This window comes from Mobula birostris, chromosome 2 (genome assembly GCF_030028105.1).
Source record: "Mobula birostris isolate sMobBir1 chromosome 2, sMobBir1.hap1, whole genome shotgun sequence".
NCBI lineage: Eukaryota > Metazoa > Chordata > Chondrichthyes > Myliobatiformes > Myliobatidae > Mobula > Mobula birostris.
In genome coordinates this window covers 67,647,253-67,791,431 of record NC_092371.1, presented here as the reverse complement: position 1 = coordinate 67,791,431, position 144,179 = coordinate 67,647,253, and positions in this window count along the sequence as shown.

The window sequence follows — 144,179 nt, the reverse complement described above, 5'->3', positions numbered from 1 at the left end:
ATTGTCACAGTACAGTACACACCCTTTGGCCCAGAATGTTGTCCTAACCTTTCAACCTACTCACAGATCAATCTAGCCCTTCCCTCATAAATAGTCTTTCATTTTTCAATCATCCATGTGCTTATCTAAGGTTTGTTTAAATGCCTCTAATGTATCTGCCTCTACCACCAGCCTAGAGGCTCATCCCACCCACCCATCACTCTCTATGTAGGAAACTTAACTCTGACAACACCTCCCCCCAATAATTTCCTCCAGTCATCTTAAAATTATGACCCTTTGTATTCGCCATTTCCGCCCTGCGAAAAGTCTCTGGTTATTTCACTCAATGTATGCTTCTTATCATTTTGTACATCTCTATCAAGTCTCTTCTAAATCTCCTTCACTCGAGAGAGAAAAACTCCAGCAATGTAGCAGACTTGTTGAATGAGACTGGCTCAAGTATGGACCCATTGGTGTGAATTATGGCGTTTATGCCATTGTGTAGTAGAGGTAGAAGGGAGCTTAATTTTTGAGGGTGTTCACATTTGAGAAGGCCAACTGTAGCTATTACAAACAAGTTTCTTGCCTCTTAAGACTGTCATTCCCCTCTTCTAACATGTGGAAGATGTGAAATTGTGACTGATATTTCTCTCTTCTAACTTTTGCAGGCATCCATCTACTCCCAGGGCCTTGTTTCTTTGTTGATACATTACTTTTAAAGAGAAAAAGATTAGCTTTATTTGTACATGAACACCAATGCATTAAAACATACAATTAAATGTATTGTTAGCACCAACGTGGGCATGTGGCCAAGTGGTTAAGGCATTCGACTAGCAATCTGAAGGTCGTGAGTTCGAGCCCCAGCCGAGGCAATGCGTTGTGTCCTTGAGCAAGGCACTTAATCACACAGTGCTTTGCGACGACACTGGTGCCAAGCTGTATGGGTCCTAATACCCTTCCCTTGGACAACATCAGTATCGTGGAGAGGAGAGACTTGCAGCATGGGCAACTACTGGTCTTCCATACAACCTTGCCCAGGCCTGCGCCCTGGAGAGTGAAGACTTTCCAGGTGCAGATCCATGGTCTCCCAAGACTAACGGATGCCTTTAGCACCAATGACCAACACAGTCCAAGGATGTGCTGAGGGCAACCTGCAAGTGTCGCCATGCTTCTGTCATTAACATAGCATGCCCACAACTCACTAGCCCTAAATATCTATACATCTCTGGATTGTGTAGGAATACTGGAGCACCTGTGTCAGGCCTGCTCCCACTAACACCTCCCAGCCTGCACATGCAGGCACCTCCCTGTCTCCACCAGGTAATAAGATTCACGCAGTTCCCATCCACAGTCATTGTCCACTTATTGAACCAGCCAGCCTCTACCAGTTGCTCCTAGCTTTCACTTTACTTTCCCTGCCTAAAGTTTACCTGGTTGTCTGTTGTGTTTACTTTCTGCTCTCTCTTGTTTTGTGGTCCCTCATGACTTATTATTTTGCTGTCTAGTTTTAAAGTTATTGCTCACCAATGAATTGTTTCTGCTTTTGGGTCAAGCCTCCTCTACCTTTCCTGACAACCCTGAGGAAACTCATATAGTTACAAGGAGAACTTATAAACTCCTTATGGACAGTAGCAGGAATTGAACCTGGGTCACTGGCACCATGAAGCGTTATGCTAACCACCAACCTATCATGCCACAAATTGAATAATTTGATTATTACTTATCCAATTTTTGCTAATTTTGTGTCATGGTGAAGTTGGACCCGAACGTGTGCTATGGGATGGCCTCACAATTAATCACATCAAGGAAAGAGCATCAATTGAGTTAATTGAAGTGCATTTTTCAGTGGGCACTAACTGCTTCTCTCTAGCTGGTAAATTAATCTCTGTTCTCTTCATTTAGTTGTGATAATCCCTGGCTCTAGATGCTATTTATATCCACCCATATATGTTGAATCTCCTGTCAGAAGACAACTGTGCATTTTCATACATGGAACAATGGATAACATTTCACCCTTTGTCCATGTGGGTGGGAGCGAGTGAGGAAAGATGACTTAATGATTGACTCTTTTGACATCTTTGACCAACTGTCAAAGAAACAGAGAATTTGAAAACTCATTTGAGACCCTTTTAATTATGTTTACTGTGTAGGTGGCTTGGTAGCAGAGTGGTTAGCACAATGCTTTCCAGTACGGCTGAACCGGGTTCAATTCCCAACACTGTCCGTAAGAAGTTTGTACATTCTCCCACTGACCGCCTGGGTTTCCTCTGGGTGATCTGGTTTCCTCCCACAGTCCAAAGACTTACTGGCTGGTAGGTTAATTAGTCATTGTAAATTGTCCTGTGGTTAGGCTTGGATTAAATTGGGGCATTGCTGGGTGGTGTAGCTTGAAGGGCCGGAAAAGGTCTAATCTGCACTGTACCTCAATCAATTAATTAATTAATAGTTAAATATGGTTAATTTAATTTTTCTATATAAATAATCTTGAAATAGGCATAAACAGGCAGTTGCCATGGCAAGTGAGAGAACAGAACATAGCTCGTGAGTCATTTAACGTGTGAAAGGGACAAAGAACGTTTGCTAATATCTCCCTCTGACTGAAGCCTTCAACCTGACAAGCTGAGGTTTTAAGTTCATATCACAGTAGGGGCTTGAATAGTCTGGTCCTACTGACACCATAAGGGTCACATTAGCATTAACTATTAAAACATCCTGAAGATAAAGCTTCAAAGTTCATTCACACCTTTTATGGATGCTGACAGATTAAATACTTATTATAGCTGACTTGCTAAAAGGTTGCAGTATCTGCAGTTTGCCCTGTTCAAGAAAAGGCATATGTGAGCTTGATCTCAACTGGATGTAAATTTTAAGTGTAGAACACAGACTGATCCACTCAATGTTGATTTAAACTAACTGATGTGAAATGTTTTATGTCTGTAAGAGCTGAAGCTGGCTCTATGTTTACAGCAACAGCTGCCGAGAGATTGCCCACTGTCGGGATCAGAACTCTACTCCAGAGTTGAAACAGAGTCAGACTAACTGGTCGAGTACAAAAGGCATTGTGGGGGGGAGGTGGTTTTGGACCAAATGTTCTTGGGCCATAGCTGCAGAGTTCTTCAAGGTTATGAGGCAGGAACGAGGTGTCAAGCTGTTTGAAGACCTTCCCGTGATTCCTCGCTATTGAGTACAGTCTATGTTAAGATTCCAAAACTGAGACTTTGGATGATGTAGTGTCCAGATTTATAGGTGTGGCCATGGATATTGCACCCTCTTTGTCTAAGTGATACGCAAGCCAGGGCAGCACAATATGGAGAGCAATCTGTTGTCCATGTGGCAGGCTTCCCCTCTCCACGCAGCTGATGAACGCAAAGAAACGGCAGAGACTGCTCCAATTTGGCATCAGTGACGTCACAGGAGTTTCCAGTCAGTGTTGAACTCAATGTAGGTCTGCCTTAGGGACTTCAGCTCTGGATTTTTCCTTAGGATTTAATCCCGAAGTCTTCCCTATGAGTGGGTGTAGCTGCAAAGCAGCAGAGGTTTGAGATCAGAGTTTTTCTTCTCCTGGATGAGCTGCCAACCACAGCCGATGAGTCCCATCTGCCCAAAGCGACTGGTTTCAAGGCAAAAGCAGCCTGCCTTTGCCCCTTCTCCTGTCAGTAGAAATAGTTCTACTGGTCTTAGTCATACATGAAGGCCAGGAGCTGGACTTAGTTATCAGAGGCTATTCGAGTCATATGCCATTTAATAAGTAGTGGGAGCTTATTCCCACTGATCACCCCTGCCACTGACTGGCTATGACAACCTTAAGGGACCAGTTTTGTAGCTACTGACTATGTAAACTTCAGTTTTATGCGGAATAGACAGTGACCACAGACATAAGTTCTGCAGATTATGGAAGTCTTGAATAACACACACAAAAAGTGCTGGAAGAACTCAGCAAACACGAGGAAATCTGCAGATGCTGGAATTTCAAGCAACACACTGTCCTGACGAAGGGTCTCGGCCTGAAATGTCAACGGTACCTCTTCCTAGAGATGCTGCCTGGCCTGCTGCATTCACCAGCAACTTTGATGTGTGTTGGAAGAACTCAGCAAATCAGTTAGTATTAATGGAGAGGTATGAACGGTCAACTTTTCAGGTCGAGACCCTTCATCGGGACCCAGTGAATGTTTAAATCAATATTGAGTGATTTATTTCCCTCTGTAGATGCTGTCTGACAAGATAGTGATCACTTCTGACTGAAACTGTGACAATTGCAGATTGGACCGGACACTTCAGTGAACTACCAAACTTGCAGCAGTGTAACTGACCCTCTGCTGAGCAACAGACTTGATAGCTGGAGTTCTCCTGTGTTGTGGCATTCTATCAGAAGCCCTTACCTACGTATGACCATCTCCCCTGCTGGGGCATTAGCTGCTGGCAGCTTCTCTCCAGAATTCTCTTTTCTGGGCCAGGCTTTCAAGTTGTCCCCAAGTGTAGTCCATCTTCTTGTTGTATCCTTCCTTCCCCAGTTGTGAGGTCTTTGGATCTCCCACTGGCATTTCTGTAACACTAGGGTTTTAGGGGATGGGGTTGCTAGACCCATGCCCAGCTGAACTTGGGACCATTCACGGTGGAGTTCAGAAGCCCTTAGCCTACATTATCATTAAATTGACTTTATTACTTACATTCTTCATATACATGAGGAGTAAAAATCTTTACGTTACATCTCCATCTAAATGTGCAATATGCAATTTATAGTAATTTATAATAAATAGTATGTACAACAGGATAGTCAATACAACGTAGAAATACAGTTGTGTCAGCATGAATTAAGCAGTCTGATGGCCTGGTGGAAGAAACTGTCCCAGGGCCTGCTGGTCCTGGCTTTTATGCTGTGGTACTGTTTACCAGATCGCAGCCAGAAAGGTCTACACAGCAGCGCCAAGTATTCCAGATGAGTGGAACAAAAGGGTTTGAGGGCATGCACTTTCTGGGGGTTGCACCAGGCATTATTGACCATGAAGCATACCCCACCTCCTTTACTCTTCCCAGAGAGGCTTTTTGTCCTGTCCGCCTGGACCAGGGAGAACCGAGAGGCATGATCTGGTATCTCATCCATCAGCCAGGTCTCCACGAAGCACAACACGTCACATTCCTTTATTTCCTGCTGGTAAGAAAGTCTGGCTCTCAGTTCGCACAACTTATTGTCCAGGGACTGAACGTTAGCCAGGAGTATGCTAGGGAGCAGTGGCTGGTTAGCACGCCGTCTCAACCTCACCCTTCTCCCACACCTCTGGCGCTGCGTCCAAAGTGGCGGCGGTGTAGTAGGTGAGCCTGTCATTGACCGCGAAAGCAGGGGTTGCCAATGTAGAAAAGGCAGCGCGTAGTGGGTAAATGCTGACTTCCTGATGTTCAGAAGAGTCAGTCTATTGTATCTGATGTGACCTAAACAAGAAATGTGAGAGAAATTGCAGAGATTAACAGTATACTGTACTGTTGGAACAGAGCTCGCAACATGGCTGCCATACGCTGAGCCATCTTATGCTGTTTCTGTGAAGGTCAAGGTTCATTACATTCCCAGCTTCCTCTTTAATGCCTGTTTCCAGTCAACCAGCTGGGACTGGGATTTGTCAGCACTGCTAGCTTCCGGGAAGTCCAGAGCGTGACTATCTATAGACATTTACTTATGTGCTCCCATGTCTAGGACCAGAGGACATGGCCTCAGAATACAAGGACATTCCTTTAGAACAGAAATGAGGAGAAGTTTCTGTAGCCAGAGGGTGGTGAATCGGTGGAATTCATTGCCACAGGCAGCTGCAGAGGCCAAGTCATTGGATATACTTAAAGCAGAGGTTGATCGGTTCTTGATTAATAAGGGTGTCAAAGGTTATGGGGGAGAAGTGAGGAGAATGGGGTTGAGAGGGATAATAAATCAGCCTTAATGGAATGGCAGAGCAGACTCGATGGACCGAATGGCCTAATTCTGCTCCTGTGTGCTCTGGTTTTATGGTCTTATGAAGTGTCTCACTCGGCCTTTACATCAAAAGGAAGGTGTTCTGTTCCTTTAACGTACAAGGTGTCAGTCACAAGGAGAACTTCTGCATGGTGACTGCCTTGTTTCCAGGAAGCACAAATTAATTCTTCATCCTGAGACGATTGCCTCGTGAGGAACATACTGCACCTGGACCATGTTCCTAATCCTGTGGATGCGATAAATGTGAACCATGGCTCAGTATTCAGAGTAACACGCACAAAACACTGGAAGAACTCAGCAGGTTAGGCAGCATCTATGGAGAGGAATAAACAGTCAGCGTTTTGGGCTGAGACCCTTTTTCAGGACTGAGAAAGAAGGGGGAAGATGTCAGAATAAAAAGATGGGAGGAGGAGAAAGAGGCTAGCTGGAAGGTGAGAGGTGAAGCCAGATGGGTGGGAAAGTTCAAGGGCCAGAGAAGAGAGAATCTGATAGGAGAGGAGAGTGGACCAGAGGAGAAGGGGAATGAGAAGGGGATAGGGGGAAGTAATAGACAGTTGAGAAGAAGTGAAAGGTCAGAGTGGAGAAGAGGAAGGAGAGAGGGGAATTTGTTTACCGGAAGGAGAAATCAGTATTCATCCCATCAGATTAGAGGGTACCCGGACAGAGTATTAGGTGTTGCCTCTCCACCCTGAGGATGGCCTCATCTTGGCACAAGAGGAGGCCATAGCCCAGCACGTCGGAATGGGAGTGGGAAACGTTTGGCCACCGGGAAGTCCTGCTTGTGGTGGGTGGTGCGGAAGTGCTGGATGAAGCCGTGCCTTAATTTAAACCGGGTTTCACCAATGTAGAGGACACTGCAATCGGGAGCACTGGACGCAATGGATGATCCCAGCAGATTCCAGGTGAAGTGTTGCCTCACTTGGAAAGACTGTTTGGTGCCCTGAGTCAATATTCATTGTGCCTCAGCTCTTTCCTTGCTGCTTTCCAGTTAAGAAGAGCAGTAAGGTTGTTTTCGGCCAACAGTTCGTCGTTCCACTCTAAGCATGTTGTGGCCTAATTCCTCCATGGTTGCCAGGCTATTATCTTCCCTTTCTCATATCATCAATATAAAGACCGAGCTAGTTAGAAATAAAGCCATAAGTATTAACTGGGATTGACATTATCCCAAAGTATCAACCATATTATGGAACAGAAGAGGATGGAAGTACTTGTCCTGGGATCATTGCACACATCCTAAACAAACACTTAAAACAAAACTCTGGGATCTTGTCCAGGATTCCTTCTTCTGGAAGAGCCAAATCCTTCCCACCTCAAAATCACCTTCACTGGTGCACCGTTCAAGTATATTGCTCTTGACGACTGTTTGCTCAGTTTCAATACTTTGACTAAAATGACATTGCCTTTTCAGTTTGATTTCAATTGCGCGCACCAAGGGTATAATTACAGAGTCATGCCATTGATTTAAAAGTTTACACAGCACGTTACACTAGATAAGTCACACTATGTTATTTAATGAACACACAACTAAACATTACCAGTAAGTGGGTTGACCTGACCTGTCCTATTTGATTGCACCTCACTCCTTACAGGCTTTGGCTCCCAGAGACTTAATGATTAAGTTCGGAAACTGAGGCAGACACTGTTGCGCAGTGTCAATAGAAAATGGCAAGGTGGAGTTTCTGTGAAATCCACTGTTATCACTAGGTCATGTGGTGCATTTATTACCTGTGCAGAAAAACCTGTTATTAAACTCAGCAAATGGAGGAAGTTCAGGCCAGGGAAATCGCTCTGTGCCTAAAAGGTGCGTTAAACCAGTGAGGCAAGGTGGCCAAAGCATGGGTTACATGTGGGCTCCCACAGTGATATAAACAGCCACATAATTCTGTGCACACAAAGGGTTCCTGTGTTAGCTCTGCTGTTGCTAGAGGAGGTTGGGCCTGGGGACACACAAGGTGTGCCAATTTGCCATCTGGATAGGGAGGATGGAGACTGTGCTCCCTGGGATTGTAGGTGGCCAGGCCATAGGGATGTGTGTACCTGTTCTCTGTATGTTGTCTGTGAGAGAGTGTGTGTGTGTATACACTTCAAATGATTGTCTTCTATGCACGTTGCCCTCTAAATGTGGGGAAGGGGCTAATTACTCAGAAACAGAATCAGGTTTAATATCACTGACATTGCCTGAGAAATTTGTTGTTTTGCGGCAGCAGTACAATGCCATACATAATAATAAAAATACTATAAATTACAAAATATATACAGTATATAAAATTAAATCAGTAGTGAATTATGATTTTTGCACTACTTATTTTAACCTAACTCTTTATTAGACATATAATATATATACTTACTGTTATTTTTTTCTATATTTATTTATCATGTACTGCTGCCATCAAGTGAACAAATTCCACGGCATATTGAACCTGTGTCTTCATGCTCCTATACTTGATGGCAGGATTGAGAAGAGGCTGGCCTGGGCGACAGAGGTACTTAATGATGGATGCCACCTTTTTGAGGCTTTGCCTTTTGAAGGGTATTCAGTGCTGGGGAAGCTAATGTCCATGATGGAGCTGGCTGAGTTTACAACTTTCTGAAGCTTTTTTTGATCCTGTGCAGTGGCCCTTCCATACCACCCAGTACAATGCTCTCCATGGTACAGTACACCTGTAGAAATTTGCATGAGTCTTTGGACACATACCAAATGTCCTCAAACTCCTAATGAAATGTAGCCACTGTTATGCCTTCTTGTAATTGCACCAATACGTTGGACCTAGGATAGATCTTCAGAGATGATGACATGCAGAACTTGAAACTGCTCACCCTATCCACTGCTGATTTCTCGCTGAGTACTGGTGTGTGTTCCCTCGACTTCCCCTTCCTGAAGTCCACAATTAATTCCTCGGTCTCACTGACATTGAGTGTAGAGTTGTTGCTGTGACACCACTTAACCAGCTGATCTATCTCGCTCCTGTACACCTCTTCCTCATCAGAAATTCTGCCAACAATAGTAATGTTGTCAGCAAGTTTATAGATGGCAACTGAGCTGTGCCTAGCCACACAGGCATGGGTACAGAGAGAGTAGAGCAGTGGGCTATGCACACGTCCTTGAGGTGCATCAGGCTGATTGTCAGCAAAAAGGAGACTGTGGTCTCCTGGTGAGGAAGTCAAAGATCCATTTGCAGAGAGAGGTACAGAGGTCCACGTTTTGGAGCTTGTTGATTAGAGCTGAGGGCATGATTGTGTTGAACACTGAGGTGTATCGATAAACAAAAGCCTGAAGTAGATATTACATTTGTCCTGATGATCCATGGCCATGGTGAGCCAATGAGATCGAATCTGCTGTAGACCTCTGTTCTTCTTGGGCACTGGTATGATTGTTGTCCTTTGGAAGCAGGTGGGAACCACCGACTGTAGCAGTGAGAGATTAAAGATGTTCTTGAACACTCCCAGTAGCTGGTTGGCACAGGTTTTCAGTGCCCTACCAGGGACACCATCAGTGCTTGACACCTTGTGAAGATTCAGCCTCCTGAAGGATGTTCTGATGTCTGCCTCTGAGACAGAAATCACAGGGTCACCAGATGCCGCAGGGATTTGTGCAGGTGGGGTTTTTATTCTCCCTTTCAAAGTATGCATAAAAGGCATTGAGCTCACCTGGGAGTGAAGCATCACAACTATTCATGATGTTAGGTCTTGCTTTGTAGGAAATAATGTCCTGAAAACCCTGACAGAGCTGACATGCACCCGATTTTGTCTCTAACGTCAATCGGAATTGTTTTTCTCAATCTTAAAATAGCCTTCCATAGATTGCACCCAGACCTCTTGTGTAGTTCTGGATCACCGGTGAATGCCACAGATCTAACGCCGAGCAGACTACAAATCTCCTGGCTCATCCATGGCTTGGCCTTCACCACTGGCACTGCAGTCTTTAGTCTCTGCCTATATGCTGTGAGTAAAAGTACAGCAAGGTGAATGGACTTTCCAAAGTGTGGGCGTGCGACGGCAAGGCAAGTGTTCTTCATGCTGGTTTAACAGTGGTCAAGTGTGTTGGCTCCTCAGCTGATATTTTGGTAGTTGTTCAGAGATTTCTTCAAGCTGGTCTGGTTGAAATCTCCTGCAATGATAAGGAAGCATCAGGGAGTATAGTTTTGTGCCTGCTGATATGCATAGCTCCTCCAGTACCTGCCTGATAGTGGCCTGAGGTGGAATGTACACTGTTACCATGATGATGGTGGAAAAGTCCCTTGGCCGATAAAAAGAGCGACATTTGATCGCTGGATGTTCCAGGTCAGGTGAGCATGATTGAGACAGAACTGCCATGTCTGTGCACAATGATGAGGAGCTCATGAGGTTGACCATGGATGTTATGTCCTAGCTGTCCACATTTTGATATGCAAGCCAGGGAAGTATGATACGGAGAACAAGCTGTTGCCCGTGCAGCAGGCTCCCCCGCTTCAAGTAGCTGATGAATTGAAAGGTAATGAGAGACTGATACAGTTTGGCACAGATGTGTCGCAGGAGTTGCCAGTCTGTGTTGAACTCTATGTAAGACTACCTTAGGGACTCCAGCTCCAGATCTTTTGTGTGGTTGATTCCCAAGGGCTTTCCCATGAGTGAGTACAGCCGCAACGGAGCAGGAGTTTGAGATCAGAGTAATCCTTCGCTTCAATGAGCTGCCAGCCATGGCTGATGAGCCACATGTGCCTGAAGCGAAGGGTTTTCAGGTGCTTGTAACCCATCTTTGTCAGTAAAAATAGTTCCACTGGCCTTGGTACCTAAGCCACATGTGAAGGCCAGGATCTGGTTGTCAGAGGATATCTGAGAAGCACGCCATTGGGACCATTTAAAAGGTACTGGAGCTTATACCCACAATCAACCCCCCCCCCCCACCTAAGGAGCAACCTTAAGGAGTCACAACATACTCCACCTCCTGTACCTTCAACAGACTGAGCTGACTTGTCCTTGCGGAGTACGGCGATGCCATTGAGCTGCAGCACTGCATCCAAAATGACAGGTGATAGCCATGTTTCCATGAAGTGAGGTACACAACAGTCCCTGATATCCCTCTGATACAGCAATTTTTTTTTAGATTATGAGGACACGCAGTCCTCTTTTATTGTCATTTAGTAATGCATGCATTAAGAAATGATACAATATTTCCTCCGGTGTGATATCACAAAACACAGGACAGACCAAGACTGAAAAAACTGAGAAAACCACATAATTATAACATACAGTTACAACAGTGCAACAATACCATAACTTGATGAAGAAGTCCATGAGCACAGTAAAAGTTCAAAATCTCTCAAATGTCCCACATCTCACACAGACGGGAGAAGGAAGAACTCTCCCTGCCATTCTGACCACAGTCCGACTCTGAGTCATCCGAAAACTTCGAGCTCTGATCAGCTCTCCGACACCGAGTACTGAGCGCCATCTCTGTCCCAACGATTCGACCTCAATCTTTGTCGCCAACAGCAGGCAAAGCCGGGGGATTTTGAGGCCTACCCTCCGAAAGATTCCCGACCATGCAGTAACGACAGCAGTGAATGAGCGTTTCAGAAATTTCTCCAGATGTTCCTCTGTACTTTCACGTCCCTCTCCATCAAATCAGAATTGTCCACATCCCCTATTTAACGGATACAATATCATTTTTCACTGGAGGGCTGCGCACGTGCGGTGCGCTGCTCTCTCTCCTCCCACCGATCTTGCTGAGGTCTTCAATTTTATTTTCCAGAGACTGTACATTCGCTAGCAGGATAGTCGTAGGTGGAAGTCTAAGGCCTCGGAGTTTCATTCATACTTGTAGACAGGTGTGCTGTCCCCACTTCCATTTCCTTAAAGGGCATCTGTACTCATAACCTGTTGCCCATCAATTTTGAGTATTGATAGATTTTTTTTAATGACTTAAAACAAATGCTGCTTATTGAAGTACCCATTGCCGTGACTGTGGATTTCAGCTGTCATAGTCCTTAATGGGAATATTTGATGATTCCCATCCGATATGCACGCCATGAGTCATCTCTTATCGGCACCGTTTTACCCAATACAGACCCCTTTGCAGACTGGGGATTTGCTAAGAGGGTGTAGAGGAGGATGCAAGGTCCTTATCTTGTTTCATCCCAAGCAGCTGTATAACAGAAAAGTGTCTGATCTATGGGCTTTTCCCAGGAGCACACACCGAGACAGATATGAAGTTTCACTGGAAGGAGTTGAAAAAAATATCAGAGGCGATCAAATGGTGGAGCAGGGTTGACGGGCCATATGGCCTAGTTCAAGTTCTTATGGAGTTCTGCATAATGGCCAAAATTGGAAGAAATTCCTGAAGCAGATCACAATCAGGAACAATCTGGCAGTTTTGACACTGGAAGTTTTAAACACAGTGCTCACGACATACTGCCAATTCATTTTAATGGCTGGAAATTTGTGGCCTGTGTGTGCTCATGTTCCCAAATCGCTGCGTGGAGGGCTTCCAGCTGTCAGCGTTAACTTGTAAAATTAACCCCAATAAAATAACCGATGTCTATTAAAAGGCTGGTCTCGGAGGCAAACCACTCTGATTACTGCACAAAAGTGGGCCGCTCAAAGAAAGGAAACCCAAACAACATGTTGGAAACAGACACCTTTTAGTGTAGCTTTGAGAATTCAGTTTATGGTATTGGATTCCAAGTTCAGCGTGAACATTTCCAAAACTAGACCACAGTCCAATAAAAAGTTCTGTGGTAGGAGGTATGGATGGTTGCCCCAAATCAGAGACATCCCACCCCATCGGACTATTTGCTGATCGGTGGGTATTTGTGTGAGGGAATACCTCCTTCCCGCCAGCAAATTAAAGAGTACATAGGACTGCGGAGTGGCTTTTTTTTCTTTCTTTCTCTCTCTCTCTCTCTCTCCCCCCCCCCCATTTTTGGCTGTTACAGATAATCTAATGCAGCTCCAAATACTTGTGGTCATGTAACACAAATCTGCCAATGACCCAGTGCAAATTGGCAAATTGGCAGGGAGTTAGCGATATCACACAAACAGTCACAAGAGTGTGGGAGACAGAAACATTCTGTTGTGAAGGAGTATATTTTAAACTGAGTTTACATTTTCATCTTTTTACTCTAAGACCTTCTATAAAGTCGCATCCCACCAACAGTGGAATACAACTCCATCTCTTCAAATAGTTACGACAGTGTTGGTGTTGGTGGTTGTCCATCATGTCCGACGATGACAGGAATCCTGTGCAGGAGAGTTTTTAAAGTGGAAAAGCCATTGCACTGGGACAGTTCCACTCTTCCAACCTCGGAAGTCCATGCCCCTTGGTATGGAAAAGCGTCACAAACCGGGCTCTCCCCTGGATGACTATAATATTTTCCGTGGCTTTTCATGCCCTTTGCTCTCCACAGAGTGTTGCAGTACTGCCTTCCGGGCTGTTGGATCTCACTGTAGATCTCATCCAGCCAGTCGTCCGGAGCTGACTTCTCATGCTAAGACAGGCGTGTCCCTATCTCGCTGGGGTATGAGGCCGCCGGCTTCCCTCACCTGGTTTAGCCCACCTGTCGAGGCAGTGTACACTTATTATTACAGTAAACACATTATATTTGTGTAAATAAGCTATGTTATTTAAAACTGTATATGACGTACAAACATGTGAATAACAAAAACTCTCAAAGCTCTGGAGAGATGGAAACACTTCCCACTACCTCAGGAAGGCAGTCAGCATAATCAAGAACCCCTTCCACCTCGGGCATTCCCTCTTCTCCCTTCTCCTGTCTGGCAGAAGATACAAAGGCCTGAGAGTGTGGCTCACCAGACCCACGGATAGCTTTTATCCCACTGTTTCTGTATCAGACTCCTGAACAGATCTCTCATATGCTGAACGACAAATTTCTCAACTCCTAATCTCCCAATCTACCTCACTGTGACCCCTGTCCTTTATTTGTCTTCTTGAACGGCAATTTCTTTGTAACTGCAACATCATACTCTTGTCAGTCCATGGCCTCCTCTTGTGCCAAGATATGTGGAAGAGCAACACCTTATATTCCACCTGGGTAGCTTCTGGCCTAATGGCATAAAAATCGACTTCCCCTTCTGGTAAGCAAAAATTCCCTCCCCTCCCCTCCCCTCTTCTTTTATTCCCTACTCTGTCCTTTCACCTTTTCTTACCTGCCCATCACTACGCTCTGGGTCCCCTCCTCCTTCCCTTTCTCCATCACATCGCCCTGAATGTCCTCCTCCTTCCCTTTCTCCTATAGTCCACTCTCCTCTCCTATCAGATTCCTTCTTCTCCAGACCTTGACTTCCCCCACCCACCTGGCTTCACCTATCATCTGCTAGCTAGCCTCCTTCTCCTCCCCCCACCTTGTTATTCTGGTGCCTTCCCCTTTCCTGTTCAGTCCTGAGGAAGGGTCTCGGCCTGAAAAGTGGACTGTCTATTCGTTTCCGTGGATGCTACCTGTCCTGCTGAGTTCCTCCAGCATTTTGTGCGTGTTGCTTTATATTCTTCATGCTATTTTGCTTGATGACCCTCATCTGGTCAGGGTAAGTGAGGAGGTGATAGCGAGGAGCTATAGGCAAGTAGTCACACCGGGGCCTTGGGAGACAGATAAGTGGGTAACAGTCAGAAGAAGGAAGGGCAAGAGTCAGATTCTAGAGAGTACCACTGTGGCTGTCCCCCTTAACAATAAATACTCCTGTTTGAGTACTGCTGGGGGGGAATGGCCTACCTAGACCAAGCAACAGTGGCTGCACTTCTGGCAGAGTCTGGCACAGTGGCTCAGAAGGGCAGGGGAAGGAAGAAGGCAGCACTGATAAGGGACTCCACAGTTAGGGGGTCAGACAGGCGATTCTGTGGATGCAGGAAAGAAACACGGATGGTAGTTTGCCTCCCAGGTGCCAGGGTCCGGAATGTTTCTGATCATGTCCATGATATCCTGAAGTGGGAAGGAGAACAACCAGAGGTTGTGGTACATATTGGTACCTATGACATAGGTAGGAAAAGGGAGGAGGTCCTGAAAACAGACTACAGGGAGTTAGGAAGGACATTGAGAAGCAGGACCTCAAAGGTAGTAATCTCAGGATTACTGCCTGTGCCACAGGACAGTGAGTATAGGAATAGAGTGAGGTGGAGGATAAATGCGTGGCTGAGGGACTGGAGCAGGGGGCAGGGATTCAGATTCCTGGATTATTAGATTATGAGAACACACAGTCCTCTTTTATTGTCATTTAGTTATGCATACATTAAGAAATGATACAATGTTCCTCCAGAATGATATCGCAGAAACACAAGACAAACCAAGACTAAAAAAAACTGACAGAAACCACATAATTATAACATATAGTTACAACAGTGCAAAGCAATACCGTAATTTGATAAAGAACAGACCATGGGCAAGGTAAAAAAAAGTCTCAAAGTCTCTCGAAAGTCCCATCATCTCACGCAGACGGTAGAAGGAAGAGAAACTCTTTTCCTGCCATGAACCTCCAGCGCCATAAACTTGCCGATGCAACACCCTGGAAGCACCCGACCACAGCCGACTCTTCAGTCTGTCCGAAAACCTCGAGCCTCCAACCAGCCCTCTGACACCGAGCACCAAACATCTCTGCCGAGCGCTTCGACCCTGGCCCTGGCAACAGGCAGTAGGCAAAGCCGAGGATTTGGGGCCTTCCCCTCCGGAGATTCTCGATCGCACAGTAGCAATGGCAGCGAAGCAGGCATTTCAGAAGTTTCTCCAGATGTTCCTCCATGCTTCTCACGTCTGTCTCCATCAAATCAGGATTGTGCACGAAACCTACTTGACAAATACAATATCATTTTGGAGCGGCCGCGTGTGCTGCGTCGCTCTGCTATCTTCTCCTCCCCTCCTATTGGGACCTCTTTTGGGGCAGGTGTGACTTGTACAAAAAGGACAGGTTGCACTTGAATCCGAGGGGGACCAATATCCTGGCAGTGAGGTTTGCTAAGGCTACTGGGGAGAGTTTAAACTAGAATTGCTGGGGGTTGGGAACTGACCTGAAGAGACGGAGGAAGAGACGGTTGGCTCACAAATAGAGAAAGCTTGGAGACAGTGCAAGAGGGAGGATAGGCAGGTGATAGAGGAGGGATGCACTGAGACCGATGGTTTGAGATGTGTCTATTTTAATACAAGAAGCATCATGAACAAAATGGATGAGCTTAGAGCATGAATCAGTACTTGGAGCTATGATGTTGTGGCCATTACAGAGACTTGGATGGCTCAGGGAAGGAATGGTTACTGAGAGTGCCAGGTTTTAGACGTTTCAGAAAGGACAGGGAGGGAGGCAAAAGAGGTGGGGGTGTGGCACTGCTGATCAGAGATTGTGTCACAGCTGTAGAAAAGGAGGAAGTCATTTGAGTAATTGTCTACCGAGTCTCTGTGGGTGGAAGTTAGGAACAGGAAGGGGGTCAATAACTGTACTGGGTGTTTTTTCTCGACCGCCCAATAGTAACAGGGACATTGAGGAGCAGATAGGGGACAGATTCTGGAAAGGAGTAATAATAACAGGGTAACACACATAAAAGTTGCTGGTGAACGCAACAGGCCAGGCAGCATCTCTAGGAAGAGGTGCAGTCGACGTTTCAGGCCGAGACCCTTCGTCAGGACTTGAATTTCCAGCATCTGCAGAATTCCTGTTGTTTGCAATAATAACAGGGTTGTTGTGGTGGGAGATTTTAATTTCCCAAATATTGATTGACATCTCCCTAGATCAAGGGGTTTAGTTGGGGCGGAGTTTGTTAGGTGTGTTCAGGAAGGTTTCCTGACACAATATGTAGATAAGCCTTATAGAGGAGAGGCTGTCAAGAAGAAAAGAAGAGCTTACGAAAGGTTCAAAAAACTAGGTAATGATAGAGATCTTATGATTATAAGGCTAGCAGGAAGGAGCTTAAGAATGAAACTGGGAGAGTCAGAAGGGGCCATGAGAAGGCCTTGGTGAGCAGGATTAAGGAAAATCCCAAGGCATTCTACAGATATGTGAAGAGCAGGAGGATAAGACATGAGCGAATAGGACCAATCAAGTGTGTCAGTGGAAACGTGTGTATGGAACTGGAGGAGATAGCGGAGGTACTTAATGAATACTTTGCTTCAGCATTCACTACAGGAAAGAATATTGGCGATTGTAGGGATGACTTACAGCGGATTGAAAAGATTGAGCATATAGACATTAAGAAAGAGGATGTGCTGAACTTTTGAAAAGCATCGAGTTGGATAAGTCACCAAGACCGGAGGAGATGTACCCCAGGCTACTGTGGGAGGTGAGGGAGGAGATTGCTGAGCCTCTGGCAATGATCTTTGCATCATCAATGAGGACGGGAGAGGTTCCGGAGGATTGGAGGGTTGCAGATGTTGTTCCCTTATTCAAGAAAGGGAGTAGAGATAGCCCAGGAAATTATAGACCAGTGAGTCTTACTTCAGTGGCAGGTAAGTTGATGGAAAAGATCCTGAATGGCAAAATTTATGAAAATTTGGAGAGGCATACTATGATTAGGAATAGTCAGCAATGCTTTGTCAAAGTCAGGTCATGCCTTACAAGCCTGATTGAATTTTTTGTGGATGTGACTAAACATATTGATGAAGGTAGAGCAGTAGATATAGTTAATATAGATTTCAGCAAGGCATTTGATAAGGTACCCCATGTAAGGCTTATTGAGAAAGTAAGGAGGCATGGGATCCAAGTGGACCTTGCTTTGTGGATCCAGAATTGGCTTGCTCACAGAAGTCAAAGAATAGTTGTAGACAGATCATATTCTGCATGGAGATCGGTGACCAGTGGTGGACCTCAGGGATCTGTTCTGGGACCCGTACTCTTTGTGATTTTTATAAATAAGCTGGAAGAGGAAGTGGAGGGTTGGGTTAGTAAATTTGCTGATGACACAAAGGTTCGGTGTGTTGTGGATAGAGTGGAGGGCTGTCAGAGTTTAAAGCAGGAAATTGATAGGATGTAAAAGTGGGCTGAGAAGTGGCAGATGGAGTTTAACCCAGATAAATGTGAGGTGGTTCATTTTGGTAGGTCAAATATGATGACAGAATATAGTATTAATGGTAAGACCTTGGCAGTGTGGAGGATCAGAGGAATCTTGGGGTCTGAGTCCATAGGACACTCAATACTGCTGCGCAGGTTGACTCTGTGGTTAAGAAGGCATACGGTGCACTGGCCTTCATCAACTGTGGGATTGAGTTTAAGAGCTGAGAGGTAATGTTACATCTATATAGGACCCTCATCAGACCCCACTTGGAGTACTGTGCTCAGTTCTGGTCGCCTCACTACAGGAAGGATGTGGAAGCTTTAGAAAGGGTGCAGAGGAGATTTACAAGGATGTTGCCCAGATTGGGGAGCATGTCTTTTGAGAATATGCTGAGTGATCTTGGCCTTTTCTCCTTGGAGCAACGGAGGATGAGATGTGACCTGATAGTGGTTTATAAGATGATGAGAGGTGTTGATCGTGTGGATAGTCAGAGGCTTTTTCCCAGGGGTGAAATGGCTAACACGAGAGGGCAAAGGTTTAAGGTGCTTGGAAGCAGGTACAGAGGAGATGTCAGGGGTAAATTTTTTTATGCAGAGAGTGGTGAGTGCATGGAATGGGCTGCTGGCAGTGGAGGTGAAGGCAGATACGATCGGGTCCTTTAAGAGACTCCTGAATCGGTACATGGAGCTTGGGAAAATAGAGGGTTATGGGTAACCTTAGGTAATTTCTAAGTAATTACATGTTCGGCACAGCTTTGTGGGCTGAAGGGCCTGTATTGTGCTGTAGGTTTCTGTGTTTCTATTTTCTTATTATGACCTCAATGTAATTACGCTGGGCCTGATCTGGGGAGAACACAAAACAATGCGATGAATGCGATTACAGAGTCAGCAGTTTGGGTTCCATTCCCTCTGCTGTCTGTAAGGAATTTGTAGCCTTTCCCCATGACCATGTGGATTTCCTACCACATTCCCAGGACATGCGATCAGCAGGCTAAATGGTCAGATGGGTGTAATGGAGGTGTGCAGGCCTGATGGGTGGGAAAGGCCATTGCTGTGCCATATCTCTCAATATCCGACAACAATAAACCGTTATCAATACCAAATAATTTTGTATATCTTCTGAAAGAATTGCCAGGAGAGGTGAACTATTGTTGATGTCCTCTGCTGTGTCAGTGTCCCCTGTAAATGGGCTCTGACCACACTCTGGTCAGCTGCTCAGAGTGCCCAACACCAAACTCCTGACTTCATCACAAAAAATAGATTTCCAGAAGGACAGAGAAAATACTTCAAGGTGACCCTCAATATCTCCTTGAAAAGTTACCTCAGTTTCCTTAAGCAGTCTGCTGGCTTGTTATGGCTCAAAATGGGACCGGGCTGATGTGGGAAGGCTCTGAACACTTAAATATTTTGGTGAAAGGAGAGCAGACCTTCGAGGAGAGTCAGTGAACTGGCCTGCCCACCGGACACAGCTGAGGGTAGTTCAGGCCTCAGTACTGGGGGTGCTGGTCCAGAAGCAGACATTGGATTGTTTATCCAGTCAGAGCGACTTTAGGATGTTGTTGGCCCATTTGGCGATTTTTGTCTAGTGGTTCAAGATGGCTGCTGTTGATAGTTAACGTCTCAAAGGGTAACTGAACATCAGGAATCCCAGTTGCCTTGTAGACCATAGGCTTTGTAATACGTTTGGCATCTTGATTTTCAAAACAGTTTTTTTCCAGATAATGGCATTTATCTGGCATTGAAGGTAACTGTGACTTTTATATAGGAGGCACAGTAGTGTAGTGGTAAATGTAACGCTCTATTACAGTAACAGTGACCCGGGTTCATTTCCGCTGCTGTTTATAAGGAGTTTGTACGTTCTCCCCGTTCCCACGTGGCCTTCCTTAGGCTCCTCTCGTTTCCTCCCTCATTTAAAAGACACATGGATTAGTATGTTAATTAGTCACACGTGTGTAATTGGGAGGTGAATGCTGACTGGGCCAAAAGGGTCTGTTATTGTGCTGCATCTCAAAATAAAATTAAATATTTTCATTGAGGGCACAAGTAGAAATTCTTTTCAGCTACATCTACAGCTCCAAGGCTTGAGGCATATCTCCGGATACTGATGACAACAGAATGCAGAATCCATATTGGAGAGAGGCTGTGTTAATGAGACATTCACATATCCCACAGGGGGAAATGCAAGATGTCAGATAAGTTCATTTGATTTGAGGAGTAAAGCAAAGGGATCTTTAATCTTTATTCGGCCCACACTACGTGTGGGACTTTTTGCATTGATACTAATATTATTCAGTACTGACATATCTCTCTCTGGTTAGTAGCAAAAAAAATTAAAGTTATTAATAATTCTTTATTCGTAAAACAAACCTCATTGCTGTAGATTCAATATCATACTGGTAGAGTACCGCATCTGGAATGCATACTGCACAATAGACAACGTAATGAACTACATTTCAGCCTTTATCAATATAATTCTCTCTTTAGCAGTTAAAGCTGTATATCCCTACTCCACCTCGACCAATAGATCAGCTTTGTTATTGATCCACGGCGTTGTCAATCTAGGAATGGCTTCTCCTCTCTACAATCCTATTGGGCTTTTGGAGAACGCTGATTGTATCTGGCAGCCTGTTAAAACATGATGTACACTTACAGTATATAAAATATATCAAAGTAATCTTCATTCATAACAAAAATTATTTACAAGAATAAACTGAGAAATGCCTGGCCGTTGGATCTCTCTGTAGGCCTCATCTGCCCAGACTGCCAAAGCTGACTTTGCACGTCTCTATCTCATTGGGGTACGAGGCCGCCGGCAACCCTCACGTGGTTTAGCCCGCCTGTTGAAGTGGTGTACTGGGGTGAGGCTGCTGTCGCATACACACAGCTACTTGGAACCACAGGGAGAGCTGAGTGCCTGGCGGGGACCAAAGGCGAGTGCACTGTCCTGGAATGGACACAACAGGCCCCTTCACCTGAGGTGCTGCCCTCCCTGGGCTTCCTATGAGGGGCATTAAGTAGTCTTTTATAACATTCCTTAGGACCAATAGAACCGTTGACACTCATTACAATAACTGAAGGGCTTCATCACCCAGCTGGGCCCCACCCTGTCATCAGAAATGGGGCAGAGGGAAAAATCAGACAATTCTAAGATGGGGTATTTCATTCAAAGAGTCCAAACTAAAACTAACAACAACCCACCTCCCAGCATACCCCACCAACACACCCACCCGCTCACCTTTTACCCCCCCCACATGCCCCACCCACCCACCTTCCCCCTCAACTGGTCTCACCCAAAACCTGTCAGTTTGTGTCCCCTCTCACCAACTTCTCATTCTGCCCTCTGCCTCCTCCCTTTATAGGCCTGATGAAGGGTCTCAGCCTGAAACATTGATCATTTATCCCTCTCCATAGATGCTGCCTGACCTGCTGTGTTCCTCCAGCAGTTTGTGTGTTTCTCTTAAAACTAACATCTTCTCCAGTAACATGGTGGTGCGTATACACATAGCGGCCTCTCGGGGGGCCATCGGATGTGCTTTTTCCCTTGTTAGGTGTATTTTTATACATAGTAAGACTAATCCTTACTCCAATAGCTATCTGTAAGCAGGTCGATCGCATCAGTGAGCTGCTCATTGTTTGGAGTAGCCGACTGGGGTGTTGGAAGAGCTGGCCAGCAGTTTGGAGGAGGTAAGTCGGCCTGTTAGGCCGGGAATGTCAAATCAGCCTATTGGACTGCGGGATTCTAGCCGGGCCATCAGGCTGGGGGATTTGAGTGGGGCTGGGGATGTCGAGGCGGGCCACTGGGCCAGGGGATTCGAGCCAGGCCATCGGGCCACAGCAGAAGCCGGATTGGGTTCGGAAGAGCTGACCTGGGTGGAGACCGTGCTGCTGCCTGCTACTCGGAGGCACCGGAGTCGGTGCCTTTGAGTTGGTGCAAAGGTGGCACACAGTGAAACCATGATTGATTGTCTTGGACGTTTCTTTTGCTATCATAAGACCCTTTTGGACATTGATTGCCACAGGCCTGCTTCCCTTGTTTGGCGGGGAGACAGGCAGTGAGGCAGCAGTGTCACCTTGGTAGTAGCGAGGACCAGACAGCGTGGCGTCTGTAGTGGCCTCTCCTATTGGTGCTGCCCTCCAGTGGAGGATTGGTGGAATTACAGGCTGGTTTGCCAGGAACCATCAATATGTGGAGCTTGTCACTCAGGAACTTGGTCCAAAAATTTGTTTTCTGAAGTGAATATGTTCTCTTTTCCCTTTCTCGTTATTTGGAAAGAAGATGTATATTTTTGCACCTTGGCCTCAGAAGAATGTTCTCACAGCTTTGTGGGCCGAAGGGCCTGTATTGTGCATTAGGTTTTCTATGTTTCTATGAACGTTGTCTCATTCGGTTGTATCCATGTATGGCTTGAATGACAATCAAAAAAATGATTTGAAACAAGAGAAAATCTGCAGATGCTGGAAATTCAAACAACACACACAAAATGCTGGAGGAACTCAGCAGGCCAGGCAGCATCTATGGAAAAGAATATTGTCAATGTTTTGGGCCGAAACCCTTTGGCAGGACTGGAGAAAAAAGGCTGAGGAGGAGATTTAAATGGTGGGGGGAGGGGAGAGAGAAACACAGAGTGATAGGTGAAACCTGAAGGGGGAGGGATGAAGTAAGGAGCTGGGAAGTTGATTGGTGAAAGAGACAGAAGGCCATGGAAGAAAGGAAAGTGGGAAGGAGCATAATAGGGAGTCGATGGGCAGACAAGGAGATAAGGTGAGAGAGGGAAAAGGGGATGGGAAATGGTGAAAGGGGGTGGGGTGGGCTGGGGGGGCATTACCGGAAGTTCGAGAAATCCATGATCATGCCATTATGTTGGAGGTGTTGCTCCCCCAACCTAAGTGTGGTCTCAACATGACAGTGGAGGAGGCCATGGATGGACATATCAGAATGGGAATGGGAAATGGAATTAAAATGTGCAGTCACCTGGAGATCCTGCTTTTTCTGGCAGACAGAGTGTAGGTGCTTAACGAAGTGGTCTCCCAATCTACGTTGGGTCTCACCAATATACAGGAGGCCAGATTGAGAGCACCGGACAATGTATATGACCCCAACAGACTCACAGGTGAAGTGTGGCCTCACCTGGAAGGACTGTTTAGGTCCCTGAATCGTAGTGAGAGAGGAGGTGTAGGGGCAGGTGTAGCTCTTGTTCTGCTTGTAAGAATAAGTGCCAGGAGGGAGATCAGTGGGGAGGGACGTATGGACGACGGAGTTGTGTAGGGAGTGAACCCTGTAGAAAGCAGAAAGTGGTGGTGGGGGGGTGGAGGTAAAGCTGTGTTTGGTGGTGGGATCCTGTTGGAGATGGCAGAAGTTTCAGAGAATTATGTGCTGGACGCGGAGGTTGGTGGGGTGGTGGGTAAGGACAAAAGGAACTCTATCCCTGGTAGTGTGGCAGGAGGATGGGTTAAGAGCAGATGTGTGTGAAATGGAAGAGACGTGGTTCAGGACAATGTTGAGCGTGGAGGAAGGGAAGCCCTGTTATTTGAAAAAGGAGGACATCTCCTTCATTCTAGAATGAAAACTTGAGTTGATTTGATTTTTCCCTCCTTGTCCCACTTCTGATGAAGAATATTTGATCTGAAACCTTAACTTCTTTTCTTTTTTCACAGATGATGTCTGATCTAATGAGTGTTTCCAGCATTTTTTTTTGCTTCAGAGTTCCAGCAATTGTAGTTTTATTGATTCCATTCAGGATTTCATGTAATACATGACTTTTTTTTCTCTCTCCTTGAGTTTAGATCCCTCTATGCCCAGCCCCTCCCTACCTCCTCAGTCCCACAACTCTTTGAGTTTCCCTTCATTTCTGGACGGCATCTCCCCAGTCTTCAACAGCTTCTGCTGTTGACCCTTCCTTCTGTTGCCTTTACTAAAACATCTAATTTTCTTTCCAAATATTGTTTGAAATCAACTTTTAGTCAATTATTCCCTGCCCATTTGACACCTTTAAGAAGCGATGCCTTAAAAAGGCAGCCTCTATCATTAAGGGCGCCCATCACCCAGGTCATGCCCTCTTCACATTGCTACCATCAGGGAGGAAGTACAAGAGTCGGAAGGCACACACTCAATGGGTCAGGAATAGCTTCTTCTCTGCCATCCGATTCCAGAATGGACATTGAACTCATGAACAGTACCTCACTACTTGTTGTTTCTCCTTTTATATTATTTATTTAACTGAGCTTTTTTAGTATACTGTATATATACTTACAGAAATGTATTATTATGTATTTCACTGTACTGCAGCCACATAACAACAAATTACACAATGTATGCCGACGATATTGAACCTGATTCTGATGCTGATTCTTTTACCCAGTGCCATCTTCTTGCACCCAGACCGTATTGCTCCCATCCTCTCCTATTCATATACATCTACTATATCCACAGTCAGCTCATTCCACAGTTGCATCACCCCCTGAGTGAAGCAGTTTCCATTTATATTTTTGATGCTCCATTTAAGGCTGATAATTGGCTATGTTGGACTAATGCTCTTTTCACCCCCCCCCAAAAAAATTGAAGTAAATGAAACTTGCACCATTTTAAGAAAATGCAGAATAGTCATAGTCATACTTTATTGATCATTGGGGAAATTGGTTTTCGTTACAGTTGCACCATAATAATAAATAGCAATAGAGCCATAAATAGTTAAATAGTAGTATGTAATTTATGCCAGTAAATTATGAGATAAGACCAGGACCAGCCTATTGGCTCAGGGAGTCTGACCCCACAAGGGAGGAGTTGTAAAGTTTGATGGCCACAGGCAGGAATGACTTCCTATGACGCTCTGTGCTGCATCTCGGTGGAATGAGTCTCTGGCTGAATGTACTCCCGTGCCCACCCAGTACATTATGTAGAGGATGGGAAACATTGACCAAGATGGCATGCAACTTAGGCAACATCTTCTTTTCAGAATGTTTTCTAAGCAGAGAGACAGCCCTCACTTTAGTGTTATGGAGTGTACTGCACAGACTGAGGCCTCTGATCCTACCATATCCATGCTGAATCAACACTAATTCCATCTATCTAAGTTAGGACTAAGTCCTTCTATGCCTTGCCTATTTAAGTGTCTACTTTAATTTCAAATTTAGCACATAAATCTAGACTGACAGTCCACTATAGAATTGAGGGAATGCTGTATATTCAGTAGATGGCTTTGATTTTCACACGCAAGACTTCATGCACTGTGGGCAAATTAATATTTGTCTTTGGACCCAGTACTAAGAAAATCATGAGGGACATGACTATTGACACCACTGACTTCTGACAAAAGGCTGCCTCTTTTCCTGAAGGAGATCAGGGAGGTTTGGACCTCTGTTAATTTTCGAGGGTGTTGGGTGGAAAGAGATTTAAAAGTGGGAACTTGAGTCAAGCATCCAGATGATAGCTGGTGTTGGAGTGGCAGCTGAGGCTGGGGAGAAGTCACCTGTCACGGGTTGAAGGAAGACGGAGAGGCTACAATGGTTGGTTGGGAGAACAAGGGTTTACAGTATATGTGGTGGCCTGGTTGTTTGGTTGGGTAAGGGCAGTTATTGGTGCTGTAGTGTTTCAGAGGACTTTTGTGTATTGGGTTAACCCTCTGAGCTGTAGGGATGGATACGGGACAAAATGATAACCTGAGGCACTATCGACTTCTACAGCTTCCATAATAACCTTCTTCTTGTGTCCTAGTCAGTACATTTTCTTAAATCTTAATCTTATTCTTCATTCACTGAGTCAGATAATTTACTCATTATCTCAGTGGCAGTGGGATTTTGTCAGATTTCCTCCTCTGTAGAAGTTTTCGAGTGTTTTAGGTCACAACTCAAATCTCCTCAAACTGAAATATATAGTACAAAAAGAGAGGAAAAAGTAGTAAGGTAGTGCTAATGGGTTCAGTGAACATTCAGAAATCTGATGGCAGAGGGGAAGACACTTTTCCTGAATCATTGATTTTATTCTGTTCGGCTCCTGCACCTCCTACCTGATGTTGGCAATGAGAAAAGGAGGTGTCCTGGGCGATGGGGGTCCTTAATGATGGAGGCCACCTTTTTGAGGCATTGCCTTTTGAGGATGTCCTGGATTCTGGGGAGGCTAGTGCCCATGATGGAACTGACAGAAGTTCAACACTTACTGCAGTTTATATCGAGCCTGTACAGTGCACCCCCCCCCCCCCATCCCATCCCATACCAGACAGTGATACAGCTAGTTAGAATACTTTCCACAATACATCTGTAGAAAGTTGCGAGACACTTGTGCTATTAGCACATTGTTACGTCAACATAGAATATGCCAAGCATCCAGCAACCACCAGACTGAAATCTGTATGCTGGGTTCCAGAAAAACTGTCTGGCTAATCCTCGCTGCTAATACATGCACTAAACTCCTCTAATCTTATTGAACACACCCATGCAAAAATCTTTCTCAGGCGTTACAGAAGGTGTCAATAGCAGTTGCTCTTCCCCTTAGAAATTCAAATGAATGTATTGATTGAAAACTGTCTAGGAGACCCAAGTGACTTTAAAAAGCTCGGTTGTTATCACATTGAAGCTACATTTTATTAGTGGCAGGTCTGTGGGGTGTGAGACAACCCTCCAGCAATCTCACAGTTTGTCTAAAGAAACAAGTCAGGTCTCAAACTCCAAATTTACACCAAGTAGACTAACACTGGAAAGCAGTGCCTGTTTCAAAACAATGTTGAAAGAGGAATGGAAGCATACCTTTCAAGAAACTGAGGTTGATGTTCAGTATACTTTCCAGACACAATTGTCAGTCTGCTGCTCTGTTGATAGTGAAGATTTTCTTTTTCATCCGACACCAATTTCCCTTATGCCACACAATCATCACCTCATGACAAGTTAGCTTCACAATCGAAACCAGAGTGAGAAGCAGTCTGGGCACTAATACAGGTCATGAAATTCATTGTTTTAGTGGCAGCAGTATAGTGCAAAAGATGAAAATTCACTATAACTTACAATACAAAATAAAAATAAATAAATGATGCATGGAGGAACAGAGAGTAGTATTCACAAGTTCATGTACCATTAGAAGTCTCATGATGGAGGGAAAACAATTGTTTCCAAAATACTGAGCGTAGGTCTTCAGGCTCCTGTTCCTCCTCCCTAATGGTAGTACTGAGAAGAGGGCACGTCCTAGATGGTGAGGGTTCTTATTGATGATGCCACCATCTTGAGGCACCGCCTTTTGAAGATGTCCTCCCTGGTCGGGAGACTTGTGTCCGTGATGGAGCTGGATGAGTCTACAATCATCTGCAGCCTCTTTTGATTCCTGTGCGTTGGCGCCTCCATACCAGGCGGTGATGAAAACAGTTAGAATTCTCCCTACGGTTCATGTGTAGAAATTTGATAGAGACTTCGGTGACATACCAAATCGCCATTATTGATGGCTTTACGATCTTTGAGACTCTTCAAAGAGCAAATTTGCAAATCTCTCCTCACATAGAGATGACTTAGCTGGCTGGGCCATTTGAATGTATTGGAAGATAGCCTTGGTTCCCAAGGACATACAACACAGGGAACTATAAGAGGGGTCAAAGACAAGAACCCACCATAAATTTTGCTAGAATGATTCATGCAAGTGAGATACAAAAACACTTGGAACTGATTATTCTCTATGTCAAACCAATTTTAGACAGGCAGATGAAGATGAAGGAAATGGAGGGATATCGATCATGTGAAGGCAGAAAGGATTTAGTTTAATTTTGTATAACGTTCGGCGCTGACATTGTGGGCTGACGGGCTGATGTACAGTTCTGTGTTCTAAGCTCATAATAAAGGATCAGAGTAAATGTGTCATTTCTCCGAGCAGGCCATCGATGTCCGTGGCAGGGACTGATTCCAATGGCTCTAATGCCTCAAAGAGTTCGCAAAATGCATGTAGCTTCTGAGATCCTCAATAGCATACACTGACAACCACTGTCAAAAAATCATGCAGTTCTCTGCCGGGAGTAGTTACTTACAAATGGAACTGTAAACCCTTTATATAGTTTCTTACAAATGAAACTGTAGACTCTTTACATCTTTAGCCTAGTTTACTTACAAATGAAACTGTAAACCCTTTACATCTTTACCAGAGTAATCACCATTTCTAGATGAAAGAATGGCAGCAAGCCATTTTTAAACATATGTTAAGAAAATGACCGAGAGATGTGCCAGACTAGGTGGCAGGGAGAGGGAAATGGTCGGGATAATCTGAGCAAAATCACTCTTGAGAACCACATGAATCCATGGCTTTCTTTCATGCAAGTATCTTTTTAAACGTATATTTTCTGAATAAATACCTATCATTAAGGCTTTTTTTTGCCCATCCAAAGTTAGTTTGGACTCTGCAGAGAGTATCAGCATGCTTCAGAACAACATCAGGTAACACAAGCTTGTTGAATGACAGCATACACACACATTTTCACTTGAGACCCTGAACAGAAGTCAAAGACGATTAAAATATTCATATTAGAATGCCCTCTTCTCATTATTTCCATCAAGGAGGAATCATAGGAACCAGAAGAGACCCACTCACAATGTTTTAGGAACAGCTTCTTCCCTTCTGCAATTAGGTATCTGAATTGTCCTTGACCCCACGAACACCTTGACTTCCAACTACCTCGCTATTCCACCTTTGTACTATTTATTGATTGTAACTTAAAGTAATTTTTTTTTCTGTCTTGCAACCAAACGACAAATTTCAAGGCATATATCAGCCATAATCATGTTCTGGATATTTATTGTTTATTTTTTATTATAATAATAATAATTATTATAATGGGTGCCATGGTACCGTAGCTGATAGTAGTAGTAGTCATAGTCATACTTTATTGATCCCGGAGGAAATTGGTTTTCGTTACAGTTGCTCCATAAATAATAAATAGTAATAGAACCATAAATAGTTAAATAGCAATATGTAAATTATGCCAGTAAATTATGAAATAAGTCCAGGACCAGTTTATTGACTCAGGGTGTCTGATCCTCCAAGGAAGGAGTTGTAAAGTTTGATGGCCACAGGCAGGAATGGCTTCCTATGACGCTCTGTGCCGCATCTCGGTGGAATGAGTCTCTGGCTGAATGTATTCCTGTGCCCCACCCAGTACATTATGTAGTGGATGGGAGACATTGACCAAGATGGCATGCAACTTAGACAGCATCCTCTTTTCAGACACCACCATGAGAGAGTCCAGTTCCATCCCCACAACATCACTGGCCTTACGAATAAGAGTTGATTCTGTTGGTGTCTGCTACCCTCAGCCTGCTGCCCCAGCACACAACAGCAAAAATGATAGCACTGGCCACCACAGACTCGTAGAACATCCTCAGCATCGTCCGGCAGATGTTAAAGGACCTCAGTCTCCTCAGGAAATAGAGATGGCTCTGACCCTTCTTGTAGACAGCCTCAGTGTTCTTTGACCAGTCGAGTTAATTGTCAATTTGTATCCCCAGGTATTTGTGATCCTCCACCATGTCCACACTGACCCCCTGGATGGAAACAGGGGTCACTGGTACCTTAGCTCTCCTCAGGTCTACCACCAGCTCCTTAGTCTTTTTCACATTAAGCTGCAGATAATTCTGCTCACACCATGTGACAAAGTTTCCTACCGTAGCCCTGTACTCAGCCTCATCTCCCTTGCTGATGCATCCAACTATGGCAGAGTCATCAGAAAACTTCTGAAGATGGCAGGACTCTGTGCAGTAGTTGAAGTCCGAGGTGTAAATGGTGAAGAGAAGGGGAGACAAGACAGTCCCCTGTGGAGCCCCAGTGCTGCTGATCACTCTGTCGGACACACAGTGTTGCAAGCACACGTACTGTGGTCTGCCAGTCAGGTAATCAAGAATCCATGACACCAGGGAAGAATCCACCTGCATCGCTGTCAGCTTCTCCCCCAGCAGACCAGGGCGGATGGTGTTGAACGCACTGGAGAAGTCAAAAAATATGACCCTCACAGTGCTCGCTGGCTTGTCCAGGTGGGCGTAGACACAGTTCAGCAGGTAGACGATGGCATCCTCAACTCCTAGTCAGGGCTGGTAGGCGAACTGGAGGGGATCTAAGTGTGGCCTGACCATAGGCCGGAGCAGCTCCAGAACAAGTCTCTCCAGGGTCTTCATGATGTGGGAGGTCAATGCCACCAGTCTGTAATCACTGAGGCCGCTGGGGCGCGGCGTCTTCGGCACAGGGACGAGGCAGGACATCTTCCACAGTACAGGAACCCTCCGGAGCCTCAGGCTCAGGTTGAAGACATGGCGAAGTGCTCCACATAGCTGAGGGGCACAGGCTTTGAGCACCCTGGTACTGACACCATCCAGTCCTGCAGCCTTGCTTGGGTTTTGATATTTCAGCTGTCTTCTCACCTGTTCAGCTGTGAAGCCCACCGTGGTGGTTTCATATGGGGAAGGGGTATAGTCATGAGAGCAGGGTGGGGGACCGTGAGGAGGGGTAGGAGGGGAGAGTGGAATATGTGTTGGTTGGGGTCTGACAACAGGTGACTCATGTGGGGGATGGGCAGGGGCCACAATGTCAAATCTGTTAAAGAACAGGTTAAGTTTGTTGGCCCTGTCCACACTTCCTTCAGCTCCTTTGTTGCTAGTTTGCTAGTAATAGCACAACGCTATTACGGCTCGGGGCGTCAGAACTTGGAGTTCCATTTCGCCGTCATCTGTAAGGAGTCTGTATGTTGTCCCTGTGGAATGCGTGGGTTTTTTTTGGGTCCTCCGGTTTCCTTCCTCAATCCAGAGACGTACCGGTTGGTCAATTAATTAGTTGTTGTAAATTGTTCCATGATTAGGCTAGGGTGTAAAATCGATGTTTGCTGGGTGACGTGGCTCAAAGGGCCGGGTGGCCTATTCTGCATTTTATCTCAATAAACAAATTCCAAGCAGACAAATAAAGAAATTAATAATTTTTTTCCTCCTCTATTATACTGGCACGGTTTGTTGTCTTTTGCATGTTGGTTGTTTGTCCCGTTGGCGTGCTCTTATGTTGATTCTATTGTGTCTCTTTGATTTAGTGAGCATGGCTGCAAGAAAACTAATCTCAGGGTTGTGTATGGTAACACGTATGCACTTTGATAATAAGTTTACTTTTTACTTTGTACTTTATAATTCTGATTCTTTTGATTCTGATTTTGAAATATCTTTATTTACTACAGCAATGGGGATGGGCTTGGTTGGTATATTATAACCAATGTAAAGCTTTAAAAATGTGGTTTCAATTGTTGCTTGCTTCCGTTTTGTCCCAGATCATAATGGAGTCATTCACTTGTATGACGATACTCCATAACTTACTGTACATCAGAGAAAATACTAAATTTTAACCCCACATGGGTATAAGTAAGTAAAATGCACTTATAATATACACTTACAATTCTCTTCAGGATGTTCCACAGTCCTCTGAAGTAATTTGCAGCATTGTCCACTGATATAATATGGGAAATATGAAAGCTAACTTAAGGAGAGCAATCTCCCCCAAACAGTGGTATGATAATAACAAGTTGACTTGTTTCAATGAAGTTGACAGATAGACCAAAATAGACCAGAACACTGAGAATATCTCCCTGTTATTCTTTGAAATAGTGTCCTGTGAATTTTTACATCCAGCTCTGAGTGGAGGCAGGACTCCAGTTTAAGATCTAATCCAAAAGATAGCACCTATGATAATGTAGTACTCCTTTACTAATGCATTGAAGTATCAGCCTAGATTTCAGCATTCAAATCTTCGGAGTACGGCTTGAATCTACAACATTCTGACTCAGAAGCCGCTGTCTGCCAACTGAACAATATGAACAATCCAAGGATCAAGCTGAGCTTTTAGAATATAACATTGTGTGGAAAATGTGCCTCTGTTGAGCATGAGCCAGGCACAGGATTGCTGCAGGGGGTCCATGGTTTCCTGATTCATCTTCCTGCATCGCTGCAGGGACAAGTTCGTGACTTTGTGATAAAAGTAGTATGAAATGGAATTCTTTGCTTAGAAATCACTGGCCACAAAACACTTTTCACTTTCATTGTTTTAGCAAATTATAAAGTAGCAGCTTGCTAAATCAGACAAATGTGTGGTGATTTGGATTTGTGAGCATGAATTTGGAGAAAAAAATCCTCATAGATTGGAAGTGGAGAGAGTGAGCAGTTTCAAGTTCCTTGGTGTCAAGATCTCTGAGGACCTAACCTGGTCGCAACATATCGATGTATTTATAAAGAAGGCAAGACAGCAACTATACTTCATGCGGAGTTTGAAGAGATTTGGCATGTCAACAAAAACACTCAAAAACTTCTATGGATATATCATGGAGAACATTCTGGCAAGCTGTCTGGTATGGGGGTGGGGGTGGGGGTGTGCTGCTGCACAGGACCGAGAGAAGCTGCAGGGGGTTGTAAATCAGGTCAGCACCATCTTGGGCGCTAGCCTACAAAGTACCCAGGACATCTTCAGGGAGCAATGTTTCAGAAAGGCAGCGTCCATTATTAAGGACCTCCAGCACCCAGGGCATGTCCTTTTCTCACTGTTACCATCAGGTAAGAGGTACAGAAGTTTGAAGGTACAAACTCAGTGATTCAGGAACAGCTTCTTCCCCTCTGCCATCCGATTCCTAAATGGACAATGAACCCTTGGACACTACCTCATTTTTTTTAATATACAGTATTTCTGATTTTGCACGTTTTTAGTCTATTCACTGTACATATACTGTAATTGATTTATTTATTTTTTTTTCTGTCTTCTATATTATGTATTGCATTGAACTGCTGCTGCTAAGTTAACAAATTTTATGCCACATGCTGGTGATAATAGACCTGATTCTGAAAAATTGTATTAATTCCATTAATTGTGCCAGTTCCTCTTAGGCTGCTACCTAGGGGCATAATCGACTTGCATTCACGCTGGGCCCATGGGTCTGATGCAGCCAATCAAAGCACGAGGCCCCAGATTATTCAGGGAGCTGGGGGGTTGATAGATAGTGAGGTAGTTGCACACAAGGTGCAGGACACAGGTAAATGGGTGACTGTCAGGAGTTTGATACAGGTTTGGCAACACTACAGAGTAGCCCTGTGCCCATTCCCCTCAACAATAGGTGTACTGCTTTGCATACTGTTGAGGGGGATGATTTGGCAGAGGAAGCCACAGCAGTCAGATCTCCGGGGCTGGGTCTGGCTCTGTGGCAAAGAAGGGAAGGTGGGGTGGGGTGGGGGGGGAGAAGAGGCGTGCTGTGGTGATAGAGGAACAGAAAGGAGAGAACGCGATTCTCAGATAGTACATTGCTTCTTGGGTGCCAGAGTCAGCTACCTCTCGGATTGAGTCCACAACATTTGTGAGTGAGAGGGTGAGCCAGTGGTCCTAGTCCACATCAGTACCAATGACTGGGTAGGAAGGGTGACGTGGTCCTGCAAAGTGAGTTCAGGGAGTTAGGTGCTAAGGTAAAGGACAGGACATCCAGGGTTGTGACCTCAGGATTGCAAACCATGCCACATTCTAGTGAAACCAGAAATGTTGGAAAATGCATGGTCACGCACTTTGGTAGTAGAAATAAATGTGCAGACTATTTTCTAAACAGAGAGAAAATCCAAAAATCTGAGAGGCAAAGGGGCTTGGAAGTGTAATAAGGGGGCGTCATTGAGAGCGGACCCAAATACTGAAGTACTAGGAACAGGACAGGACTAGAGCTAGGGGCGTAACTGGATGCAGACTAGGAGCTGGGACAAGAACACAGACTGGGGCTAGGACATTGGCTAGGCAAGCAGGACCAGGACTAGGAACTGGGAACTAGGAGCCTGGGCTTGGACTCCGAGCCAGAGACTGGACAAGGACCCAGAACCTGGGTCTTGACTCGGGCTCGGACCCCGGAACTAGGCAAGGACATGACGTGGCTACAGGACTGGACATGAGACTTCTGGACAGGATGAGGGAACTCCATCACAGGACAAGGGAACCCCAGCACCAGGCTGGGCGAGGTACTCCTGGGCTGGGCGAGGCACATGGGCAGGATGAGAACACGAAGTCTTGACTTGGTTGAGGGAGATAGGAACGCAGAGCTTAGGAATGCAGAACGCAGAGCCTTGGTCGTGAGAGAACAGGAATGCAGAGCCTTGGTTGTGAGAGAACAGGAACATGGAACCCCTCCTTGGGAACAGGACTTGGGGCCAGGGCTCTACACAGAGTCAGGACTCCTCCTAGGGAGCAGGACATAGGGCCGGGACTCATACACAGAACACTGAGAGGCAGATCCTCACTCAAGGTAGTGGCAAACGGCCGGACCTACCTAGCTAAGGTAAGGACACAAAGAGTGTTCCAAACAACGAAAGACAGTTCCTTATCTAGACACAGCAAGGCCCCAGTCTTGCCCTGGCAGTTGAACCTGACGACATTACAGGTGAAGACACCGGCAAAGGTAGCAGACGAGGCTTCAGGCAAAGGTAGCAGGCGAGGCTTCAGAAGGAAAGGGAAGGGGAGGGAACAGTCCAGCCTCAGGGTAACGGCAAAGACAGCCTGGCTTACCCAATGGAGGCAAGGACAGGAAGGGACAGATCCAACTGCAATGTATCAGCAAAGTCAGCCTGACTTACCCCACCGAGGCAAGGATGGGATACTGACGAGAGAAATCAGCAACCACACTCGAAACCAGGGCCACTAGTCCCAGTTATTGGGGTTATTCCCAGCCCCAAGACAAGCATCAGGTGCCCATGATTAAGCCCAACTGAAACAAGGGACAACCGGAAGACCCGGAGTCCGGAGTCCACGGACCGGACCGTGAACCGGGACGCGGAGTTCACGGACCGGACCACGACAGGAAGTACTTGTGGAGAACACCTTAAAGGTTAATTTGTGGGTAGAGTCAGTGGTGAGGAAGGCAAATGCAATGTTAGCAGTCATCAAAAGAAGTCTAGAATACAAAAGCAGGAATGTGATGCTGAAGCTTTATGAGGCACCTTGAATATTGTGAACAGTTTTTGGCTCCTCATCTAAGAAAAGATGTGCTGGCATTGGAGAGGGTCCAGAGGAGGTTCACAAGAATAATTCTGGGAATGAAAGGGTTATCATACACAGAATGTTTGATAGCTCTGGACCTGTACTCGCTGGAATTTAGAAGGATGAGGGGGGAATCTCATTGAAACCTTTTGAACGTTGAATGGCCTAGATTGAATAGGTGTGGAATGGTTGTTTCCCATGGTGAGCGTGTCTAGAACAAGAGGGCACAGCCTCAGGATAGAGGGGAGTCCATTTAAAACAGAGATGCAGAGAAATTTCTTTAGACAGAGGGTGATGAATTTGTGGAATTTATTACCACAGGCAGCTGTGAAGGCCAGGTTGTTGGGTATATTTAAGGCGGAGCTTGATAGGCTTTTGATTGGACATGGCATCACAGGGAGAAGGATGGGAGTGGGGCTGAGGAGGGGGAGAAAAGGATCAGTCATGAGTAAGTGGTGCAGCAGACTCAATGGGCCAAATGGCCTAATTCTGCTCCTATGTTTTAGGGTTTTATGTGCAAGAAAGGAGTTGGTGTAGGAGGAAGGGCTTCGGATTTTTGGATCATTGGGCTCTCTTCCAGGGAAGGTGGGACCTGCATAGAAGGAACAGTTTGCACCTGACCTGGAGGGGCACTAATATCCTAGTGGGAAGGTTTCCTAGTGCTGCACATGGCGTAGTGTTTATACTAGATTTTCAGGGGGATGTGAACCAGAACACCAGAACAGATAGTGGAGTGGTTGTGAAGAAAGGTGTTGTTAAGCCTAAGTACATAGTCAGGAATCAAAAGAGTGAGCACGGTGAGACTAATTTTCTGATCTGCGTGTATTTCAACCCAAGGAATATTATTGGAAAGGTGGATGAGCTTAAGGCATGGATCAGTACAATGAATTATGACATTATAACCATTAGTGAGGCTTGCAGGAAGGATGGAACTAGCAGGTCAATGTTCCGGGTTTCTGCTGTTTTAGACATGATAGGGTGGAAGGATTAAAGGGGAAGAGGAGGCATTATTAGTCAGGCAAAATGTCACGCTCTGTCAGGGCAGACTGGAGAGCTCATCTGATGAGGCTTTATGGGTAGAAATGAGGAATAAGAAAGGTATGACCAAGTTAATAGTGTTAAATTATAGACCACCTAACAGTCTGTAGGAATTAGAGGAGCAAATTTAAAAAAAAAATTATTCTCCTTCCCCCGCACCCCCCCCCCCCCCGAGACCCTCACTCAGGAGTAAATTTGTAGAGAGATCGCAGACTGATGCAAGAAACATAAGGTTGTGATAGTGGGTGAAATTAACTTCCCACATATTGATTATAACTCCCATACTGTAAAAGCGCTGCATGGGAAAGCGTTTGTCAAATGTGTACGGAAAAGTTTCTTTAATCAATGCATAGAAGTCCCAACTAGAGAGAGTGTGATACTAGATCTATTAGGGATTGAGACAGGGCAGGTGACAGAAGCTTGTGTAGGGGAACACTTTGCATCAAGTGATCATAATACAATTCCAAGGTAATTATGGAAAAGGATAGGCCTGGTCCTTGGGTTGAGATTCTGAACTGGAGGAGGGCCAACTTTGATGGTATCAGAAAAGATCTAGCAAGTGTGGATTGGGACAGCTTGTTTTCTGGCAAAGGTGTACTTGGTAACTGGGAAGCCTTCAAAAGTGAAATTCTGAGAGAACAAACCTTGTATATGCCTCTCGGATTAAAAGCCAAGCATAATACATTTTGGGAACCTTGGTTATTGAGAGATATTGAGACCCTGGTTAAGAAAAAGAAGGAGGTGCATAGCAGGTATAGCCAGGTAGGAACAAATGAGGTTCTTGAGGAGTATAAGAAATGCAAGAGAATACTTAAGAAGGAATTGGGAGCGCTAAAGAAGGTATGATGTTGCTGTAGCAGACAAGATGAAGGAGGATCCTAAGGGCCTCTACAGATATATTAAGAGCAAAAGGATAGCAAGGGACAAAATTAGTATTCTGAAAGATCAGAGTAGTTACCTATGCATAGATTCGAAAGAGATGGGACAGATCGTCAATGGATTCTTTGCTTGGGAGAAGGAAGCAGAGTCTTTAGACGTGAGGCAAAGCAGCAGCAAGGTCATGGACCCTTTACCGATTACAGAGGAGGTGTTGGCTGTTCTGAGGCAAATTAGGGTGGATAAAACACCAGGGCATTACAAGGTACACACAAAAAATGCTTGTGGAATGCAGCAGGCCTCAGAATCTATAGGAAGAGGTACAGTCGATGCTTTGGGCCGAGACCCTTCGGGGTCCCAGCCTGAAACATCGACTATACCTCTTCCTATAGATGCTGCCTGGCCTGCTGTGTTCCACCAGCATTTTTTGTGTGTGTTGCTTGGATTTCCAGCATCTGCAGATTTCCTCGTGTTTGGGCATTGCAAGGTGTTTCCTTGGACTTTGTTGGTGCCTAGTGCAGAAACTGCAGGAGCCCAGGTAGAGATATTTAAAACATCCTTTGCTGCACATGAGGTGCTAGAGGATTGGAGGATAGCTAATGTTATTTTGTTGTTTAAAAAGACTCTATGAATAAGCCAGGAAATCAGTAAGCCTCTCATCAGCAGTGGGAAAGTTATTGGAAAGTATTCTAAGGGACTGGATATATAAGTGTTTGAATAGATGGGCTGATTAGGGATAGTCTACATGGTATGTCATGTGTAATCAGTCGGAAAGAGTTTTTCGAAGAGGTTACCAGGTAAGTTGATGAAGGCAAGGTAATGGATGTTGTCTACGTGGACTTCAGCAAAGTATTTGACAAGGTCCTACATGGGAGGTTGGTCAAGAAGGTTTAGTTGCTTCAAGATGAGATAGTAAATTGGATTAGACACTGGCTTTGCAGGAGAAGCTAGAGGGATTGGCGCTGGGTCCATTGTTGTTTGTCATATCAATGATCTGGATGATAATGTGGTAAACTTGATCAGCAAATTTGTGAATGACACCAAGATGGGGGGGGGCGCATAGTGGACAGTGAGGATGACCTTTAAAGCTTGTGGTGGGATCTGGACCAGCAGGAAAAATGGGCTGAAAAATACCACATGGAATTTAATGCAGGCAAATATGAGGCATTGCACTTTGGGAGGATCAACCAGGATAGATCCCACATGGTGAGCGGTAGGGCACTGAGGAGTGTGGTAGAACAGAGGGATCTAGAAATACAGGTCTATGATTCCTTGAAAGTGGTGTCACAGGTAGACAGGATTATAACAAAAGCTTTTGGCACATCGGCCTTCATAAATCAATGTATCGAGTACAGGAGTTAAGGAGTTAAGATTAATTAAAAATCACAGGGTGAAGGTATCTTACATTCTGTCAAAATGTTATGTACCAGACAACAGAAACACGAGCAAAATGGATTGGCTTTGACCTGCTGCAAGTCAAAACTTGCAGGAGTTATTAAATATAGCAATTGAGCTTGGTCACGTGTTCAGTGCGTTTCATACTCTGTTTTAAAAAATTGTCACAACAGAGAATAAGGGGGATTGGCTCATTATGTTCATGGAGGTCAAAAGTAGAAGAGGCTGATCCTGGCTCAAAGACAAAGTTGAGTTCATTGTCAGGTGCACAAGTACATGTATACAATAGTTCAATGGAAAATTAATTGCAGCAGCATCAAAAGCACATAGCATCATTTAAACAGTAACTATACTGTATATATAAGCAGAATATATACAGTATGTATTACTGATCTGCACTGACTATGACCTCCTGATATGGAAGTTGAGAATTCAATTGTAGAAAGAGGTTCAGAGGCCCAGGTTTTAAAGCTTCATGCTGTTGTTCATGGCACACAGTTTTGCACTAAATATATCAATGTTTGTTGCAAAATTATGAGCCAATAACAACAACAAACTTCAAACCCTGGGTCTCGGTGTCTCCTTTGAGAGCATATTGAATCATATTGTGGTAGTGAATAGTGAGCTGGAAATGTACTGAGTGCCTGCACCACAATGGCTCACATTTAGCAGATGTGACTGAGGATCAATTTCTACCTTAAAATGTGCTGACGGAGGCAGAAAAGTAAATGAAACCTTAAACCAAATCCACATCTTTCATGAGTAACTACTGAGTTATGACCAATGCGTAACTGCTGGACGGTTCAAATCTATGTCTCTGTCTGAGAACACAATAGAACTTTTCCGTTCTTGTTCTGTATGAGATGCGGAACCCACAGATCCCAGCTCTCACAGAAGAATCTGCCTTGCAAAGGTAATTTTCTGTTTCCAATTCTTTCATGTCTCAAAGGCAGAGAAATTTGTAAATTCATGAGACTTTAGTAAAGGATGAACTCCTTAATGATAATGCTGAGATAAAATTGGGAAAAGGTAAATTGATTCAAATAGACAGGAGGCTCGATGGTTAGGAGAATGGACAGGCGATTCTGTGGCCACCAAAGAGAAACTAGGATGGTGTGTTGCTTCTGAAATAATAGGATCCAGGATGTCTCCGAGCAGCTGCAGAAGATTCTCAAGAGGGAGTGTGAGCAGCTGGAGGTTGTGGTGCACATTGGCACCAATGAAGTAGGTAAAAAGAGGGAGGAAGTCCTGAACTGTGAATGTAGGGAGTTAGGGAACAGGCTGAAGAGTAGGACCTCCAAGGTAGTAATTTTTGGATTACTGTCAGTACCATGTGCTAGTTAGGGCAGATAATCATAGGATGATAGGATATCATAGGATGGTGGTACAGATAAATGAGTGGCTGAGGAAGTGGTGCAGGGGGCAGGATTTCAGATTCCTCGATTATTGGAATCCCTGCTGGGGAAGGTATGACCTGTACAAGAAGGATAGGTTACACCTGAACTCAAGGGAAATCAATATCCTTGTGGGCAGGTTTCATCGAGCTGTTGGGGAGGGTTTAAACTAAGTTGGCAGGGGGATGGGAACTGGAGTGATGAGGTGTGAGGATGGAGCAGATGGAATACAAATCGATGTAGTGTGTAGTGAGACCGTGAGGATGAACAGGCAGATGATGGAGCAAAAATGCAGTCAATAGGATGAATTAAAGTGTAACATGGGGCACAATTGATAAGGATGATTAATACAGGCCTGAACGTGTTCTATCTGAATGTATGTAGTATGCAGAGTAAAGTAGATAATCTTGTAGCACAGTTAGAGATTGGCAGGTGTGATGTTGCGGGTATCATTGAGACATGGCTGAAAGAAGGTCATAGTTGGGAGCATAGCATCCAAGGATACATCTTGTATTGAAAGGACAGGCAGTTAGGCAGAAGGCGTGGGGTGACTCTGTTGGTAAAAAATGAAATCAAATCCTTAGAAAAAGGTGAGATAGTATTGGAAGATGTAGAATCCTTGCAGGTAGAGTTAAGAAATTGCTAGGGTAAGAAGATCTTGATGGGAGTTATGCAGAGGCCCCAAACAGTAGACAGGATGTGGAATATAAATTTCAATGGGAAATAGAAAAAGCATGTTACGCTGTTCATGGGGGATTTCAATATGCAGGTAGATTGGGAAAATTAGGTTGGTGCTGGATCCCAAGAGAAGGAATTTGTAGAATCCCTATGAATTTGCTTTTTAGAGCAGCTTGTGGTTGTACCTACTTGTGCAATTCTGGATTGGTTGTTGTGTGTAATAAACCAGATTTGGTTAGAGAGCTTAAGGTAAAGAAACCCTTTTGAGGCAGTGATCATAATATACAGAAATCACCCTGCAGTTTGAGAGGGAGAAGATAAATTCAGATGTGTCAGTATTACCATGGAGTAAAGGGAAGTAAGGATTCACGAATGAAGAGCTGGCCAAAGTTGATTGGAAGGGGACACTAGCAGGGATGATGGCTGGAGTTTCTGGGGGCAATTCAGAAGGCGGAGCATAGATACATCCCAAAGGGTGGATGAGACAATTGTGGCTAACAAGGGAAGTCAAAAACAGCATAAAAACAAAAGAGAGGACAAGTAATAGGGCAAAAATGAGTGGGAAGTTAGAGGATTGGGAAGCATTTTAAAACCAACAGAAAGCAGCTAAAAAAAACACAAGGAGAGAAAGGATAAAATATGAAGGTAAGCTAGGCAAAATATATCAAAGAGGATACCAAAAGTTTTTTCAGATATATAGCAGAAAGAGTAAAAGTGGGGCGAGAGTGGATATTGAACCAATGGAAAAAGACACTGGAAAGGTAGTAATTGAGGCAAAAAATTTTGCATCAGTCTTCACTGTGGAAGACACTAGCAGTATGTGAGAAATTCAAGTGTCAGGGGCAGAAGTGAATGCAGTTGATACTACTAATGAGAAGGTGCTTGGGAAGCTCAAAGTTCTGAAGGTAGATAAGTCACCCGGACCAGATGGACTACACCCCAGTGTTCTGAAAGGGGTAGCTGAGGAGATTGTGCAGGCATTAATAATGATCTTTCAAGAATCATTAGATTCTGAAATGGTTCCAGAGGACAGAAAAATTACAGTGTCACTCCACTCTTTAAGAATGGAGGGAGGGAAGCAGGAGAAAAGAAATTATAGGCCCGTTCAACTGACTTCAGTGGTTGAGAAGATGTTAGAGTGCATTATTAAGGATGAGGTTTCGCATGATGAAGTAGGCCAAAGTCAGCATAGTTTCCTTAAGGGGAAATCGTGCCTGACACATCTGTTGGAATTATTTGAGGAAATAACAGGCAGGATAGACAAAGGAGAGTTTGTGGATGTTTACTTGGATTTTTGGAGTATATTTAAAGCAAAGGTCGGTAGGTTCTTGGTTAGTCAGGGTGTCAAAGGTTATGGGGAGAAGGCAGGAGAATGGGATTGAGAGAGATAGCAAATCAGCCATGATGGAATAGGGGATAGACTCAATGGGCTGAGTGGCCTAATTCTGTTCCAATGCTTTAGGATTTATACTAAATGATAAGGTAGGCTTGAGGAGTAGAATAGGCTTCTATATTCTTGTCTTTTATAGACACTAGGATACTGTTTATGAAAGACCTTACTCCATGTTGTATAGCAGTGTGGTTTTCAATTTCAACACTGTGCATTCTGTACAATTCAATGTAAGGCAACTGCTCAGAGATATTTTTGAATGCTCATTTTCTTGCCAGTGGTGTTGTTCAGGCAGCAGTGGCCACATAGAGGGTGCCAGCTAGGCAGGTGACTCCAATTTGACTCATCTCAGGTAAATTTTGCCTAAAAATCAGTGTTATGTTAGCTGTGTCATCCATTGCATCTGGCTTTCAAGTATATCTGAAAAATAGTAACATTAAAACAATTCACAGTCTTGTCTGCACCAGCTCTACGTCAAATGCTTTGGAAAAATTTAAGGGAAAGTAAGAAAATAACAGAAATGGAAAGGTTCCACAGATTATGGTTTACAAATAGATGTAGCCAGTTTGGGGGAGCACACTCACTTTTGGTCCTAACTGTTCACCCAGCTCTCACCTGCAGCTTCAAGTAGCTGTTTGCAGGAGACAGCAGCTAAGCTCTGGTGGAGAGGCTTGACAGGAAGGCTAAACCAGGTTAGAGTTGCTGGCGGGCCTGATAACCCAGTGAGATAGGTACATGCATGATCAAGCACGCAAAGTCAGCTCTGACAGACTGGGCAGATGAGATCAACAGTGAGATCCGAGCAACACACGCAAGATGCTGGAGGAACTCAGCAGACCAGGCAGCTTCTATGGAAAAAAGTACAGTCGATATTTCGGGCTGTAATGCCAGCTGTACTCTTTTCCATAGATGCTGCCTGGCCTGCTGAGTCCCCCAGCATTTTGTGTGTGTTGCTCGGATTTCCAGCATCTGAAGATTTTCTCTTGAGTGAGATGCAATGGCCAGTAAGGTGGTTCTGCAATACTTCGTGGAGAGTGAAGGACGCGACAAGGCACAGAAGAAGTCATGGTCTTGTCTGCAATCAAGAAAGGCCCCAGTTGTGACAACTACTTGTTCTCTGAACTCGGGCTTCTGAGGTTGAGAGAGACTGACTACTCAAGTGCAACAGTGTTTTCACTTTGAAAACTTTCCTGCACAGGTTTCCTGTCATCATCAGATATGACGGACAGCTGATCACACATTGCATTTTGAGACAAGCCAGAGGAATTATAAACGCTGTAGGATTTTCATACGTATACCTCTGTGAAAAGGCCTTGGGGTTACTTTTGAGTTTAGTCTGATTAGCTTTTGCCAGAACACCATGTCCAGAGGAGCGTGTTACTTCACTTCTAACATTTATTTATTCTGTGCACTTGCAATGCTATTGTGACACTGTAATTTCCTTTGGGAATAATAATCTATCTATCTATGTTCAATGATGTGCATCCATATCCTCAATCTTTGCTCTTGCATCTCTTTTAGAATGCATAATTTCAATGATTCTTTAATGCCTCTTCTGACAGGCTTAATCAGAAAGCATGTGACACATGACCCAACCAGCTCCAACTGAAAAGGGAAGGAGTGTTTCACTTAGAGGATAGTGGACAACCAGGAGCAGAGAGGTTTTCAAAGTGATGCTGTGCATATTGTTGGGTTAATATACAGAATAGAAATCATCCCCATTTTGTACCATGCAAACTCCAGAAAATTAAGCTCCAGTAGATCTCTTTGAACCTGGGGTGCATTTTGTTGCACATGGGATATTTAATAGTTCCATAGTTCCACTTAATATCAGAGAATGTATACAATATATAACCTGAAATTCTTGTTCTTCACAGACATCCATGAAAACAGAAGAGTCCCCAATGAATGAGTGACAGTAAAAACATTACAACCTCAAACCTTCCCCTACTTCCTGCTCCCACGCACAAACAGCAGAAACTACACCCCCCCCCTCACTTACTTCGGCAAAAAAAAAGCATCAACGCCCTCTACCCACCAAGCAAGCTATTGCAAAGCCCCCAAGAAAGACCATGATCTGCACTACAACAAGAATTAATTGTTCACCCAACAGTTTGACATACCACAGGCTCTCTCTCTCTCCCTAATAAAGGGACAGAGAGGTGTCACCCTTTCACAGTGAGACGGGAGACCAACAAAAAGAAACAAGTTGCTGATTTATGGTGTTAAAGTCTGCAGCATTGCTTTTTTTGCAAGTCCTCCAACTCAAGAATCAGTAAAAAACTCTCCCCCACCAACAAGAAAAAGAGAGAGCTCCATCTAAGTACAGAGCCCCCGACAGCTGATCCGCTGATCCCATTATTCTATGATTATGAAATTACGATGAAAGTACATTAATCAGAACTAAATAATTTAAAATGTAAAAATGTAATTTCATGTCTTCAATCTCTTCTGCTGCATTATTATAGAAACTTCCTCATGCTATCAAGAAATCTTTGAGTGTGGATTCATGTGATATTGGGGGTTAATGCAGTTTCAGTTAACAATATGTGAGGTGTGGTACTATTATAAAGGAATTAAGCCCTCCCGGCCTTTGAGCATATCTACATGAAACACTGTCGCAGGAAACCAGCATCCATCATCAGGGACCCACACAGCCCAGGATATGCTCCCTTCTCGTTGCTGCTATCAGGAAGAAGGTACAGGAGCCTCAGGACTCACACCACCAACTTCAGGAACAGTCACTACCACTCAACCATCAGGTCCTTGAATCAAAGAGGATAACTTTATTCAACTTCACTTCGTCATTGAAATGTTCTACAACCTATGGACTTATTTTCAAGGACTCTTCATCTCATGTTCGCAATGTTTATTGCTTATTTATTTATTTATTCATTTATTATTATTATTATTATTATTATTTTCTCTTTGTATTTGCATGGTTTGTGTCTTTTGCACATTGGTTGAATGCGCAAGTTGGTGCAGTCTTTCATTGATTCTATTATGGTTAATATTCTGTTTTGGATTTATTGAGTATGCACATAAAAAATGAATATCAGGGTTGTACATGCTGACATATATGTACTTCGATAATGAATTTACTTTGAACTTTGAGTGCTCTGCTGTTCATCTTCTTCAGTATCCCAGTTACTGTACCTCTGTCTACAACTGGCTTTTAACCCTCCACCACAAACCATTAGGTTAAAGGATGCATACAGCTTAAAAAAAACATCCCCACTGGCTACCAGCCAATCCCAAGAACTGCTTTTCCAGTCACTTAGCAGATAAGTTTTGAATGGTTGAACTTATTCCATCATCCATGCAGCAGGCCATAGGTTATGTGGATTTTTGGCTGCCTTTTAAAACCAGGAAATACAAAATAATTAAAAAGATAAGTGGTCAATAAACTACACTGACTGTCCTTAAAGAGGTCAAATCCTGTGGATGCCAACTAAAGAATTATTAGATTGCAAATATATAAGCATATAGAATATATGGTTTAGAAATATGCCATGCAAGAGTTTACAATTTGCTATATTGGTGCCATGGTGACACTTGTGGGCTGCCCCCAGCACATATTTAGACTGTGTTGGTTGATGACGCAGATGATGCATTTCACTCTATGTTTTGCTGTTTCAATGTACAGTACTGTGCAAAAGTCTGAGGGTGCCTAAGGATTTTTCACAGTGCTGTAGTAATTTTATGTATTGCACTGTACTGCTGCTACAAAAAAAAAACTCATGACATTTGTAAGTGATGATAAACCTGATTCTGATATGAATCTCTATTGCGGACTGAGAGTGGAAAGGAGGCAGGGAGAGAGGAATCAAGGTTTGGATAAAGGGAATGGAGAGGTAAGGGAGTAGGAAGGACCAGGAAGACATTTTGTAATGATCAATAAACCAATTACTTGGAATCAAATGACCTTGCCTGTTGTCACAGGGCTGGATGTGTCTACATCCGTGCCATTCTCCACCTCTCCGGAATTCTTTCTGTACCACTTACCCCACACTCCTCCTGCACCATTCCCTACATCCCTTGCTCCCACCAGATTTACAAAGTTGCCAACCGCTTCACGTTGACAAATACATGACTGTGCAAAAGCCTTAGGCACCCGAGCTATATATATGTGTGCCTAACACTTTTGCCCAGTATTGTACATTTAACAAATAACGCCATTAATAATCTTATCTTTTTGTCCCCATCTCAGGAGCCCGACATGCCATGAACATTTTCAATAAATCCACTGACTCCTATAGCTACCTCAACTATACCTTCTGCCACTCTGCTGTCTGTACAGATGCCATCCCTTTTTCTCAATTTCTCCTTCTCTGCCATATTCATTTACAAGAAGAGGCCTTCTGTTCACATCTTCTAAAACGTCCTTCTTCTTCTGCAAGCATGGCTTCCCATCAGTTGATAGAGACATCACGCATATTTCTTCCATTCTCCACACGTCTACTTTCACCACCACACCCACCCTCATTGCCCCAGACAGAACATCAATGGAGTTTCCTTCGACCTCCTTACCTTTCACCACACCGTCTGCTTCCACTTCCACCAGATCTAATGTGACCTCACCTTATCTCATCTTCCCCTTTCCTTCCTCCCACCCTTTCTGCTTTCTACAGGGATTGCTCTCTCTGTGACTCCCTGCTCCACTCACCACTCCCCACCACCATGCTTCCAGCCCTTAACCCCTGTAACCAGCAATCAAAATGAATCAAAGTCAAAGGTGAGTTTATTGTCATATGCACAAGTGCATGTGTAGACAGGTGCAATGAAAAACTTATTGCAGCAGCATCACATAAGCACATAGCATCATATAAGCAGTATTGACAAGGAAAATCTAAATTAAATGCAAATTAAGCACATTTTTACATCATTTTTTGTAGCATCAGAATAAGGTAATTAAATTATCAAGCTGACTTCAATTTAGACTGTATTTCTTGCTTGAGATCTTATTAAAGTAGATGTAAATGAGTGATTAGTAGGGTACAACACAATGAAATACTTCATTTGCTACTACAACCAACACAGCCTAAATATGTGTTGGGGACAGCCCACAAATGTTGCCGTGCTTCTGGCACATCCAAAACTTACTACCCGTAAGTTGGAATGTGGGAGGAAAATTGGAGCACCCATAGAAAATCCATATAGTCGTGGAGAGAACGCATGAATCCATACAGACAGTGGTGGGAATTGGTCCTCAATGGCTGGTTGCTGGCACTGTAATGGAGTTACATTAACTGCTGCACAGCATGCCATCAAATCCAGAAAGGGAAGTGTCTGAGATGGTACAAATGACTCAGAGGGAAGAGGGAAGAAGTGATTGTTAGGGAGTATTTTGGAGTTATGTGAATATAGCAGATATTAATTCAAGAAAGAACCAGTCTTCAGTTCTTTCTGTAAATTGCAAGCTGTAAATTGAAGTTAACCTGGCACACAGATCAAGAGATATAGATTGAAAAATAGTGACCATGAGACATTCGCAAATGTGTTAGCCAAACGCTAAGACATTGGGGTTGTGTTAATCGGCCTGCAGTAATCTGGGCAACTACGGACTTAAGTAACTTGCACCATTATCAATAAGTTCTGGAAACTTGCAGTTATTTTGTCCCACCAAAGGTATTTGAACATTCAGAGGAGTCGCCAACTGTGGATATGCAATTCAAAGAAAGCATGGTCAACCCAAAATATTGAAGTAAATGATGTCATTGTAACTATTGAAACTGTATGGAATCATCTTCTGTCACCATTGATCCTGAGGGTATAAAAATGTGATGTAATTTAAGCTTGGGGGACTCTACCATGAGTATCTCCAGAAGAATAGTTGCTTGTTGTGATGGATAAAGACCAGCTTCAGTGACTCCTTGGAGACTTCGAACACAGTCACAACATTGATAACTACTGATGTAGTTATGTAGTTCTCAATGTAGTGGAGGGAGGGAATTCCAGTTTACTTATTGTTTCCAGCTTTTGAGGGAAATAACTGTTCATAACATGGTTTATTTCTTCTTCAAAAAAAATCTGAGGCAGAAACCTCTGGATTCATGTTCCAATCCACTCTTGCCCGTTCAGTGCAGTGCTGAGTGAGGCTGTAGTGTTTAAGGAGTTGTCTTCAGCTGTGACCTTAAAGAGGGAACTTGGACACAACAAGCTATGCCGTGCATTATTTTGAAGAAGAGCAGAGCTTGCCCCGGTGTCCTGGACCAATCCAATCAATATCTGGTCATTATCTCATTACTGTCCATGAGGGCTCGAGTATGTAAATTGGCTGCTACAGTTCTTGCTCTACAACAATGATCACGTATCAAAAGTACCTCACAGTCCATAAACAGTTTGGAAGCTATGGAGTTGCATGATATCAATGAAAGTCATTGCATTTTTCAAATAACAACTGACCACCAAAAGCTTACTTTTTTAAAAATTTAGATATCAGCATGGTAACAGGCCCTTCTGTCCCAATGAGCCCATACCACTCAATTATACCCATGTGATTAATTAACCTACTAACCCATAGATTTTCGGCGCATGTGAGGAAACTGAAGCATGTGGAGAAAACCCACGTGGTCATGAGGAGGAGGCACAAACCCCTTTACAGACAGCGGTGGAAATGAACCCGGCTCGCTAGCACTGTACTCGTGTTCTGCCAATTGCTAAACTACCGTAAATACAATGACATTCTACATTTTGTTTCGAGTAGTGGGGAAAAATGTGATGTGAAATAACTCAGAGAATGTGTCCCTGGTCAAACAATGGTCATCTCAATTTTTGATGATTCCTATAATTCTTAAACAAGTTAACAGCTAGAAAATCTCAATAATTTCATATTTTTAAACAGACTTTATGAACTTATTTATAACAATAAGTAGATTCATGTGTGGTCCTGATATCTGCTGTCGCTGAGAAAGCACGTCCTCTTAAATAAACCTGGATAACATATCACAAACATTTTTAAAGGAAAATTTTCTGAGAAGAAATACAAGTATTCGAAAATTAATAAACATTTGTCAAATTACTTTGGAGATTGAACAGAAGCTGCAAGTTTTGGCAATTTGTAAGTCTTTCTGTTATCATTTCTTGAAACATCTTTTCAGACCATAAGACTATAAGACAATAAGACACAGGAGCAGAATTAGACCATTTGGCCCATCGAGTCTGCTCCACCATTTCATCATGGCTGATCCATTTTTCCTCTTAGCCCCAATCTCCTGCCTTCCCTCTGTATCCCTTAATGCTGTGACCAATCAAGAATATATCAACATCTGCCTTTAATATACATAAACACTTTGCCTCCACAGCTGCTTGTGGCAATACTCTCTGCCTGAAGAAATTCCTCCTCATCTCCATTCTAAAAGGACACCCCTCTATTCTAAGGCTGTGTCCTCTGGACTTAGACTCTTCAGCCATAGAAAACGTCCTCTCCGCATCCACACTATCAAGGCCTTTCACCATTCAATAAGCTTCAATTAGGTCACCCGTCATTCTTCTGAATCCTAGTGAATACAGGCCCAGAGCCATGAAACACTTTTCATATGACAAACCATTCAATCCTGGAATCATTTTCGTGAACATCCTTTGAACCCTCTCTAGATTCTGCACTTTCTTTCTACCTTTGTAAGATATAGGGCCCAAAACTGCTCATACTACTCCAGTGCTCACACCAGTGCTTTATAAAATCTCAATATTATAGTCTCAAACTGTATTCCATCTGCCATTTCTTTGCCCATTCTCCTAATTTGTCTAAGTCCTTCTGTAGCCTCTCTACTTCCTCAAAACTAACTGCTCCTTTACCTATTTTTGTATCTTTTGAGTCCCACTTTATGTGAAACTCCCATACTGTGAAGTGTCTGAAAAAAGGAAAGACCGACATTCTCATATCTCTTTTCAAGAAACCCTTAAGCATTTAATCATCACTGTTGTTAACAAGAAAAGTGAACTCCAAGAAAACAGGAAAAGGAGAACGATCAGATAATCCATGCTGGTAAGTTGATGAAAAGATAAACACTGGCTACAGCTTATTTTTAAATACTGGATACCATTAGGTTTCCTTTGAAATTGCACTTAAAAGTCAAAGCAAGAGTTTATTCTCTCATCCATTAGAAATAGTGCCACTCATTTGGCAATACCAGGTTAGATTTTTACACTCAAATCTCAGAACAGAGGTACAGTACTGTGCAAAAGTCTTAGGTATATATATATATAGCTAGGATCCCTAAGAGTATTGCAAGGTGCTGTGGTAATTTTATGTATTGCACAGTACTGCTGCCATAAAAAAACTTATTTCATGACACATGAATGATGATAAACTTGATTCTGATATGGGTCTCTATTGTGGACTGAGAGTAGGGAGGGGACAGGGAGAGGGGAATCATGGTTGGGAAAAGGGGAAGGGAGAGGGGACGGAGTGGGAAGCACCAGGGAGGCATTCTGTAATGATCAATAAACTAATTCCTTGGAATCAAATGACTTTGATGTATCATTGCTGGGTGTATCTGCACCCGAGTCACCCACTGTCCTTGGCACTCCTTTTCTGCCACCTGTCCCACATCCCTCCTGCTCCACCTTCATCATTCCCAACATCCTTTGCTCCCACCACATTTCCAAACTCGCTCTTTGCCACATTGATAAATACAGTTCTATGCAAAAATATTAGGCACCATAGCTAAATATATATACCTAAGACTTCTGCAGAGAACTGTACTTGAGTTCACAAGCAGGTTGGGGAGTGTGACCATGTGTCTGCCTCACTGATAAATGCTGGGTGGCATCAGCTAGTACTATGGAAATGTTTGGCTTTCTGAGGTCTTACCTTCTGCATCAGATGTCAAGGGAGGGCAAAGACAGAGCCATCAGTAAAAGATCGGAATCTTTGTAAAGATTAACATTTATGATCTTTGGTGCCTGTGTAAAGGAATACATGATCTCTTTTCTATGAACTGTGATAATTCAACTTTTATTTTTGTGCCATCTGAAAGAAAACCCACTTTCTCTTTCCTTTAAAAAGATAAATAGAATTGAGCAGCAACAGCAAGGAGTTATGAATGGGAAATCTACTGATAAATGGGAAACGTTTCATTAATGATGTTACAAATTGGTTCCTTAAGATTCTTATAGCCAGGAGTGGTAATGGGGACAAGCTCCCACTATCTATTAAATACTCTCAAATAGCCTCTGACAATCAAGTTCAGCTCTTGGCCTTTACGTGTGGCTTAGCTACTAAGCCTGGCAGAACCATTTCTATTGACAAGAGAAGGGGCAAAGGTGGGTTACTGGTGCCTTAAAACAAGTCACTTCAGGCAAATGAGGTTTGTCAGCCGTGGTTGGCAGCTCATCTAGGAGAAGGAAAACTCTGACCTCAAACTTCCGCTGCCTTGTGGGCTTTTCCCACTCATGGTGTAGGCTTTGGGAGTAAACCCCTGAGGAAAAATCTAGAGCTGGAGGCCCTAAGGCAGTCCTCTGTGGAGTTAAAAACTGACTGGCAACTCCTGTGATGCCAGTGATAGCAAACTGCTACGGTCTCTGCTATTCCTTTGGATTCATCACCTGCATGGAGAGAGGGAGCCTGCTGTCACTCTGGCTTGCTTATCACGTAGACAGATGGAACCTAACATCCATAGTTGACCCTGACCAACGGAGGGCCTAAAGTGTTACAAAAACTGAACTAATCAAATTGCCTTACCAGCAGTCCATGTGTCCAGTGGAACACTTAGTTCCTATTGCTGCAAATTTTGACCTTTTTGTATAAGTATTGCTCAAACTTGAGTGCAGAATTCATCTTAGATGTGAATACAGACATAGGGACAAAGTCCATAGAATCAGATTTATTCTTTCTTTCTTTATTAATCTTTTTATTGATTTAAAAGAGACATAAATACAAACAAGAGGAGAATTATCTCAAATATATATATCAATAACAATACAAACGGGGATTAAGATAGACATTATCAAAATCATACATATTGTTAAGCTAGTATAAAATATATAATACAAAAAAGAAAACAGTGATTCTCTTCTTATCAGTTCATGAAAAGGAAAGAAAAAAACATTGAATGAAGAAAAAAACCCACTACACTGTATAAAAAAAGAAACAAAAAAAAGAAGGGGGAGAAAAGGGACTGGGCAGTCCATTTGGAGGATACAGCCAAAAAAAAAAGAAAGACTTTCTGATCAAATCTAAAACTTCAAAAAAAAAATTGGAAGCGTAATCAATCAAATTAAATGAAAATAATGGATAAAAGGTCACCAGATTTGCTCAAATTTAAAGGATAGAATCAGGTTTATTATTGCTGACATCTGTCATGAAATTCTGTTGCTTTGTGGCTGCAATAGAGTGCAATACATAAAAATTACTATAAATTACAATAAATAAGTAGTGTAAAAAGAGAGCAAAATAGTAAGGTAGTGTTCATGGGTTCATGGCCATTCATAAATATGAAGGCAGAGGGAAAGCAACTGTTCCTAAACTGTTGAGTGTACATCTTGATGCTCCAGTGCCATCTCATTAATGGTAGTAAGGAGAAGAGGGCATGTCATGGATGGTAGGGTTAGTCATGATGGATGTCGCTCTCTTGAGGCATCGTCTTTTGAAGATGTTCTCATTGGTGGGGAGGTTAGTTAGTAGCCATGATAGAGCTGGCTGGGTTTACAACACTCTGCAGCTTTTCCCGATCCTGTGCATTGGTGCCTCCATACCAGACGGTGATGCAGTCAGTCAGAATGCTCTCCACGATACATCTGTAGAAATTTGCAAGTGTCTTTCTTGACATAGGAAATCTCCTCAAACCCCTAATGAAGTATTGCTGCTGGCATGCTTTCTTTGTAATTGCATCAATATGTTTGGCCCAGATATATCATGCAAGTGCAACTGGCCTTGTAACTTGTTTATAATGTCCTGTGAATCTCTTCAGCAACTAAAAGTACCCTATCAATATTTTGAAGCAGAGATCAAGTTTTGGGACTTTGAGAATAGGGAAGCAAAAATTGATAGTTGAAAGAATCCAAGTTGGAAACCAAAGATAAATGTACTGCAACACACATAAAAGTTGCTGGTGAACGCAGCAGGCCAGGCAGCATATCTAGGAAGAGGTGCAGTCGACGTTTCAGGCCGAGACCCTTCGTCAGGACTAACTGAAGGAAGAGTGAGTAAGGGATTTGAAAGTTGGAGGGGGAGGGGGAGATCCAAAATGATAGGAGAAGACAGGAGGGGGAGGGATGGAGCCAAGAGCTGGACAGGTGATAGGCAAAAGGAGATACGAGAGGATCATGGGACAGGAGGTCCGGGAAGAAAGATAGGGGGGGGACCTAGAGGATGGGCAAGGGGTATATTCAGAGGGACAGAGGGAGAAAAAGGAGAGTGAGAGAAAGAATGTGTGTATAAAAATAAGTAACAGATGGGGTACGAAGGGGAGGTGGGGCATTAGCGGAAGTTAGAGAAGTCGATGTTCATGCCATGAGGTTGGAGGCTACCCAGACGGAATATAAGGTTTTGTTCCTCCAACCTGAGTGCGGCTTCATCTTTACAGTAGAGGAGGCCGTGGGTAGACATGTCAGAATGGGAATGGGATGTGGAATTAAAATGTGTGGCCACTGGGAGATCCTGATTTCTCTGGCGGACAGAGCATAGGTGTTCAGCAAAGCGGTCTCCCAGTCTGCGTCGGGTCTCACCAATATATAAAAGGCCACATCGGGAGCACCGGACGCAGTATATCACCCCAGCCGACTCACAGGTGAAGTGTTGCCTCACCTGGAAGGACTGTTTGGGGCCCTGAATGGTGGTAAGGGAGGAAGTGTAAGGGCATGTGTAGCACTTGTTCCGCTTACATGGCTGAGTGCCAGGAGGGAGATCAGTGGGGAGGGATGGGGGGGATGAATGGACAAGGGAGTCGCGTAGGGAGCGATCCCTGCGGAATGCAGAGAGAGGTGGGGAGGGAAAGATGTGCTTAGTGGTGGGATCCCGTTGGAGGTGGCGGAAGTTACGGAGAATAATATGTTGGACCCGGAGGCTGGTGGGGTGGTAGGTGAGGACCAGGGGAACCCTATTCCTAGTGGGGTGGCGGGAGGATGGAGTGAGAGCAGGTGTGCGTGAAATGGGGGAGATGCGTTTAAGAGCAGAGTTGATAGTGGAGGAAGGGAAGCCCCTTTCTTTAAAAATGGAAGACATCTCCCTCGTCCTAGAATGAAAAGCCTCATCCTGAGAGCAGATGCGGCGGAGACGGAGGAATTGCGAGAAGGGGATGGCGTTTTTGCAAGAGACAGGGTGAGAAGAGGAATAGTCCAGGTAGCTGTGAGAGTCAGTAGGCTAATAGTAGACATCAGTGGATAAGCTGTCTCCAGAGACAGAGACAGAAAGATCTAGAAAGGGGAGGGAGGTGTCGGAAATGGACCAGGTAAACTTGAGGGCAGGGTGAAAGTTGGAGGCAAAGTTAATAAAGTCAACGAGCTCTGCTTGCGTGCAGGAAGCAGCGCCAATGCAGTCGTCGACGTAGCGAAGGAAAAGTGGAGGACAGATACCAGAATAGGCACGGAACATAGATTGTTCCACAAAGCCAACAAAAAGGCAGGCATAGCTAGGACCCATACGGGTGCCCATAGCTACACCTTTAGTTTGGAGGAAGTGGGAGGAGCCAAAGGAGAAATTATTAAGAGTAAGGACTAATTCCGCTAGACGGAGCAGAGTGGTGGTAGAGGGGAACTGATTAGGTCTGGAATCCAAAAAGAAGTGTAGAGCTTTGAGACCTTCCTGATGGGGGATGGAAGTATATAGGGACTGGACATCCATGGTGAAAATAAAGCGGTGGGGGCCAGGGAACTTAAAATCATCGAAAAGTTTAAGAGCATGAGAAGTGTCACGAACATAGGTAGGAAGGGATTGAACAAGGGGGGATAAAACCATGTCAAGGTATGCAGAAACGAGTTCGGTGGGGCAGGAGCAAGCTGAGACAATAGGTCGGCCAGGACAGGCAGGTTTGTGGATCTTGGGTAGGAGGTAGAAACGGGAAGTGCGAGGTGTGGGAACTATAAGGTTGGTAGCAGTGGATGGGAGATCCCCTGAGCGGATAAAGTCGGTGATGGTGTGGGAGACAATGGCCTGGTGCTCCTTAGTGGGGTCACAATTGAGGGGTAAATAAGAGGAGGTATCCGCGAGTTGTCGCTGTGCCTTGGCAAGGTAGAGGTCAGTGCACCAGACTACAACAGCACTCCCCTTATCGGTGGGTTTAATAATAAGGTTAGGATTAGTGCGGAGGGAGTGGAGAACAGAGCGTTCCGAAGGAGTGAGGTTGGAATGGGAACAAGATGCGGTGAAGTCGAGACGATTGATGTCCCGTCGGCAGTTAGCGATAAAGAGATCCAGAGCAGGCAGAAGACCAGAGCAGGGTGTCCATGAAGAAGAGGAGGGTTGAAGACGGGAGAAGGGGTCATCGGTGGGGGTGGAAGAGTCCTTGCCGAAGAAGTAGGCTCGGAGATGGAGACGGCGGAAGAAAAGTTCCGCATCATGGCGAACATGGAACTCGCTGAGGTGTGGGCGAAGGGGGACAAAGGTGAGGCCCTTACTGAGAACAGAGCGCTCTACCTCCGACAGTTGAAGGTCGGAGGGGATGGTGAGGACCCGGCACGGATGAGAGCTGGGATCAGAGGCGGGAGGGGGGAGGCTGGGGGTGTCAATGGAGAGCGGAGGGTCGGGGTGAGAGGAAGATGGAGCCTCTGAGGACCCAGGAGCTGACGATGGAATCTGAAGGAGATGGGATTGCAGAGTATTGGTGGGGGAAGGGGAGACGGGAGTCACAATAACAGCACATAAAGTCCTGGCATGGAGTTCAAGGCTGGAATCTTGAGAGCTCGGATCAGGGGGGGAGGGGGGAGGCTGGGGGTGTCAGTGGAGAGAGGATGGTTGGGGTGAGAGGAAGATGGAGCCTCTGAGGGCCCAGGAACTGATGGTGGGATCTGAGGGCTGCCTGGCCTGCTGCGTTCACCAGCAACTTTTATGTGTGTTGCTTGAATTTCCAGCATCTGCAGAATTCCTGTTGTTTGCGTTTTTAAATTCACTACTGCAAAGCCTCTTCCGGTGATGCCTACACCGAAGAAGTTTAGATCCTCTCTTCGACGGGAGTTCAGTGAAACCATCTCTCACTGCTCCCCATCGATAAATGTACTGAATGGTTCCTTTGGGAAGGTGGATTAATAGAACATGAGAAGCAGGATAAAGAGTGAACCATTTTACCAATCCATTCTGCTCCATCTTCATCATGATTATGGCTGATCTTCCAACCTGACACTATTTTCCTATACTCATATCTCTTGATTCACTTAATTTTGAAATATTTATCAAATTTTGTTTTCACTGAAGACACTGATGGAAGATTTTTAGACCTCTGGGACAGAAATTTGGAAGTTGATCATTTCCTGATCGGTTAGAGCGGAAAAGGATATGGCAAGAAGGCAGGTGTATGGAATTGAGTGGGATCCGGAATCAGCCTTGATGGAATGGTGAGCAGACTCGATGGGCTGAATGGCCTAATTCTGCTCCTATGTCTTGTGGTCTTATGGTTTTATTTCCAAAGATTCACCATTCTCCATATGTTGAAACTTCTCCTCATCTAAGTCCTAAATGGTCCATCATTGTTTTGAGACTGTGATACCTAATGCAAGATTGTTTAGACAGGGGTAACATCTCTTTGTCTACAGCCTGTTGAAGTTTGTAAGATTTTTTCATATTTTATTGATTTTTTTTTCTTTCATTCTGTTCTATTCATAATCTTCATACTTTAGCTTTCACTAAAGTGGACTGATTTTGTTCTAATTATACACTTTCTTGTAAAAATTGTTTAATTTATTTTTAATGTGTGTTTTTTAATGGTGAATGCAGTTTATATGCTGGTGTGTAGCTGTAATTCAAAACTCAAGATTGTTTCATGTCCTGTAATCTTTTCTATTCTGTAATTCTGTTCCTGATTCTATTATGGTTATTATTCTATTATGGATTTATTGAGTATGCCTGCAAGAAAATTAATCTCAGGGCCATATATGGTGATATATATGCACTTTGATAATAAATTTACTTTGAGCTTTGAACTTCAAAGGATAATGAAATAATTGTTACTCGGGGTTCAATGCAGCACAAAAAAAGCACAGTAAGATAAAGCGCACAAAAATTTAAAAAAAACATTAAATGCACCGTACGCACATAAGATAGCTTATATACATAGATTGATTTCTGTCCCTTGGCTGTATATAAGGTGGATGACAGGAGATAATAAGGTTGTGGTGGATTAAGTGGTTGGAGGTGTTGATCCACTTTACTACTTGGGGAAAGTACTGTTTTGGTGTCTGGTGGTCCAGGCATGGATGTTCCATAGCCTCCCCTCTGACAGGAGTGGGCAAACAGTTCAGGAGCAGGATGGGTGGGATCCTTCATGATGCTACTGGCTCAGCTCTGGCACCTTTTTGTGCATATGACCTTGATGGCGGGTAGGCTGGTGCTGGTGGTGCATTGGGCAGTTTTGGCTACCTGTTGTAGAATTTTGGCTACCTGTTATAGTAAGTGCACTATCGCCAAAAGGCTGTAAAGTCATCACTGGAAAGGATGAGAAGCCACAAGTTCCTGAGTGTCAACATCTCTGAAGATCTATCCTAGGCCCAACATATTGATGCAATTTTGAAGAAGGCAGGCCAGGGGCTATATTTCACTAGGAGGAGATTTGGTATGTCACCAAAGACCCCAGCAAATCTTCTAGAGATGTACTGTGGAGAGCACTCTAACTGATTGCATCACCATCTAGTATGGAGACTTCATTGCACAGGATTGGAAAAAAGCTAGTACATCATGGACACCAGCTTCCCTACCATTCAGAAGACCTTCAAAAGGTGATGCCTGGAGAAGGTGGCATCCATCGTAAAGAACCCTTAATACGTGTGGCAGACCACAGTACGTGTGCTTACAACACTGTGTGTCCGACAGAGTGATCAGCAGCACTGGGGCTCCACAGTGGACTGTCTTGTCTCCCTTTCTTTTCACCATTTACACCTCGGACTTCAACTACTGCACAGAGTCTTGTCATCTTCAGAAGTTTTTGGATGACTCTGCCATAGTTGGATGCATCAACAAGGGAGATGAGGTTGAGTACAGGGCTACGGTAGGAAACTTTGTCACATGGTGTGAGCAGAATTATCTGCAGCTTAATGTGAAAAAGACTAAGGAGCTGGTGGTAGACCTGAGGAGAGCTAAGGTACCGGTGACCCCTGTTTCCTTCCAAGGGGTCAGTGTGGACATGGTGGAGGATTACAAATACCTGGCGTTACAAGTTGACAATAAACTGGACTGGTCTAAGAACACTGAGGCTGTCTACAAGAAGGGTCAGAGCCATCTCTATTTCCTGAGGAGACTGACGTCCTTTAGCATCTGCCGGATGATGCTGAGGATGTTCTATGAGTCTGTGGTGGACAGTGCTATCATGTTTGCTGTTGTGTGCTGGGGCAGCAGGCTGAGGGTGGCAGACACCAACAGAATCAACAAACTCATTCGTAAGGCCAGTGATGTTGTGGGGATGGAACAGGATTCTCTGACAGTGGTGTCTGAAAAGAGGGTGCTGTCCAAGTTGCATGCCATCTTGGACAATGTCTCCTATCCACTATATAATGGACTGGTTGGACACAGGAACACATTCAGCCAGAGACTCATTCCACCGAGATGCAACACTGAGCGTCATAGGAAGTCATTCCTGCCTGTGGCCATCAAACTTTACAACTCCTCCCTTGGAGGATCAGACACCCTGAGCCAATAGGCTGGTCCTGGACTTATTTCATAATTTACAGGTGTAATTTACATATTACTATTTAACTATTTATGGTTCTATTACTACTTATTATTTATGGTGCAACTGTAACGAAAACCAATTTCCCCCGGGATCAATAAAGTATGACTATGACTATGACTAATATCCAGAACCATGCCCTCTTCTCATTACTACCAACAGAGAGGAGGTAGACGAGCCTGAATACCCACACTCAATGTTATAGGAACAGCTTTTCTCCCTTCACTATCAGATGTGTGAATGGACTATGAACAATACCTCACTTTTTGCACTAGTTATTTTTTTTACATTTACTCTTGGAAATTAGCTGTTTTCACACATTGCAATATACTGCTACCACAAAGCAACAAACTTCACAACATATGTCAGTGATACTAAGCCTTCAAAATTGTTTAATGTCATTTTCCATACACAAGTGTAAAGGAGAATAAAGTTATTGCTAATCCAGATCCAATACAGTGCAAAAATGCACAATAAGATAAAGAACACGATAATAAAAACTCAATAAATATAGAAACATAAGACAACTTAAATCATAGATATTTGTATGTCCATAAAGTGATACTAGGTACTAGAGTGTCTATACGTAAGGTGGTGGACACAAAATGATAAAGTAGTGGTGTAGTTTGTGAAGGGGTAAGCAGTGGGTGGAGGTGTTGATCAGACTTACTGCTTGGAGAAAGTAACTGTTTTTGAGTCTGGCAGTCCTGGCATGGTTACTTGGCAGCTTTCTCCCTGATGGGAGTGGGACAAACTGTCAATGAGAAGAGTGGATAGGATCCTTCATGATGTCACTGGCCCTTTTTGACACCTTTCTTAGAAAAATAGAGGGCCATGTTGTAGGGTAATTCTAGGCAGCTTCTAGAGTAGGTTACATGATCAGCACAACATTGTGGGACGAAGGGTGTGTGTTGTGCTGTAGATTTCTATATATGTCTTTGATGGTGGTTAGGCTGGTGCCAGTGATGTGGGCTGTTTTCACTAACTATTGCAATGTCTTCCTGTCTGCTGCAGTGCAGTTTCTGTATTGAGCAGTGATGCAGCTTGTTAAGATGCTCCCCACTGTGTATCTGTAGAATGACTTGAGTACGGATGTGCAAAGTCCAGCTCTCTTCAGCCTCCTCAGAAAGTAGAGGCATTGTTGAGTTTTCTTGACTTGTCGGATGTGCTCAGGGACCATGAGAGGTTGTGTGTGAAGTGCACCTGCAGGTCTTAGAAACTAATTGCAGTTTCCACTGCTATGCTGCTGATATAAAGGGGGGTGTGAGTGGTGCTTGTTCTCCTGAAGCAATAACTATACAGGTAGGCTGGATCAGGCTCTCTCAAGCCAAAAAGGGAGAAAAAGGAAGAGGGGATGCGGCATTTACTGTGGAGGGTCTGGATGTTATTGAACCTCTTATCTCAAACTGCTGGGAAACTCGCGGGACTGTCCAGTGTAGGGAGGAGGAGGGATATGACAGTGGTTAGTCTCACTTCACTCCTGGTTCAAATTCCTCCAGAGTGGTGGTATCTCTGTCGCTTTCTTGGGAGATCAAAAACATTCCCTGGATGCTTTTATTGATTCTGGTGCAGGGGGAATTCTTTGGGCCTCGGAATATCCAGAAGACTGAAAGTCCCCTTTTTGCATCTCAACCAGCCCTGGATGGGAGACCTTTGGTGTTGGGGTAGATCAACCACCAGAAATCCCTGCTCAGGATCTAGATTGGCTAATATGTGGAATCAATCTCAGCTCCATCTCATTCGCTCCCCAGAAATACCATTCATTTTGGGTCATCCCTGGCTGTTATTCCACAAAGCAAATGTCAATTGCACTACAGGTGTCATTTTGGGCCGGATAAACCAGTGCAAAAGAAAATGCTTCCAAAGTGAACCTCAGACACGTCCCGAAGTACTGCTCAAGTTAACTTCTGAAAGTACTTCCGACATGCCTCACAGATTTCCTGTTGAATCTTCCACCTCTAACTCCAGTGCATCTGATTTGTCTGGAGTACCTCCAGAATATTCAGACCTGCTGGAGCTCCTCAGCAAAAAAAGACCAACTCTCTACCATCTCACTGGGACTACGACAGTGCCATTGATCTGCTACCATGTATTTGCCCTCCTTGGGGATGGCTCTACGCTTTGTGGGCCCCAGAGAAAAAGACCATGGAGGACTGCATACAAGAAGCTCTGGAATCTGGGTTTATTCAGCTATCCACATCTTCTGCTGGGGCCGGGTTTTTCTTCATCAGCAAGAAGGATGGTGGACTAAGACCCTGCATAGACTATCTATATACTACTGAAACTCTCATGCTCTGTCTGTCTGTCGGTTTGTGACCTCCAATTAGCGCAAACGGTGCATTACAGCAGCACTTATTTCGGTTAAATCTAATTAAGATGCGCTAACTTACCGAATGCAGGCAAAGTTCAGGGTTATATATTCCTATAAAATTGCTCATTCACCAAAAATCAACAGGGTGGCTTTCACCTGACACCCTATCCGCCATAATGGAAATCAGGATGCGACAGCCTGACGCATGCACATGGCCAGCCTCAGTAGCGACACCTACCGGAGCAAAAGGGCAGGGCAGTTCTATTTCGCAGGGTCACATTCTGTTAATCACCGTCAGCATGTGCAGGATTGGGACAGCTCTAACTGCTACCCATCAATAAGAGATAATTAAATCTTATTGTGATGACATACTTCGAGACACCCATAAAACCCTTTGCTGCAGTCAAAGGACAGCAGTGACTATATCACGTCCATTTAGGAGAGCACCAACCACATCACCAAGAATAATCAGCATCCTTTGGTGTTACTGCTTCGTATCTTCTATCCAGCATTAGGGTAAAAAAAAATGGTCAGCCTAATTATGCCGCGTGGAAAGGGAAGGGGGATATTATGGTCAAGGGATGACGCCAAACGTCGTTGGGAAGCAGCAGGGAGAGGGAGAGGACAAGAATCAGATGAGGCCAGGGCCGCACAACTCCAAGATCAAAGAGTCAGGACAAAAAAAAGGATGAGAGAAACGAGACAGAGGAGGAGAGGCATGCACGTCTCCAGGGTCAGAGACAAACAACAAACAGCAGAAGAGGTGAAGAGAAGGGAGATGAAAAGGCTGCACGCCTCCAGAATGACAACGAGAGCCACAAGAGGGGCAGATAAACCAGAAATGATGCCATCAAAAGTGTCCTACATTAAATGAGGAACAGCTATATTTGCTTTGCTGTGCGTCGTTCTTCTTTAATAAACTGAGGTTTTCAACTTCAGTTTCCAAAGCAAAGTGGTACCAATAGCATTCAGGAAAATTTACTGTTCATTTTGGTCACATCAGACTGCACTACCCTTGTCTCAAAGGGTGCCCTAACGGGTCACCCCATTGCCTAGTAGGGGGTTAAATAGATTACTGTTAGAAACTGGTACCCTCTCCCTCTTATGAACACGACCTATGAGATTCTCCAAGGCCTGCCACTTCACACTCCTTCCCAAACTACCATTGGCTTCAGAGACCACCAAGCACATGTTACAGCACGTCTTCAGGGTTCATGGTTTCTCCCAGGACATTGTCTCTGATCGTGGCCCCTGGTTTGACTCCAGGTTTCGGAAGCCCTTTTGTGAGCTCACTGGGGCCTCTGTCAGTCTGTCATCCGGGTTCCATTCACAGACCAATGGGCAAATGGAAAGGGTCAACTAGGACCTAGAGAGAACACTAGCCTCGGGGAACCCTACTACCTGGAGTGACAACCTGAACTGGGTGGAACTTGTGCACAACACACCTCGACATTCATCTATCGGGATGTCCCCTTTCGAATGCCAATTTGGGTATCTTCCTCCACTGTTCCCAGAACAAGAGGTGGAGGTGCGTGGGTGGGGGTTCCACTAGTGGACCAACTGGTCCAGAGTTGTCACTAGAAATATGTTAAGGCAAGGGAGATGTTGTTGGCCAATTCACGGCAACAACAAGAACAGGCCAACCACCAGAGAAGACAGGGGCCAGTACTTCTTTCTGTTTAGCGGGTCTGGCTCTCAACTGGAGATATACCCATGCAGGTTGAATACAGAAAATTGACCCCTTGTTACATTGGCCTGTTCAAAATCCTGCGAAGTGTAAACCCAGTTACCTATCATCCTCAATTCCTGAGCACCATGTGGGTTTGCCTCACATTCCACATATCCAGCCTCAAGCACTTGAGTGCCAGCCCCTTGGCTCTGGTTCCCAGACCTCCTCTGCCTCCCAGAGTTGTTGAGGGACAAACCGCCTGCACGGACCAGCAACTTTTGAACACCCGCATTGTTCAAGATAAAAGGCATGAATTGGGAAGGATGTGGCCCTGAAGAAAGAAGCTATATTCCTTCACGGGACATCTTGCACCCTACTTTGATAAAAGACTTTCACCAGCACTATCCTGATCACACTGGGCCATCAGGAGCTGGCGTGGAGGGGATGGGGTTCTGTCATGGTCCTGAATGAACAGTGGCAGGCATTCAGGTTTTATCACTCCAATTCCTGGGGTCTGGTTAGCTGCCGCTGTTCCTTTAAGACTCAGACCGCCAATTATTGCCTGCCACATTCCTTCATGGAAAGCCTGTACTTAAAGGCCTCATGCTGAGCACTCAGTGCTCAATCATAGGAGTTTAACTTTGCCTTTGGATTTCATTCGTTGAGTCCGAGTCCGCCATCCATCACTCTCTTGTTACAATTTGCTTTCCTGATTGCTTGTTGTACTTGTATCTTGGTTGTCAGTGACTTGATAACAAAAGTATCTTTGAACACCGGCATTAAATTTCTATGCGTTTCTGTTTTTGTGTACATTTTTCTACATTACATTGCTGCTGTGATGTTCTTGCCCATTTACTTTGCTGCTCTGTATCCTTTTAAGCATTTTTTATATCCTTCTCTGTACTGAAATTCTTACCTGGTCCCATTACCTACAAATACCAATTCCTGTATCATCCTGGACATTAACCAATCTGAGAAAGATCTGAGTATTCTCACTCTTCTGTCAGATAATCAGTTCCATCTAAGAATATTACCCACAGCCCCATGAGCTCAAACCTGGTAGATCAATCTTCTGAGTGGGTACTGATTAAAACCTTCTGAAAATCCAACTCCATCACAGCCGCTAGCTTCCCCCTTTCCTAGTCTACCAGTCACATCCCAAATGAGATCTAGTAGATTAGTCAAACACGATTTTCCTTTTATAACTCTGTGCTTACTCTGCTCAAATCTATTTTTCTTTTCAAAGGACAAAGAAAAAGTGTTTTATTTTAAAGCAGGGATTCCCAACCTGGGGTCCGTGGACCCCTTGTTTAATGATACTGGTCCTTGGCTTAAAAACCATGTTATAGAGAATAGTGAAATATTTAAAGAGAACCACTAGAGATCCCCACCACCCAAGCCATGCTCTTTTCTCGCTGCTGCCATCAGGTAGAAGGTTCTCATATCAACAGGTTGAAGAACAATTACTGCCCCACAACCATCAGGCTCTTGAACAAAAGGGAGTAGCTACACTCAGTTGTCCATCCATTGAGATGTTCCACAACCAATGATCCCACTTTAAGGATTCTTTACCTTGTTATTTCATGTTATTGCTATTTATTTGTATTTGCATTTGTTGTCTTCTGCGCTCTAGTTGATCTTTCATTGATCCAGTTGTAATTACTAGATTTGCTGAATATGCCCACAGGAAAATGAACCTCAAGGTTGGATATGGTGACATATGTTCCTTGGTAATAAAACTTACCTTGAAACTTTGAAACCTGAGGGAGAACTTCTTCACTCCGAAGGTGGTGAAAGTGCGGAATGAGCTGCCAGTGGAACTGATGGAAATGGGTTCAGTTATATCATTTTAGAGAAATTTGGAGAAGGGCATGATCAGAGGAATATGGAAAGCTATTTTCCTTGTGCAGGTCAATGGAACTAGGAATGGACTGGGTGGGCCAAAGGCCTCATTTGGTGGTGTAGTGCGCTATGACACCATGAGAGTTGAAATAACAAAGAGTTTCACCCCCACGGCTTTTTGAAGAGAGGAAATAAATTCCTTTATCAGTGAATGTTTTACATTCTACACATAACAAACTTGGATTCATGGACTTCAAGGTCTGGAAAACTTAGTGTACTGAGGCTATTGATCCAGCTCTGAGTTACAGACTCTAAATGTGTGATCAACGGAACATAACATAGTAAACATATTGGTTAAAGAGCCAGGTTCTGGGTGAGGTTTTGAAGGAAATGTTCTCAACACGTTCCTTCAGTAAACTGTTCCGATAGGTCAAAACATGTTGAATTGAAACTGTGTTATTGCTGAAGAGAGCTTTGGTGAGGCAGTTCTCCTGGCATGGAGCCACATCAAATGAAATCAAAGCTCCAGAATATGGCATTATCAGTACGGGAAGCTCAAAGCCCTTTGGGTGCATTACGTGAACAAGTTGCTAAACATTTACTCATTGGATCTGCAAAGTATTTATAGTAATTAATTTTACAGACAAATTTTCAGTCTGTATCTTGGATATTCATCAGTGAAATGAGAGAGAAGTGACAAAGTTACAGGTCTAGCAACCTGGAGGCACAGACTGATTATCCAAAGATATCAGTCATGATCACCATGAAATTGGTAGATCATTGTTTAAATAAATCCCTGCTGGTTTACTTCTAGTTAAAGATATCTGCTGTCCTTACCCAATTTGTCCTCAATGTTACTCCAGCCACATGGTGACATGGTGAAATAGACTTGTGTGCTATTCTATTGAGGGATAAAAAAAAATGGTTTATTACCATTGCACTTCCCAGAGATTTTCTACATTCCATTAATGAGTTAAAAAGATCCTCAGTCTCCATTTTTATTTATTCTCCATTTCTTTTTTATCCTTTGTTCATTCAAGGTCACAACTCATTTACAAGATTCTTAACATGACCTGTCTCGAGAGACAATTTATGTCTTGTAAGGATTCCACTGATCTCTCGTACTCTTCCTAACTTTGTCAGTTAATTGAATTTATTTACAAGTTCATCCAAGGCCACATACTTCGGTCTGTCATTTCACTTACTTATTCAAAAAATTAAGACCACAGTTGCCGGGTCTTTTAGCAGACTGAGTAACTTCAGTAAAACAAAGTCTAGTTAAAAAATACTTTTTTTTTAAAGAAAGTTCCAATGAATGCAAATTCTGTGCACTTTCATTAAAAGAACATGAATATTGATTTTGCAAAGTATGTTTGATATCTATGCCCTTGTCTGTTGGTCCTGGAGAGGGAGCATGCCATATATTTCAGTGAAGAAACTCTGCCAACCTTGCTCATGTACCTTCCAGGGCACAGAGTAACTTAAGTCAGATTTTTGTATACCCTTAATTTTATTGAAGTAAATTTAATGGGGTTAATGTTTTTTTTAGTTTATTTGATTAGGAGATGTTGAAGTTACATGCATAGTGTCTATTTATTTTTCTTGACATTACCATTGAACTGAGGTTTCAAACTTTGATAGGCCCGTTTTCATGGACAGGCCAGACTGGGTAATGGCACCCTTCTACATCCTGAACAGTGCAATGTGGTATCTCTCCTCCAAAGGAGGCAGTCTTGTATTGCTTGTGGTTGATAATCAGCAGAGTGTATCTCTAGATTGGGTGAAGGAGTGTCTGTCTGGAACCAACTTAAATTTTCGGAGAGTGCTGATAACTTGTCTCGTGCTTGCATTTTAATGATTTACAGAGAAATTCTTTCTGCCCATACTTTGAAGCTGAGAGGTCCTTCACAACAGGAGAATTTGTAGTTAGAGGTGGAGTCTACAAACCAAGTAACACATGTCTACACTGAAATTGTGGCTCCAAGATTCAGGAAGTAAATGCATCACCATGATTTTTAAATTAAAGCAGATACTTCAAGATCCAAGATTCAAGATTGTTTATTGTCATTCTTTAGTACACAAATGTAAAGGAGAATAAAATAATTGTTACTCCAGATACGATGCAGAATCAAAAAACACGATAAACGTAAAGAACACAATAAAAACACAATAAATATAAATACATAAGATTAGCTTATATACAGAGACTGAATGTATGTACATAAACTGATATTAAGTACAGGAGTATATGTACATCAGGTAACTTTGCAGGAAGTGATAAAATAGTGGTGGTGAGGGTTGTTTATTGACAAACAACGAGTTTTGGTGTTAGCGATTTAAAATAATTATGGTTTTCAGCAATGATGAAAAAAATGGAATTTTCTGTAGCAAGAAATAGGCATAGATTTTCCTCTATCTGGTGCTGGAGTGTTAAACACCAGGAATGCTTCTATTGAAATTAAATTCGACTTTAATTATGAACAATGATTCATTAATAAAACATACAAGGTCTGGTCACAGTTACTGCTTAACACTTTCAGTCTTTTCACACTTTGATATTAATTGGGACAGTTTCAGTTCATCTCAAGGAATAGTGCAGAATAATTTCTACAAGACATATTTTCTATAAATACAAATTGCCACACTTAGTTATTACTCACTTATAAGTTGGTTTTCATCCAATCTGCAGGTAATTACTTGTTTGTGTTGCTGGGTATCAATAACATTTAAAGCTGAAAGGTGTTCCTTTCAAACAAGTAAATGTGTTGCCTACTTGTTCAAAGTTCAAAGTAAATTTGTTATCAAAGTACATATATGTCACTGTATACTATCCTGAAATTAATTTTCTTGTGGGCATTCACAATAAATACAAAGAAACACAATAAAAAACAATGAACAACTGCAAACATCAGAGACAGACAAACAATCCATGTGCAAAAGATAAATTGTGCAAAGCAAATAAAGAGAATATAAACAATAATAATACATAGGTAATAAATATTGAAAATGTGGGTTGTATAGTCCTTAAAAGTGAGTCAGTTCAGTGTTGGGGAGAGTGAAGTTATCCACTCTGTTTCAAAAGCCACATTTTCAAGCAACATATCAGTCACATATTGAATGTTTATTTAACATCAGGGCTAGGCTTCACATGATATAATTTCCTACATCAAACCTGCAATTGTATTATTATAGTTCAGCCACAGTTTTACACTACTGTCTTTTTGGATTTATTGGCATGCCCTTATAAAACTCAGTAAGTGTTTAAAGCTTAGCAAAGGTTATTTTGTGCAGACCACTTGTCAGTTATCCTGACAGCCTACTGACTGTTAATTGCCCTAACTAAAATAGTTGATTAATTCCATAATAATACAACTTGCTTTTATCATACTTGATCACAGGCATAGTTCATTTGGTTAGTACTCTGTGAGTGAATCAAAATTTTCAGTGCCTTTCAAAATGAATGAAATTTCTCGAGTATAATATATCAGCAAATCACTAGCAGTGCTAAGTACTGCCGAGGTCAACCCTTTATAGTGGAACTAATGCTGGGGTAGCCATTTAAAAACATTAGAAACACTGTCAACTCAACGGGTATTAAAGGGCCAGTGGGAAAAAAAAACAGGGAGTTGAAAAGTGACACACTTATTTTTCCACAAATAAATTCCAATCCTCTCCTATCTAAATGGAGGGTTGAAGGTCAATTCTTACTTACATTGTAAAACAATGGAAGCTTTAAGTTACTGGTGCTCTTTCATACATCTGCTAACTCCATGTTTTCTTTGTATGGATACACTGAAGACATACTATAGATTAGGGAAATTTTAGTGCTGCCTTTCACCTTTGATTCCTCTTGCGATATCTAGCATGACAAGTTAGCTACCCCCTCCCTCCCCCATACGTTACCATAAAGGTTAGACCTCAAGCAGAACTAGAGAGATGCACAACATCATGGGCCATTGTCATCTCAGGATTACACTACCTGTTTTTAATGAAAGTTTGCAGGCCACCCAATCTCTGATTCCAGATTTGATCTTTGAATCAACAACAGAGAAAACCCATTGTTCCGTTTCTCGTTGTTTTTATGGAATAATTCAAAATCAGAGTTACAGTAGATGATTTGAACATTTAATCCATTTTTTATATTGCTCTTGATATCTGAGACCCTTGGGAACAAACTTTATGTACTGTATGCATTGCTCTTTGTTTGGGATCCAACATCTGTAATAAAACAAATCATTAGGAAGTACCCAGCAGGTCATTAACTCGCTTCCTCTCTCCACAGAAACTGTCTGATCTGCTAAGAGTTTCTGAAGCAGTTTTTGGCCCTGTTTGTTCACTTTCACAGATGCTGCCTGACCTGCTGGGCTCCTCCAGCATTTTGTGCGTGATGCTTTGGATTTCCAGTACCTGCAGCCTTTCTTGTGTTTATGCTAAGAGTTTCCAGCAGTCCTAGTTCATCCTTTGCTGCTACAGTATTTTGCTTTCTTCTACATTCTGGGCAGCAGGAAATTTTCACCCAGATTATGCGAATTGCAAATGGTAGGAGTACCTCCCTCACGGTTCCGCCTCCTTCTACTACCCATTGTGTTTTCCCTTATTCCTTCTTCACCTTTCCTGCCTATCACCTCCCTGCTTCCTCTCCCCCACCCCTTTATCTTTCCCCTTACTGATTTTTCACCAGGAACCTACCAGCCTTCTCCTTCCCACCCTCCCCCCACCTTCTTTATAGGGCCTCTGCCCCTTCCCTCTTCGGTCCTGACGAAGGGTTCCGGCCCGAAACGTTGACTGATCATTTCCACGGTTGCTGCCTGACCTGCTGAGTTCCTCCAGCGTGTTGTGAGTGTACTTTGTTTTAACTGGTTAACAGGATTTAAAGATGATTAGGTGGCATTTTAATTGATAAGAAGTAAGAGATTGAGAGGTATTTCAGCACAATACTTTTCTTCTTAAATTTCAACAAATTAAAGGAGGTTAATTTCTGGGTCTGGTAAATAATTGATTTAAAATTATGAAAACAAATTCTCAAAGCATTCGGTGAATGAATAATTATACAATCTTCCCTGATTTTCCCTGAATTATAAATAAGTGCATTTACTGTACAGACAGGTTATTAGAGTCATAAAATCATTCAGCACAGAAATAGGCCCTTTGCTGACGCCATTTAAATTGCCTACTCTCTTCGACCTGTACTGGAACCATAGTTGTCCATACCCCTACTATTCACATACCTATCCAAACTTCTCTTAAATGTTGAAATCGAGCTCGCATGCACCATTTGTGCTGGCAGTTCATTTCCACACTCTCTTGACCTTCTGAGTGAAGAAGTTTCCTCTCATGTTCCCCTTAAACTTTTCACCTTTCATCTTAATGCATGGCCTCTGGTTGTAGAACCTCCCAACCTCCGTGGAAAAAGCCTGCTTGTGCTTACCCTGTCTATACTCTTCGCAATTTTGTATACTTCTATCAAATTTCAACCTTCTATGTTCTAAGGAATAAAGTTCTAACCTATTCAGTCTTTCCTTATAACTTGGGCCTTCCATACTCAACAACATTCTTGTAAATTTTCTCTGTACTCTTTCAACCTTATTAACATCTTTCTAGTAGTGCACACAGTGAACGCAATACTCCAAATTAGGCCTCAGCAATGTCTTATAAAACAAGATAACATCCCATCTCCTGTACTCAATATATTGAATTATGAAGGCCAATGTGCCAAAAGCTTTCTTTTCAGCCCTACTATAGGGCACATTCACTAAATCTATTATCTACAATTAACATCAGTATTGTAGCTGTCTTTGATCTCTCTGAACTTGGTACTCATGTGGAGTGTGGAAGCAGTGGGTTTACCCTATAATCTTCATATGGAGCAATACTATGTGAGATTAACCTTCACTTGTGGGAAACTTTCACTATTTGTGGTGGACTTTCACCTGTGAAACAATGCTTACAATAGTGTATTACAGTCTTGAAATGGGAACAGGTAGTTTTTTTTTGTTCATGTGATTTTGTTGATGCTTGTATGGCTATTTTCATTATCTATCATGATGTTCCTGAAAGGTGATAGATATTGAACTGCATCTTTTAAATATTAAATTTGAGTCATTTTCAGATGTGGGAATTGTGCTATATTCCCATGATTCTGATTCTCAAGGTTGTGGAACACTTTCACCAATTATCTTCTTTCTTTCTTTGATGTGAAATTGATCTAAACCAAGCTTAGGTGCAGTGTTCTCCAAACTTCTATAGATGTGTAGTGGAAAGAGTATTGATTCCTGCATTATAGCCTGATATGGGAACACCAATGGCTTTGAGAAGAAAATCTTACGAAAGGCCATGGATTCAGCCCAGTACATCACCGGTAAAGCCCTCCCAACCATTGAGCACATCTAGATGAAATGCTGTCGTAGGAAAGCAGCATCCATCATCAAAGATCCTCACCACCCAGGCCATGCTCCTTTGTCACTGCTGCCATCAGGAAGAAGGTACAAGAGCCTCAGGACCCACACCATCAGTTACTACTCCTCAACTATCAGACTCTTGAACAAAAGGGAATAACTACACTCATCTATTGAGATGTTCCCACAACCAGTGACTTCACTTCAATGATTCTTTATCTTGTTATTTCATGCTGTTGTTATTTATTGCTATTTATTTATATCTGAATTTGCATAGTTTGTTATCTTTTATGCTCTACTCTTTCACTAATCCTGTTTACAGATACTGTTGTTGTCATGGTCCGGATCGGGGTCCCTTTAAATTTAGCTTGTTTATGTTATGATCCGGACCGTTGATTCCCTGTTTTCCCCTGTCTCTCGACTTTGGTGATTAGAGGCGACTAACGCTTGGCTGAACCGGTAGTTTATAGTCTCCGTCTGCAAAGTCATCAAAGTCATGGCGTGCCAATGTCATCTGGCCGGAGCAAGCCTAGTCTCTGCCGAAGAGAATGCCGGTATTTCGCCCTTCCTCACCGGAGCAACCCAGTCCAGTTACCCTGCCGAAGCAAGCCTGCAAAGTTTCCTCATCAAGGTGGGTCCGTCAGTTAACCCGCCGGAGAGAATCAAGAACTACTGTCTACTGTTTCCGGGCCGAATTGAGAGCTCGCCACTGCCTGGAGGCTCCAAGTCAAGTCCTGTCCCTGGCGGCCTCCCAGTTCTGAGTCAAGTCCTGGCCCTGGTGGTCTGTGATTCCTGTCCTACCCCCTTGTCTGAATCTCTTCTCTGCCCCTCTCGCCTCTAGCCCTCGTCTGCAGCCCCCACCTGCACTTCGGTCTAGTTCCATCGCCGGAGCTAGATAGGTGCTGTCTGGTGTTCATTCGTGTTGGTCTTGTCTTGTCTTGTCCTCGCCTCCGTGGGGTAAGTCAGGCCGTCTTGCCGTTGCCCCATGAGGGGCTATGTCTTGTTGTGTCTTGTCCTCGCCTCCGTGGGGTAGGTCAGGCCGTCTTGCTGTTGCCCCACGGAGGGTCATGAGTGTTGGCCCTATGTCCTGTACCCAAGGAGGGGTCCTGGCTCTCTGTTCTGTGTGCGAGTCCTGGCCCTATGTCCTGTACCCAAGGAGGGGTCCCGGCTCTGTGTTCTGTGTATGTGTCCATGTCCATGTACCCGCTCTCCCAAGACCAAGGCTCTGTGTTCCCATGTTCCTCCTCTCCCTAGCCCACGTCATGTCCATGCCTGGTTCTGGGGTCCGAGCCCGAGGCAAGACCCAGGTACTGGGTCCTTGCCCAGTCTCTGGCTCGGAGTCCATACCCTAGCCTCTTCATGTCTCCTCTAGTTCTGGGAGCCGATTCCGAGTCCTAGCCCAGACCCTTGGTTCCAGCCTAGTCGTAGTCCTCCGTCCTTGTCCAGTTCACTACTCCTGCTCCTGCCTCTCTCTCCTGATATCGAACAATAAACTAAATTTAATTAACCACACAAGATGTGTCTTGTATTTGGGTCCACCCTTGCTCCCAATGCCGCCCCCATGGTGACAGTTCTATAGATTTGCTGAGTACGCCCGCAGGAGAAGAAAGATTCTCAGGGTTGTGTGTGGTAACATGTATGTATTCTGATATTAAATTTTACTTTGAAACTTCGGAATAGTTTTTTTTCTCAGATCCCGCATGGGAGGTTAGTTAGGAAAATTCAGTCGCTAGGTATACATGGAGAGGTGGTATATTGGATTAGACATTGGCTCAATGGAAGAAGCCAAAGAGTGGTAGTAGAGGATTGCTTCTCAGAGTGGAGGCCTGTGACTACTGGTGTGCCACAGGGATCAGTGCTGGGTCCATTGTTATTTGTCATCTATATCAATGATCTGGATGATAATGTGGTAAATTGGATCAGCAAGTTTGCTGATGATACAAAGATTGGAAGTGTAGTAGACAGTGAGGAAGGTTTTCAGAGCCTGCAGAGGGACTTGGACCAGCTGGAAAAATGGGCTAAAAAATGGCAGATGGAGTTTAATACTGACAAGTGTGAGGTACTGCATGTTGGAAGGACAAACCAACGTAGAACATACAGGGTTAATGGTAAGGCACTGAGGAGTGCAGTGGAACAGATGGATCTGAGAATACAGATACAAAATTCCCTAAAAGTGGCGTCATAAAGAGAGCTTTTGGTACATTGGCCTTTATTAATCAAAGTATTGAGTATAAGAGCTGGAATTTTATGATGATGTTGTATAAGGCATTGGTGAGGCTGAATCTGGAGTATTGTGTTCAGTTTTGGTCACCAAATTACAGGAAGGATATAAATAAGGTTGAAAGAGTGCAGAGAAGGTTTACAAGGATGTTGCCGGGACTTGAGAAACTCAGTTACAGAGAAAGGTTGAATAGGTTGGGACTTTATTCCCTGGAGCGTAGAAGAATGAGGGGAGATTTGATAGAGGTATATAAAATTATGATGGGTATAGATAGAGTGAATGCAAGCAGGCTTTTTCCACTGAGGCAAGGGGAGAAAAAAACCAGAGGACATGGGTTTAGGGTGAGGGGGGAAAAGTTTAAAGGGAACATTAGCGGGGGCTTCTTCACACAGAGAGAGGTGGGAGTATGGAATGAGCTGCCAGACGAGGTGGTAAATGCGGATTCTTTTTTAACATTTAAGAATAAATTGGACAGATACATGGATGGTAGGTGTATGGAGGGATATGGTCCGTGTGCAGGTCAGTGGGACTAGGCAGAAAATGGTTCGGCACAGCCAAGAAGGGCCAAAAGGCCTGCTTCTGTGCTGTAGTTTCTATGGTTTCTATCTGATATTGAACTGCTAGCTATAGGTCATCCACTGTCCCATCGGTTCCAGACATCTATGTGAACACATTGAAACAAGGAAATGTGAAGTGAGCCAGTACAATTGAACTCCAGGTTATCTGTTGGATTCACTGCCACTGATTCAACCCATGATGCTGCCTGATAGTTTTTCCCATATAATCTGCCTCAACCAGATATGATGTTCTAACCACTCAGTGGAGAAGAAGCTTCTCCTGAATATCTTACAGGACTTAATAGTAAACATTCAACCTGTATTTCCAGAAGGAAAATCCTGGATATGCAGAAGTGAGAACAGCTCTGTAAGGGCCCTATCAAACTCCTTCATAAATTTAAATATTCATGTAAGATCAGCCCAGAACCATCTCAGCCCCAGTCCTACTCACTATTTCTTCATGGTCCTAATTCTTGGCCACAGTTGCATTCTTTTCATTTTTGCACTTTTTCTAGTGCCTTATCTTTTTCGTAAGTGAAAAACATAAGTGCACACAATATTCAATGTGTATACGTAGAGTGGGATAACTTTTGTATACTGAGATCTGAAGAGTTTTGGCAGAAAATGGTAGTGGGTGGATTCCTCATGTGATGTGGCAATTTTGAATTTCAGTGCATTGATTCAACATGATAGGAGAAAGGTGGCTTTTGGTACTTTTTTCCCACAACTTTGGTTGTGGGAAGGGGGGACACAGTCAGAATTCAAAGCCTACATTAAATTGGGCTGAAAGCAGATTGGGGGGTATGGAACATTATATGTAGGACAGGTTAGTCAATAGTTATGAGTATTGTGAAGGTATGCACTTAGTCAATAGTTCTGAGTATTGTGAAGATGCGCACTTGTCAAGGGCACTGACTAAACAGTTTTTGATGTTTATGAAGGGGATTAGGCTATTAGCAAATTTTATTGTGAAAATTATAACCTTTTCACTCATATTTTTCATATAAACTTACAAATGAGTTTCCAGTCAGGGCCAGTCTATGGACCCTACTCTACTCCCTATGGCTAGTTTCAGCTCTAACTCTACCTATAAGTTTGCAGAGATGACATCACTGGTGGCTGCATCTCAAATAACGATGAGCTGAAGTTCAGGAAGGGGATAGGGAAGTTACTGGCATGGAGTCATGGCAACCTTTCCCTCAATGTCAACAAAAGAAAAGAGCTGGCCATTGACAGCTGTACACATGCTCCTGTCTACATCAATGGTATTGAGTTCAAGAGGGTTGAGAGCTTTAAGTTCCAATTGTGAAAATCACCCATAATCTATCCTAGTCCAAACACATTGATATCAAGGTCAAGAAAACTTAGGAGGCTAAATAAATTTGCCAAGTCCCTGTTGACTCTTACCAACTTCTATTGATGTGCCACAGAAAGCATTCTGCCTGGATGCATAATGGCTTGGTACGGCAACTGCTCTGCAGATGACCACAAGACACTGTAGAGAGTTGTGGACACAGCTCAGCATATCATGGAAACCAGACACCCTTCTATGGTCTATTCTTCCTGCTGCTTCATAAAGCAGCCAGCATAATTAAAGAACCCTTTCACCCTGTCCATTCTCTCTTCTCCTCTCTCCCATTGGGCAGAAGATACAAATGTCCGAAAGTATGTACCAACAGCAGGCTCAAGGATGGCTTCTATTCCACTATTATCAGACTCTTGAGCAGATCTCTTGTATAATAAGATGGACCACACTGCACTTTCTTGGTAGCTTTTACACTTTATTCTGCATTGTTACTGTTTTACCTTATTCTAGCTCAATCTACTGGGTACTGATTTGATCTGTATGCAAGCCAAGCTTTTTTCTCTATCTTTATACATGTGAGAATAATAAACCAATACTATCGTCGATAGTTTCTCAGCGCCAAAGTTCAAAAGTTACATAAGCAGAAAAGCTGTTGCTCTCAGGTGATTCATGACCTGTTTATGGAAAATATGCACAACCTGAGGTTTGGTATTGATTATAAATTTTATTATTTTATGAATACCATAAAATGAGGACTTGTAACTACCTTGACTTCCCTCTTCTTAAACAGCTCAGTTGCTGGTTGAAGTCTTCCAGTGCACCTGTCCTTGGAGGTGTCATCACTGCTGATGACAGAGATGGAGCTCGGCATAACAATGGAAACATTTATGAATTTGCATTGTTGTTCAATGCCTCCACGGAAGGCAGTCACTGAATTAATTATTGGGCCTCACTGAAACTAGTTTCTTTACTTTTGATTGTGACTAAGTGCTTGCTATTAAATTGTGGAAGGTAACACTGATTAAATTCTCACTCCATGCTCTGCTGGCATGCATGGAGTTTTAGGAAGCTCTGATCATTGCCAGATGTGGGGAAGTGACCCTAGTCTAATTTTAGAGACATTGTTGAACTCTGAAGAGCCATGCAGGTGAGGATTTATTCTGATTTTCTACAAGGAATGAATATTTATTTTAGGAGGGGTGGCACAGCTCAAATTGGCACCTGCCTAATGGGACTGAGAAGATAACCATCATCTAGTTAAATATTTAAAGTTGAATTTAACCTGAATTTTATCAAGGTGATGCCAGACCCATTGGTCAATGAGAGTTTAATGAAATAGGATTAGTTGCATAACAATTATTGAGCTTAGTTTATATGAAATATATAACTGTGTAGCATAAAAAATCACTGCAAAATTTATTCAGTTCTGTCTGCAGGTAAAATGAGAATATCTAACTTATAAAAACACGAAATCTCATATTGTATTAATCTAAGCCACAGTTTAGGAGGAAAGTGACTTTGGTTTTGTAGTGATTAAGGGATGAAAGAGAATCAGATGAGTATAGCTCAAGTTTATCTATTTACAGATACAGAATGCTAACAGGCCTTATCACGAGCCCATGCCAACCAACTGCACCCACCTGACCAATTGACCTACTAACCTGTATGTCTTTGGAATATAGGAGCAAACTGCAGCACCCAGAGGAAACCCATACAGTTATGGGAAGAATGCAAAACCTCATTATAGAGAACGGTGGGAACTGAACCCTTTTAACTGGCGCTGTAATAGTGTTAGGCTAACTGATATTGTGCTGCCCCATATTCTGATTAAAGCTTGCAAATTACAACTATTAAATTTCTTTCTCCTGGAATCTAAACAAACAAATCCACATTTAAAAAAAAGAGTCATATTCTTTGTGACACAGTTTGAAAAGTTATTGAAGTTTCACAGAGCTGGTCAGTTTCAGGAATGCATGGTTTGTGTACTAATGCTGCTGACCTCTGCCCTTTGCCCTTTCCGATCAGACAACCAGAGCCCAGTGTTGAAGAGCAGAGGTCACCAGAGTGACCACACAGCACTTCCATGCAAAAAAACAAGCAGCGCTTACCGCCAGGCAGCTTGCAAATCACCCTATCAGCAGATGCAGGCTTAACAGGTTCGTTCAATACACGGCTCTTTGCCATTTGGACACTGGTTCTGCACTTAAGGGACTTTGGTCCCTGTAAATCAGGATTCACAGGAGAATACTAATTTGCTCCATGGGACAGGAGCAGGTGCACCATGATTATTAACACTGGGCTGGAAATTTTCTTGTGTGGAACAATATTTGTACGTGTGTCATGAGCTCAGTAAAGCTATTCGGACTTCTCTGTGTTGGTGGAGAGTCCCATACATGTGCAATGATTTAATGTTAATGTCGCCAGCCCAGAATTATTTTGCATAATTGAAGCACTTAGTTGCATGACCCATTCGCTAAAGAGTGTCGTAATTAGAATAAGCATTAGATCAAGAGAACCAAGCTTACCTAGTCATGTACGCAATGAGATTCTGCAGATGCTGGAAATCCAGTGCAACAAACGTAAAATGCTGGAGGAACTCAGCAGGACAGCCAGCATCTATGGAGGGGAATGAACAGCTGATGTTCCAGGTTGAGATCCTTCATCAGGGCGGATGGCATCGGAGATAGGTTCCCAGGAAGGATATGTGGCTGTGGTAGCAAGTTTGGGTGAGCACATGGTCAAAAGAGGGTCTCACTGAACTTCCGTTAAAGAGAAGATTTAAACTTCTTTAGGGTAGGCATCCATCCAAGAGACTTCACAGTGGAGTCATAAGCATAATCATAAATCATAATCAAGAGTCGGAAATCATAAACATAAGAGATTCTGCAGACACTGAATATCCAGAGTAACACACTCAAAATGCTGGATGAACTCAAAAGGTCAGGCAGCGTCTATGGAGAGGGGTAAATAGCTGACGTTTCAGGACCGTGCTTGTTACCTAGTCATCTGCTGTGGAGTCGGACTTGCAGGTACTGTATTTCTTCCATTAAGTTTGCTCCTTCGCCCTCTCTGTTGAGCCTTTGTGTGTGTGACCAATTTCCCCAAACTGCTCAGATGTCCAAACACACACTCAGCCACTACCCCAGAATTCAGTCCGTCTCATCTCCTCCCCAACACTACTCCCTTGCCCAGCTGCTGCCACCAACAAGCACCAGACATCAACAAGCACCAAACCGCCTTTTCTACCAGTCTGGACAACCTGCCCACTGGCGGCCTTCTGAGTCCCATTTCCCCACACACTGGAGCTCGCAGGGGAAAGTTGCTGTTTATATTTACACATCACATGATGCCTTGGGTCTTATCCCAATAGAACGTAACCATTGGAGGCCTCACACAAATTTGGTGTAAACCCTATTGTGAGACCAGTTTTACACTCCTTTCTTCAAGTGAAGAATTGCCAGATGCTCAGAATCAGAATCAGAGTCAAGTTTATTATCATTGGTGTGCAGTATTGTGCAAAAGGTTTTGGCACATATAGAGCTTGAGTGCCTAAGGCATTTGTACAAGGTGGAGTGGAAAGTGAGTCGGGTGGGAGCAAAGGATGCTGGGAATGGTGAGGGTGGAGCACCGTGGGAAGGGTGTGGGATAGGTGGCAGGGGTGGGAGGGATGTGATGTGGGTGCAGACATAGGCAGGGTCATTTGATTCTAAACAGCTACTGCACAGGACCGAAAGAAGTTGCAGAGGGTAGTAAATTTAGTCAGCTCCATCTTGGGTACTAGCCTACAAAGTACCCAGGACATCTTCAAGGAGCAGTATCTCAGAAAGGCAGCGTCCATTATTAAGGACCTCCAGCACCCAGGGCATGCCCTTTTCTCACTGTTACCATCAGGTAGGAGGTACAAAAGCCTGAAGGCACACACTCAGCGATTCAGGAACAGCTTCTCCCCCTCAGCTGTCGGATTCCTAAATGAACATTGAACTCATAAACATTATCTCACTACTTTTTATTTATTTCTGGTTTTTTTTGCATGATTTTAATCTATTCAATATACATATACTGTAATTTATTTATTTATTAATTATTTATTTGTTTTTTTTTCTTCTATGTTATGTATTGTATTGAACAGCTGCTGCTAAATTTACAAATTTCACGACACATGCTGGTGATAATAACCCTGATTCTGATTCTGACAATTGGTTTATTGATCATTACAGAAAGTCTCTCTGATGCTTCCAGCTCCGTCTCTTCTCCCTGCCCCTTTTCCCAATCATGATCCCTCTCTCCTTGCCTCCTTTCCACTTTCAGTCCATAATAGAGACCCACATCAGAATCAGGTTTGGCATCGCTCACACGTCATGAAATTTGTTTTATTTTGCAGCAGCAGTACAGTGCAATGCATAAAATTACTACAGTATTGTGCAAATATCTTAGGCTCTCTAGCCATATATACATGCCCATGACTTTTGCACAGGACTGTATGTCATGAAATTTATTCTTTGTGTAGCTGTACAGTACAATACATAAAAAATTACTATAAGTTACAAATAAAATTCAATAAATTGTGCAAAAGAGAAATAGGGGTAATGTTCATGAATTCATGGGGTTCAGAAATCTGATGGCAGATGGGAAGAAGATGTTCCAAAAATATCGAACGTGTGTTTTTAGGCTCCTGTACCTCCTTCCTGATGGTACTAATAACAACTCTGATAATCAATTGTTTCTAACTTTCTGCAACAAGTTCAGGTACCATTCAGTGTCATCATAAGAACAAATAAGAGATATTCCTAATAAGTTAGACAAAACCCTGATTCATTTAGTGAACCATGAAGATAACTGGCTGGGCTACTGAATTTATAGTGACTGTACCTTTTATAATGAAGAATGTTGCAATGATTTCCAAAATGTTTTGAACCTTGAGCAATGTCCCGTCCTAGAAAATATCAAAGTTCAAAGTTCAGAGTAAATTTAGTATCAAGGTACAAGAATGTCACCATATACTACCCTGAGATTCATTTTCGCGCAGGCATTCACAGTATTCACAGTAGATATGAAGAAATACGGTAGAATCAATGAAAAATCATTGGGTGCCATGGTAGCATAGTGGTTAGCACAATGCTTCACAGTACAGGCGGCCTGGGTTCAATTCCCGCTGCTGCCTGGAAAAGACTATTCCATGCTGTATATAGATAAATAAATACATAAATAGCAAAACAAGCTGCACATCCAATAAATAAATAACACTGAGAACATGAGTTGTAAAGTCATTGAAAGTGAGTCCATAGTGGGTTCAGTGATCAGTTCAGTGTTAAGGTGAGCGAGGGTTCCTGAACCTGGTGGCACAGGACTTAAAGCTCCTGTTCCTCCCTCCCGATTGCAGGAACAAGAAGAGAGCATGACCTGGTTGGTGGGGGCCCTTAATGAAGGACGCTGCTTTCTTGTGGCAGCTCTCCTTGAATATTGCTGGTTTTATTGAATCATACTCTTAAATACAGGAATTGTTCTAAATATAGCATTGATACCAATGAATGGAAGTTGTTTGCCTACTTATTTCAATATTCAAAGCCATAACATTACTTTTAGCTGCTTCATCTACTGTACAAGTGCCCACCTATGGTGCTGGTGCACTGGTTAAATAGACAGGACTAGACCAATGATCTCGCAATGGGAGTGCAAGTCACTCAAGGAATTTAAATTCAGTCAATTAGATAATTCATCATCACCATCAATATGTGCTGTGTTGTATGATATGGGTGATTATAGTCTTCCATCTGTCTTTAAATTAGATAATTGTGGATTTAAAGCATTACTAGCTCCAGAAAATGCTGTAAAAGCCTATATGGTTCACAGCTGTCTTCCAGGGGAGGAAATCTGCTGTTCTTACCTGGTCTGCCCTGTATGTGACTTCAGATGTACAACAGTGAGATTGGTGCTGGAATGCCCCATCAAGCTATTTAGTATGAGCTTTGAAAATGGTGATTCAAGACATCATCTCACCACAGCCTTCTCAAGTGTTAGAGATAGATAATAAATGCTGGGTGCTGGTGAGCCCCACACCCAAATAATGGCTTAACCAAAGAGAACACCATAAATGTGAAACCTTGTCCAAAGGCAGTGTTTGTTTATCTGCGTTTACATGATTTTTTAATGAGATCTCCATAAGCCACATTTCAATATATAATATTCCAATATAATCCTTCCCTTCTCCTCTCCTGCCCATCACCACCCTCTAGTGCTCCTTTGAAACTTTTTGCCCCCCCCCCTTCCTTTCCAGTCCTTATGAAGGGTGTTGGCCCCAAATGTAGACTGTTTATTTCCCGCCATTGAGTCAAAGATTCATAGTACATTTATTATCAAAGTATGGGGCAGGAGCAAGCTGAGACAATGGGTCTACGTGGGCAGGCAGGTTTGTGGATCTTGGGTAGGAGATTGAAAAGGGAAGTACGGGGTGTGGGAACTATAAGGTTGGTAGCAGTGGATGGGAGATCCCCTGAGCTGTTAAAGTTGGTGATGGTGTGGGAGACAATGGCCTGATGCTCCTTAGCGGGGTCATGATAGAGGGGTAAATAAGAGGAGGTATCCGCGAGTTGACGCTGTGCCTCAGCAAGGTAGAGGTCACAACAGCACCCCCCTTATCGGCGGGTTTTATAGTAAGGTTAGGATTAGTGCGGAGGGAGTGGAGAGCAGAGCGTTCGGAAGGAGTGAGGCTGGAATGGGAACAGGGTATGGTGAAGTCGGGACGGTTGATGTCCCGTCGGCAGTCAGCTTGTTCCTGTCCCACCAAATTTATTTCTGCATACCTCGACACTGTTTTATCCCCCCGTGTTCAATCCCTTCCAACCTATGTTTGTGACACGTATCACGCTCTGAATCTTTACAATGATTTTAAGTTCCCTGGCCCCCACCGCTTTATTTTCACCATGGATGTTCAGTCCCTATATACTTCCATCCCCCATCAGGAAGGTCTCAAAGCTCTCCACCTCTTTTTGGATTCCAGACCTAACTAGTTTCCCTCTACCACCACTCTCCTCCGTCTAGCGGTATTAGTCCTTACTCTTAACAATTTCTCCTTTGGCTCCTCCCACTTCCTCCAAACTAAAGGTGTAGCCATGGGCACCCGTATGGATCCCAGCTATGCCTGCCTTTTCGTTGGCTTTGTGGAACGATCCATGTTCCGAGCCTGCACTGGTATCTGTCCTCCTCTTTTTCTTCGCTACATTGATGACTGCATTGGCGCTGCTTCCTGCGCGCATGCTGAGCTCCTTGACTTCATTAACTTTGCCCCCAACTTTCACCCTGCCCTCAAGTTTACCTGGTCCATTCCGACACCTCCCTCTGCTTTCTTGATCTTTTTGTCTCTATCTCTGGAGACAGCTTATCTACTGACATCTACTATAAGCCTACGGACTCTCACAACTACCTGGACTATTCCTCTTCCCACCCTGTCTCTTGCAAAAATGCCATCCCCTTCTCACAATTCCTCCATCTCCGTCGCATCTGCTCTCAGGATGAGGCATTTCATTCCAGGACAAAGGAGATGTCTTCCTTTTTTAAAGAAAGAGGCTTCCCCTCCTCCACCATCAACTCTGCTCTCAAACGCATCTCTCCCATTTCACACATATCTGCTCTCACCCCATCCTCCCACCACCCCACTAGGAATAGGGTTCCCCTTGTCCTCACCTACCACCCCACCAGCCTCCAGGTCCAACATATTATTCTCCGTAACTTCTGCCACCTCCAACGGGATCCCACCACCAAGCACATCTTTCCCTCCCCCACCTTTCTGCTTTCCACAGGGATCGCTCCCTACGCGACTCCCTTGTCCATTCATCCCCCCCATCCCTCCCCACTGATCTCCCTCCCAGCACTTATCCGTGTAAGCGGAACAAGTGCTACATATGCCCTTACACTTCCTCCCTTACCACCATTCAGGGCCCCAGACTGTCCTTCCAGGTGAGGCGACACTTCACCTGTGAGTCAGCTGGTGTGATATACCACGTCCGGTGCTGCCAGTGCGGCCTTCTATATATTGGCGAGACCTGACGTGGGCTGGGAGATCGTTTCGCTAAACACCGACGCTCTATCTGCCAGAGAAAGTAAGATCTCCCAGTGGCCACACATTTTAATTCCACGTCCCATTCCCATTCTGATATGTCTATCCACGGCCCCCTCTACAGTGAAGATGAAGCCACACTCAGATTGGAGGAGCAATACCTTATATTCCATCTGGGTAGCCTCCAACCTGATGGCATGAATATTGACTTCTCAAACTTCCGTTAATGCCCCTCCTCCCCTTCACACCCCATCCCTTATTTATTTATTTTATATATATATATTCCCCCCCTTTTTTCTCTCTCTCTTTCTTTTTTCTCCCTCTGTCCCTCTCACTATAACTGCTTGCCTGCTCTCCACCCTCCAGTCTCCCCTCCCCACTGCTCTCTCTCCCCAGGCTTCCCATCCCATGATCCTCTCCCTTCTCCAGTCTGGTATCCCTTTTGCCAATCAACTTTCCAGATCTTAGATCCACCCCTTCCCTCCTGTCTTCTCCTATCATTTCAGATCTCCCCCTCCCACTCCTACTTTCAAATCTCTTACTGTCTCTTCTTTCAGTTAGTCCTAACAAAGGGCCTCGGCCCGAAACGTCGACTGTACCTCTTCCTATAGATGCTGCCTGGCCTGTTGCGTTCACCAGCATTTTTGTTATTTTGTTTAATCCCAGAAAGCAATGATTTTTAGCTTGATTAAGTCCCCAGTCAAATTGAAATTGGTTGTAGTAACAAACAGGTTCAAAGGTTGCTAGGCAGCATGGCTCAAAGGGCTGGAAGGGCCTATTCCGTGCTGTATCTGAATAAATTGAAAGAATAATTACATTTTTGACAAATGTTATGACTTCTTTCATGTAACTGTAAACACTTTACGCCTAGCTTTTCAGTATGTTTTCATTTTCCTGGATATTATGGAATTTTTCTCTACTGTTTATTGGTTAAAAACAAAATACATTTCAACCTTACCTAGAAATGAGCTTTGGTGTTTGGTGCTGAGCTTCAGGTTTCAAAGCAGCCGAAATAAAGACAGAGAGTGGGGCTATTTCCATTATTTTCTGTTTTTATTTCAGATTTCTGGCATCTGCCATCATTTTTGATGTTCAAATCCACACATATCATTTATAGTGCATGATCTAACGGTATACCTGATTAACTTGTTGTTTTCTATTGACAATAAAAAGAACTTCATTCTCTTTAAGCAAAGTTTTTTTGACTTGGGGCAAAATCCAGTGTGGCAATTATTATAAAATTAAGATGACATGCATGCAATATTTAACTTTTATTTTTATTTGGAGAGACAGCACAGTAACTGGCCCCTCTGGGCACGTGTCTCCCAACAACACTCGTGACCAATTAACCCACCCAAACGTACGTCTTTGGAGCGTGGAAGGAAACTGGAGCACCTGGTGGAAACCCATGTGGACACTGGGAGAATGTATAAACTTCTTACAGACAGTGGTGGGAATTGAACACAGGTCGCTAGCGCTATAATATTGTTATGCTAACCGTTACAATATTGTGCCGCTAAAACCCTGCGATCAACTCCAATTAGATTCTTGTGGACACTCTGGCTTGCTGTGTTAGATGATCCATAAATGCACTTTAATGTAGTTGTTCAAAAAAAATTTGCACTAACCCAAAACATGTATTTAAATGAAACAAGCCTAATTAGTAGGTGTTGTAATAGGTATGTTACCATTCTTATAATCCCAAACCTACAATAATATTTCCTGAGTTAAAAATAATAAAAAAATGTAGTTTGAAGAATTATAGAGTGTAGTATTTTTATATCTGTTCTACAGGACTAGGAATAAAAAAGCCTAGACTCATATCCCAATGTCATGAGTTCAAATCCCATCTAGAGATTTTAAACTTCCAGTTGAATGATGAGGAGGCCATACAGCTTACCCCGCTGCTGTTTCTTAAATTCTTCAATTAGTTCAGTAGATCAAACAATCAAGCTAATTTGAGACATCGAATCAGTATTAATTTGATTGGTTCCATTTTTTTCATGCTTTGATTTTCCTTTATGTCTTAAACATACTTGCATCTTTAATTGGTGATGATGCTGTGTTCTGACGTTATGAGATTTTTGCTTTGCTGTCGTTGATTCCCCTATTCCACAGGAAGCAAGAGGGTGACACAATAGTGCAGTGGCTATCACGTGGCTTTACATTGCCAGCCTTCGATCAATGATCCAGTTCAATTCCCACCTGCTCTCTGTCGGTGACTCCCTGTGACTATGTGTGCTTCTGCTGGTTGCTCTGGTTTGCATCCACATTCCAAAGATACATGCTTAGGATTATTCTGTTGTAGGCATGCTATGTTGGCACCAGCAGCATAGTGACATTTGCGGGCTGCCCAGAACAGTCCTTGCTAAATTGATTTGGCACAAATAACCATATAAACATATAACAATTACAGCACGGAAACAGGCCATCTCGGCCCTTCTAGTCCATGCCGAACTCTTACTCTCACCTAGTCCCACCGACCTGCACTTAGCCTGTAACCCTCCATTCCTTTCCTGTCCATATATCTATCCAATTTAACTTTAAATGACAACATCGAACCTGCCTCAACCACTTCTGCTGGAAGCTCGTTCCACACAGCTACCACTCTCTGAGTAAAGAAGTTCCCCCTCATGTTACGCCTAAACTTTTGCCCTTTAACTCTCAACTCATGTCCTCTTGTTTGAATCTCCCCCACCCTCAATGGAAAAAGCCTATCCATGTCAACTCTATCTATTCCCCTCATCATTTTAAATACCTCTATCAAATCCCCCCTTCAACCATCTACACTCCAAAGAACAAAGAATAAAGACCCAACTTGTTCAACCTTTCTCTGTAACTTAGGAGATGAAACCCAGGCAACATTCTAGTAAATCTCCTCTGTACTCTCTCAATTTGATACATTTCACTGTATGTTTTGATATTCCAATATACATGTGACAAATAAAGCTAATCTTTAAAACAATCAGTCCACAGGACTACTGGAAGCATCAAAAAGAAAACCCTCCCTACATATAATCCATGCCTTGTGAAATTAATCATTCAGGAGAATTGTGTTGGACCAAGGGACAAGAGTTTACAAGCTCTTGTTTCTAAGTGCAGCATTACCAGGCTGTCAGGCAACAATAGCCCTTCAAAACGCTAAGGGAAACCACTTAAATCACAAGGCCCCCCATTAAAAGGCAGCTCAGAGGATGACCTTAACTAGCTGGTATTTAATTGGCCATTGCCAGCTGTGAACGGAACACAGGATTTCGTGATGAGAATCAGGATGTTCACACTGGGGCTCACAATAGCCTCCACACAAAGCAACTGAGGTGCTCAGATTACATATTTTCGTCATTTGCTTTCCTGCTGTATATTTGTACACATCCCCAATAAAATTTGCTCAGGCTAAGTCACAACATTGATTGAGAAAACGAAGTTTCGTTTCCTCCTCAGCAGATTGGGAGGATTTTGAGGCAATGGCAAATATATTTTTATTTACATATCTAAAAAAAATAAATATTTTCAGCAGATGTGCATCAGTCACAGAGTCTCGGACCTACAGAGTACAGAAACAGGCCCTGCAGACATCAAGGCCCTTTTTATTTTTCCCATTTTACCATCAGCTGCTCCAAGATTCTACCCTTCATCTTCAGACAATGACCAATTCACCTACTGACCTATGCGTTTTTTGGGCTGTTGGAAGTAACTTGGCCATGGGTGGCGGGGGTGGGGGGGGGGTTAACAACTCACGTGGTTCTGGGGAGAATATGCAAATTTCAAAATAGCGGAACCATGAGTCAGGTTTGAAACTAGGTTGCAGGAGCTTTGAAGTAACAGCTCTACTAGCTACACCACTTACTGCACTAATAAGAGAAAACACAAGAATTACGATATCAAACCTGACAAGACCTCAACTGTTGACTGAGGGAAATACTCAAAAGTACTTTTAAATGCTTGTTGCCAACAAGAATTAAATAATAAATAACTTTTTAAACAAATGTCTTCCTACAAATGTATCCAGGTTGTCTTGACTAGTTATGCTAAATGTGCTTTGTTGTCATGTAAATGATTCAAGCCTGATATATTAGCAGCAACACAATCCACTCCTCTTCTGAAATTCTGTCCCATTGTGGAAATGCATATTCATTTTTATTTGGAAATGGAAATTAGTTCCCAGGAGTGGCACGGTAGGCTAGTGATTATCATAGAGCTATTGCAGCATGGGTGACGTACACAAAATGCTGGATGAAGGATCTCGATCCAAAATGTTGCCTGTTTATTCTTTTCCATAGATGCTGCCCGGCCTGCTGAGTTCCTCCAGTATTTTGTGTGTGTTGCTTGGATTTCCAGCATCTGCCGATCTTCTTGTGTTTGTGTTACAGAGCAGGTGACCCCGGGTTCAATTCCAGCACTGCCTGTAAGGTCTTTGTATGATCTCCCAGTGATTGCACAGGTTTCCTCTGGGTGCTCCAGATTCCTCCCACATTCCAAAGGTGTACAGGTTAGCAGGTTAGTTGGTCACATGGATGTAATTGGATGGTGCGGGGTAGATGGGCTGGAATGACCAGTTACTATGCTCATCTCTAAATAAAACTAAATTTAAAAAAATACTCAACCAGAAGATATTTGAAACAATTAGCAGATCAGAAAGCAAATGTGGAAATAGAGTTAATGTTTCAGATTGAAAATCCTTCCAGTGACGCTGCCTGACAAACCGAGGGCTTCCCACATTTTCTATTTTATCACAATATCAGCAGTTCATCAACTTTCGTGAATTCTTACTTGCCAAGCAGTTCTTGTAGTGTCAATTTTTATCCATAAGTCATCAACTATACTTCTAAGTTGTGCGTAGGTCTTATGGAATGTATTTAAATACAACTGGATAGTGTTATGTAGCAGCATCAGTAAACCATGTTGTGCCTCTGAGAGGCATTCCATTAACTTTGGTGTAATAAATTTTGGAGCCAAAATGCAATTGACTTCAAGTCTTAAAACCTCTTATTTACTTACTTCAGCCCATCACCCTTACTGGGGCATAGACCAGAGTCCTTCATCCTAACTTTCAAGTTGACCTCAGGTATAGCCCATCTTCTTGGTGTATCCTTCCTCTCCCAGGGTTGAGGTCTTTGGAGCTTCTGTTGGCACTTCTGTAGCACTGTATTTTTTAATGGGATGGGGTTGCTGGCCCCATGCCCAACCCTCCTCTTTTCTCAGCTGAACTTGGAACCATTCATGGGGAAGTTCTTAAAACTCTGCTTGTATATAACATTAAAAGCCAACCATGGCCAATTCAACATTTAGCCCATATCGAGGCCTTATAATTATTTTGATACTCAATCTAACTTGAACTAACATGACTCAACCATGGCTAACAAGGAATGTCAGGGCCAACATAAGAGCCAAAGAGAGGGCATTTCATAGAGCAAAAACCAGTGGTAAGTTAGGGGATTGAAAAGCTTTTGAATACCAACAAAAGTCATTAAGAAGGTAAAAATGGAATACAAAAGTAAGCTAGCCAATAATATTAAAGAGGATACGAAAGGTTTCTTCAGATACATAAAGTGTAAAAGAGAGAGTGGATATTGGACAGCTGGAAAACAATGCTGGAGAGGTAGCAAGGGAGATGAGGCTGAGTGCAGGGCTACAGTAGGAAACTTTGTCACATGGTGTGAGCAGAATTATCTGAAGTTTAATGTGAAAAAGACTAAGAAGCTGGTGGTAGACCTGAGGAGAGCTAAGGCACCGCTGACCCCAGGGGGTCAGTGTGGACATGGTGGAGGATTACAAATACCTGGGGATACGAATTGACAATAAACTGAACTGGTCAAAGAACATTGAGGCTGTCTACAAGAAGGGCTAGAGCCGTCTCTATTTCCTGAGGAGACTGAGGTCCTTTAACATCTGCCAGACGATGCTGAGGATGTTCTACGAGTCTGTGGTGGCCAGTGCGATCATGCTTGCTGTTGTGTGCTGGGGCAGCAGGCTGAGGGTAGCAGACGCCAACAGAATCAACAAACTCATTCGTAAGGCCAGTGATGTTGTGGGGATGGAACTGGACTCTCTGACGGTGGTGTCTGGAACGAGGATGCTGTCCAAGTTGCATGCCATCTTGGACAATGTCTCCCATCCACTACATAATGTACTGGTTGGGCACAGGAGTACATTCAGCCAGAGACTCATTCCACCGAGATGCAACACAGACCGTCATAGGAAGTCATTCCTGCCTGTGGCCATCAAACTTTACAACTCCTCCTTTGGAGGGTCAGACACCCTGAGCCAATAGGCTGGTCCTGGACCTATTTCCTGGCATAATTTACATATTACTATTTAATTATTTATGGTTTTATTACTACTTAATTATTTATGGTGCAACTGTAATGAAAACCAATTTTCCCCAGGATCAATAAAGTATGACTATGACTATGACTATGACTAGTAATGGAGGACGAACTGAATTAATATTTTACATCAGAATTCACTGTGGAAGATACTAGCAGTATGGTGGAAGTTCCAGGTGTCAGGCGTCATGAAGTGTGTAAAGTTACCATTACTAGAGAGAAGGTTCTTGGAAACTGAAAGATCTGAAGGTAGATTAGTCACCTGGACCAGATGGTATACACCCCAGGGTCCTGACAGAGGTGGCTGAAAAGATTGTGGAGGCTTTAGTAATGATCTTTCAAGAATCACTAGATTTTGGAATGGTTCCAGAAGACTGGAAAATTGCAAATGTCACTCCACTCTTCAAGAAGGGAGAGAGGCAGAAGAAAGGGAACTATAGGCCTGTTAGTCTGACTTGAATGGTTGGAAAGACACTGAAGTCGATTGTTAAGGATGTGGTTTCGGGATGTTAGGAGGCACATGATAAAATAGGCCGTAGTCAGCATGGTTTCCTCAAGGGAAAATCTTGCCTGACAAACCTGTTGGAAATCTTTGAAGAAATAACAAGCAGGATAGACAAAGGAGAATTGATTGATGTTGTGTACTTTGATTTTCAGAAGGCCTTTGACAAGGCTGCTTAATAAGTTACGAGCCCATGGTATTACAGGAAATATTCTAACACGGATAAAGCAGTGGCTGATTGGCAGGAGGCAGAATGGGAATAAAGGGAGCCCTTTCTGGTTGGCTGCAAGTGACTATTGGTGTTCCACAGGAGCCTGTGTTGGGACCAATTGTTTTTACATTATATGTCAATGATTTGGATGATAGAAGTGCCTTTGTGCAAAGTTTGCAGTCAATATGAAGATAGGTGGAAGAGCAGATAGTTTTGACGAAATAGTGAGGCTACTGAAGGACTTAGACAGATTAGGAGAATGGGCAAAGAAGTGGCAGATGAAATATAGTGTTAGAAAGTGCATGGTCATGCACTTTGGTAGAAGAAATGAAAGGGTTTACTATTCTCTAAATAGAGAAAGAGTATAAAAATCTGAGGTGCAGAGGGATTTGGGAGTCTTTGTGCAGGATTCCCTTAGCCTGCAGGTTGAGTCTGTGGTGAGGAAGGGAAATGTGATGTTATCATTCATTTCAAAAGGACTAGAATATAAAAACAGGAGATGGGATGTTATGTTGAAGTTGTGTAAGACATTGCTAAGGGCTAATTTGGAGTATCGTGTGAAGTTTTTGTCACATACAAGAAAGTTGTAAATAAGTTTGAAAGAGTACAGAGAAAATTTACAAGGATGTTGCTGGGTGTGGAGGACCTGAGTTATAAATGTACGGGGTCTATCTTCTTGTTAAATTTAAAATGGCTTCTCTTGTTATGTTATACTGGGGAATGCTGAGACAGTCTCTAACTAGACAGTGGCTTGGGTTAATATAGATAGCAGGGTGCTATTAACCAATGGGTGGTCATGTATCGTTTTGTTTTCGGATACAATGCTGTATCATATGACTGTGGATGGGGTTTTGGCAGAGAGTCGGAGGAGAGACGGGGAGTCGGAGGAGAGACGAGGAGGACGGTGGACGGGTATTTGGCAGGGAGTCGGAGGAGAGACGGGGAGTCGGAGGAGAGACGAGGAGGACGGTGGATGGGTTTTTGACGGGGAGTCGGAGGAGAGATGAGGAGGACGGCGGACGGGGTTTTTGGGGGGAGTCGGAGGAGAGACGGGGAGGACGGCGGACGGGGTTTTTGGGGGGAGTCGGAGGAGAGACGGGGAGGATGGTGGACGGGTTTTTGACGGGTGGTCGGAGGAGAGACGGGGAGTCGGAGGAGAGACGGGGAGTCGGAGGAGAGACGAGGAGTCGGAGGAGAGACAGGGAGTCGGAGGAGAGACGGGGGGTCGGAGGAGAGACGGGGAGGATGGTGGACGGGGTTTTTGGTGGGGAGTCGGAGGAGAGACGGGGAGTCGGAGGAGAGATGGAGAAGACGGTGGAAAGACTGGGAGTCGGAGGAGAGACGGGAGGTCGGAGGAGAGACGGAGAGGACGGTGGACGGGGTTTTTGGCGGGGAGTCGGAGGAGAGATGGGGAGTCAGAGGAGAGACGAGGAGGATGGTGGAGAGACGGGGAGTTGGAGGAGAGACGGGGAGTCGGAGGAGAGACGGGGAGGACGGTGGAGAGACGGGGAGTCGGAGGAGAGACGGGGAGTCGGAGGAGAGACGGAGAGGACGGTGGAGAGACAGGGAGTTGGAGGAGAGACGGGGAGGACGGTGGAGAGACGAGGAGTCGGAGGAGGAGAGACGGGGAGTTGGAGGAGAGACGAGGAGTCGGAGGAGAGACAGGGAGTCGGAGGAGAGATGAAGAGTCGGAGGAGAGATGGGGAGTCGGAGGAGAGACGGGGAGTCGGAGGAGAGACGGGGAGGACGGCGGACGGGGTTTTTCGTGGGGAGTCAGAGGAGAGACGGGGGGTCGGAGGAGAGACGGGGAGTCGGAGGAGAGACGGGGGGGGATCGGAGGAGAGACGGGGAGGACGGTGGACAGGGTTTTTGGCGGGGAGTCGGAGGAGAGATGGGGAGTCGGAGGAGAGACGAGGAGGACGGTGGAGAGACAGGGAGTTGGAGGAGAGACGGGGAGTCGGAGGAGAGATGGAGAGGATGGTGGAAAGACGGGGAGCCGGAGGAGAGACGGGGGGTCGGAGGAGAGACGGGGAGGACGGTGGACGGGGTTTTTGGCGGGGAGTCGGAGGAGAGATGGGGAGTCGGACGAGAGACGGGGAGTCGGACGAGAGACGAGGAGGATGGTGGAGAGATGGGGAGTCGGAGGAGAGACGAGGAGTCGGAGGAGAGACGGGGAGTTGGAGGAGAGACGGGGAGGACGGCGGATGGGGTTTTTGGTGGGGAGTCGGAGGAGAGACGGGGGGTTGGAGGAGAGATGGGGAGTCGGAGGAGAGATGGGGGGGTCGGAGGAGAGACGGAGAGGACGGTGGAGAGACGGGGAGTTGGAGGAGAGACGGGGAGTCGGAGGAGAGAGGGAGAGGACGGTGGAAAGACGGGGAGTCGGAGGAGAGATGGGGGGTCGGAGGAGAGATGGGGAGGACGGTGGACGGGGTTTTTGGCGGGGAGTCAGAGGAGAGATGGGGAGTCGGAGGAGAGACGAGGAGGATGGTGGAGAGACGGGGAGTTGGAGGAGAAACGAGGAGTCAGAGGAGAGACGGGGAGTTGGAGGAGAGACGGGGAGGACGGCGGATGGGGTTTTTGGTGGGGAGTCGGAGGAGAGACAGGGGGTCGGAGGAGGGACGGGGAGTTGGAGGAGAGACGGGGAGTCGGAGGAGAGACGGGGGGGTCAGAGGAGAGACGGGGAGGACGGTGGACGGGGTTTTTGATGGGGAGTCAGAGGAGAGATGGGGAGTCGGAGGAGAGACAAGGAGGACGGTGGAGAGACGGGGAGTTGGAGGAGAGACGGGGAGGACGGTGGAGAGACGAGGAGTCGGAGGAGAGACGGGGAGTTGGAGGAGAGACGGAGAGGACGGTGGAGAGACGGGGAGTTGGAGGAGAGACGGAGAGGACGGTGGAGAGACGGGGAGTCGGAGGAGAGACGGAGAGGATGGTGGAGAGACGAGGAGTCGGAGGAGGAGAGACGGGGAGTTGGAGGAGAGACGAGTAGTCGGAGGAGAGACGGAGAGGACCGCGGGCGTGCGGAAAGGCTCCGGTCGATCTCTCTGGGTGGTCCCGAGCCCTGAGTCGACAGGATCCGGGTGGTCGTCAGGAATCGATTGAGCTCCAACGGTAGCGCGCGAAGAACTTGGACTTTGATAAGTGTTGGCACCTTTTTTTTCCATTACTTTCCTCTCTGTATCAAATTTATATTAATGTCATAGAATTAATAATATCTATAAAGTGTATTTGTTAAAATTTACTAGGTGTGTTGGCTGATGATTGATGTTTGGGGTTGACTTGGGTGGCGACCAACTCTGTGGGAAGCGTTCAGGCAGGTGCTGGGCGGGATTTCCCCTAGACATATACGAGCAAATATAACGGAACGTTACATAAGGAAAGATTAAATAGGTTAGGACTTTATTCCTTGGAATGTAGAAGATTGACAGCAGATTTGATAGAGGTATACAAAATTATGAGGGGTATATAATAGGGTAAACACAAGCAGGCTTTTTCCATGAGGTTGGGTGGGACTACAACCAGAAGTCATGAGTTAAGGGTGAAAGGTGAAAAGTTTAAGGGGAACATATGGGAAAACTTCTTCACTCAGAGGGTTGTGAGAGTGTTGTGAGTATTGTGTTGTGAATGGCCCTGGTGCAGATCAAAGGGAGTAGGCGGTTTAAATGGTTCAGCGCAGACTAGATGGGCTGAAGGGCTTGCGTCTGTCCCGTATTTTTCTTTGACTCTCTGACTCTAACCTGCGCTCTCTCAGTCCAATCACATTGCACAGAGCACAGTCTTACTCTATTGATTTATACTTACTTTGTTTCCTAATCAGAATGGAAAGGGCCCCATTTTGCCTGGTCCTGTCGGCTCTGACATAACATTTAACACGACTATTTGCGATGAATTTCCTCCAGGTTTTCGTATCTCTACTTTAATTTTTATGTTTTGATAGCTCCGCAGTGACCCCACCCTCACCCTTTTACAGGGCAACAGTACCATTCATACAAAGCCAGGGCTTGACGTCCATTGCATGAGATTGCATGTTTTTCAGTTGTGCATCCCAATCTTGTCTGTGCTGCATGAGACTGTAAGTTAAACATTTGATAAACCAGTAATTGAAATGAAAGGCAATTCATTTTTTAGTTTAACAGCTGGCGTGCTTTGCTTTATGCAATGATTCATGTGGTGGAAAATCTTGACAAAAATGAGGAAATGTCAGTTGTTTCCCCCTGTTTGACGAACTGGCAATAACAAGGCGTGAGGTAAATAAATGGTCGCACTGGATTGTGTGTGCCACAGCTCGTGGCTTGTGTGATATTGTTTTTCCATAGCCTTGAATCTTGGCAGTGGTGCAAACAGCACCCAGTTCCCACTTATCCCTGCTGGCAGGAAAGAACGGGTGGGCTGCTAAGGAGCCAGACTGGCTGATCGGGGCCCAGCCAGTAACTGGGGAAGATAAGTAAAAGCTCACAGCTCTGACATAAATTACTTCAGGCCTTGACAGCAGGACACTGACCAGGGCCAGCTGATAAGAATAAAGCCTTGCATGTCTCTCCTTTTTACCAAGATATTTAGCAATCGACGTCAGCACAGAAGAATAGACAAGTTTCATTGGCCATTAAGCTGCTGCATGTTCCTGTCACCTTGAGAAGAAGGGGTGTGTTGGCAGCGCTGTCTCCATTTGCACAAACTGGCTGCCAATCTCCTGCTGAATGCGTACACAGCAGCGATTTTTTTTAACTGTTCCTGTGCTGTACTGTTATATAGACCCTGAAAGATAGAACTCCTAGATTTGGTCCATTGCCTTCTATGCCAAGGCAAGGGCTCAGTGGGGAAAGACCACAGTACAGGAGGCAGACTGTCCACTGACATCTTCTACAAGCCCACTGACTCTCATAACTATCTCGACTATATCTCTTCCCACCCCGCCACATGCAAAAATGCCATTCCCTATTCCCAGTTCCTCCGTCTCCGCCGCATCTGCTCTGAGGGCGAGGCTTTCAGTTCCAGGACACCTCAAATGTCCTCTTTCTTTAAGGATCATGGTTTCCCTTCTGCTGTCGTCGATGATGCCCTCACCTGCATCTCCTTCACTTCCTGCACTTCAGCCCTCACCCCATCCTCCTGCAACCACAGCAGGGACAGATTTCCCCTTGTCCTTACCTACCACCCCACCAGCCTCCAGATCCAGCACATTATCCTCTGCAACTTCCGCCACCTTCAACAGGACCCTTGCCTCTTTCCCTCTCCACCCCTCTCCACTTTCCGCAGGGATTGGTCCCTCCGCGACTCCCTTATTCACATGTCCATCCCCACTGATCTCCCACCCGGCACTTATCCCTGTAAGCATAAGTGCTACACCTGTCCCTATACCTCACCTCTTGCAACCATTCAGGGCCCAAACAGTCCTTCCAGGTGAGACAACACTTCACTTTTGAGTCTGTTGGGGTCATCTATTGCATCCGGTGCTCCCGGTACAGTCTCCTCTACATCGGTGAAACCCGATGCAGATTGGGGGACCGCTTCGTCGAGCACCTCCAGTCCGTCCGCCACAACAGATAGGATCTCCTGGTAGCCACCCACTTCAACTCTGCTTCCCATTCCCATTCAGATATGTCCATACATGGCCTTCTCTACTGCCATGATGAGGCTAAACTCAGGTTGGAGGAGCAACACCTCATATACTGTCTAGGTAGTCTCCAGCCCCTTGGTATAAACATAGAATTCTCAAACTTCCGGTAATTCCCTCCCACTCCCTTCCTCTATCCCTATTTCACTCTACCCCCTCCCCCCAGCTCCCTCATGGTTCCGCCTCCTTCTTCCACTACCCATTGTTTTCAGGTCTATGATGTCAATGCTTCCCCTTCCCCACCCCTTTGTCTTTCAAATTACTGGTCTTTCAACTGAGGCTACAAGCATTCTTCAAATCCTTCCCCATCTTTCATTCTTCAGTCCTGACGAAGGGTTCCGGCCCGAAACGTCGACTCATCGTTTCTAACTGATGCTGCCTGACCTGCTGAGTTCATCCAGCGTACTGAAAGTGTTGCTTTGATCACAGCATCTGCAGATTATTTTGTATTTACAGTTCAGGGTTCTTCCACCATTGGACAGTGAGGGCTCGACTGGGTGAGGAAGCCCCTCAGTTATGTCAGTAGTTCACCACCCCAAGGGGCCACATGATTGGCAACAGCCCTATTGGTTTTAAGGAATGCAATAAAACATTGAGTTACACATTGATTATTGACAATGAAAAGGCATTGCACAGTTTATTCTTGTATATGATTTTTGTTATTATGGATAAAGTTTATTTTGATGGTCTGCAAAAACGCTGTGATTTAAATATGAGGAAATCTGCTGATGCTGGAAATCCACAGCAACACACACAGAATGCTGAAGGAACTCAGCAGGTCAGGCAGCATGTATGGAAATGAATAAACAGTTGACGTTTCTGGCTGAGGCCCTTCTTGAGTTCAGAAGAGGGTCTCAGCCCGAAACGTTGACTGCTTATTCCTTTCCACAGATGCTCCCTAACCTGCTGAGTTCCTCCAGCATTTTGTGGATCTGATGATTTAATCCTTTTAAAGGGACAGCGACCGTTGCTGAATGTGCTTGAAAACACAAAAATAAAAATCAGATTTGTAAAGCAGTCATTCTAGCTTAATTTATTTTGGTTTAGTTTAGCACTAACAAAACCATCCTTATGTGTTATATTTTCCCCGAATGTGAGAAGATCAACAATAACATTTGTCTTATGTATGTAGTAAGATGTCCCCAGGCACTTCACGGGACATTCACATTGATGAGAAGAAATGTGTAATGTTGGAAAAAGAAGCAGAACAATGTGTCGGGGAATCAGTAATCAGTCTGCAATAGCAGCGGGAGGAAAACAGAATAACATTTCTTTTGTGAAGTTCCTGCCAAACTGCCATTCAAACATTGGACCTGCATAGTTTCATAAAACCTCTGGTCTTACTTAACAAAGGTTGCAGCATGTCACTTGCAATGGGGGAATATTAATTGTTCTGCTGGGATATGTAATCATACTCTCCCCAGATTAATGTATTTCTAATGTTATTTAGTACCATTTGTGTAATTAGGCTGCCTGTTTGGCCACACAAAATATAAACTATGAGAGCAGAGGTTGTGCACAGTTGCAGGGTTCAACATAGCACTTAGATTTAGTTTATGGATTTCCTTACCCTCTGTAGTTTGGTTAGCTGACTCGTAAACACAAGAGATTCTGCAGATACTGGAAAGCCAGAGTAACCCACACAAAGTGCCGGAGAAACTCAGCAGGTCAGACAGCATCTATGGAGAAGCATAAACAGTCAACATTTCAGGGTGAGATCCTTCATCAGGGGTGGGGGTGAGAAGCCAGAATAAGAAGATGGGGGCGAGGTGTGGGGGGGAGGAGGAGGGGAAGCTTGCAGGTGATAGGTGAAGCCTGGTGAAGGGAAAGGTGAGGGTGGAGTGATGAAGTGAGCTGGGAGGTGATTGGTGGAAGAGGGGAAGGGCTGAAGAAGAAGGAATCTGATAGGAAGGGAGATTGGACCTTGGAAGAAAGGGAAGGAAGAGGAGCACCAGAGGGAGGTGATGAGCAGATGAAGAGTAGAGAAGGAATAAGAGGAGAGCCAGAATAGGGGTTATCTGACTGTTCCATTCATTCTGCTGCCTCTATTATCCTGAATAAAGGGCTGAATTTGAAATGAAACAAGATTGGGTATAAGATGAGTTACCTGGGCAAATGGAAACTGCTACTGAGATTTGGGTCTCCATCAGGCATAGTCAGAGTTCAAAGAACTTCACCAACTTAGTCCTGATGCAAATAGTTAAATCCTTGTGACATCCTGACTGTCAGTGTATACCAGGTGATTCCCTGATCACCTCACACCATATATCTGTAAAAGCTCATCATCATCATTCATCATTATGTATGCCGCAGGAGATCAGCTGTCTTTCAATCTGACAAGTTTGAATAAGCTCTTCAAAACTTTGACTGTCCATCCCTTAATGTAACTCATGAATGACATGCGCTGTCAATTTTTCCCATCATTGCAAGATGTTCAAGCTCAGACGACCTAAAAAAAAACTATTGGGGAGCAGAAGTGGGAAGATTCATTGGCTTTGTATTCTGGAAAGGAACTCTGTTTTTACTGTACTCTTGGAGTTAACATAGATATATTGGATTGCTTGCTGACATATGGTTCCAATAGACATAAGCTAAAAATGCATGTTCATTAGACATCTCTGCAAGCCCTTTGCTATAAATCATTGCCAGTATAGTCCATTGTATCTCGATTGATCTGATTGTATTTATTTATTACACATACATTATTTTTCAAACTTGTTTCTTGTTGTTTGTAGTCACCTCCATTTCCTAAGAGTTTGCATCATAAAATTTACATAACACTTTGCCAATAGGCTAAATCCCAGACTTTTAAATATATAAACCTTCTCAACTTCTCTTTGAAAACATGTTTAATAGACTGATAAACATTCTTCTTATAAAACCAGACTACACACAAAACATTTTAAAAATTTCCAGATCTTAACTTTCAAAGCAGTGTGGGTTTCAAGTAGATCAAAATAATATTTATATCTTCAACTCTGAAAAACAGATGTATGTTAAGTAATGTAAACTGTGGTTGAAAAAGACTGATTTTCCTTCAGAAATAGCAGAATAGGATCAATAAGTTAATTATTTCAGAGGCGTGTGAATTGGCTGAACATCTCTTCTGTTGTGACCCTCCAATAAGGTTTAAGTTGAACCTACCATTATGAACAAACATCCAATTTCTGACCCAATGATGAAGCCTCATAGTTTTAACCTTTAACAGAAAATATGATAATTGGAACTGAACCAGGCGTGGCCAGTGTAGTTATAAATACCACAGAATATGATGGTGGAATCTCAGATGGCAACACAATGGTGTACAGGAGTGAGATAGATCAGGCGGTTTTGCAATGACAACCTCACACTGAACGTCAGTAAGACCAGGGAATTGACTGTGGACTTCAGGAAGGGGAAGCCAGGAGAACACACACTCACTGGGGGGCAGGGGAGCAGTGGAAAGGGTGATCACCGATATTTTAAGTTTCTGGGTGTCAGCATCTTAGAAGGTCTGTCCTGGGCCCACCACATTGATACAAAGAAAGCACACCAGCAGCTCGCTTGCTTTTGGTTTAAGATGGTGCTGGTGAAGCACAGTGAAGCCTTATTGGCGGCAAAGAAAACTACTAACTACTTGATTTAACCCAACTTTTCTGGAAAAAGATCACTATAATCAGTAGCCTGTAACTTCCCTTTTGGATTTGAACTTTCAAAACGGTGTACAACCTGGCATTTTTGTGGTGTGAACTGAAATCTCGAAGGAGAAGGATGGTTGTGATGTGGAGTGTACGGGCTGAATTGAGGCAGTCGATACCAGGCCTGAGAGTGGGGAATGAGCCAGCGTTTGACCGTTACTGGAGTGGGCTTGGGCCAATTAGAAGCAGCAATCTGAGGTGAGCTAGGGTCTAGGCAGCGGGACCCAGGCCCGAGATGTTTGGCAGATTTAAGTGCAGGGCCAGATTGGAAGGGTTGGACGTGGGCCAAATTGAGGTGGCGGAGCTTGGGCCCGAGTGTGTATTGAAGTGGTAGGCCCTGGGTTTCAGAACGAGAAATGACCCAAGAGTTGGCCGATTCAAGCACCGGGCCAGAGTGTAAAGGTCAAGGTGTCAGTGCCTGAGATGAGGGACTGGCCGATATTCAGCTTGCTGTTTGGTGAGGTTTACTCATCTCTGCACTGAATTGAAGCTGTGGTCTGTAACTAGACTGACGGCAACAAAGACTGGCCAAGGCTGTGAACTAACTTTCTCGAACTTTAGTTCTGAATGATATTTGCTTATGTTTTATTGTTTGCATGATTTGTACTTTTTTGTGCATTGGGTGTTTGACAGTCTTCTTTTTTAATGGATTCTATTGGGTTTCTTTGTTTAGTGACTGCCTGAAAGGAGATGGATATCAAGGCTGTATAATGTATACGTACATACTTTGAAAATAAATATACTTTCAACTTTACTTCATTAAGAGTTCGAGGAGATTTGGTATGTCATCAAAGACTCTTGCAACCTTCTACAGATGTACAGTGGAGTGCATTCTGTCTGGTTGTATCACAATCTGGTATGCCATCGTCAATTCACAGGATTGCAAAGTGCCTCACTGGGTTGTAGATTCAGCTACTTCTGTCATGGGCTCAATACTCCCCATCAAGGAGGACATCTTCAAAAAAGAGGCACCTCAAAAAGGCGGCATTCATTATTAAGGACTGTCACCTTCCAGGATGTGGTCTCTTCTCATTACTTTATACTTTATTGTCGCCAGACAATTGATACTAGAACGTACAATCATCACAGCGATATTTGATTCTGCACTTCCCGCTCCCTGGATTACAAATCGATAATAAATATTAAAAATTTAAGTTATAAATCATAAATAGAAAATGGAAAAACGGAAAGTAAGTTAGAGCAAAAAAACCGAGAGGCAGTTCCGGATATTTGGAGGCTATGGCCCAGATCTGGGTCAGGATCTGTTCAGCAGCCTTATCACAGTTGGAAAGAAGCTGTTCCCAAATCTGGCCGTACGAGTCTTCAAGCTCCTGTGCCTTCTCCCGGATTAATACTTCAATCAGGGAGGAAGTACAGGAGTCTGAAGATCCACACTCAGCAATTCAGAAACAAATTCTTCCATTCCACCATCAGATTTCTGAGCGGTCCATGAACCCATGAAAAATACCTCATTATTGATTGTTTTTTTACTGTTTTTTATTTTGTAATTTGTAGTAGTGTCTTTGTAATATACTGTTACCACAAAGCAGCAAATTTCACAGCATAAGACAGTAATAATAAGTCTGGTTCTGATTCTGATTATGAATTTGGCAACACAGATCAGGAAAGGATCAATATCAACATTCTGCTCGCAATGGAATCCGTGAATGGTTTCAAACTCCTGGCATTGGAGATCTTGCACAAACTTTCATGGTCCAGAACACATTTTACATAATCAGAGAAGCTCACCAACTCCTCTACTTTCTGAGTAGGCTGAAGAGAGCAGGACTTTGCACATCTGTACCCACATCCTTCTATGGGTGCAGAGTAGAGAGCATCCTAACGTGCTGTGTCACCGCATGATACGGAAACCACACTGCAGCGGACAGGAAGGCTCTACAGCAGGTAGTCAAAACTTCCCAACGCATCACCAGCACCAGATTACCTGCCATCAAGGACATATATACATAAACGTGCCAGAAAAGGGCCAGTAAAATCATGGTGATCCTACCCACCCTGGCTGTGGATTTGTTGTCCCATTCCTATCGGAGGGAGGCTACGTAGTACCCATGCCAGGCTTACTGGGCTCAAAAACAGTTACTTTCCCCAAGCAGTAAGGCTGATCAACACCCCCACCCACTAACCCAACTCTCCACACCCCCCACCACCACTATATTATCGATAAGGTGTGCCCAGTATCACATTATGGGCATAAAATCAATCTATATTTATGAGCTATCTCTGTATTTATATTTACTTATTTTTTGATTATTGTGTTTTTTTAATGCTACATTGGATCTAGAGTAACAATTATTTTGTCATGTACTGGAAAAGACATAAAACAACGTTGAATGTTGAATCTTGAATATTGGACATTACGATGTCAACAGTGGCACTATACTGATGTATTGCATTTCCTCAAGAGCACAGACCGGTGAATTAACTTGAAGCTGCATCTTCTTCCAAGATATCCACATGAAAGAAGACTAAAATTCCTTTCTTTCCAGTGACCGACAAACAGCAAATTTCATGAGCAGGACATTGGGAATACCTGGAAGTTCACATGACGGACCTGGTCCCTCAGTATTGCCTCCCTGAATAAGAAGGCACAGCGGCACCTCCACTTCCTTAGGAGATTGACAGAAGTGAGGATCCCCCTCCCCATATCTTAACTGAATTTTACAAGAGCACTATTGAGAGTGTCCTGACAATCTGTATCTCTATCTGGCATGGGAGCGTCCCTACAAAGTACTGAGAGAATGGCTGAGAGGATCACTGGGGTCTCCCTACCATCTATCGGGGACATTTATCAGGAGCACTGCGTATGCAGGGCCCTTAGTGTTATCAAGGATCCCACCCTTCCATCCAGCATCCTCTTTGACTTTCTACCATCAGGCCGGAGACTCTGATGCATAAAGACAAGAACGGTCAGAATGGGAAACAGTTTATTCAGGCCATTAGGCTTCTGAACTCCCTGCTGCATCGCATTCAAAGTGTCACCAGATAATTGTACCGTACAATATTAAGTTATGCACCTTTCTTTGTTTATCTATGTGTAATTCATTTGTAGATTTTATTCTTACTTTCCTAATTTATTGTGTATTATCCGTGCCTTGTGTGTACTACTGTGCTTCCCACTCTGGTCTGGAGAAACATTGTCTCCTTTGGCTGTAAACATATATATAGCTAAATGACAATAAACCTGAACTGACTCAACTTGACTTGCATCATGCCCAGAATTCCTTGACCATAGGCAGACTGGAAGATGTTGCATCAGCTGTCATTCACCACAGCCTAGGGTCTGGTGGAATCTCTCCATTTCCCTGTGTTGCCTCTTATTTATTTAGGGAGCTGGTCCAGGGACTCTCGGGTGATGTGCTCCCCCCACCCCGTCCCAGGGGAAGCAGAATACTGAGCCTGCCACCCATGTTAACTGCATTCCTAAGGACTCCAAATTGCAGCTGCTCAATCTCCTCAACATCAGCTGGTGATTCTGCTATCATGAGGAGCCTATTGCACAGTTCCACAGAGAATTACTCAGTCCCCTTTGTCTTTGGCTTCCTTTCTCCTTCACTTCTTGTTGTTCCTAATGTCTCGTGGCAATATTTTAGCAAGGGTACAATCTGTTTGCTCAGTGCTAGCCATCGTTTTAGAATACTTTGCTGAGTTGTAACTACAGTGAATAGGAATCAAAAGGCCAACAGAGACATTTTCCTTCTATCTCAGTACACTAGCAAAAATTGGCAATTTCACTTTACTGCATGCTATGTCCAAGGGTGTGATAAATACCTCCATAAACACAAGAGATTCTCCAGATGTTGAACTCCAGAGCAACACATACAAAATGCTGGAGGAACATAGCAAATCAGGCAGTGGCTCTGGAGGGGAATAAATGATCAACATTTAGGGAGTCATGATGAGGGGTCATGGCCCAAAATATCAACAGTTTATAGATGCTGCTTGATTTGTTGAGTTTCTCCAGAATTTTGAGTGTGTTAGTAAATACCTCCAATGGAGCAGGCAACATTGAGGCGATGCTGGTGGCTACTATACATGTATTAATAAGGGTCCTCATGTTTGTCTAGAGACCACCTCCTGGAAAAAGGTCAACACTGAGTGGAGATTTACTCTATTAATATAATGATATAGCCAATGTAGTGGGTTGGCGGAAACTGTCGCCAAAATGTGGGTATTCAGTTTTAAAGAAATTTATTTTGGAACCAGAAGGAACAGGGAGTAATCATCGCCACTACTAAGATCACTATCTGCCTGTACAAAAAAAATCTGTCAGCATTCACCAGCTTGTTCTCCTCTCTCCAATCAGCTCCCCTTCACTCTATTCTACTCCAGACCTTTTTAAGCTAACGTCTTTATGGCTGCAATGACTTTACCATAAGATTCCTTAAAGTGCAGAACAAGAGGACAGAGTGAAGTTTCTTCCAACATGACACAAGAGATTCTGCAGATGCTGTCCATCTGGAGCATCATATGCACATAAAATACTGGAGGAAATTAAAAACGCAAACACGAGGAAATCTGCAGATGCTGGAAATTCAAGCAATGCACACAATATACTGGTGGAACGCAGCAGGCCAGACAGCATCCATAGGAAGAAGCACAGTCGACGTTTCGGGCTGAGACCCTTCATCAGGACTAACTGAAAGAAGAGATAGTAGTTAGTCCTGATGAAGGATCTCGGCCCGAAACGTCAACTGTGCTTCTTCCTATGGATGCTGTCTGGCCTGCTGCGTTCCACCAAATACTGGAGGAACTCAGCTGTCAGGCAACATCTATAGAGGAAAATGATCAGTTGATTTTTTGGGCCAAGACCTTTCAAAAATATAATATCTGCATTAATCCCTGGGAACTTCTGGCACAAAGGAGGAATATACAGGAAAGCACTGAGTAACTTGAATCTTCTAAACAGGAGCAGGTGGAGGTCCAGCATAAAAAGGGTGCAAAGATGCCAGAACCCACCTGCCTGCCTCCTTATGTACTCCCTCTCTGTCTGTGGCATTGGCCTCATCATCAACCCCTTCAGACCCGCATTGAACTGAAAGCAAGTCTTCGTCAATCTTGTGGTTCTCCTTAACAGTGAGAGAAGGACCTAAGTATCAGCTGTAAATCTTCTCCTGAAGCTGAGCAGCTTCCTGAAGCTCGTGGGTAAACCTGAAGCAACCCTTGCTACACTTAAACTTGTACCTGTGACATTGACTTAACATCTGCATCCAAAAACAAAACGCAAGTCTTGTAATCTGTGACAATGTTTGCATTAAAGTCTACTCTGACAAATTCTGCAGTCAAGTTCAGCAACTGAAATTAATTTTAAGATTTAAGTAGAACAATAAAAATAAATTAACTTATTAAAAGACAGGCCTGACTGAAGTAATCAGTAATTAGATATCACTATTCTAATTATTTCCTGTTGATATAAATGAAGATAAGCAAGCATTAAATCATGTCACTTTGAACACAAGTGCAGTTAACAGCCCTGCTACAAGCAATCCAATTCCATTATCATGCAAATTCAAATCCTTGTGATAGAACATTGAGCATAGAACATAGAACAGAACAGCCCAGGGTGGGTCCTTTGGCCCACACTGGTGAGCCAAACTATTAAATTAGTTATCACAAACAAGAGAAAATCTGCAGGTGCTGGAAATCCAAGCAACACACACAAAATGCTGGAGGAACTCAGCAGGCCAGGCAGCATCTGTGGAAAAGAGTAAACAGTCGACGTTTCAGCTGAGATCCTTCAGCAGGACTGAATAAAAAAAAGATGAGTAGATTTAAAATGTGGGGGGAGGGGAGGAAGAAATGCAAGGTGATAGGTGAAACTGGGAGGGTGGAGGGGTGAAATAAGGAGCTGGGAAGTTGATTGTTGAAAGAGATACAGGGTTGGAGAAGGGGGAGTCAGATAGGAGAGGGCAGAATACCATGGAAGAAGGAAAAGGGAGGAGGAGCACTGGAGAGAGGTGATGGGCAGACAAGGAGATAAAGTGAGAGAGGGAAAAAGGGATGAGGAATGGTGAAGGAGAGGGGGAACATTACTGGGAAGGTCAAGAAATCAATGTTCATGCCATCAGATTGGAGGCTACCCAGATGGAGTGTAAGGTGCTGTTCCTCTAACCTGATTGTAGGAATAGGAAGTGGAATTAAAATGGGTGGACATTGGGAGATTCTGCTTCTTCTGGCAAACAGAGCGTAGCTGCTCAGTGAAACAGTCTCCCAATCTACATTTGTTCTCACCAATGTACAAGAGGCCACACCAGGAGCACCGGACACAGTACATGACCCCAACAGACTCACGGGTGAAGTGTCGCCTCATCTGGAAGGACTGTTTGTGGCCCTGAATGGTAGTGAGGGAGGAAGTGTAGGGGCAAGTGTAGCACGTGTTCGGCTTGCAAGGAGAAGTGCCAGGAGGGAGATCAGTGGGGAGGGATGAATGAACAAGGGAGTTGTGTAGGGAGTGACTGGGGGAAGGGAAAGATGTGCTTGCTTGTGGGATTCCATTGGAGATGGTGGAAGTTGCGGAGAATTATGTGCTGGATGCAGAGGCTGGTGGGTTGGTAGGTGCGAACAAGAGGAACCCTATCCCTGGTAGGGCGGCGGGAGGATGGGGTAAGAGCAAACATGCGTGAACTGGAAGAGATGTGATTGAGAGCAGTGTTAGTAGTGGTGGAAGGGAAACCCCTTTTTTTTTGAAGAAGGAGGACATCTCCGTCATTCTCAAATGAAGAGCCTCATCCTGAGAGCAGTTGCGGTGGAGATGGAGGAATTGAGAGAACGGGGTGGCGTTTTCACAAGTAACAGAGTGGGAGGAGGTATAGTTCTGGTAGCTGAGGGAGTCCATGGGTTTATGATAGACATCAGTAGATAAGCTGTCTCCAGAGATAGAGACAGAGAGATCGAGAAAGGGGAGGGAAGTGTTGGAAGTGGACCAGGTAAATTTGAAGGCAAGGTGGAAGTTGGAGGCAAAGTGGATGAAGTTGACAAGTGCAGCGTGGGTGCAGGAAGCAACACCAATGCAGTTATTGATGTTGTGTAGGAAAAGTGCGGGACGGCCACCAGTGTAGGCTTGGAACATAGACTGTTCCACGAATCCGACAAATAAGGATGCCTAGCCGGGACCCATGCAAGCGCCCATGGCCACACCTTTGTTTGAAGGAAGTGGGAGAAGCCATGGACGCTAGCCTCCTCAGTATTCAGGACATCTTCAAGGAGCGATGCCTCAAAAAAGCAGCGTCTATCATTAAGGACTCTCATCACCCAGGACATGCCCTCTTCTCATTGCTACCATCAGGAAGGAGGTACAGAAGCCTGAAGGCACACAGTCAATGATTCAGGAACAGCTTCTTCCCCTCTGCCATCTGATTCCTGAATTGACATTGAACCCATGAACATTACCTCACTACTTTTTAAAATTTTTATTTTTGCACCACTTGTTTAATTTAACCTTTTATGTAATTTTTAGAGGAAGAAGAGTGCATATATCTTACTGTAATTCACAGTTTTTATTATGTTTGCAATGTACTGCTGCCGCACAAACAACAAATTTCACAAGACATGCCAATGATTTTAAACCTGATTCTGATTCTAATTCTACACAATATCCATATCCTTCCATTTCCCTCACATACACGTGCCTATCTAAATGAATCTTAAAAGTCAATGATGTATCTACCTCTACAAACATCCTAGGCAGCACATTCCAGACACCCACCACTCTCTGTGTAAAAAACTTGCCCCTCACCCCCCCTTTGAAGTTAGCCCTTCTCACCTTATATCTCACTTTAAATGCATGCCCTCTACTACTAGACATTTCAGCTCTGGGAAAAAGAATACTGTCTGTCTACTTATCTATACCTCTCAGAATCTTATAAACCTCTATCAGATCTCCCCTTAGCTTCCACTGCTCCAAAGAAGACAGCCCAAGTTTGTCGATCTTCTTATTATAACACATGTTCTCTAATCCAGGCAGCATCCCGGTGAACCTCTTCTGCTCCATGGATCAATGAAGCCTACATTATCACCCCATTCTTCTAATGCACCTACTTAAAATGTAACACTGAAGCAACAACAAGGTCAGAATTCATCCTGAGTCACTTTGGTTAAACATGCACCATTGACCTTGGAGGAAATGTATTTCAAAAGATGTATGCAACTATCATGGTATTGTATGTTTAGTGCAAGTACCAGGGCCACATTTTTACCCCAATTTCTCATACAGTTTGATGAGGCAAGTGCTCAACAAATTAAGGACAATAATCACCAGATTGTCTGTTCTGATGGTATAGTGGTATCGACATCTGGACTTCGGAACAAGGGGTCACGGGTTCGAATTTGGCTGGCTCCTAGCACGCTTTCTATCCATGCTGGGTTGAGCATTGAGCTAGCAACTCGACCTTATCAAACAGCCAAACACTAAAGGTACGGCTAGTTTGCTGCACTAAACTGGGTGTGGGGAGGAACTTTACCCTTTACTTTAATCACCAAAATACAGATATTAGTTTATTATAATTTCAATCAGAAATATATTTCTCTACCTCTGTTTTGGACACTCTCTAAGACTTCAGTTAACCTTATTACCATCATCTCTAATTTCTCCTTTGGTGATTATGTGCCAAAGCTTATTTATTAGCATTCATATGAAGCATTGTGGGAGTCTGTTCAAAGTTGCTCAATAAACACACATTGTTCAAATACATGCTTGAAACCTTGAGAAGAATGATGAAATATGATCATAATGACTGGACTGATCTTAATAAAATTCCGTTTTTAAACATACAATGTTATTTTTATGATGATAGCTAATGAAACTTTCCAGCCACTTGCAGACTTCAAAGGTGATGTCCTTGCTCACCTTTAATTTAGAACGTAGGACAGAACGGTAGCATAGTGATTAGCACGACGCTTTCAGTACAGGGGACAGGGGATCAGTTCCTGCTGCTGCCTGTAAGGAGTCTGTACGTTCTCCCCATGACATGTGGGTTTCCTCTGGGTGCTCTGGTTTCCTCCCACAGTCCAAAGATGTACCAGCTGGTAGGCTAATTGGTCATTGTAAATCGTCCCATAAATTAAGCTAGGATTAAATCAGGATTGCCAGGCAGCATGGCTCGAAGGGCTGAAGGGCCTATTCCCCACTCTATCTTAAAGAAATAAAATAAATAAAGAAAAACGTAAAACATTGCAGCTTAATGTAGGCCCTTTGGGCCACGATGTTGAGCCAATCTATTAACCTGCTCTAAGATCAACCTAACCCTTCCCTCCTTCATAGCACTCCATTTTTCTATCATTCATGTGCTTATCTAAGAGTCTTTTAAATACTCCTAATGTATCTGCCTTGACCACCACTTCTGGCTGTGGGTTCACACACTTACCACTCTATGTAACATACATACTTCTGACATCTTCCCCATACTTTCTTCCAATCACCTTAAAATTATGCCCCTGGTATTACCATTTCCACCCTGGGAATAAGTTTTTTGTTATCTACGCTTCTTACAATTTACTTTCATCATTTATCCCTTTTTAACATCCTGTTTTTAACATCAGTGCAAATCATCTGGCTCATAATTGTCAGCTCTATTTTGTATATGTTACAGAATGTACAGGACTCTGCCAAAGTCATTGGTACATAAGACCTTTGCACAATACTGTAGTAATTTTATGCATTGCACTGTACTGCGGCCGCAAAATAAATCGAATTTCGTGACATATGTGAGTGACGATAAACCTGATTCTGATATGGGTCTCTGTTGTGGACTGAGAGAAGGAAGGGGGCAGAGAGAAGGGAAGTCATGGTTGGAAAAAGGAGAAGGGAGAGAGGAGGGAGCTAGAAACATCAGAGAGACATTCTGTAATGATCAATAAACCAATTATTTCGAACCAAATGAATTTGCCTGGTGTCTCAGGGCTGGGTGTGTCTGCATCCACTCCACCCCCTGCACGTGGCAATGCTTCTCTGCCTCTTGTCCCACACCCCTACCAGGGCACTCCACCCTCGCCATTCTCAACATCCTTTGCTCCCACCAGATTTACAAACTCGCTCTCCACTCCACGTTGACAAATACAGTACTGCATAAAAGTCTTAGGCACCCAAGCTATATATGTGCGCCTATGACTTTTGCTGAGTTCTGTATGTATTAGATTTAATGTGATTAGACACACTTTAGCCCTATAAAATGAGAGAAAATTTTCAGAGCTGGAGTTCAAAGTGAAAAGAAATCAAACATACCAACGGAACACTTTTGTGGATAATGTATTAAGCTGAGATATACATGAAAGCTACCAGGGGATTATTTTGGATATTTTATCCTTCGAAAGTAACTTCTGACCTAGTTTATCTAGCTCTTATCATATTGTTCATAATGGGATATAGTTGTCCATCAGTTAGTTGACATATTTAGCTGCTTACATTTCTAAAGCACCAAATTGAAAAATAACTTCCTTCATCGGTTGTATATCACTTTGCAACGTTCTCAAAGAACATGTAAAATGCCTTATAAATAAACATTACCTTCTTTGAAAAATATGCAACCTATATTGGGTCAGGCAACTTTTCAAGCTTCCCTGGTATTAAAAAGAAAATGCTGGATTCTGACAACAGATCTTGGAGCAGAAATAGTATCACTGATCTCCGTTACCCTTTTATCAGATGCTGTCTGAAAAATTGAACTTTTCCAGAATTTTCTGTTTTAATTTCAGCTTTCCAGCACCTGCAGATTTTTTTGGACTTCCACGAGGCTTATTAGCTTTGCATATATGTTCTTGGTCCATTTTAGATATGTCTGTGAACGTGGCTAACACGTGCCAGGTTTACTTGAGAGATCACCAACAAAAATATCTTTGTTCTCGTGAAGGAGCAGGGCACTTCTTTTATTCTACAGTTTTCTCATTCCCACTCCCTAATCCCCAAAACAATAGCCCTTCCCATCTTCACTGTTAATCCAGTTCACTTCCTGGGATTTTGGGTTGCTTCTGATGAGATAAAAGCACCAATGTTAGCTTTCCAACAATAGCATTTTAACTCTGCTGGGTGTGCAAATAATATTAGTAAGGCTTAGTATTAATAATATTAATTTCAACATTTTCCCTGAACCCACCTAACTGAAATCTCACTGCTTCAGGCCCAAATTTAAGTCTAAAGGAATTGCAATATGTTCAGTATACTGCATTAAAAATAGAAGATGAAAAACATTTACAAAAAAATTATCATATTTAGGAAAAAAAGATTCTAAATAATTTAGACAATGTTATGTATATGTGTTGAATATTAATTAGCAATCTCTTACCAGCTAGTTCAGATGAATTTTCTAAAATATCATTCTCTCTTTAAGTCAATGTTTCTATAATTGTAGCAATGCTTCTTTTAATGAGCCCAAACAAACTAAAAGAACTTTTCATCATGCCTTCAAGAACACTTATCAATGTTTTTGTTGGAGAAGAGCGTGGAGCTGTTACCAAGGAGAGTTTAGCATGTGCATGAATTTATCATACTGAGGCAATATTTCTTTCTTGTCAAAGGCACAAGTCTTGTGTCATTACTATCTTGATAAACAAAATATATCGAAGTTCTGAAAGCTCTTAAACTAAGATCTGGATGACCTTGTAACCAGTATTTGTGAGATACCTGTGACTGTCCCAGCATCAGAAACCTTCTCTACCACCCTGTGGGATCTTTAAACAACATTCCCCAGTCTTCATTCCAAACTCCATTGTTGACATAATGTTCTTGATCTAGAGAATTATTATATTTTTCATTAATATAATACTTTTTTTCAATTCTGGTTAAGCAGCTGAAGATATGTATTTGTATTGACTGAAGTTACCAAGGGAATTTCAGAAAATATATTGTTTGTGTGATTATTCTAATGTGACATAAACCAAGCTCACTCATTCTGTCGACAGTATTTTCTGATTCTACATTACATTCATCTCATCAGCCAAAAGGGCTCTTTAACAAGGACTTTTTAGTAGAGTTCTCCTTTAGGTAATATGTGCAACTTTGAAAACTTTACAGCTTGACTGGACATAAAATTACAGACAGGGTAGATAGTCAGAATCTTTTTCTCAAGGAGGAAATGTCAAATGCTAAAGGGCACAAGTTTAATCTGAAAGTGGGAAAGTTTAATGGAAATTTGTGAGGCATTTTCTTCCACAGAGATTTGTAGGTGCCTTGAATGCACTGCGAGTGATATAACGGTAGGTAGATGAGGTACCAGAATCAGTTTTATTATCACTGAAATATAGCATGATATTTACTATTTTGCAGCAGAAGTAGAATTTAAGATATGAAAGGTCTTATGAGTTGCAAAATAAATAGTGCAAAAGGGAAGTAATGTTCATAATAGGTTCTTTGACCATTTTAGTAACCTCGTGGCGGACGGATAGAAGCTGTTCTTAAAATGTTGAGTGTGGGTCTTCGGACTCCTGTGCCTCCTTCCCAATGGTAGTAACACAAAGAGGGCATTGAGGGTCTTTAATGATGGATGACACTTCTTGAAGATGTCCTTGAGGGTTGTGCCTGTGGTGGAACTGGCTGATCCTACAGCCTTCTGCAGCTTCTTGCAGGTTCCATACCAGACTGTCATGCAACTAGTCAGAATGCTCTCTGAAATACATCTGTAGAAGCGAGCAAGTCTTTAACCGGATACCATAGGAATAAGTGCTTGAGATTTAGAATGACGAGTCTGCCAAAGACACAATATTGGGTGGAATTGTGAATTGTGAAAATATGCCAAAAAAGACCCCTAAGCAACTTAGTTTGAGCAAGTGGACAAAATCTTGGCAGATGAAGTATAATGTAGATTAATGTGAACTGATCCTTTTCAGGAGAAAAGGTCTATTATTATTTATTGAGCCATGCTGCCCAGCAATCCCCTGATTTAATGCCAGCCTATTCACGGGACAATTTACAATGACCAATTAACTGACCAACTGGTGCGTTTTTGGACTGTGGGAGGAAACTGGAGCACCCGGAGGAAACCCACGCAGTCACAGGGAGAACGCACAAATTCCTTAGAGGCAGTGGTGGGAATTGAACCTGTATCGCCTGTACCGTAAAGCGTTGTGCTAACCACTACGTTACCGTGCCACCCCTTAAAAGACGTCTTCTTGCTTAAAGAGTATTCAGATGTTGGGTATTCTTGTACACCAGTAACTGAAGGTAAACATGCAGATACAGCAAGCTTTTTAGAAGGTGAATGGCATGATGGGTTCTTACCAAGAAGATTGCTTCTTAGCAACCTTTGGGAACCAGAAACTTCATAGCAACCAGAAGCAAAGATATCTTGATGCCATTACACAGCACCTTGGTGAGACCATACCTAGAGTAATAGGTATTGTTTTTGTTTCTTTATCTAAGAAAATATCTACATTCTGTATGTGCCCTAAAGCGAGTGTAGCAAAGATTAACTGGACTAATTCCAACTAGAATGCAGAATACAGAATACTTTTAAAATTTGTTAATATTGCTATAAGCAGCACTGGGGCGCCACAGGAGACTATTGGCACTCTTCCTATTTACCCCGTATACCTCAGACTTTAAATACAACCTGAATCACGTCATCTGCAGTAATCCTCTGATAACTCAGCAATATTTGGGTGTATAAAGAGAGGACAGGAGGATGAATACATCAGTGAGAAAAGGAGATGGTGATGGACTTTAGGAAGACTAACCCTGTTGCTATTGATGGTGAGGGCATGGATGTGGTGAGGACCTACAAGTAGCCGGGGTGCACCTGGATGACAGACTTGAGTGGAGCACCAACATAGAGGCTGTGTACCAGAAGGGCCAACATCGCCTCTAGATGCTGAGGAGACTGAGGTCCTTTCGAGTATGCAGGCCTCTCCTTCACATGTCCTGCCAGTTTGTTGTCTCCAGTACAATCTTCTATGCAGTGGTATACTGGGACAATGGTATCAACATGGGTGATGCCAACAGGATCAAAAAACAGATTAGAAAGTCAAACTGGAGACTGTGGTAGAACAAAGGTCCCTAGAGAAAATCCTGGCAATTCTGGACAATGTTTCGCACCCTCTGCATACCACCTTGGCTAAACAGAGGGGCATTTTTAGTAATAGACTAAGACAACTGTGCTGCTCCAAAGAACCTCTATATGAGGTCATTCATACCCTTGGCCATTGGGCTCTATAATGAAACAACCTATAGCTGGAGAAATGATGATCCTGTCCTGTTAGACTGTTTGAGGTAACTTATTTTTTATTCCTTCATACAGTACTTCTCTTCTAATATTTGAATATCTGTGCACTTGTGATGCTGCTGCAACACTGTAATTTCCTTTGGGATCAATAAAGTATCTATCTATCTATTGTGTTAAAATTATTTTATGTGCTGCATGTGATATATGTACATACTGTATTTTGCACCTTGCTCCCTGAGGAACATGCTTTCATTTAGCTGTACTGTATACGGTTCAATGACAATAAACTTGAACTTCAACTTGGACTTGAATTCCCATGATGGCAGGACTGTTGTATGAGGAGAGATTACATTGAATAATTCACCAGAGCTTAGAATGAGAATATTTGTAATTTATAAAATGTTGACATGGTGACAAGCTGGATGTGGGGTGGAGATCTTGTCCAGCAGGGATATATAATCTGATGGGTGACAGCCACAGATACAGAGTACGGCATTCAGTGCCACGATGAGGAAAACTACTTCATTCTGAGGTTGCAAACACAGTGAAGTTCACTACCACAGAGGTGGTAGAGGCCCAGTCACTGAACATATTTAAAACGGTAAATGCCTAGGCTGAAAAGGCATCAGGGAATATACGATCCCCTTATTCACTTTGAGTGTCAGTTCTCTACCATTGGTGACCATGCGTCCTGTGGTGTATCGAGTATTTCACTAATATGTGACCAATATTGTTTGCTTAAGCATTCCCTATTTGGTTACATAATTCATTATGTGTCATATTTAAGAAGCAAGTGAATGGCTTATGCCATTTTTTGCCACCACGTCATAGGTAAATGAAATGTTAAATGTGTACTGTTTGTGGTAACCAAGCACAATCCCTCACCTTAAAATATCTACGCTGACACCTCCTTATTGGACCTAATATCACGCTTTGTCTGATTATACTTCTACAAAGCACGTTGACTAAACTTTTATATATTCAAGGCATTATAAATTCAGTGGCTACTTTATTATGTACCTCCTGCACCTAATAAACTGGCCATTGACTGTGATCTTCTGCTGCCGTAGCCCATCTACTTCAAAGTTTGACATGCTATGCATTCAGAGGTGCCCTTCTGTACAGCGCTGTTATTAATATGAGGTTACTGGATTTACTGTCATTTCCTATCAGCTTGAATCAATCTGGCCATTCTCCTCTGACCTCTCTCATTAACAAGGCATTTTCATACACAGAACAGCCACTCAGTGGATTTTGTTTCTGCTTTTAGCACCATTCTCTGTAATCTCCAGAGACTGTTGTGTGTAAAAATTCCAGGAGATCAGCAGTTTCTGAAATAATCAAGCCACCCCATGGGGCTCGAACAAGTATACCATGCTCAAAGTCACTTAGATCTCATTTCTTCCCTATTCTGATGTTCGGTCTGAACAATATTAAACCTCTTGACCATGTCTACATGCTTTTATGCATTGACTTGCTGCCACCTGACTGTCTGATTACATAATGTTTGCCGATGACACCAATGTTGTAGGTCGAATCAAACGTAGTGATGAATCAGCATATAGGAGAGAGATTGAAAATCTGACTGAGCAATGCCACAACAACAACCTCCTACTCAATTCAGCAAGACCAAGGAGCTGATGATGGACTCCAGGAGGAGGAAAACGGAGGTCCATAAGCCAGTTCTCTTTGGGGGATCAGAGATGGAGAGGGTCAGCAATATTAAATTCCTCAGTATTATCATTTCAGAGGACCCGTCCTGGGTCCAACACATGTGCAATTACAAAGAAAGCACGCCAATGCCTCTATCTTATTAGAAATTTGCGAAGATTCAGCATGACATCTAAAACCTTGACAAACTTCCATCGGTTCTAAAAGTAAACCAGGAAATTATAGACCAGTGAGCTTGACATCAGTAATGGGAGAGTTATTGAAAGGTATTCCAAGGGACTGGACATAAGAGTATTTAGATAGACATGGATTGATTAGCGGTAGTCAGCATGGCTTGTGCATGGTAGGCCGTGTCATAAGAACATAAGAACATTAGAAATAGGAGCAGGAGTAGGCCATCCAGCCCATCGAGCCTGCCCCGCCATTCAATAAGATCATGGCTGATCTGTCCGTAAACTCAGCTCCATCTACCCGCCTTTTCCCCATTACCCTTAGTTCCCTTACTAAGTAAAAACCTAACTGTATCTTAAATATATTTAGTGAAGAAGCCTCAACTGCTTCCCTGGGCAGAATTCCACAGATTTACCACTCTCTGGGAAAAACAGTTTCTTCTCATCTCCGTCCTAAATCTTCTCCCCTGAATCTTGAGGCAATATCCCCTAGTTCTAGTCTCACCTACCAATGGAAACAACTTTCCTACTTCTACCTTATCTATCCCTTTCAAAATTTTGTATGTTTCTCTAAGATCCCCTCTCATTCTTCTGAATTCCAGAGAGTATAGTCCTAGGAGACTCAATCTCTCCTCATAGGTTAACCCCTTCATCCCTGGAATCAATCTGGTGAACCTCCTCTGCACTGCCTCCAAAGCCAGTATATCCTTCCTCAAGTGTGAAGACCAGAACTGCACACGGTACTCCTAGTGTGGCCTCACCAGTACCCTGCATAGTTGCAGCATGACCTCCCTGCTCTTGAATGCAATCCCACCAGCAATGAAGGCCAACATTCCATTTGCCTTCTTAATAACCTGTTGTACCTGCAAGCCAACTTTCTGCGATTCATGAACAAGCACTTCCAAGTCCCTCTGCACAACAGCATGCTGCAATCTTTCACCATTTAAATAATAATCTACTGTTCTATTATTCCTTCCAAAGTGGATGATCTTGCATTTACCAACATTGTATTCCGTCTGCCAGACCTTGTCCCGCTCACTTAACCCTATCTACATCCCTCTGCAGACTCTCCACATCCTCTGTACAATTTGCTTTTCCGCTTAGTTTTGTGTCATCAGCAAATTTTGCTACGCTGCACTCAGTCCCCTCTTCCAAATCATCAATGTAAATGGTAAACAGCTGCAGGCCCAGCACCAACCCCTGCGACGGCCCACTCACCACTGACCGCCAGCCGGAGAAACGCCCATTTATACCAACTCTCTGTCTTCTATTGGTTAACCAACCCACTATCCATGCCAATACACTTTGTCCGACTCCATGCATCTGTATCTTATTTATAAGCCTCTTGTGCGGCACCTTATCGAAAACCTTCTGGAAATCCAATTATATGACATCCACCTGTTCCCCTCTATCCACTGCACTCATTATGTCCTCAAAGAACTCCAGTAAGTTTGTAAAACAGGACCTGCCCTTTCTGAATCCATGCTGCGTCTGTCTAATGGAACCACTCCTTTCTAAATGTTTCTCTATTTCTTCCTTAATGACAGCTTCAAGCATTTTCCCGACTACAGATGTTAAGCTAACTGGCCTATAGTTGCCTGCCTTTTGCCTATATCCGTTTTTAAAAAGTGGCGTGACACTTGCTGTCTTCCAATCCGCCGGGACCTGCCCAGAGTCTAGAGAGTTTTGATAAATGATTACCAATATGTCTACTATAACCTCGGCCAATTCCTTCAGCACCCTGGAATGCATCCCATCAGGACCAGGGGACTTATCTATCTTCAGGCCCTCTAGTTTGCTCATCACTATCTCTTTATTGAGAGTGATTTTATTGAGGCCCTCACCTTCCATTTCGTCCATAACATCCTTCTTTGGCATATTAGGTGTGTCCTCCACCGTGAAGATCGACACAAAATAGTCATACAATGCCTCAGCCATTTCCTTATCACCCAACATCAATTTCCCCTTCTCGTCTTCCAAGGAACCTATGTTGACTTCAGCCACCCTCTTCCCCTTTATATATTTATAAAAACTTTTGCTATCTGCTTTTATATCTTGGGCTAATTTACTTTCATACTCTTTCTTCCCTTTCCTTATTTCTTGTTTAGTTGATCTCTGTTGCTTTTTAAAGTTCTCCCAATCCTCCAATCTCCCACTACTCTTTGTGACTTTGTACACATGAGCTTTTAATTTGATACTATCTTTTATTTCCTTTGTTATCCAAGGCTGGTTCTCCCCACACTTACTGTCCTTACTTTTGACTGGAATATACTTTTGTTGAGCACTGTGAAAAATCTCTTTGAAAGTATTCCACTGTTCCTCAACTGTCCTACCAAATAGCCTGTGCTCCCAGTGCACATTAGCCAACTCCTTCCTCATCCTGTTGTAGTCTCCCTTGTTCAAGCATAATACATTAGTTTTAGATCTAACTATTTCATCCTCCATCTGAATGCGAAATTCAAACATTCTATGATCGCTCTTTCCAAGAGGATCCCTGACTACAAGATCGTTAATCTTACCTGTCACAGGACTAGATCTAAGATAATATTTTCCCTTGTAGGTTCACTAACATGCTGCTCCAGAAAGCCATCACAGATGCACTCTATGAAATCCTCCTCAAGACTTCCTTGACCAACCTGATTCACCCAATCTATGTGGAAGTTAAAATTCCCTATGACAACTGCCATTCCGTTCTTACAAGCCTCAGTTATTTCTTAGTTAATTGCCTCTGCCACTGCAGTATTTTTATTAGATTAGATTATGAGGACACTCAGTCCTCTTTTATCGTCATTTAGAAATGCATAGATGCATTAAGAAATGATACAATGTTTCTCCGAGGTGATAGCACAGAAAACAGGACAAACCAAAGACTAACACTGACAGAACCACATAATTATAACATATAGTTACAGCAGTGCAAAGCAATACCATAATTTGATAAAGAACAAACCATGGGCACGGTAAAAAAAAAGTCTCAAAGTCCCCGAGTCGATTGACTCCCGAGTCCCCGATAGTGGTGGCAAAAGGGAGAAACTCCCTGCCATAAACCTCCAGGCACCGTCAACTTGCTGATGCCTTGGAAGCAGCTGACCACAGCCGACACTGAGTCCGTCCGTCCGAAAACTTCGAGCCTCCGACCAGCCCCTCCGATACCTGCTCCCGAGCGCCATCCTCTGCCGAGCGCCTTCAACCTCGCCCTGGCCGCTGAAACAAGCAAAGCCCAGGATTCGGGGCCTTCTGCTCCGGAGATTCCAGTTACCACACAGTAGCAGAGGCAGCGAAGCGGGCATTCAGAAGTTTTCCAGATGTTCCTCCGCACTCTCACATCTGTCTCCATCAAATCAGAACTGTGTAGGGTCCCCTACTTGACAGATTACAGATATCATTCACCGGAGAGGCTGCGCGCGCTGCCGTTGCGTCGCCATTTTCTCCTCCTCCTACTTGGTGGCCTATAGACAACACCCATCATTGATTTTTTCTCTTTACTATTCTTAATCTCTACCCAGATGGACTCAACATTCTGCTCCCTAGATCTTATATCGTCTCTCACAATTGCCCTGATCTCATCCCTAATCAAGAATGCCACCCCACCTCCTCTGCCTTCCTGCCTATCTTTCCGTATTACCTGATACCCTTGGATATTTAATTCCCAGTCACCTCCACCTTGCAACCAGGTTTCTGTAATGACCACTAAATCATATGCCTTGGTATTGATCTGTGCCACAAGCTCACTAACCTTGTTTCTAATCCTACGGGCATTTAGATAAAGTGCACTTATACTCATTGTCTTTTTAGAATCTAGTGACCTATGCGATTTTTGCTTTTTACTTTTACGCACTCTACTCTTAGTTTTTTCTTCGCTAACTCTAGCTTTGTTCTCTGCGTCACTTCCCTCTTCTTTTCTGTGTGGGTTCCCATCCCCCTGCCATATTAGTTTGAAGCCTCCCCAAAAGCACTAGCAAACAATCTCCCAAGGACATTGATCCCGGCCCTGCCCAGAGGTAGACTGTCCGGACGGTATTGGTCCCACCTCCTCCAGAAGTGGTTCCAATATCCCAAGAATCTGAAACCCTCCCTCCTGCACCACTGCTCAAGCCACATATTCATTCTAGCTATCCTGCTATTCCAAATCTGGCTAGCTCGTTACACTGGTAATAATCCTGGGATTATTACCTTCGAGGTCCTACTCTTTAATTCATCTCCTAACTCCCTAAATTCAGCTTGTAGGACCTCATCCCGCTTTCTTCCTATATTGTTAGTACCTACATGTACCACAACAGCTGGCTGCTCACCCTCCCCTTTCAGAACGCCCTGCCCTCCGAGACACCTCTGACCCTTGCACCTGGGAGGCAACAAACCAGACAGGAGTCGTGTTTGCGGCCACAGAAGCTCCTCTCTAATCCCCTTACCATGGAATCCCCTACCACAACAGCTCTGCTATTCTTTTCTTGCCCTCATGTGCAGCAGAGCCACCCACATGTCCAAACAATCTTACAGTTTTTCAGGAAAGTTACCAGTAAAGTTGCTGAAGGCAAGGCAGTGGATATTGTCTACATGGACTTTAGTACTTGACAAGGTTCCCCATAGGAGATTAGCCAAGAAGGTTCAGTAACTTCACATTCAAGATGAAGTAGTAAATTGGAGTAGAAATTAGCTTCGTGGGAGAAGCCAGAGAGTAGTAGTAGATGGTTGCCTCTCTGACTGGAGGCTTATGACAAGTGGAAATAGGCAGGGATTGGTGATGGGTCTCTTGTTATCTATGTGAAGAATCTGAGTGATAATACGGTTAACTGGATCAGCAAATTTGCAGATGACACGAAGATTGTGGTTGTCGTGGACAGTGAGGAAGGCTATCATAGCTTGCAGGGGGATCTGCATCAGCTGGAAAAGAGGGCTGAAAAATGGCACTTGGAATTTAATGCAGACAAGTACAAGGTGTTGCACTTCAGTAGGACCAACCAGGGTAGGTCTTACACAGTGAACAGTCAGTCACTGAGGAGTGTGGTAGAACAAAGTGAGGAGGGAATATAGGTCCATAATTCATTAAAAGTGACATCACAGGTAGACAGGGTCATGAAGAAGGCTTTGGACAATTGGCCTTCTTAAATCAAAGTATTGAGTACAGGGGTTGAGATGTTATGTTGAAATTGTATAAGTTGATGGTGAGGTCTAATTTGGAATATTGTGTGCACTTTTGGTCACCTACCTACAGGAAAGATGTAAATAGAGTTGAAAGGTTATGGAGAAAATTTACAAGCATGTTGCTGGAACTGGAGTACTTGAGTTAAAAAAAAAGAGAAAGTCTGCAGGTGCTGGAAATCCAAGCAACACACTCATTGAGTTAAAAGGAAAGATTGGATAGGTTAAGACTTCATTCCTTGGAATGTAGAAGACTGAGGGGCAATTTAATAGAGATATACAAAATTATGAGGGGTATAGATAGGGTAAAAGCAAGTAGGCTTTTTCCACAAAGATTGATTGGGACTACACTAAGAGGTCATGGGTTAAGGGTGAAAGGTGAAAGTTTAAAGGGAACATGAGGGGAAACTTCTTCACTCAGATGGTCTTGAGAGCGTGGAGCAAGCTGCCAGTCCAAGTGGTGCAAGCGAGTTGGATTTCAACATTTAAGATAAATTTGAATAGGTACATGGATGGTGGGGTAGGGAGGGCTATGGTCTAGGTGCATTTTGATGGAACTAGATAGTTTAAATGGTTTGGCATGGACTAGATGGGCTGAAGGGTCTGTTTCTGTGTTGTACTCTATGGCTTTTTGACCTTAGATGTGTGGTGGAGAGTATGGCTGCATCACGATCTGTATGGAAACACCAATGCCCTTGAATGGAAATTCCTACAAAAAGTAACGGATATGGCCCAGTCCGTCACGGGTAAAGCCCTCCTCACCATTGAGCCCATTCACACAAAGCACTATCGCTGGAAAACAACATCCATCATTAGGGACACCCACCACTCATTCATGCTTTCTCCACGCTGCTGCCATCAGGAAGAAGAGGCTCAGGAAGAGCCTCAGGACTCACACCAACAGGTTCAGGAACAGTTATTACTCCTCAACCAACAGGCTCTTGAAACAGAGGGGTTAACTTCATTCAACCTCACTCATCCCATCACTGAACTGTCTCCACAACCTACAAACTAACTTTCAAGGACTCTTCATCTCATGTTCTCAATATTTATTGCTTATTTATTATTATTGTTGTTGTTATTATTTCTTAATTTCTTTCTTTTGTATTTGCCAGTTTGTTGCCTTCATTAATTCTATTATAGTTATTTGATTTATTGAGTATGCCTACAAAAAATGAATCTCAGGGTTGTACAGTATATAGTGATATATACTGTTCATATACTTTGATAATAAATATACTTTGAACTTTTAAGTTTGCATTAATGAGCAGAGTACAGGTATATCTAGTAGATTTAGATTATGAAGACACGCAGTCCTCTTTTATTGTCATTTAGAAATGCATGCATTAAGAAATGATACAATATTTCCTCCTGTGTGATATCACAAAATACAGGACAGACCAAGACTGAAAAAACTAACAAAACCACATAATTATAACATATAGTTTCAACAGTGCAACAATACTATAACTTGATGAAGAAGTTAATGAGCACAGTAAAAAGTTCAAAGTCTCTCAAATGTCCCACAGCTCACGCAGACCGGAGAAGGAAGAAAATCTCTCCCTGCCATGCCCGACCACAGTCCGATTCTGAGCCATCCGAAAACTTCGAGCCTCCGATCAGCTCTCCGACACTAAGTACTGAGCGCCATCTCTATCTCAACGATTCAACCTCAATCTCGGTCGCCAACAGCAGGCAAAGCCGGGGATTTTGGGGCCTTCCCTCCAAAAGATTCCCGATTGCGCAGTAACAACAGCAGTCAACTGGCGTTTCAGATATTCCTCCAGATGTTCCTCTGTGTTTTTACGTCTGTCTCCATCAAATCAGAATTGTCCACGGCCCCTATTTAACGGATACGATATCATTTTTCACCGGAGGGCTGCGCACGCGCGGCGCGCTACTCTCTCTCCTCCCGCTTACAGAGGAACTCAGAGTTTCATTGCAAGTTTCCCACTGAATGCATTATTAAAATGTTTACTTTTTTACCATGAGTGATTACATTTGAAGCAAGAGGCATTGCCTTTAAGGAAAGTAAAGGAATTGCTTGCCAATAGTTTGCAAAGTTCTAAACCATGAATAACTGAGGAAATATTATGTTTGTGCCAGGAGGTTAGATCTTACTGTTATGATGGTGCAAGTAATTATTTAAGGAAGGAGAGACTGAAAAATGAGTTGGAGCATTGTAATTCAGAGTCTGGGCGTGGGTATACTTAGGTAAACTTTTCTCTGGAGTCTCTTTAAGTGATTATTAATCAAATAATATAACAGCGACAGGCCCATTACACAGTAATTTAAAAAAAAAGCACCATGAGAAATTAAGATTTATGACCCCAACTTTACTTAACAGCGAGGACTTGTGATTTGTTACTCCAAGTAGTTCATGTCTATCTCAAGTCAGGATCTTCACATTGCTGAACCAAGTTGGCATTTTGAATTAAAATGACAAAATGTAGTGAAGTTAACAATAAGGCAAATTCTAAATAGACTGGAATTTGGAGATTGAATGTCTGAGCACTAATGAGATTCTAAAAATGAATGCATCCTTAATGCAACAAGTAAGTTCAAGGAACAGCATGGCCCAGTGTGAATGGGAAGTGTGAGTGAGACTGCCACTCTAAACCTGAAGCATGTCAGATGAAGCATTCAGAGTTGTAGAACTTCCCCAAGTTCTTTCAGCTGTGCCAAACCGGGCGTGTAGATCCTCCCTCTCCCACGGCGGTTATAGATTCGCCTTTTTAAAAGAAACTCCAGATTTATCACCACTGGAAAGAAACAGTCCCTGTTCCATTGGAGTCTGCTGGCTATCAACATGTGACCCTTATCTCTTAAAAACATTTATTTAACCCTTTGTCTTACAGATCCTATAACAATAAGTGCAATGTCTGCGACTCTAGGCTACAGGAGTTATCCTAAGGGACTTTATTGTTTGTTTACTACCATTTTCCAGCCTCAGAAAATCTTTCATGACGCACACTGCAGAGGTCATATTTAGTCCAATGATAACATTCCTGCTACAATCTCCACCTTACTGTGTTTCTAAATTTCTTTAAAGGACAAAATGAAAAGTAATTTTCTGTTCATTTTGCAGCAGCTATAAATACTACTGGTATTTACATCTTACATTTACTTATGATAGAGAAGGAGGCCATTTGACCCATCAACTTGGTGCTGGATCTCAGCATTTTCCCACCAGTTTCATTCTCTTTGTTGTTCTGTAATGCATACTCCCTAACTAACATGGCCATCAACTTCTTCCTCCCTCCACTCACCACTTCTTGATTCACCTGCCACTCACCTCCACTAGGTCTGTGTGTGTAGCCAACTCCATCATGGGCACTAGCCTCCATAGTATCCAGGACATCTTCAGGGGGTGATGCCTCAAAAAGGCAGCATCCATCATTAAGGACCTTCATCACCCAGGACATGCCTCGCTCTCAGTTCCACCACCAGGGAGGAGGTACAGAAGCCTGAAGGAACACACTCAGATTCAGGAACGCTTCTTCTCCGTCACCATCCAATTTCTGAACGGACATTGATCCCATGAACACTACCTCACTGCTTTTTTGAAATTTTTATTTTTGCACTACTTGTTTAATTTTACTGTTTAATATATATACTGACTGTAATTCATAGTGTTTTTTCTGTGTTGTTATGTATTGCATTGTACTGCTGCTGCAAAGGCAATAAATTACGTGACATATGCCGATGATATTAAACTTGACTCTGCGTTTGATTGGAGAAGGGGTTTGTTTTGCTGTTGTCACATTATTGAGATGCAGTCATTCTGCATCATTATCTAGTACAAGGAGATCACAACATAAACACACATGGGGACAAGGGCAGTTTCATGTTTCATAAACAACGTAAAATAAATGTATCACCACTATTGTTATTAATCCTGGCCTCTTGTGCATTGTGCATTTCTAGTGGCAGCTATAATATTTTGGAACTTCTTTGCAAAAGCTTTCTGCCTCTCAACTTCTTTTCCCTTCCTTACAATTGGAATCAGAGGTTCATGCAAGTTTGGAGGTCGATGAATGGAGTTCAAGATCACGTGATCGGCGAGTCTTGGAGTCAATATTGAAGGTCAAAGCCCAAAAGTTGAAGACCAAAGTCAGTGAGTTGGGAAGACGAGGCCCAAAAGTGGAAGTCCCTGGATCAGCATGTCCAGAGCTTGGAGGCCCGATGTCTGAGAGTCTGGGGCCTAGTACTGTGGAGGCAGCCTGTCCTGGGTTTAGATGCCTGTTGGGCTGTGTGAATGGGTGGGTGGGTGGGAAAAAGAGAGAGTGGGAAAGGGGCTTGTTTTACTACTGTTGTTGTTGTGTTGTTCTGCTGAACGTTGTATGCATGCTGTATTGAACTCAAATGTGTGGCAAGATTTGCAGGCTACCCCCAACACGTCCTTAGCCTGTGTTAGTTGTTAATGCAACGATGCATTTCACTGTATGTTTCGATGTACACATGATAAATAAGTGAATCTGAATCTGAAGCTTTAGGTCCCCTGTTCTAATCTCTAATTATGTGGATCTGTGTTGATCTCGTTGGAAGATACTCCAGGGAAAGTTCTGGGCTCTTTAAGTATATTGAAGGCTTTAAATGCTGGCTGAAATTTTCGGTGGATTAAAATCTTTGCTAAAATATAAAGGCTGAAACAGACATTTCATAAATAAACGTCTGCTTGTTGATATCAGCCGCAACCTTTTCAAGGGTGATATGATTGTTTCCTCCGGTCTGTATTAAGATGAACTACAGGAAGGAGAAGTGTGCATTAAGGGACCCGAAACTTTTAACTTCCATTGTTAACCTGCGATACTAACGTCAACATTGACATCTCTGGTGGTGTAGGGGATTTCCTGAGGTAAGTGGCTTGACCTCCCCTTGGTGCTGAGTTCATTGACCAAACTGTGAAATTTTCAGTAGGTGAATTCCTCTTTATTCATGTGGGAAAGGAGAATAGACTTCCCATGGATTTATAATAAAACCAAGGCTGATGACCATAGCATTAAGGATGGAATGACATGCAGCAGTCAACCTGTCCATGAAGTGACAACTTCTGTGTAAATTTCATCTTGCCTTGACCACAACCATCATTCCACCCCACTCTACATGTTACCAAGTCAGTGATCGCAAAACAGCTATTGATACGTCAACCCTTTCCTGCACAAGACATCAAAATGAATCCATTTTATGGCAAACAGGTTCACTGGACACTGCATGGAGAATGCAGGAGGAAGACATTATATTTACCAACATGCCACGAGTCCCTGGCTGATTTCTCAGGTGCACGGATCATGGGGATAGTAAGTCAGTTGATAACAAAGACTGCAAAGATAGTGTTGAGCTGCAATGTCCCTTGAGGTTGTGGTTCAGATTTAGTTGTTTTTAGGTTCATAGGGATGGTTTTGGGGACAGTGTGGGGAGTTAGGGTGCAGGGACAGGATGATGTAGAGCTAGAGGTCAGGAGCAAGAGCTGGTGGGCATACTATGTTGGCACTGGAAAGTGTGGCAACACCTACAGGCTGCCTCCAGCACGTCCTTAGGTTCTGCAGGCTATTAACGCAGATGTTGCATTTCACAGCATGTTTTGATGTACACGTGATAAATAAGTGAATCTGAATCTGAATCTAAACAAAGAATTGGTGCAATAGCCACTGCTGGCAAAATTCCTGTTATCATTTATGCAATATAGCAAGGGGGGGGGTGCCTGCAATAGTTGGAAGGAGTAGGGATTATCATCATTATCTGCCATGTCATATGATGTAGGTGATCATGGTCTCATGACCATGATTGTTCTTGGCAAATATTTCTGCCGAAGTGGCTTGCCATTGCCTTCTTCTGGGCAGCGTCTTTACAAGATGGGTGATCCCGGCAGATATCAATGTCCTTCAGAGATTGTCCGCCTGGAGTCAGTGGTTGCATAACCAGGACTTGTGTAATGCACCGGGCTGCTCATACGACCATCCGCCACCTGCTCCCATGGCTTCATGTGACCCTGATCGGGGGGCTAAGCGGGTGCTACACCTTGCCTAAGGATGACCTGCAGGCTAGTGGAGGGGTGGCACACCTTACACTTCCTTTGGTAGAGATGTATGTCCACCCTGCCACCCAAGAGGTGGGGGAAACAGTTGCTAAAACTGCTTGACTGTTTTTCAACTTCCCTTTCCCTTAAAATAGCTTCGGGTTATACATGATGGCAGTCCCATTCCTGAGTATTCCTTACCCAGAATAGGTAGCACTGTAGAAGTCTAGGGTGGCACAGTGGCATAGTGGTTAGCACAACGCTTTACATTTACCTGAGTTCAATTCTTGGTGCTGCCTGTATAGAGTTTGTACCTTCTCCCTGTGACTGTATGGGTTTCCTCCAGGAGCTCCAGTTTCCTCACAATGTCCAAAGACCTATGCACCGGTTGGTAGGTTAATTGGTCATTATATATTGTTCTGCAACTAGACAAGGTTAAATTGAGGGATTAAGGAGTTGAAAAGGCCTATTCCATATTGTATCTCAATGAATAGGTTAGTCCAAGAGAACATCACTAAGTACTAAAGCAAAGACATATGATACATGACATGCATTCTGCAACACCAGGTGGACTCAACACACGTAGTTAGATCTGCACAAAATTAAACAGCAATTAAATGTAAATATCTGGCTTGGTCGCCGGCTGCTCGACCATGGTTTTCGGTCGTGTGCCGGATGCTCGGAGAGATTCGGTGGGGGGGCAGGCGCCCGGTGCTCGGCCGGGGCCCATGGTCGAGTGGTCAGCGACTTGGACCGGCCCGCCCACTAGACTTAGTCTGGTGAGGAGGGTGTGAGGACACCCAGCAGGACTGAAAAAAACAAGACCTGACAAAGGGCGGATGAGCTCCTTGTAAGCCAACGGCCATCTTCTGTGGAAGAGATTAAAGCCTCATCACGTATCTACGAATCATATGCTATGCACTTAGTTAGAAGAGACATGATCAACTTCGGCACTGCACCATGTGCCTGGACCTGCCCAAGGCCTCCGCCTAAGGAAGGGCCAAGCTTGAAGAAGCAGCCGTGGCTGGAGGCCAACACAGCCTCGGGCTCGAGTTCAGCGAGGGCAGCGGCAGGCAGTGCCAAGGCGGCCAGCGAGAACGAACTGGAGGAGAGGCTGTACTCATGCTGTTGCAAGATCGAAGAAGATGGAGGTGCATAGCCACCAACCCCGGATTTGGGACGGCACCCACTGACTGACTGAAATGTAAACAGAGATGTTGAATCTGAATCAGGTTTATTATCACTGACATATCTGGTGAAATATGTTTTGAAACAGCAATACGATGCACTACATAAAAAAACTGTCCTGAACTTCACACTGATAATGAGGAAAAAACATCTTCCTCCATCTCACTCCCCCATATTTATTTAGTTCCAGGAATACATTTTGAAATAAAATACAAGAACAGCAGGAGAAGAGGGCAGAGGAAGGGTGAAAAATGCACATATGGCGAGAGATCCCTTGACACTGTTTACACACTGTGGGAGACTGGCCCCACTGTAACTGTAACTCCAGATAGAGACCTTAGCTCCCTAGGGTTGGAGGAGGAGGGGGTGTACTGTAGGGGTGTGTTGACCATCCCCTCTTCTGTTACATTGGCTGGAAATGCCATGTTTGACAGATGCTGATAGTATTGATATTGCCAGAATTGCTGTTAACTCCCTCATTATTCACTTGCTAGGTTTGCTTCTGAGATGATATGTTAGTGACTGGTAAAATATTCTAATCTTATCATTTTTAATGCTATTAGGTTTATAACATAGGGAATAGGAACAAATATCTGGATCATGACAATAACACTAGGCTAATAACAATGCTTGCTCCTTCTCCTATATGAATTTAACTGAGATCCAATCCACTTTTAAGGACTCTACAACTTGTGTTCTTGATATTTATTGCTTATGTATTTACTGCCATTAATATATTTTTTTCTTTTTTCTTTGTATTTGCAGTTTGTTGTTTTTTGCACATTGGTTGTTTGCCTCTCTGTCAAATCTGCTTTTTCAGTGATTCCATTGAGTTTCTTGGTACTTACAGTGAATGCCCGCAAGAAAATTAATCTCAGGGTTGTACTTTGGTAATAAATATACCTTGAACTCCTGAACACACCACAGCTGAAAGTTCAGACCCTTTCAACCTGTAATCTAGAAATGGCAGCAAACCCCTCGGGGCAGAACTTCAACTTGCCAGCCCGTTCAACAACAGTCTGATGTCATCTTCCCTCACAGCAAGGTGTTTCTGCATGGACAAACGTTAACATGGTTGCTCAAAATTCTTCATAAAGATTATATGCATAATTTCAAGGTCTATATTAGAATTGGTTTGGTACTGCAGATTCCAGGCATTTTACTGTTCATTAACACCATACTAATTAAACAATCTTTCTGACATTTCTAAACATAACACACTCACAAAGAGAATGATAACTTGGCACACCTCTGAGCTCTAACCTACTAATGTTATATTAGGATACAATTAGCACAATATGAAGACAGTCATTTCACTGGCATAAGTGTGTGTTTTCTGGGTGTTGTGCTTGCTTTAATAAACAGTAAAAAGGTTTTCACACACCCAGCATTACAGAAGATATTATGGGTATGTGGTAATAGTTTCCAAGGTCTGGTCACAGGAAAGCTTTGCATGCTTTGGCAATGCCATCAGCATACCTGGTAATAATCACTCAACACTGCTTGTCCTCTTTCCGTCAATGCATTTAATGTCAGCACAGTGTGATAACATACATCGTCATTCCCATTCCAGCCATGACTAACTGATGCCAAATCCAACATTACGAAAACAATTTAGAATAGTGCTACTGCACTACAGTGAGTGTCCACAGGCATTATGAGGTGAAGCAAATATTCAAAGTAGCATACCGTAATACTGAGTGTATCTGATATTAATATTTATAGTACAGTGCTAGGTACTTCTGTGGACACAGTATGCTGAATTTTAATTCTGCCAACAAATGGGTGCAGGTATTAGATGGGAATGTAGGACCAAGAGCAGGCAAAATAGACCTTGCATCTATTCTAACAATTCATGAAGGATATTCAGTTGTGTTTCATATTCCTTAATACCTTTAGTCAACAAAAATCCATCAGCATCAGATTTAAAGTTAATAATTAACATAATGGTTGTGCACAGAAGTGAGTTCCAAATGTCAATGATTTGAGAAGTACTTTGCAAGTTCATTCATGGGCCAGATTAAGGGTGTTGACCCAAAAAAATCAACTGTCCAATTCCCTCCACGGATGCTGCCTGGCGCATTGAGTTCTTCCAGCAGTTTGTTTGTTGTTGCCCCAGATTTTAGCATCTGCAGTCTCTTTCATCTCCATTCCCAGAAGTCCTGACTCCACTTTTTAGATCCTTCCCCTAGAGAGTGGAATTAGTTTGTTGTTTAGAGATAAGAGGAAAGTTGGGAAGAACAGTGAAACTTAAGTCCAAATAAGTATGATATATTGCATTTTGGGAAGTCAGATTCTAGTAGGACACATATAGTAAATGGCAGAGACTTTTGGAGTGTTGATGTTGGGATGCATGGCTAATGCTCTCTGGAAGTGGTGACACAGGTGGAGACAGTAGTGAATAAAGCATTTGGTATACTTGCCTTCATAGGATAAGAAACGAGCACAAGAGTTGGGATTCCATATGCAGTTGTACAAAATATATGTTAGATTGAACTACTTATATTATACACTGTTCCGGGTATGACACTACAAGGAAAATGTAGTAGCAATAGAGAGAATACAGAAGGGACATGCCATGAATGAAGGAGTGTAGTTTTCTTAAGGAGAATTTGGATAGGCTGGATTTATTTTTGCTGGAAGATTGGAGACTGAGGGGTGAACTCACTAAGGTTTACAAAATTATGAGGGACATTGATAGGATAGATCATCAGAGATGCAAGAGAATCTGCAGATGCTGAGTCCTTCCAGCACTTTGTTTGTGTGTAGTTAATCAGTTTTTTTCCCCAAGGCAGGGAAAGTCAAGAATTAGTGGGGAAACATTTAAAGAATTCTGAGGAGTTAGGTTTTTCACATAGATGGTGTTGAATATTTAAAATGAGGTGCCAGAGGTGGTGGGGGAGGCAGATACTATTACAATGTTTGAAAAGCAAGGAGTAAAAATTATAAAGGCATTGTGTTGAGGTGGGCTGTAAGAGCCTGTTTCTGTGCTGTATCTTTCCAGTCTCCCTTTTCCAGTTCCAACGAAGGGTCATTGATATGAAATATTAACTTCATTTCTGTCTCCACAGATGTTGACAGATCAACATTTTTGGTCTTTATTCCAGATCGCCATTATCTACAGGTTTATGCCTTTGGTAATTCTAAGCCCAAGGCCAACATATCCTTCCCAAAGACCAGTGTGATACTCAGGTCTGTCAACTGTGCTCCAGATGTGGTTAAGCAGGTATGATTTCATTCTAATTCTGTCCTTTGGGATCTAAAGCTCAACAATCAATTGGACTTTTTGATAATGTTTTATACCTGTGCAGGACCTGTTGCTGTAAGTATGTACATGGACCTCTGTTTTCTTCTCTAACATTTCACCATTTGCTGGTTGTACATCTTTTTTACATACCTAGTGGATAATGTTACATTTGGTTACACCAAAATTCACTTACCACATTTCTACCCACTCCCTTTTTTTATGTAACTTCTTTGTAACTTACACTCCAATTTTGTAGGTCACTTTTCCATGTGCTGTCAACAAACTTGAATACATATTTTTCCATGTGAACAGTTGATCAATAGATTGAATAGCAATCTATTGGAGAGATCCCTTTGGGATTTCACTAGCCTTAAAAATGGATAAATTATCTTTATTTAGTCACAAAGGGTAACAGTCGTGTGTTTGATAAGAGTCATTTTAATATTGTAGTAATAGTGGAATTCTAATTGGAACCAAATTGGAGACCACAAATATTCAGATACATTGGAGAAGCACAGGAAACATAATGTCAATTTGTATGGATTTGTCTCAGTAGCATCCTATTCACATCCTAATATATTGGATGATCACCTATAACAAAAACTACAAACAAAGGCATCTCGTATCTTATTTTTCCCTACCGAGCCAAACATTTTACAGGAATTTCTATATTGAAACATCACAGCAATTTACGTGGAGCAGATCTTAACTTGATACTAACAAGGGATCACGGTTTTGTTCTGAAGAAACGGGTGATGAGAGCAAATTTGAAGGGGTATCCTGAGGTGAAAGAACTGTTAAAAATGTTAAGTTACAAAGGAATGAGGAAGGAAGCTCATGTGGTTGGGATTTGTAGGAACCGGATTGAGGGAACACAAGGCGTGTCATATTGATAAAATTACCTCGGAAAGCCTTTCGGAGGGAGATTAGATAAAGATGCAAATTCAGGGATAGGCCAAAGATGAGACCTAAATGAAATTTTGGTGTGGGGAGCTATGGAAAGGAGAGAAATAGATGAGACTATTGATTGGATGGTTGCAGCCTTGATGATAAAGGAGTTGCTGCAAATTATGGTCTGGATGAAAGAAGGTAATAAGAAAGAAGTGCTTAAGAAGCTAACAACAGGAATTCTGCAGATGCTGGAAATTCAAGCAACACACATCAAAGTTGCTGGTGAATGCAGCAGGCCAGGCAGCATCTCTAGGAAGAGGTACAGTTGACGTTTCAGGCCGAGACCCTTCGTCAGGACTAACTGAAGGAAGAGTGAGTAAGAGATTTGAAAATGGGAGGGGGAGGGGGAGATCCAAAATGATAGGAGAAGACAGGAGGGGGAGGGATGGAGCCAAGAGCTGGACAGTTGATTGACAAAAGGGATACGAGAGGATCATGGGACAGGAGGTCCGGGAAGAAAGACGGGGGGGGGGGTACCCAGAGGATGGGCAAGAGGTATATTCAGAGGGACAGAGGGAGAAAAAGGAGAGTGAGAGAACGAATGTGTGCATAAAAATAAGTAACAGATGGGGTACGAGGGGGAGGTGGGGCCTTAGCGGAAGTTAGAGAAGTCGATGTTCATGCCATCAGGTTGGAGGCTACCCAGACGGAATATAAGGTGTTGTTCCTCCAACCTGAGTGTAGCTTCATCTTTACAGTAGAGGAGGCCGTGGATAGACATGTCAGAATGGGGATGGGATGTGGAATTAAAATGTGTGGCCACTGGGAGATCCTGCTTTCTCTGGTGGATAGAGCGTAGGTGTTCAGCAAAGCGGACTCCCAGTCTGCGTCGGGTCTCGCCAATATTTAAAAGGCCACATCGGGAGCACCGGACGCAGTATATCACCCCAGCCGACTCACAGGTGAAGTGTTGCCTCACCTGGAAGGACTGTCTGGGGACTGTTTCCGACACCTCCCTCTCCTTTCTAGATCTTTCTGTCTCTGTCTCTGGAGACAGCTTATCCACTGATGTCTACTATAAGCCTACTGACTCTCACAGCTATCTGGACTATTCCTCTTCTCACTCTGTCTCTTGCAAAAACACCATCCCCTTCTCGCAATTCCTCCGTCTCCGCCGCATCTGCTCTCAGGATGAGGCTTTTCATTCTAGGACGAGGGAGATGTCTTCCTTTTTTAAAGAAAGGGGCTTGCCTTCCTCCACTATCAACTCTGCTCTTAAACGCATCTCCCTCATTTCACGTACATCTGCTCTCACTCCATCCTCCAGCCACCCCACTAGGAATAGGGTTCCCCTGGTCCTCACCTACCACCCCACCAGCCTCTGGGTCCAACATATTATTCTCCGTAACTTCTGCCACCTCCAACGGGATCCCACCACTAAGCACATCTTTCCCTCCCCCCCCCTCTGCATTCTGCAGGGATCGCTCCCTACGTGACTCCCTTGTCCATTCGTCCCCCCCATCCCTCCCCACTGATCTCCCTCCTGGCACTTATCCGTGTAAGCGGAACAAGTGCTACACATGCCCTTACACTTCCTCCCTTACCACCATTCAGGGCCCCAAACGTCCTTCCAGGTGAGGCAACACTTCACCTGTGAGTCGGCTGGGGTGATATACTGCGTCCGGTGCTCCCGAAGTGGCCTTTTATATATTGGCGAGACCCGACGCAGACTGGGAGACCGCTTTGCTGAACATCTACGCTCTGTCCGCCAGAGAAAGCAGGATCTCCCAGTGGCCACACATTTTAATTCCACATCTCATTCCCATTCTGACATGTCTATCCACGGCCTCCTCTACTGTAAAGATGAAGCCACACTCAGGTTGGAGGAACAACACCTTATATTCCGTCTGGGTAGCCTCCAACCTGATGGCATGAACATCGACTTCTCTAACTTCCGCTAATGCCCCACCTCCCCCTCGTACCCCATCTGTTACTTATTTTTATACACACATTCTTTCTCTCACTCTCCTTTTTCTCCCTCTGTCCCTCTGAATATACCCCTTGCCCATCCTCTGGGTCCCCCCCCCGCCCACCTCCTTGTCTTTCTTCCCGGACCTCCTGTCCCATGATCCTCTCGTATCCCTTTTGCCTATCACCTGTCCAGCTCTTGGCTCCATCCCTCCCCCTCCTGTCTTCTCCTATCATTTTAGATCTCCCCCTCCCCCTCTCACTTTCAAATCTCTTACTCACTCTTCCTTCAGTTAGTCCTGACGAAGGGTCTCGGCCTGAAACGTCAACTGCACCTCTTCTTAGAGATGCTGCCTGGTCTGCTGCGTTCACCAGCAACTTTTATGTGTGTTGCTTAAGAAGCTAGCTTGTTATCGTGATTGTGGATGTCCTGGAATTGTGAGAATTTCTGTCAGATGGGAACAAGACCAGCTAGTGTTTTATGAGTTCCAGCCATATCTAATATTGGATAAGTTACCAATCATACCCATTGAAGTCTGGAGCAGTTATACTATAGCCAGCGTGGAAGGGAGCCATACTGAGCAAGGAGATAGGGTAGGAAAGAGTATTACCGAGGCACCAAAGTAGATGAACGCTGAAGTTGATACCTCTTTTGCATTTACTAGGAGTTCAAAGTTCAAGGTAAATTTATTATCAAAGTAAGTATATGTTACTAAATACTACCCTGAGATTCATTTTCTTGCAGGTTTTCAGAGTAGAACAACTGTGCAAATGCAAAAAGAAACAAATAATAATAATAAATAAATAGAACTGAGAACATGAGTTGGAGAAAGTGAGTCCAAAGGTTGTGTTCATCAATCAATTCAGCATCGTGATGTGTGAAGATGTCCACGCTGGTTCAGGAGCCTGATGGTTGAAGGGTGATAACTGTACCTGAACCTGGTGCTGTGAGACCTGAGGCTCCTGTACCTTTTCCCTGATGGTAGCAATGAGAAGAGAGCATAGCCTGAATGGTGGTGGTCCTTGATGATGGATGCTGCTTTTGAGTGGCAGTGCTCTTTGCAGATGTGCTCAGTGGTGGGGAGGGATTTACCTGTGATGGACTGCGCTGTATCCACCACTTTTGTAGGCTGTTCCATTCTTGGGTGTTCGTGTTTCTATACCATGCTGTCATACAACTAATCAGGATGCTCTCCACTGTGAATCTGTGGAAGTTTTTCAGAGCTTTAGATGACATGCCAAATTTTTCATGTATGTTCATTTCTGAAATGTTAAATTCCAGAACTTGTGTGAACATGGGAGGTCAGTGAATTGTTAAGGGTTGGAAATCCAGCTGCCAGGAGTCTTTATAATACTGTGTAATTAGAGAATATGTGAATTGATATCACGTGTTGCACCTCTCGCTAATTTCAGTTACGTTTACCTCAACTCAAGGAAAGAGCAGTTGAAAATCTGAATCACATCGTAATGTTTATTAATTACCTGGAAGAGAATTTGATGTGCTAAGATCTTGAAAGTAGATGCGAGACATGGGATTCATCTCAAAGCCTATCGCTTCTTTCCACATTCTAAATATTTAATTAACTTACGTAGCGATACAGTGCAGAACATGTGTCCGTGGCCCAGGAAGCCATACCACCCAGCAACCCACCTGTTTAACACTAGACTAATCACGAGACAATCTACAATGACTCATTAACCTACTAACCTGCGTGTCTTTGGACTGTGGGAGGAAACCAGAGCACCCAGAAGAAACCCATGGGGTCACGGGGCGAACACACGAACTCTTTACAGGCAGCGGCAGGAAATGAACCCCGGTCGCTGATTTTGTAAAGCGTTGTGCTAACCGTTACACAAAAGTTGGTGAATAAATCTGCTGCAAATTGACTGGAATCTTAAAATCAGGTGTTTAGAATCCAAATCACTATGTACATTTCAAAACATTATACACAAACCTGTTTGACTCAACTTCCAGTTAATACATTATTATGGAGACAACTCTGCAAAGGTACTTACTTGACTCTATAGAAGGTTGCATTGTCCTCAGGTTAGTGGAAGGTGTTAGATAAATTTAAGTCTTACTTAATCCAAACTAATGTCAAATGTCTAGTAAGACACTAATCCTGCAAGTTCACGGGAGTTTAAAAATATTAAACCAAACAACATACCATAAACCAAAGTACAACTTGAGCAGTGCAGTCAGTTATTGCCCAAGGTGCAAAACTTTCAGGGCCACCAGCAGGAAATGATTTGTGTTAGGTAACTGTTTCTGGAGATTACTTTTCTAATCTTGGATTTACTTAGTCTTCTTATTCATTTTCTGAAATAACGATTGTTATTGTAACTGTGTCCAGTTTATCGGGGCAGTACTCTGTTTCTAGCTTGTAGTTACAAGGCAGACAGATCAGGCCTTAATACCACCCTGGACAATTAGTGTCACTTTTTTTCAAACACTGTTCCGACTTTGACTGTTTGGAATCTTGTCTCTGTTAGACTCGACTCCAGATATTTGAGCTCTCAGCTGTCAATGGTGCTAGGAATTCTTACTAGTCAAATTATTTCCTGGCCAGGCTAACTACCTTTTGCTCCCCTTCTGGTATTCCTCAGCACAGGCTTCAACATGTTGGGAACGTTACAGTGAGAGACTAAAATGTACAACTACTCCTTTGTTACAGGGGTCAGAAAATAACCAAGGATAACTTTGACTAACAAAAAATTACAAGTGTACAGAAATAAGAATTCTCTTCCTATAATAATAGGTGTCTAATGTGAGCTCGTTCAAATGTTCCTGCCCACTTGATAGACCAGATGCTATGCAGTTTAGCATAAAACAAGAACCTTACTACGAATCAGTGACTCCTGCAAAGTCATGAGGAACATGGAAACTGAACTAAAACAGGATAACTCTTGTCTGGATGGATAGGTTGCTCACCATGACTTCATGATTGCGCATAAGAATGGCAAACACAGCTCAGAGTGGAATGGATCGAATCCCCATCGCAGAGCAATTCGTTTAAGCTTCTGATCTACAATGGGCAGGCAGTTCACTGGAATTATAACATACGAAGGGTGATTGATAAGTTCGTAGCCTAAGGTAGAAGGAGTCTATTTTAGAAAACCTAGCACATTTACTTTTCAACATAGTCCCCTCCTACATTTACACACTGAATCCAGCGGTCGTGGAGCATACGGATCCCTTCTTTGTAGAAGTCAGCGTCTTGGACCTCCAGAAAGTGGTCCACAGCAGGGGTGATTGATAAGTTTGTGGCCTAAGGTAGAAGGAGATGAGTGATTAACTTCAAGCTTTCTGCATAATAACTCAAACAGTTGAACTGCACATGCATGTTATGAGAGCTGTATCTCAACTCCTTCTACCTTAGGGCACAAACTTATCAATCACCCCTGCTGTGGACCACTTTCTGGAGGTCCAAGATGCTGACTTCTACAAAGAAGGGATCCGTATGCTCCACGACGGCTGGACTCAGTGTGTAAATGTAGGAGGGGATTTTGTTGAAAAATAAATGTGCTAGGTTTTCTAAAATTGAATCCTTCTACCTTAGGCCATGAACTTATCAATCACCTCTCATACAGTACTGTTTCCAAAGTCTTAGGCGCATATATATAGATACAGTGCCTAAGACTTTTACACAGTACTGTATATTGTTTAAAATAGAAGGGTGGTTGGGAAACAGAAATAAGAGTACTTTACTTTGTATTAGCTCAGTGGTATTAAGTGTTATTTGGTAAATGGAAAGACATATATACAGTACTGTGCAAAAATCACCCTAGCTATATATATGTGCACATATATATAGGTGACTTTTGGACAGTACTGTATGTGTATAATTTATGCTCTGTGTTTTGTCTGAAACTTTGTGTCTGTCACGCTGCTGATAACAAGTTTTACATTGTACCTGTACCTCACTGTACTTGTGTCTGTGACAATAAGTTCGTCTTGACTTGACTTGACTTCGGGAAACTTGGAAGGGAACTGGGACTACACTCAGGTTAGCAGGTCCACAGCCTATTTTTGAGGAGCTAGGAAAATTATTTCTGTTTCTACAGGCCACACAGAATTAAATAGTAAATATCAGTTCATCTTGTTTTGTTAGTAGCCTCCATTGTCAAGTGACTGCAGGCTATACCACTTAAGGCAAAAAATTGGTGCTGAAGGCACAATTTTAATTCTCATTTGTACTTGCATGTTGAATTGTATGTGTTCTCTATTAACACACACAAAATGCTGGAGAAACTCAGCAGGTCAGACTACAACTGTGGAAAAGATTAAAGAGGCAATGAGTATAAAGATTTAAACTTCAACACTGAATCGCATGTGTTCTGTATTAAAACATACAAAATGCCGGAGGAATTCAGCAGGTCAGGCAACATCTATGGATAGGAATAAAGAGGCAATGTTTCAGGCTGTGGTCCTTCATCAGGACTAGGAAAATCATTTCTATAGATGCTGCCTGCTCTGCTGAATTCCTCCAGCATTTTGTATGTGTTGCTCGAGGAAAATTAGAATCTGCTTTCAACAGAACAAAATGATGTTTACTCTGTTTAGGCTGTGGAGGCCAGGTCACTGGGTGCATTTAAGGCAGAGGTTGATAGGTTTCTGATTAGTCTGAGGGTGAAAGATTATGGGGAGAAGGCAGGAGAATGGGGTTGAGAGGGAAATGGATCAGCCATGATTAAATGCTGAAGCAGACTTGATGGGCCGAATGGCCAAATTCTGCTCCTGTGTCTTATGGTCTTTATTTGAAGGGTAACAAAGGCGCAGCATACTATGTCCTAAACAGTATTTTGAGTTTCAAGGATCTACCTAACCCACTCTTTTTGTCACAAGTCACAGAATGTTTGCTTCCCCTCTCTCTCTCATGCTCTCCAGTCTATGCTCATATCTGATCTGGATAGTGTATGATTAACACAAGTGATTTGCTTCATTGACTGTAAGATGCATTGGGATATCTGGAAATGGATGTGAAAGACGCTATGCATATGCAATTTTTTTTTCTTTTAATATCATACCACCAGAATGGAAAGGCCTTCAGGCATTTTTTAACATACCAGACCAAGCCAGAGCAGAGCCGAGGCCATGCAGGTGCAGAGACCAAATGAAAGTGAGTCAAATCATCTTTAGGCAAATGTGGAAAGTTTTAAATGCAAGCTCCATTCACTTAAATGATTCCACTGTCGTAACAGTCAATTATTATCATTTTATCTGAAAACATGGCCTTTAGTTGCCTTTGTTTCTGGCCCTATTAATGACTGTTTCTTGAGATATCCCCCTCTCCCACAGAAGCCATCAATCAATGCCTTTGACATGGGTTCCTGTTGGGCGGAATAATCAGAGAGGATTCATGGTGCCAGGGACTCAGAGGTCAAGTCCAGGTTGCCCAATCTAGCAATGACCAGTACTTGCCTCCAACAGACAATCATTAGCTACAGCTTCCCACCCATACTGTATGTGTATATATTAGTGTATGATTCGACAGCATGTCTGAGGTTTTAAGAAAAACCTTCTGGAACAGATAACAGAAGCATCTGTTTAATTGGACCACTGCATTCCACACCAATTGTGGACAACATTTTTAAAATTCCAGATATTTCAATTTGTATCCAACACAGTTTTATCTTTAATGTTAAAAAATAAAGGCTTGCTTTAAATAGCGCCATTTATGAGCTTGGGGTGCCCTGAATCCCTTCGTAGCTAATGAAGTGCTTCCAAAATGTAATCATTTACTTATGGAAGTTTTATTGCATTTTAAGAAGCTAGTTATTTTCACACAGAAGCTGAATCTTTTAAAATTTAGAAATGTTAGACTTGTAAGGGTAGTGTTTAAATCTGGAATAGTGCCCTAACTGCGATCTGAGAGGAAACAGTGAGTGAAGATGAGGCACACTGCACTGGCAAGTGAAACAATACTTGAATGTAATTAAGTTTATTTTTAAGTGCCAGAGAGTGGCACACATAGACCTCGGTGTAGATTATTCCACCATTTTCTTCAAGCCATAAATAGCTTTATGATTTCAGGACTTAAAGATGAGGATGTTGATATAAGATTATGAAAAAATTAGGTTTCCATTATCTTGAATGTTGATATCATTTTGGCTGTCAGTTAACATTTTGCTGGAACAAACGCTTCAGACTACCTTCAAACATTCTAAATGGCCACTTTGGATTCACAGAAGTGTATGGCACAGAAAGAGATCAAAGTGCCCATTACATTCAGAAAATTTGAGAGCAGCTTCAAACTGTTCTTTAGATCAATTTCCTTTATCCAATGGGCATGCCATCTCATTTCTTTCCCTCAAAATCCTTCCTAAAGCCTTGTTTTGCTTTGTCTCCCATTTGACTCTGCAATATCTGTCTGAGTTCTTCTCTTAACCTTTGTGAAGTGTTATGGGTTTTTTTTGCATTAAAAGTATCATATAAACATAAGTTAGTGTTTTCTGTAAAATTACAAATACAGTATATAATATGTATACAGGAGATGGGATGTTATGTTGAAGTTGTATAAGAGGTTGGTGAGGCCTAATTTGGAGTATTGTGTGCAGTTTTGGTCACCTACCTACAGGCAAGGTGTAAAAAAGGTTGAAAGAGTACAGAGAAAATTTACAAGGATGTCGTCGGGACTGAAGGACCTGAGTTATTTATTTATTTGTTTATTTATTGAGATACAGCAGGGAATAGCCTTTACTGCTCTTCGAGTCATACTGCCCAGCAATCCCCAGTTTAGTCCTAGCCTAATCACAGGACAATTTACAATGACCAGTTAACTTACGAACTGGTATGTCATTAGACTGTGGGAGGAAACCGGAGCACCCGGAGGAAACCCACGCAGTTACGGGAAGAATGTACGAACTCCTTACAGGCAGTGGCAGGAAATGAACCCCAGTCACCTGTACTGTAAAGCGTTGTGCTAACCACTATGCTACTGTGCCACCCATTAAATAAGGAAAAATTGAATTGGTTAGGACTTTATTCCTTGGAATGTTGAAGATTGAAGGAGATTTGATAGAGGTATACAAAATTATGAGGGGTATAGATAGGGTAAGTGCAGACAAGATTTTTCCACTGAGGTTGGGTGGGACTACAACTGGAGATGGTGGGTTAAGGGTGAAAGGTGATATGTTTTAGGGGAACATGAGGGAAACTTCTTCACTGAGAGGGTCATGTGAGTGTGGAACGAACTGCCGGCACGAGTGCTGCATGCAAGCTCAATTTCATCGTTTAAGATAAGTTTGGATAGCTACATGGATGATAGGGGTATGGAGGTCTATGGTTCTGGTGCAGGTTGATGTGAGAAGGCAATTTAAATGGTTCATCATGGACTTGATAGGCCAAAGGGCCTGTTTCAGTACTGTACTTTTCTGTGAGTCTATGACTCTACAACCAGACTATCCTAACATTTTCACTTCAATATTGTGGGAGTACATTTAATCCACACTCCATTACTGCACTTAATTAGAGTGAGTTGTTACAGATATCCCATCTTAGGAGAGCAATCAGAACTAGGGATGTATACAATTGAGATTCATCACAATAATCTTCTTTAAGGAGATGAAGTACTTATGGAACTGCACAATAATTTTACATATAGTTGGTTAAGACAGTCAATTTCACTCAGGAGTGGCAGGACAACCCATTGTGGTATTTATTTCATATCGGTTAATTAGATATAATGGTCATAACAGATTATGATGAAAAGCTTGAAAGATTGCTTTACTTCATTTGCATGGAAAAGATTATTGGGTGTAGACAAGTAAATGTCTCAATATTACTAATTAGTTCTGAGAAGGCAATTGCTTCCGGCAAACAATAGCAAGGGCCATTGAAGACTAGGTTATCATGAAAATAACAACCAACTCACCTTGCTACAACAATTCAATTTTGCTTTAAGTACTAGCAACTAAATTGAAACACAAAATGCGAATGAAAACACTTGGGAAAATCTGCTAGCATAAATGAAGGCAGGAATGAGTTAAAGGCACATATCTCTATATATCATAACCAAACTTTTCTCTCCACAGATACTGCTGGCCATGTGATACATGGATTGGTGTTAGTCTTGTTGATATGGATACTATTGCACACAAACAGAAAAAAAAAACTTGCATCTCATCATATATTCTAAAACTTTGTTGGTGAGATAATGCTGCACCATTTACTAATGCCATGCTGAGCATTAATGAAAATGTCCTTGTCCAATCAGAATCAAACTTGAATTTTTAATTCATGGTTTGCTCCTCTAGCTGAGTGGCTCAGTACAAGCTGGTTTTAGCTCAATTTGCTTTCCCAACATAAACAGAAATCATTTTCTCCCTGACCATTGGAAGATAAAATAAATTTCACTTTGAACCACATATACCTTACTTTCTTTCAGATAGGTAAGTTGGGACTTCTCATTTTCATTTTTTTGACTTTAGGCGTTTTTTCACGCAGGCTCATTGTAATCAGATATGGTGACTCTTAGGAACAGACCAATCACACTGCAAGTAGAATGATATTTTGCTATTTGTGGCAGTACTCAATTGTTAACAAAAGATCCATTTAAAGTATCAGTAAAAAGTGTTTTCCTCTTTCTTTGATGTGGTAATTAATGGATCTTGTGAAACAGAGCAACAACCAATCAAACCCACATCATTTCAACACTTTGACTTGATTTGTTTATCGACATTAGCTCAAACAATGTTTGATGTGCAGGAAATTATGTCTGTCATATTTTCCTCAGTATTATTGTAACACCGTGTGAGAGAAATGCAGTTGAAAGACACCAGGGTCCTCCCTGTCTGACTCTTATTTAATGCATAGAGTAGTTCTCAAGCCAGAACCTGATTGTCTGGGAACTGTATATTAGTCACGAAGTAGTGTTCATGTAAGTGATTGTAAAACCTGCACGTGTACAAAACCTGTGAAAGAAATCATGGTGGCACAGTAGTGCAGTGGTCAGCATGATGTTTTACAGTACCAGTGAGCTGTGTTCAGTTCCTGGCACTGTCCGTGAGGAGTTAATATGTTGTCCCTGTGACTGCTTGGGGTTTCCTCCAGGTGCTCGGCTTTCCCCCACTGTCCAAAGATGTAAGGTAATTGGTCATTGTAAATTGTGCTGTGTTTAGGCTAGGGTTAAATTGGGGGTTGCTGGTTTGAAGGGCCGGTAGAGCCTACTCCGCACCATATCTCAATAAATAAAATAAATGAAATATTATCAAGTTGGATATTTTAATATAATAATAATAATAATAAGTGCTTTGTTAATCCCAAGTGGGAAGTTCTTTCGTCACAGCAGCAACATTTAAAAACACACTTAACAGTATGCAAACCTAACATACAGAAAGTACAGAATAATAATAAATGTCTCTGTCTGCTTGGATGGCCTTGAAGCCAGCACTGTAGCACCACAGTCCGGGAAATACGCATGTAGCCAGGTGTCCCAGTTAAGCACAAAAACATTGCACTCCCGGCATTCCCTCTGGGTCTCAATCAGCGCACCAAGCTTGTCCATCTTATTTCCCCAAGGACCCCACGCCTCCCATGACAATCGCAGGCGCAGAAGGTCTGCATTTCCTCCTGCCAGCCTCAACCTTGGCTCATCCCTCAAGCTTCCGCGGGATCTCCGGCCACACTCCGGCTGTAGCGTCCGTTTGCATAGCTCAATCAGCTGGTCTCTGAAATAACCAGAACCCTTGCTCAACCTTTGCTCCAAACACAAGGTAGCCATCTCAAGTAGTCCTGGCACACAATAGTCCAGAATAACACACAGGAAAACATAAAAATAACGTAAAATAGCATAAGATATAATGGCCTATGGTGTAAAATGTAATAAAATTTAAATTTGTTCATCATTACCTTGATATTAGAAATCCAGCATAGTGTATTTCCCTTTCATAAGTATGGTATGTCAAATGGTTTTATTGTTACTTGCATATACCTTACTTCACAAACACCAATCATGTCTTGATTTCAGAACTGAACTTAGAAAGGAAAGGAGAAGACTGTGTATTTAAAAAAGAATTGATGTAGATTGATTGAAGATGTTACTTATTTCTGTGTATAATATGGTAACAATACAGCTAAAGGTTACAGACTGTTGTGAAGTCAGCAACTCAATAAGACTAACTAACACATCAGTGGACTATCACTTGAAGATGTCCAGTTTGCTAAGTACATCAGCAACTGCATGGTCGATACACACATTTCCTTCGCAGACTGAAAGGGAATTTATCTATGTGTCTGAGACATCAATTTACATGGGAATGGATTGTTGGGGTTGAGGGAGTGTGCATTAACTCTATCTGTCTGAGGCGTCTATTTTCCTGCTCTTTTGATGGAAGGGGGAAGTGAATTTATACATCGGCAACATCTATTTCCCTCGTAGTCGAAGGCAGGAGATAGAAGAGGGTCTATCTATTTAGGACACTTGTTTCTTTTGTGACTGGGAGGAAGGGAGATGTCTCTCAGTGGATTCAGTTTCCCTCATGTCTGGCACAGCCAAAGGCTTTATCCTGTCACTGTCTCTGCGGAGGTTTGTGGTGGGGCAGGAGAATAGGGACAGGACAGGATTGGGAAAAGATCTA